Here is a 139,338-nt window from a genome sequence, read left to right as displayed (position 1 = left end):
ACAAAGACAGAAGTGGACCTGGGAGAGGAGGAGAGAGTCCCACCAGCATTGTTTCCATTTCTTTTGAATTCTCTTCTGTCACTATTGTTACTTTTGATTTTGATTTTGGTTTTGTTATTGCTTTAGAACAAGAAGGGGCCTTAAAAGTCATTGAGTCAAGTTTTATTGTCTTCCAGATGAATAAAATGGGGCCAGGAGAAGCAGCCCCCTCTCCAAAGCCATGCAGCTTCTAAGTCACAACAGCCACCCCAGGCTTCAGGCTCCAAGGCCAGCACCCTTGCTCCTGCTCCACAGCCACCAAGGTGCGTCAGTGTTCCATCACCACTCGGGTGATTCGCGGGCTGTCTTGCATGTATAATACCCGAGTCCGAATGCTGCCTCCCCACACTTACTGCTCCCAAATTCTCCTTACTTTGGCCCTGTCTCTCATGAGCCAACAGTGTCTGAAATACCACCGTGGTATTGATTCCTTTGGATTATCCTCGTTTTCTTTTTTCTTTCTTTCTTTTTTTTTTTTTTTTTTTGAGATGGGGTCTCACTCTGTTGCCCAGGCTGGAGTGCATGGCATGATCCCAGCTCACTGCAATCTCCGCCTCCTAGGCTCAAGCGATCCTCCCACCTCAGCCTCATGAGTACCTGGGGACCACAGATGCACATCACTTCAGCCAGCGAATTTTTATTTATTTATTTATTTATTTATTTATTTATTTATTTATTTATTTTGTATTTTCGGTAGAGACAGCGTTTTGCCATGTTGCCCAGGCTGGTCTTGAACTTCTGAGCTCGAGCAATCCACCTACCTCAGCCTCCTAAAGTGCTGGGATTGTAGGCGTGAGCCACCGTGCCCAGCCTGGATTCTCCTCTTTATGCTTCTTATGGGAGTAGTAATACAGACAACTAATTTAAACTATCAGATCAATTGCTTTTAAGATCCTCTTTACCTCCTGAAGGAGAAGATGCAGAGAAGAAAGATCTTCAGGTATCTTAGGAGAATGGATTGGAGAAGGGAAGGAATGTGACAATGGTTCTAAAAGAGGGAAAATGGTACTGAAAGAGGAGCTCAATGCTCCTGAAGACAAACTACTCCAATATTGGAATCTTTCTGTCTCTCTGTCACCATATTCCCCTTCTAAGGGTTCCTACACAGAATCAGGGCTGATGACCCAGCAGCCATTCTTTCTTTCTTCTCCCCGGCTTTCAGATTCCATCTCCACTTTAGAGGCTGAAAACGTCAGCAACTCACTTTCGCAGCCTGCCTTGTAGCTAGAGTACATGGCCTGTTCTTGGTCAGTTGGACATGAAGGGAAGTCTGGTGGAGTTGCTTCTGGGAAAGGCTTTCCTCCTTGATAAAAGAGAGACACATAGGGGAAAGCCTTCTTTATGTCTGCCTTTGAATGAGGTAATATAACAATGTTATGGCCGGAGCTGCTGCAGCCGTCTTGCCACCATGAGGGAACAAATCTAAGATAAAAGCCAACACACGGAGGACTGTGGCATGGAAAGAGGCAAAGGATCCTAGATGACACCACAGAAACCTAGATTTCACCACAGAAATAATCCTAAAACAGCCCAAAGACTAGATTCTTGTTATACAAGATAGTAAATCATCATCATTTAAGACACATGTAGTGGGGTGCTTGATTTCTTGCAGCCAAAAATCATCTTAATAGGTATGCCTTGCACTTGTTTCCAAGACATTTCCATGATGGAATTTAATTTTGCCTCTAAAATAAAGTTTTTTTGATTTTGTATTGTTTCTGGAAGTTCTACTTGATTCTTTTTCAAATCTGCTGGGTGGCTTTTGATCATTTCCTGTTCCATGTGTATATTCCTGACCTTGTCTTTTATTTCTGTAAACATATTACCAACACTTAGTTTCTAATCTGTGCCTGATAACTCCAATATCTAAAGTCTTAGTAGGACTATTTCTGCTGGCTGCTATTTCTTGCTTGTTCTTGTTCATGGTGCCTTATTTCTTTTAATCCCTGGTTATCTTTGATTGTATGCTGCTCATTATACCTGAAAAAATAACTTGCAGGAGTAATCTGAGGTCTAGAGAAAAGGTACCTTCCTCCAGAGATGATCTGTGTCTGCATTTGTCAGGTGTCTGGGGACCACCTTAAACCAGGTTCAAAGTTTGAAGTTGCCTGGACAATCAAACACTGAATCTGGGCCACAAATCTGATACACCTAGTTCACTTTTTTTTTTTGTTTTGAGATGGGGTCTTGCTATATTGCCCAGGCTGGTCTTGGACTGTAAGCTCAAGCAATTCTCCTGCCTTAGCCTCCAGAATAGCTGGGTCCTTTTTTAGAGACAGGAGTCTCTCTGTGTTGTCCCAGGCTGGTCTTGAACTCCTGGCCTCAAAAATTTTCCCACCTCAGCCTCCAGAGTAGCTGGATTATAGGTGTGAGTCACTGAGCCTGACTAGGTCTAGTTTATTTTTGGTTCACCTTTTTCCTGAGAGTGTAGGGCTTTGGGGTCTCTGTTATTATGGAGAGGGTCTCCAATTAGACTGCACTTTTGACTTCTGCCTCTCTTATCCCACAAGGCCATCAAAACAAAAGTTCAAATTACTGGATTCAGCCAATGCCCTTGGTTCCAAAGTGACTTCCCAGCTCTGCTTATCTCTTTGAGTTCCTGTTTTCCTTTCAGTTTTGGCCTGGTAATATCCTACTATATGATTAACTCTTACGTGCTTCTAAGATGTTCAATTCGTCCAGCATGTTTAGTTGTTTCTCGAAGGAGGGTTGGTCCAAACAGCCTAACCCACCACTAGTGGAAGCGGAAGTCTTTCTTCGTCTCATCATGAATTTCTCTGCTACTGCCTAAACCTTGTCTCTGGGATCCTCACACTTGCTTTTTCTTTCTTTCTTTCTTTTTTTTTTTTTTTGAGACAGAGTCTCGCTCTGTTGCCCAGGCTAGAGTGCAGTGGTGCAATCTCAGCTCACTGCAACCTCCGCCTCCCAGGTCCAAGGGATCCTCCTGCCTTAGCTTCCCCAGTAGCTGGGATTACAAGCATGCGCCACCACACCTGGCTAATTTTGTGTGTGTTTTTACTGGAGACAGGGTTTCACCATGTTGGCCAGGCTGGTCTGGAACTCCTGACCTCAAGTGACCTGCCTGCCTTGGCCTCCCAAAATGGTGGGATTATAGGCGTGAGCCACTGTGCCCAGCCTGCTTTTTCTTGTCCATGGGTCTGTAGCCCACTTGCCTGTGCCTTCTGACTCCCTCGTCCTATTCTTGATCTTGCTGCCTTCCTGATTTCAAGCTGTCAGCCTGATTTCCACTTGCCTGGACCCTGGCACTTGCTAACCCTGCAACTTCTACTGGGTCGCCTGTGCTGGCTGACTTGGGTATAACAGGGTGCCAACTGCTCACCCTCTTGACTCCCCAGCTGAGCCTCAGTCCAGGACCTTATGATATTTGCCAACATTGTCCCCTCCTCTGCCTCTCCTACCTACAAGCCTCCTGGCTCCCCATCTGGCCTTAACTTTTCTGATGAATTCTCCTTCCCCTTTCACTAACTGCCTTGGCATCTCCTACCCAGTTCACAGCACCATCTTGGCCTGCCCTTGACTGAGTGTTTTAAGTAGATGGGTTTGAGGCTGTGTCTGTTTAGCTATCTTTACCAAATACAGGATCACACTGTGGGGAACCTCATGAATGTTTTATAATGATGAGCAACTCTTAGATTTTATTTACTTATTTTGAGACAGAGACTTGCTCTGTTGTCCATACTGGAGTGCAGTGGTGTGATCTCAGCTTACTGCAACCTGTGCCTCCTGGGATCAAGTGATTCTCCTGCCTCAGCCTCCCAAGTAGCTGAGATAACAGGAGCCTGCCACCACGACCAGCTAATTTTTGTATTTCTTGTAGAGACAGGGTTTTGCCATGTTGGCCAGGTGGTCTCAAACTCCCAGCCTCAAGTTATCCACCTGCCTTGGCCTCCCAAGATGCTGAGATTACAGGCGTGAGCCATTGTGCCCAGCCATCTCTTAGATTTTAAGTTATTCTTTAAAATGTAGAGGATGACCAAAGTTTATGATTAAAAAAAGAAATTGAAAATGACAATAAAATCAGACCTACTCATAAGACTTTTATTTGGGTTCTGAGAGACTACTTGGTCACCTACAAGAATTAGGCAGTTGTGTGTAGTGGTAGAAGACGCAGTCTTATAAATTCAGTGGGCCCAGGTTTAATCCCATTTCTCCTCTCTGTTAACTGCATGAACTTGTGCAACTCATTCTACTCAACTTAGCCTCGATTTTCTTATCCATAAAATGGTGCTAATATTACCTTCTCATGAGGTTGTTATGGGGACCGAAGAGATAAAAGGCATACTTAGCACAGTGCTTGCAAACCATAAGCTCTCAAAGGCATTATCATCATCATTATCATTATTGATAGCATTAAAGTCCACCTTCCCCCCAAATATTTCACCAACTGTGTTGTCATGTGCCTGTTCATCTTCCATCTCATCCTGAAATCTTCATCATCTGAAGCTTGACTTCATTAAGCAACTGTGTCAGGCTGATTGTGCCCAAATGGCCCTGGCTAAAACACACATGTTCCTCTGCATTCATAGGTGGTCGGGATTTGTTTAATGAAGTGGCAGGTTGAATCAAGTCCCGCTTGATGAAATTTGGGGGATAGGACAATATGACACAAGTTATATTTACAGATGAAAAACATCGTTGTTCCTCATGAACAAGAGTCATTTTTCAGAAGACAGCAAAAGCAAAGATAATTAGACTCTTACAAGGACACCAACATGCATGGCCTTAAGTATCTTTGGTATAAACACCTGTAGGATTTTAAGGCTGAATGGATCAGATCCAACCTCCTCATTTGGCAGATGAGACAACCAAGACTCAGAGATATGGACTGACATGCCAGGTCTACCCAGACCATTGGTGGCAAAGTCAGGACAAGAATTCAGATCCTGGTTCTGCAGTTAACCAGCCATGTGACATGTTAGGTGTGGCAGTTTAAAACTACGTTTGCAAATATGTCCACAAATTCCTTGACATTTCTCCCTTCAAAAGCAGAGTGTACTTCCCCCTTCAATATAGGCTACTCTTAGTGACTTACTTCTCATAAATAGAATGTGAGAAAACGATGTTATGTGACTTCTGAAGTTGGGTTATAAAAAGAATACAACTTTTGCCTAGTGTTCGTTCTCTCTTATTCTCTCTCTTGCTCTCTGAATCTAGCTGCCATGTTTTGAGGACATTCAAGAGGTCTTCTGGGTGGCCTGAAGGCCACCTGAAGGCCTGAAGTGTGGGAGGAACTGAAGCTTCTCACAAACAATCAATACCAACCTGCCAGCCATATGAGTGAGCCACTTTGGAAGCTGATTTTCTAGTCCTAGTCAAGCCTTCAGATAACTGTGGCCCCAGCTGACACCTTGACTGAAATCTCTTGAGAGGGTATGGGCTGGAACTACCTAGCTAAGTTGCTATCAAATCTCTGACTCACAGAAATTGTGAGAGATAATACATGCTTATTGTTACCATGTTAAGCGACTAAGTTTTGGGGTAATTGTTAAGCAGTGATAGATAACAAATACACTAAGATAACTAATACCTGATTTATTCAGGACTCTGACTTGGAAGTGATAAAAATCTAATTCACCTAGTGAAAAAAAAAAAAAAAGATATATTGCTCCCATACTTGGGGATACCAGAGATGGAGCTAGCCTCAGGGATACCAAGTATTTAAATGATGTCATCAGGATTCTTTCTCTCTCTTCATCTCTCTGTTGGCTCTGTAGTGGTTTTTCTCTTTCCTAGTGGCTTCATTCTTTCCTACTACAGAGATACTTTCTTGATACAGCATGGGTTGGCTAGAAGCAACGCAAGATTTCTTCATCCCCACTTAATGGTCCTGAAGGATACACAGGTTTTCTCTCCCCTGACATTTACATATAATTCCAGAGGAGACTCTAATTGGCCAATTGGTTCTTATGCCTGTGCCTGAACCAATCACTGTGGCTAGGGAAATGGGGCACTGTGATTGGCTACCAGTTCCTTGGCCACTACTAACTTATTTTTCAAAGTGTGGTCCATGGACCAGTAGCACCTCAGGGCTTGTTTAAAATGTCCAATCTTAGGCTTCTCTTCAAACTCTAAGTCAGAATTTGTATTTTAGCAAGTTCCCCAGATGATTTTATATGCACATTAAAATTTCAGAAGCATTTATTATGTTATAATTTATTTCCAGGAAGAAGTAATCTCTTCTCTTTGTCTTTTATGTCAGTTAACTCCTCTCTTCTTGTTTGGTAGAGTACTTTTTTCTTTTAACCCTATTTATCTTTTGTCTGCATATCTTATCTCTCCTATCATGCTTGGGTCCTTAAAGGCAAAATCCAATGTCTGAAGAACAGCATTCTCTTCTGTAAAATGGGGATAATGCTATTTACCTTTTGCTGTGATTTGAATGCTTTTGTTCCCTCAGAATGTATATGTTGGAAGCTTAATTCCCAATGCAACAGTCTTGGGAAGTGGGGCCTAATGGGAGATGCTTGGATCATGAGGGTTCTGTCTTCATGAATGGAATAATGCTGCTAATTAATTTCCTTTATGAACTGTAAAAAGCTTGTGGGAATGGATTCTCTCTATTTCAGTCTTCTGCCATGTGAGGATACAGTGTTCCTCCCTTCTGGAGGATGCAGTTTTCAAGGTGCCTTCTTGAAAGTGAAGACCAGGCCGGGCGCAGTGGCTCACGCCTGTAATCCCAGCACTTTGGGAGGCCAAGGCGGGTGGATCATGAAGTCAGGAGATCGAGACCATCCTGGCTAACACGGTGAAACCCCGTCTCTACTAAAAATACAAAAAAAAAAATAGCCAGGCGTGGTGGCAGGCACCTGCAATCCCAGCTACTCAGGAGGCTGAGGCAGGAGGATGGCGTGAACCCAGGAGATGGAGCTTGCAGTGAGCTGAGATCGCGCCACGGCACTCCAGCCTGGGCAACAGAGCGAGACTCCATCTCAAGAAAAAAAAAAAAAAAAAAGAAAGTGAAGACCAGTCCCTCAGTACCTTGACCTTGGACTTCCCAGCCTCCAGAACTATAAGAAATAAATTTCCGTTTTTTATGAGTTACCCAGTTGCAGGTGGGTAACTCATAAATATCTTAGCACAAGAGATATCTTAGCGCAGAGATATCTTAGCACAAAACAAGCTAAGATATCTCTAGAGATTTCATAAGAATTGGATGGAATAACACACATGGGTGCATAGCACAGCGCTTATCATATTGTAGATACAGATGATGATTAGCTAGTCCTAATTCCCAAAACTGATGGACGTTTATTGAGTGTTTACTATGCATCAGGTACTATGCAAAGCCCTTTTTTATGCTTTCTCGTGGAATCCTTTCAACCGTATTATAAAGAAAATAAGTATTCTCCCTCATTTAGAAATCAGGAAATTGAGTAATGTCACATAGTTAGTAAGCGATAGAGTCAAGATTTGAGTCCAGAACTGTTGACTCTACATCCTGGCTCTGAGACGGATTTTCACTCTTGTTGCCCAAGCTGGAGTGCAATGGTGCCATCTCAGCTCACTGCAACCTCCACCTCCTGGGTTCAAGCAATTCTCCTGCCTCAGCCTCCCGTGTAGCTGGGATCACAAGCGTGCACCACCATGCCTGGCTAATTTTTGTATTTTTAGTAGAGATGGGGTTTCTCCATGTTGGCCAGGCTGGTCTCAAACTACTGACCTCAGGTGATCCACCCACCTCGGCCTCCCAAAGTGCTGGATAACAGGCATAAGCCACTGCACCCGGCCTTACAGCCTGGTTCTTAATAGCTCTGCTAGAACACATGGCACAGCGAAGTCCCTCAACCAATATTTGTTAAATTTGTATAAGGAATAAAAGCTTTTGGCTCCTTGAACCAAGGATCATAAGCTCCAAGCCAACTCCAGTCAGGCAGATGACTGAGGGTCAAAGGCGAAGCCAAGGAAACAATCTCCTCCCTCCTTAATGTAAATTGGTCAAGTAAGTGTGATGATAAATGGCAGGTGACCTTCACCTCAGTGTCAAGAAGGAAAAAGGACAGATGGAGACCTTGGGAGTTGGAGAGCACATGGCCCATCTGAAGGGGCAGAGGTCCCACACTCCAGCCAGGATACACGGACTTGTCCACCCTGGTGGTTCCTGCCTGACATCTGTTCTGATTGGACAATGCCAGGCCATACGCAGTGTTAAAGATTTGGAGTCAGACCCCTGGGAAGGTTGAATCAGTGTTGTCAGATCTGATTTTTCTAATAAAACCGGAGATCTAGACTTTTATGTGAAACCCTTGATTTTTAAACACTGGCAAATAATTTATATATTTTTAAAAGAGATACGAGCCAGGCATGGAGGTGGGGAGGAGGCAGTAACTAGATTATAACTGCTGTCCTAAACTGTGGAAGGAAATCTTGACTGTTTTTTGCTTTTTGCTTGTTTGCTAAGTGAATACAGAAACAAAGAGGAAGAAAAAAGGAAGAAGGAAAGGAAGGAAGGAAAGACTGAAGGAAGGAAGAGAGGAAGGGAGGGAGGAAGGAAGGAGGCTACTGACCATTTGAGTCTTAAGTAGTAGCTAAGGTGGCAGACAGATAGCTTTCAACTGGGGAGGGAAGAGAAGAGAGAGGAGAGGCCCTTGGTGACTAATTGTCCCAAGGGCCAGGGCCTCCAATGGGAAGTACCTTTAACCTCCCAATTCCTCCAAGGGCCAACCCAGCTAATCAACTTTTTATGATACTTTATTTTTTAAAATCACCTTGGAGGCCCTTTCTGTCTTTGTTCAGCTGTAATCTTTCTTAATTAGATAATTGAAATAATCATCCAATTAAGTTGGTTCCCATTGCCCCCCTCACTTGAGTACTTGCAGAATCCAGCTGGCTTCTCATTTCCGCTGACTTCGTTCTGTGCCTCATGCAGGGTCTGAAACAGGTTTCAAGCTGTTTTCTTTCCTCTTTTTCAGTTTGCCGTTGCAGTTCATAGGAGCTACAACTAAATTTCAGTTCTGGCTAATGTCAAAATAGACTCCATAGGCAACTAAAAGCCAAAAGTTGTAACTGGCACTAACACAGTGGTAGTTGAGAGTTTCAGATCCACAGGATTTCAATCCCAGTTCTGTTGCTTACTAACTGGGGTGATCTTGAATGCACCACACTGACTTGGAGCTGCAGTTTCCTCATCTATGAAATGGGGATTAAAAAGAAGACCTACCCTAGATGTGTTGGGAGATAAATATGTTAACAGAGATAAAATAAGTGAGGCCATCAGCCCTAGGCCTGGCATATAGAGAGCACTCACTCTCTGAGCTTTGTAAATGTGGAAAGATGTATTTCTAAGAGCTCAAATAGTTGATATCATTTATTTGTTATACACATGGGGAAAGAGAGGTAAATTATACAGATATCTAAGATGTAAACGGTTCTAGACCTTTTGGCCATTTGTTGCATTTATTTGGTGTTTATCTCTTTATCTAGTATCTCTATCCAGTCTTCCTTCTAGTTAGTTCACTCTAGTGCCACCTGAAAGTCTTAGAGATAGTGGGCTCACCTTGGGGTGGATTCTCTGTAGATGAAATTTCAGTATTCATTTCTTTGCCCACCAGAATGGAAGGTCCCTGTGGGCAGGGCTGTATCTGCCATGTGTCTCACAGTATCCGTTGGAATTTAACAAGGAATAATTGTTAAATAAAATGTCATACATGGAGGAACTGCTCTCTAAAAGGACATCCGAGGCAGTTTTAAGTGATAACACTACAATACTTAAGACAAGGATACAACACATTGTTAACACATTAGCTAAGGGTGGAGAAAAATCCAGAAAAGGGCTACTATTCCCAGGATCGCAGAGTAAAACAAAGATCAGTTGTGACTCCAAAACCCCAGTGTCCCAGATCTTACCTGAACCTGCTTAAAATGCTGATCTCACCAGGAGCCAGGCAGCCAGGAACCGCAGTGGATGCTGTCGGCCCAGCCTTAGCTGCATTTCATTCCTCAGCAGGACCACAGACTCCCAGAAACTCAGCCTCATCTTCATTTGTTTCAGAAGAGTCAGGTATTAGAGGAGAATGACAGCAACTCGGTGCAGGGTGTATTTTTCCTTAATGCTTTTTCATCCTATAAAACTTACATAAGCCATACATCATTTTTTAAAATGAGAAAAATGCCTTCAAGTCGAAAGTGAAAATGAATTTAAAATGATTGTTTTTCAATGGTATTTTTTTTCTGGAGTAGACTTTTTAAAAGTGGTAATCTTAATCTCCCAGATAAGGCAACAATGTGCTTCCTATACAGTCCATTTCTCATGCTGGCAGAAACAAAATGTTTCCTCACACTTTGCTCTAGAGTTCAGCAATGGAAAGAACTTGTAAATGCTCATTTTGCCAAATGTGCCAGTGGGTCACTGTTCTCCAAGACTGGATGACTGGACTTAGGCTAGAGAGGACTGGCTGGGGCTGAGGATAGAGGGAAGTCACTAAACATTCCAGACGAACTGCTCAATCACTTGTTCTCTGAGCACATGCTCCCTATATCTGCCTCGGTGCCTTAGCGACACCCAGTGTGGGAGCCAGCCTCCGTGATGGTCCCCAACAAGTCCCACCTCTTTCTATTCACAGTTTGTATAGGGCTGACTTATGTAATAAATGGGATGTTATAGAAACAATGGAGTGTGCCTTCCAAAGCTAAGTCATGAAAGTCATTGCAGCTTCCACCCTGCTCTCCCTTGAATCCCTTGCTCTGGGGGAGGCCAGCTGCCATGTTGTGAGGAAGCTCAAGCAGCCTGCAGAGAGGTCCATGTGGTGAGAGGCTCTGCCACCAGCCATCCCAGTGAGCCATCATGAAAGAAGATCTAGCCCCAGACAAGCCTTAGCTCAGCACAGCTCCGGCCAACAGTGTGACCACAATCTCGTGAGCAACCCTGAGCCAGAGCCATCCAGCCAAGCCACTTTCAAATTCGCTATCCGTAGAAACTGTGGGGGGTCATATTTATTTTTGTTTTAAGCTCCTAAGTTTTGCAGTAATTTGTTATGCAGCAATTGGAAATTAATACATACACTCTCCTGTCTACAAAAGCTTACTCTTTTCTTCTCCAAATCATTCTCCCTCAAAATTCACATCAAATTCCTCCTTCAGCTTGGATTCTCCAGCCCAGAGGGATCACTCTTCTCTCTAAGCTTCATCACCATGCTTATACTTTTTTTTTTTTTTTTTTTTTTGAGATGGAGTATCTCTCTGTCACCCAGGCTGGAGTGCAGTGGTGCGATCTTGGCTCACTGCAACCTCAGCCTCCCTGGTTCAAACAATTCTCCCACCTCAGCCTCCCAAGTAGCTGAGATTACAGGTGCCTGGCTAATTTGTGTATTTTTAGTAGAGATAGGGTTTGACCATGTTGCCAGGCTGGTCTCAAACTCCTGACCTCAAATGATCTGCCCACCTTGGCCTCCCAAAGTGCTGGGATTACAGGTGTGTGCCACCATGCCCAGCCATTGCCCTTCTTCCTTGGTGTTAACCTGAGCTAGAAGGAAGGGCTGTGCAGGCAGACTTAACATCTGATGTATCATTATTAATAGGTGACCATATTATCCGTACTGAGGCATTTCTGAAAGCTGGTGGGGGGGGTTGCTATTAATAATAATCCTGAAAATCAGCAAAATCTAGGACAGTTCCAGGACAAACAACAGCATTCAGCCACCCATTCTATCTGTAAGAGGTACCTACACCTCCCAAAAAAATGTAAGAAGAGGGAGAAATTTGTTTAGCAGGGATGTGGCTTTATTTGCCCAATGCTTATATATGCAAAGAAAATGTAGCTTCTGGCTGGGCACAGTGGCTCATGCCTATAATCCCAGCACTTTGGCAGGCCGAGGCGGATGGATCATTTGAGGTCAGGAGTTCAAGACCAGGCTGGCCAACATGGTGAGACCCTGTCTCTACTAAAAATACAAAAATTAGCCAGACATGGTGGCGCACACCTGTAATCCCAGCTACTTGGGAGGCTGAGGTAGAGAATCACTTGAACCTGGGAGATGGAGCTTGCAGTGAGCTGAGATCTTGCCACTGCACTCCAGCCTGGGCGACAGAGTGAGACTCCATCTCGAAAAAAGAAAAAAGAAAAAATGAAAGAAAATGTAGCTTATTTTCTAATTATTTTTATTATTATTTTTAGACAGGGCCTTACTCTGTCACCCAGGCTGGAGTGCAGTGGCCCAACTACAGCTCACTGCAGCCTCGACCTCCTGGACTCAAGCGATCCTCCTGCCTCAGCCTCCCAAGTAGTCAGTGCACACCACCACACCTGGCTAATCTTATCCAATCTCTGAGATCACTCAGTCATTAGGTGACTGAGGAGGGGGAGAAGTGCAGTCAGAGCTCTGAATCCTACCTCCCAATTCTCATCTCCTCCCAATGCTCCCCCCATCCTTTTATGATGGTACTTAGGAATGTGCGAATTTGGGGTAAAACTGGGAAGTGGAAGGGGAAACAGAATCCGCCCAGGCTGTGAGGAATGGCTGTTCTGAGAGACTCCCTGGACTGGCTGGGGACTATCATTCCACCCAGATTTTTGTAGTGATGTCCTGGAATGAGTGTCATGTCTAAGTGCTGTGGGAGTTATGCCCTCCATGAGGGTGTCCACAGAAGAGCTGAAATCTAGCCAGTGCTTTGCTAGCCAAGCCACAAGCCCATGGGGCTGTGTGAGTCAGAAGAGCAAGCTTTTTTCTAATTTGCACAAAGGCGTCCCGTGGGCTGGGGCAGGCCCTGGCCAGCAACCAGATTCCAGGTCATTTGCTTCTGGCCTTGCATTCCCTGCCTGTGTCAGCCTGTTCATCCTGATCACAGGCCAGCGTTCTTTTGGCATCTCCCTGGACCCAGCCCAGGCCCCTGGGAAATTTGGTGTCCCCCACAGTCCATGGACAGGCCATGGAGGGCCAAGCCATCTTTCTCAGATTCCTCTATCCACATTCTTGCCACCACCTGTGTGCCATTGCTCTGGGCCCGGGGATACATGGTGCTTAGCCAGAGGTGAGGTCCCCCACGGCTGGCAGACTTCCTCACGCAGTGCCCTGTGATGTGATCCACTTACCTTGATGTTCTCAAATTTTCCCCGTCACTTCTTGGATGATTCTAAATCTCCCCACTCCCTAAAGACGTCTGACCTTATGAGTGGCCTTGAGATTTTCCTTCTTTCCACCATCCTCCCAGGGCAGCATGAGCATGTTTGGGGCATTTCTGCAAATGGCAAAACTCAAGGATCTAGGTCAGTTCTTTGACACCTTTTTCTTTTCTTTTTTCTTTTTTTCTTTTTTGAGATAGAGTCTCGCTCTATTGCCCAAGCTGGAGTGCAGTGACGGGATCTCGGCTCACTGCAACCTCCACCTCCTGAGTTCCAGCAATTCTCCTGCCTCAGCCTCCCGAGTAGCCAGGATTACAGGCATGTGCCACCATGCTCAGATAATTTTTGCATGTTTAGTAGAGATAGGGTTTTGCCATGTTTGCCAGACTGGCCTCAAACTCCTGACCTCAAGTGATCCACTCGCCTCGGCCTCCCAAAGTGCTGGGATTACAGGCATGAGCCACTGTGCCTGGCCAACACCTTTTTCATGGAGTGGCACACATATAAAATAATAAGGGCATGATGCGCTGCATGGCCAAGAGGGGATCTGGAACCTCACTGGAGGCTATACCAGAAGACTAATGAGATCCCCACCTGCCCAGATCGTGCCAGGCTGCTCCAAGGGCAGAGGGTATCAAATCTCTCAGGGGGTGGTGAGTCACTCTGATTGGTAAGATCTCCTTAGAGCTTTCAGCTTGACTTTGCTAGAAGGGATCTGAGGAGTTGAGAAATACTTTTTCTCCTCCATAAAGTCTTGCTTTCAAGGCCCTTGTCCCTCCGCAGAGGTCAAGAATGTCAGCCTGGAGACGCTAATGCTGATCAATGGCCTCTTTATTCTCTGCTTGTTCTCCTTCCCTTAGGCAATAAGCCTGCTGGCTCAGCCCTAGAGCTGGGACATGGCAAAGAGGTACAGTTTAAAGTGGGAAGCAAAATTACTGTAGGCATAAAGTTGGTGAAATGGGATCCCCATACAATTGTAATGATGAGAACTCCTCTGGGAGTGGAGGTAAGTATGGTTTTGGGGTTGGGGGGTGAGACCCCAAGGGAGCAGCACACTTGAGTGCCAATAAATTGTGGCTTAACTGCCTTCTAGAAACACAGGTTCCTGTCACTTCCAAGGGCGTTTGTTTTGCTGAGTAGTTTATGCAAATGTGGAGCCCTCTGGGTGGCGTGCTGGGTGATGAAGTCAAGAGGGAACTGGCAGTCCTTCTCAAGCCACCCCAGAGGGCTCCCTGGTGCCTCTTCCCAGCCAGTCCTGGTCACCAGATTAATTTTGCCTGTTTTTTCTTTTTTTTTTTTTTGAGACAGAGTCTCACTTTGTTGTCCAGCTTGGAGTGCAGTGGTGCCATCTCAGCTCACTGCAACCTTCGCCTCCCGGTTCAAGCGATTCTCCTGCCTCAGCCTCCTGAGTCACTGGGACTACAGGCACACGCCACCGTGCCCGGCCAAGTTTTGTATTTTTTAGTAGAGACAGGGTTTCACCATGTTGAGCAGGCTGGTCTCGAACTCCTGACCTCAAATAATCTGCCCACCTTGGCCTCCCAAAGTGCTGGGATTACAGGTGTGAGCCACCGTGCCTGGCTGTTGTGTGTTTTTTGTTTGTTTGTTTGTTTTTAGAAAACATTATTGCTAAAATAAGTATTGTTTATTTCCGAAAAAAGTAATACATGTTCATTTAGTAAAAGGAACATCCAAAAGTGCAAAGCTTTTAACAAGTCATCATCAATACATTCAGTTTTGTACTTGGCTTTTTTACTGAAACTATCGTGAGCATTTTTTCATCCTAGTCCATATGGAAGGAGGCTTATCCTCTTTTTAATTCCTTTTGGCCCCATTCCTTGTATAGGCTGTCAGCTAATATTTGCAATGATTCTGAGGTTTTACCCAGGAGAGACCTGGAGACAGCTGGTCACCTACCCCATCCGCCACAACCTCCCAGACAGATGCGGGCTGTCTAATATGAGAAAGCGCTGGGTCGAGAGGGCAGGGGCCTCCCTCCTTCACACACTGAACTATCACAAATGGACCTAACAGAGTGGAAGGACAGGTTGCAAATTGAGAAGAGAATGAGGAGTGCGGCAGTGAAATTGGAAAACAGAGTGATAGTCAAGAGGAGGCAAGCAATGAGTTTAGAAAGCAGTGTCGCTACAGCCACTACAAGCGTCTAGGACAGCTCCCCACTGCGCATGAGCTGTTGCAATGTGTCAGTTCAGTAGGATCCACAGATTAACGTTATACAAAAACAGAAAATTACAGAACAGAGATAGAACGAATGGCTTCTCTTTTCCTCCTACTCTTAGTTCATTCCAAATATTGGCAAACTTGGCCAGGTGTGGTGGTTCATGCCTGTACTCCCAGCACTTTGGGAAGCCAAGGTGGGTGGATCACTTGTGGTCAGGAGTTTGAGACCAGCCTGGCCAATATAGTGAAACCCTGTCTCTACTAAAAATACAAAAATTAGTTGGGTGTGGGTGGTGCACTCCTGTAATCCCAGCTACTTGGGAGGCAGAGGCAGAGAATCAACCCAGGAGGTGGAGGATGCGGTGAGCTGAGATCGTACCACTGCACTCCAGCCTGGGTGACAGGGAGACTCTGTCTCAAAAAAATAAAAAATTAAAAATATATATATTGGCAAACTTTTCTCAATCTTTTGCCAACACTCATTTTTGCTGATTATATTTGCTTATAAACCTAAGTATCTTGAAGTACCTCTCTGTACTTCTGTTTCTTCATCTGGAAAATGGGGTGAATAATAATCCCTATCTCTGAGAGCAGGACTTCTCAACCTGGACACTATTGCAGTAGGGCCTGGATAATTCTTTGCTGTGGGGCCGTCCCAAGAACCATAGGTTGTTTAGCAGCATCCCTGGCCTCTATGCACTTAATGCCAATAGCATCCCCCCTAGTTGTAACACACAAAAATGTCTCCAGACATTGCCAAATGTCCCCTGGGTAAGGGTCAAAATAACCCCTAATTGAAAATCTCTGGTCTAGCACAGTGGCTCATGCCTATAATCCCAATGACTTGGGAGGCCGAGGTGGGAGGATCACTTGAGGCCAGACTGGGCAACATAGGGAGATCTTGTCTCTACATGAAAATTAAAAATTAGCCAGGCACGGGGGCTCACATCTGTAGTCCTAGCTACTTGGGAGGCTGAGGCAAGAGAATCACTTGAGTCCAAGAATTTGAGGTTACAGTGAGTCACGACCACGCCACTGGACTCCAGCCTGGGTGACAGAGCGAGCAACCCTGTCTCTTAAAAAAAAAAAGAAAGGAAAATCATTGGTCTAGAGTTCTAGAGTTCCTGTAAGTATCACATGAGATGATTCAGGTAAGGTGCTTAGAAGAGTACCTGACACCAAATAAATGCTCAGTAAACTTAAGCCATCAGCATAGATGAAGAGGCCCTAGAATAGTAGGGACCATGGCCTGGGCTACTTCACAAACCGATTTGTTTGTTTATCATTATGGTTTTGTGCCTCTTAGGTTCTACCTTCCTAAAGTGCCATGGTTTAAAAAGCTCTTTCATGAGAGGTGCTTTTCTTTGTAGGTACAGAAATAAAGCTTCGAAGTACTGGCATTTGCAAGTGGCTTTTGAAACTGGAGAATGTCAAAGAAATGTAAATCATACTCTTTCAAGAGCACAAGAATGTATCTTTCTCTAAAAGCTTTCACAACTGTTAACTCAGTGGCTACTGAGACAAAGTGTTCTAGCAGGGGTGGTGGGAAGGCACCTAAACTGAACTCTGAGTTTTGCTGTTTGTGGAAGGACCAAGCTGGTGAAACCACAGCATCGGTTCGCACAGGCATTTTGTTTGTTTCTGGCTGATGAAGAGAGGAGACTATTCTGTGAACAGCAAGGACTGAGAAAGATGGAAAATGAGGAAGAGGGTGAGATGGTGTTGTCCCTTCAAGCACGGATTTGAATGATGCGGGTGGGGTTTGTTAGGGCCACCTTGCAGGAAAATGTTGGGTAGGACCAGAGGAGTTGGGGACAGCATCCTCAGGTCAAGCCCCTCTGCCACAGACGCTGTCAGCTCCAGGAACCTAGGAGCTGGGTGCGTGTGGTTTCAGGTCACCCTTATGCCAGACCCCACTGCCACCAGCAGCCACAAAACACCAAAGTGTGTGATAGGGACCTCTTCCCTCATCTTTTTTCAGGCTCCTCAGGGTCCATGGCCCAAGTAGGTACAACCTGTCACTGCCTTTAGCTCAGTTTCCCCCGACTCTGCCAAAAGTTCTACCTGCATTGAGGGACCAGGAGCACGAATCTTTGAATGATGCCATGTGGTCACTGAGATGAGGCCAGTCAGCAGCTCCTCCTTTTGTTATGGCTACTGCTGTGAGGCTGGCGGCCACAGCCATGGCCACAGCCCCACCCCCAGCTACAGACACAGCCACAGCTTCATAGCCCAGCAGTCCCAGCTACAGTCATGCCCACACAGCCACTCCCGTGACTGTGGCCACCACCGCCCCCCACCCCCTCCATGGACATTCCTCCTCACAGCTGCCTTCAGCCAAGTGTCTGCCACCAAGTTCCTGAGAAATGACTCACAGGAGCTTGCTAACTTTGGGGGAAATCTCGTGCTTGCTTTGTTTGTATGTTGCAAAGACCAATATGATGACGGACCAACAGATTAATACCTGGATTCCAGACCGTTCGGAACTCTACATTCAACGTTTTTCATTTTACTGGCTCCCAAGCCCCCTCTGTGTGAGTCCCTGGGCCTGGTTCCTTCTTTGCTCTCTTGGAGGAGGAGACAGACCAACCCTGAGTACCCTGGCACTGTTGTCTAGCATTGCATTTCAGAGAGGACTCAAAGGACCACAGGACTTCCAAACTGATCTATGCAGCCCAGTAAAACTTAATTTCCCATTCCGTCCCTCTGTCCCCAGGATCCTTCCCTAGAGCAAGCTGTTCTAGAGCCAGTTTAGCCCTGAGAACCATGCCATGCTGCCTTGGAAGACCTCAATATCCATTTGGACCGGCTGACCAGCTTTTCCCTCCAGAACCTGAGCTCGCTGAGGTCACAGACTGTGTCTGCTTTACCCTTGTTTACAAGACAATTATGAGCCTGCAAATGTTCACATTTCTTCTATCACCCCACCAGAGGCAACCTTGTCATTGACAGCCCACGTCTTTCCTCTTGCTACAGAGGAAGGATTTGTTTAGGCTGGTGAGAGACTAGATTGATCTGTATAATAAAGGAATGGAAGGCCGGCACGGTGGCTCTACACTTGTAGTCCCAGCACTTTGGGAGGACTAAGCAGGCAAATCACTTGAGCCCAGGAGTTTGAGACCAGCCTGGGCAACATGGCGAAACCCTATCTCTACAAGAAAGATAAAAATTAGCTAGGTATGGTGGCGCGTGCCTGTGGCCCCAGCTATTCAGGAGGCTGAGGTGGGAGGATCACCGGAGCCCAGGGAGGTCAAGGCTGCAGTGAGCCATGATTGCACCACTGCACTACAGCCTGGGCAAAGGAGTGAGACCCTGTCTCAAAGAAAAAAAAAAAAAAAGAAAGAAATGGAGAGAGGAGGAGAGTGTATCCATGAGTGATTCTTAAACTTCACGTGCATCAGAGCCACCTGGGATATTGTTAAAATGCAGATTCTGATTTGGTAGGTCTAGGGTGAGGTTTGAGATTCTACATTTCTAGCAAGCTCCCAACTTGCTAGATTAAGTCAATTAAACCTCTTTCCTCTATAAATTACCCAGTCTCAGGTATGTCTTTATTAGCAGTGTAAGGAATGGACTAATACATTATGATACTACTTCACCATGTTGCAGCTGAACCCATGGGCACGCTGGCTTTATACCGATTACATTTGGAGATTATAAATGCTGCTGGTTCTCTGAATACATTTTGCACAGCCGGAGTATAAAAGAGTGGATGTTGGGTGAGGTTTGCATATAACTGTAGGGAGAAATCCTGTGGAGCAGCTTCAGCGTGTGAGAGAAATGGATAGAAGAGAAAGGGGGATTTTTTTTTATAAGTGTTGTCACAGCCTCAGTGGTTGGCTGTCATCATTCTCAAGAAATGCAAAGACCTTCGTTGTTTGTCATCTGCCCAGCTGCTGGTCCATCTTCCAAATTGTCTAGTGGAATGGTTAGCCAGGCCAGACCTTCCTCCCCAGTGCATAACTGCCAGCAAGGCCAATGGGGGCCCCCTCCCTGAAATCTCAATCATGGATTCAGGCCCAAAGCAGAGAACACTTGGAGTGTTCTCATTCCAGCCACAGCAGCTCAGTGAGATTGTTGAGCATTTTCTGCTGCCAAGAACCTCCTGGAGATGCTGGGTGCCTAATGGCTCCAAGCCTGACTTTTTAGCCATTCCTTTGCTCTAGTGTGCTCTCTAATATCCTTCCAAGAAATTCCTGTTCTGCCTAGATCAGTAGAGGCAGTTTCTGTTGCTTACAATCAAAGCATCCTGACAGATAGAGCCAGTATAATACTTTGAGCTATTTTGAAATAATGTTTCATTTCCAGATACACGGTGTGTGTGGTATGTATGTGTGTGTGAATTATGTGATATGGTTTGGCTGTATCTCTGTATCCCCATGTATCAAGGATGGGGCCAGGTAGTGATAATTGAATCATGGGGGTGGTTCCCCTGTACTGTTCTTGAGGTAGTTAATAAGTCTCACAAGATCTGATGGCTTTTTTTTTTTTTTTGAGACACGGTTTCACTTTGTCACCCAGGTTGGAGTTCAGTGACATGATCCTGGCTCACTGTAACCTCCTGGGTTCAAGCGATTTTCATGCCTCAGCCTCCTGAGTAGCTAGGATTATAGGCATGTGCCACCACGTCTGGCTTATTTTTTGTATCTTTGGTAGAGACGGGGTTTCACCATGTTGGCCAGGCCAGTCTTGAACTCCCGACCTCAAATGATCCACCCGTTTCAGCCTCCCAAAGTGCTGGGATTACAGGTGTGAGCCACTGCACCCAGCCTGATCTGATGGTTTTATAAAGGGAAGTTTCCCTACACAAGCCTTCTTGCCTGCCACCATGTAAGGCGTGACTTTGCTTCTCATCCACCTTCCGCCATGACTGTGAGGCCTCCCCAGCCATGTGGAACTGTGAGTCAATTAAACCTCTTTCCTTTATAAATTACCCAGTCTCAGGTATGTCTTTATGAGCATACTTTATGAGAATGACTAATACATTATGATATCACTTCACCACTTTGAAGCCGACCCCATGGGCATGCTGGTTTTATACAGATTACATTTGGAGTACATGCTGAGCACTGTGCCTGAGAGACACACAGTAGGTAGTCAATGAATGGCCACAGAAAGAATGAGCAGTCACTTTACAGCATCTGTGCTGAGCCCCAGCACCTCTCAGCTCCCCCATGCCCAGGGACACTTTAGATGTCTGTCAAGCACTAAAATAGCAACACTTATAGGAAGGCATGGGCAAACTTGTAGTAGCACTGGCAAGTACACTTATGACCTTTTCCTCCAGTTTCCTTTCTCCCTATATATTCTTTAAAGCAAAGGGTTGCAGAAGGTCAGAATGGAGCATGATCTTTGTTCCACGAGTACGTTGTGCTTTGATTAAAATATTCCCAGTTACAGGCTCGGTGAGGTGGCTCATGCCTGTAATCCCAGCACTTTGGGAGGCCGAGGTGGGTGAATCACTTGAGGTCAGGAGTTCGAGACCAGCCTGGCCAACATGGTGCAACCCCGTTTCTACCAAAAAATACAAAACTTAGCCAGGTGTGGTGGTGTGTGCCTGTAGTCCCAGCTACTCAGGAGGCTGAGGCATGAGAATCGCTTGAACTTGGGAAGTGGAGATTACAGTGAGCCGAGATTGTACCGCTGCACTCCAGCCTGGGCGACAGAGTGAGACCCTGTCTCAAAAAAAAAAAAAAAAAATTCTTAGTTACATGAGAAGCAGGCCAGTGTTGCCTTCATGGCGTTCCCAATTGAAGCACTTATCCCTATGGAGTGACAAACTCTATACATACTATAAAGGTTAATAGCTGGCCAGGTGTGGTGGCTCACACTTGTAGTCTCAGCACTTTCGGAGGCCGAGTTGGGGGGGATTGCTTGAGCCCAGGAGTTCAAGACCAGCCTGGGCAACACAGTGAGACCCTGTCTCTATGAAAAGTAAATAAATAAATAAATAAAAAGTTTAAGAGCCCAGCCTGTGGAAGCAAGATGACTTTAATTAAAATTCATCCCAGCTGCTTTATGAACCAGCTGTTCTTGGGACTTCTCAGAGCCTCAGCTTCCTCACCTGTAAAATGGGCATGATAGTAATATCTTCCTCAGGGGCTGTTGTGAGGATTTTGAAAAGCAATGAACATAAATGGCTGACATTCCACCAATACACACTGAGTAAAGTGCCTAGAACATTTTCAGCCCTCAATAAATATAACCTATTAAAACACATGTTCTACTGAAGCCAGAATCTATGATTCTTCCCTCTCACTCTTAAATAGATTTTTAAAAAAGCGTTGGATCTAATTATGTTAAAGATATATATATACAAGGGGAAGACAGAAAGAAAACATACTATGATCTTTCCTGTTTGTCTACGGGTGTGATGTTATATATAATTTTTATTTTCTTCTTTCAGGCCTCTTGTGTTCCAGATTCTTTTGCAGTGAGCATATATATTAGTTTTACGACCAGAAGATAAGCCTTGACAAATGCTATCTTTAAAAGAGAAGAAAATATCGAGGCAAACTGCAGCATGATTTTATAGAAACTGAGTGAAAAAAAAAAAAAATCCCAGCTAGATGGAGAATTAGATGTTTTCTGGTCAAGAGCTTATTGGGAGGGAAATGACATCAATTTGGGTTCGCATCAGCTTGAGTGAAAAATCATAATGCAAAATGAAAGTACACGGGGCGGGTGCGGGGAGGGGCGCTGAACCCACGCTGGGATTTTGCCGTGTGAATCATCAAGCTAGAAATGACCTCAGGAGGGCATGTGGCCCCGCCCCCACCCCTCACCTCGGGAAGGTTGCCCAGCGACTTTTCAGGACAAATGAGCAATGGTCCTATTTATAAGCCCTCTAGGAACTAAATCTACACACATTTCCTTCCTCCTAAGCTTCAGGCAGGCTTGATTTAGCTTTTGCAGGTGCCCTCAACTAGCATTCTCCAACCTAGTTCTCCTTCTGCCTGGAAGAGGCCTGGGAGTTGTCCCAGATCTTTCCTACCTACCCATGAAGGACCCTGGGTCCTTGAGCAAAACCAAATCCCCCGGAAGTCAGTTTTGTCAGCTGTAAAATAGGGATAGGAAGGATTTGAAGAATGTCTAGCTGGGAGTGAAAAGGAGGCCTTCCAGTGCCAGAGACCCTGTCTTTAACCATGTCTATACCTCCCTGGTGGGAAAAGGCAAGACACAAACAGAGGTAGCTTGTTCACAACAAATTGACAGGAATTTGGAGTTGGGGGTGGCAAGCTTGTTAAGAAGAAGCCAGGGCCACGGAGATGGGAAGCAGGAAGGGATTGAGAGGAGAGGGTCCAGAGAAAAACAGAGGCAGCTCAGGAGAGCAGTGATTAGCAAGGACATCTCTAGAGCAAGAGAAGCCCCAGGTGTAGGGACAGTCCAGAAAACTCAAGAACCAGGATGCTATATTGCTTTTTTTATTTTTATTTATTTTTTACTTTTTAAAATATTTTGAGACAGAGCCTCGCTCTGTCACCCTGGCTGGAGTGCAGCAGCGCCATCCTGGCTCACTGCAACCTCCACCTCCCAGGTTCAAGTGATCCTCCTGCCTTAGCCTCCCAAGTACCTGGGATTATAGGTGTGCACCACCACACCCGGCTAATTTTTTGTATTTTTAGTAGAGACAGGGTTTCACCATGTTGGCCAGGCTGGTCTCAAACTCCTAACCTAAAGTGATCCATCTGCCTCCCAAAGTGCTGGGATTACAGATGTGAGCCGCTGCACCCAGCCAAGAACCAGGATGCTATGTTCCTGTAATTGACCAGATATGCAGGACTGCAATACCCCTTCCGTTATCCACAAACACTTTTGGGAACCAGCTTTGTGTTCATGATGTTATGAGGCATGGCAGATGTGAGGTGGTCCAGGGGTAACAGAGATGGGGAGAGAGAATGGCAGCTTCAGGAACAGAGGATGATGGCTAAGGACCAGATGACAGTGGTGACCGAGGGCATAACCCCCACTGACCAGGAGAAGGTATGTCTTTCTGGAAATCTGTGGAGTTTTTGAAGATGTGTCAGAGTGCTGCAGTGGGGCTGAAACCATTTTCTTTGTTTGTTAAAGAGTGATTACTGAGTTCTGAAGAACCTGGGGCTCTCCAGAAGGGAGGTTTTCTGGGTGACAAGTATTAGCAGTGTAAAATGAGTATTAGTGAACTGCATTGCTAGCAGCATTTTTTTTTTTTTTAAGACAGAATCTTGCTCTATCACCCAGGCTGGAGGGCAGTGGCAGGATCTCGGCTCACTACAACCTCTGCCTCCTGGGTTCAAGCGATTCTTGTGCCTCAGACTCCCAAGATTACTCAGGGTTACAGGCACACACCACCATGCCTGGCTATATTTTCAGTAGAGACAGTGTTTCACCATGTTGGCCAGGCTGGTCTCGAACTCCTGGCCTCAAGAGATGTGCCTGCCTTGACCTCCCAAAGTGCTGGGATTACAGGCGTGAACCCCGTGCCCAGCCTGCTAGCAGTTTTGATGTTGGTATTGTGTTAGTATTAGTATCTGTCTTTGTCTGTTTGTGCTGCTATAACAAAATACCACAAATTGGGTAATTTATCAATTTATTTCTCACAGTTCTGGATTTTGAGAAGTCCAACATCAAGGAACTGGCAGGTTTTGTGTCTGGTGAGGGCCCAGTCTCTGCTTCTAAGATGGTGTCTTGAATGCTGTGCCCTCCCAAGCAGAAGGCAGAAGGAAAGGCAAAAAAAGAACCCAACTGCCTCCATCAGGCCCTTTTGTGATAGCATTGATCCATTCATGAAGGCAGAGCCCTCCTGATCTAAACACCTCCCCAAAGTTTCCACCTCCCAACACTATTGCATTGAGGATCAAGTTTCCAACACATGAATTTTGGGGGACACATTCAGATCACAGAAATATCCATATTCCTTCCCCTCCCTCAAGTCCTGGATGAGCTCCTACATGTATTCTCCTAGGGCCAAATCAATGAACCACTGCTCAGACCCTGCCTCCCTGCATGTTGATGAGAGTGGCATGTGGTATTGAATTAAAAGCCCTCCAGAGGCGAGGAGATACACTTATTGCTCCCTTATCCACATGCCAGGTCACTTCATCATGAGAGGAAATTAAATTGGCTTGGAATGAATTGCTCCTCCCAAAGCCATGCTGGTCCCTAAACCTTCCTAGATGGCTGCAAAGCTGAAGGTTGATTATCTATTGCAGCATAACAGATTTCTGCTCAGTTAAATAGCCCAAAGTAACAATACACTCACAGTTTATTCTCTCACACAGTTTATGGTAGGCAGGAAAGAGAGAGTGGCTCATTGCATGGTTGTGGCTTGGGGTTGCAGTCAGGAGGTCACCTGGGCCTGTGGTCATCTGAAGATCTGGGCTGGAGAATCTGCTTCCAAGATGGCTCACACCTGCTGGCAGGTTGACAGGGAGGCCTCTGGTCCTTACTTGTAGGACCCCTCCATAGGGCCACTTGAGTGTCCTCATGACATGGCAGCTGGCTTCCTCTAGAATGAATAACCCAAGAGAATATAAGGCAGAGTCACGACGTATTTGTATTAGTCAGTTTTCACACTGCTATAAGGAACTGCCTGAGACTGGGTAATTTATAAAGAAAAGAGGTTTAATTGACTTAGTTCCACATGGCTAGGGAGGCCTCAGGAAACTTACAATCATGGCAGAAGGTAAAGGGGAAGCAAGGCAAGTCTTACATGGCAGCAGGAGAAAGAGAGAGAGGGGGGAATTGCCAAATGCTTTTAAACCATCAGATCTCATGAGAATTCACTCACTATCATGAGAACAGCATGGGGGAAATCACCCCCATGATCCAATCCCTTCCCACCAGATCCCTCCCTCAACAATTACAATTCGAGATGAGATTTAGGTGGTGACACAGAGCCAAACCATATTTCTCAGCCTCAGAAGCCACGTGCTCTAATTTCTGCAACATCCTATTGGTTACATGGGTCAGCCTTCCTCACCATGGGAGGACACTATCAAGGGCATGAATACCAGGAGGTGGGAATCATTTGGGGCCATCTGACAAGGGCCACTTCCTCTATGCTATAATTCTCAGAACCATTGTTTTTTCTTCTTTGTACATGAGTATAACATTGGCCAATTTTCAGTTATGTAAATAATTATACTAATATTCCCACTTGACATTTGTGCACCAATTTCGTCTCCTCAGAGCAATTACTGCCCCATGCTGCAGATGAGAAAATGAAGGCTTGAAGAAGTTAAGTGACATCTCCGAAGTCCCAAAGTTAAAAAGGTCTGCAGGGCTGGGAACTGTGTTGTGGTTCCTAGTTTAGTGTCCTTTCCATCATACCTCACACCTGCCATGAAGCCACAAAGACACCTTATGCCTGCTTGTCTTCCAGGGCAAATGGGAATTAAAAAGCAGCTGTAGTGTAGCAAGATAAATCTTATTTTTCTTTAAATTTTTGTATTTCACAGGTGACCCATACTCTTTACGGAAAAGCTATAAAATAGAAATAATTGAGAGTTAAAAAAAATTAAGAAAAGCCATTCCCCCATACTTCTCCCACCCAGATCTACCACTGTTAATATCTTAGTATGTTCCCCTAAGAACAAAGGATATGGTTTTAAAATACATTACATTAACAGCATTTCCAGGGCAAACTCTGAAGGAAACCCCATCCACTCGGCTTCGCCTGTGGGGAGGAAGGATGTGAAATATGACCTTGAGCATGCAGTAGGCTGTGCATCTGTGTGCGTGTGCAGGTGTGCACACGTGTAAACGCCTGGTGCTTCTCTGTCCAGGTGGAGAGAGGCTCTGCATATCAGCAGTTAGCCAAGTTGAAGGGGAATTTATTGCAACCTCCGTAGAGCGTGTTTCTTCAAACGAGAGGCAGGGCAGCTCTGGCTCCAGGTGGCAGAAATGGCTTGCCCTCTCATTTGGTTTAAGTTCCTCTAGGCAGGGAAAGGTTGATTAAGTTTAATTCAATCCATTTGGTCTTCTGAGCTGCCTGCTGAGGTTGGGTCCTTGTGTGCTCCCTTTCATCATATGCCTTACACATGAAATGTCTTGTTTGTGACCAGCTCCCCTGCCCCGCCATGCCCCAACCAGAAGATCAGCCCCAGATGGGGGGCCTCATCTGCCTTGTTCACCTGTATCTGCCTCTCAGCACCTGCCTCAGGGTCTGGCAGCTTGTATTTCTCAAAACGTGTTTGATTGAATTGAGTGCACAGTTTGGGGGATTGTCCAAAAGAAAGTTGCTAGGGGCATCCACAATTTGTATCCAGAAGGAACTAGACCCCACTCAAGGGGCAGAATCAGGGTCCCAGGCACCTTCTCTGTGTCATCTATTTGTAACTCGGGAACCCCAAGGTCAGGTTGTCACCACCTGGAGACAGAAGAGCTAGGTCCACATTTAAAAAAAAAAAAAATTACAAGAACTGCAAGGACTATTCCAAAGTGTTGGGCATCTGTTTTGTCCTGAACTAGAGAGATGAAATGAAATTCACTCTGTTTCATCAATCTTACTCAATTTCAGCTTCTGTGGATTCTTTCCAAGTGCTGGGTCGGGAGGCAGTGAGGTAATATTAAATGTGATGAGCATCAGATTTGGAGTCAAATGCCAGGTCATCTACATTTGAGCTGCATGAGCTGGGGGAGTTTATCTCTCTGAGCCTCAGTTTCCTCATCTATAAAACAGGAATAATAACACTAAATTTGCAGCATTTTGGTGCTTGAATGAGATAAAAGTGAGAGTCATTGGCATGATGCCTTGACACAGTGTGCCTAAGAATATGTATTTTTTTCTCTGGGAATATCTCCCCTAACCTTGAAAATCTGAAAGCAGTGCCAGCCACGTGACTCTCAAGGTTTCTGCCCATGAACGGCCTCCCGTGAGATTAGGAGATGGTGGAGCATGACTCCAGGCAGTGGGGCACAGGAGCCCACTGGGAAGTCCCAGGAGCACAGCCCCAGCATCAGTCAGGCCTGGAAAGGATACCTGGGCCCTGAAGGGAGAATGTGGGTAGGAGGCAGCTCTGGGCTCTGCCCATAGCAGGGTCCCCTTTCTTCTCCTGCTTGGGTCGTGGCAGGTGGTCTTTCTCTAGTAGGAATCCAGGTTTTGGGGTCTGAAGCTGACATCACAGGAAAACCAAGGTTTCAGATGATGACCCAAGGACTCGGACATTATCAAATGGGTTGAGTCTGTCCCCTGTGGGTCCCCTGCCAATCTCCTGCTAGACTCCTTCCTTCCCTTTTGGCATCTTTCTTATCAAAGTGGCTCTTGGTGCTTCAGGCTCTCTTATTGTGGCAACTTCTTTCCCCATCAAAATGCATCCACTAGCACTTTGAGAATGTCCAACTCTCTTGAAACCTAATTGCTTTGACAATCAGATCCAGGGTCACAGTTTGCAGTATGTGACAATTTACAATTAACTGGGATGCTTTCTGAAGATACAGCCTGCATTTTTTGGGCTGGAGGACCAGAAATTACTACAATCCTGCCTCCAGGATCTTCTGTCTTTCCACAGCATCTGAGAGAGCAGTGACAAGGATTAGGTATTTGTCATCTCTGATCTAGACCAATCCCACGGCCCTATTTTTGGATGAGAAATCTAGGGCTCTGAGGCGTGAAGTAACTTATCCAAAGTCTCTTGGTGACTTTGAGGCAGAACCTGTGGAAAAGAAAACCACAGATCTCCTGACTTCTTTCCTACTGCCTGTCCCTCATTCCAGAACTTCCCATCTCAAAATGTGATCTCTAGACCAGCAGCATTGATGTCACCTGGGAGCTTGTTAAAAATGCTGATGCTAAAATCCAACCCCAGCCTGACTGAAACAAAATCTGCATTTTAATACAAGATCCCCAGTTGATTCACATGCACTTCAGAATTTGAAAACCACTGGGCTAGAACTTAAATTTTTCCCTCTTGTTTCATTTCTTATCATTACTTCAACCCCAAGGGTCTATGAATCTCCCAGGCTGAAATTAACCCAATCTCAACATACAATGTTCAAGGAGTCCTGGTATTATTAAATATAGTACACTTTTCCATGAGAAAACATTTCTGCCCTGTTTTCTGACATTTTTTTCATTTTCCTTAATTTAAAATTCTAAAAAGAAAAGCCTCATTAACGGAGTCATTTTTAGAATGGGCAGGAGAATCCGGCACTTTGAACTTAAGCAGAAAAGGTTTCATAGAAACTTAATAAACAATGCGACCTGGGTGGTGAAATGTACATGAAAGTGTGTGGTAAATTATAAAGTGGTACACAAATGTTACTTATAATTTCCAGGCTGTATGATCACAGAATGATATCCTTCATAAGCCCATTCTGGGTTAAAATGTTTCTCAGGAATATGATGTGAAATTTAAAGTTTTCTAATTATTCTCATTTTATTAGATAGCTAAGGAGCTACAATAGTGGTTATCAACTCTGGTTATGCATGAGAATAACTTGGGGGAGCTTGGTTTAAAAACACATGAGCCTGGGCCCTGGCTCTAGATTTTATTTCTTCAGGTCCTGCAGGTCAGAATTGGTCAAGGGTATGTTTTTAAACACTCCCAGGTGATTCTAATACAGAGTGAGATTGGAGAGCCACTGAGCTGGAAAGTCATTATTTTCCAGGTTTACAGTAAATATATGTGGGTGAGAATTTTATCCATATTTATGATATATCTGATGTCCAAAATTTCTAGTTTCTAAATTTTAACAATAATAAGACCATTGGGAGATATCAACTGAATTGAAATACTAGTGGTTGCTGATTCCAAATAGTATTGATACGACAATGACAATTTTGTTAATCATTCACTCTTTCAAAATTTGACATTGCCCCGCTACTATCCATGGTATCAAAGACTGACCTACATCTAACAGTCCATTTGTGTACAGGCTTACACCCTGGTGTCAACAACTGAATTCTTACGTTCCACATAGTATTTATTCTAATGATTAGAACTTTTTGACAACACAGGCTTGAAAGAATATTCATGAGGACCTAAAAGCCCTAAGTTCTAGGTAGTGCTCTTTCCCTGAGTTGGCTGATGTTGATTCAATTTCCTCCTCTGAAAAATGACAGTGTTGGCCCAGAGGAGCTCAAATCTGGCTGACCATCACATTCACCTGGAGAGCTTTTCAAAGCCGCAGATTGCAAGGTCTCAGACTTTGAAGGGGAAGGGGGAATGTTGGAAATCCGGATTTTCAAAAGAATCTTTGGAAGATCAGCTGTGTTTGGGAGCCACTGGACAAGATAAGCTTCCAAGTCCTTTTCTGCTCTAAGAGTCTACGGCATTAGATCCACTTAGTTAAATTCTTATATAAGAAAAAGCTGATCTGGGAGCAGGCCTGCCCAGCGGGCAGGGCCTACAGAGAGAGAGAACAGAAAACAGAAAAAACAGTAAAAGGCCTCATCTTTGACTCCCTCCTCTGTATGTCTCAAGGTTTTGTGTTCATGTGGTTTCTGTTCATATCTTTTCAACATAGTCATATTGCTAAATGTTGAACTGTCATTTCATCACATTACCTTTAAAAACTGTTGGAAAGAATGTTCTCGGAATAATCACTTTTCCTGCTACCCATTTCACCTCACTTCTGCTCCAAGACTAAGTTTCAGTAGGCAAAAGAATCTCCCTGGGAAGACTGTTCAAAATACAGATTGCTTCCTGGCATGGTGCCTCATGCGTGTGATCCCAGCATTTTGAGAGGCCAAGGCAGGCAGATCACTGGAGCTCAGGAGTTCGAGACCAGCATGGGCAACATGGCAAAACCCCATGTCTATTAAAAATACAAAAAATTAGCTGGGCATGGTGGCATGTGCCTGTTGTCTCAGTTACTCAGGAGGCTAAGGTGGGAGGATTGCTTGAGCCTGTGAGGCGGAGGTTGCAGTCAGCCTGGATCACACCACTGCATCCAGCCTGTGAGACACAGACAGACCCTGTCTTTAAAAAAAAAAAAAAAAAAGACAGATTGCTGGGCTTCCCCTTGATTCTAATTCAAGAGATTTGGAGTTTGGTCCAGAGACCTGCATTTTTACAAGCATCCTAGGTATCCTATCTGCTTTTGATCTCCCTGTACAATTTAGCATGTAGCCTTTCCCCAAGTTTCCTTTATGGTAAGAATCTCATGGACCCATCAACAAGTAAACTAATAAATAAAACATGGTATATCCATACAATGGAATATTATTCAGTCATAAAAAGGAATGAAGTATTGATATACAGGACAGTGGTAGATGAACCTTGAAAACATTATGCTAAGTAAAATAAGCCAGACACAAGAGGCCACATATCACATGGTTCCATTTATATGAAATATCCTGAGTAGGCAAATCGATAGAGACAGAAAGTAGATCAGCGGTTGTCAGGGGCTTGGAGGGAGAGAGGAATGGGGGGTGACTGCTAATGGGTGTGGGTTTCTTTATGGGGTGATGAAATATTCTCAGATGGTGGTGGTAGTTGCACAACTTTGTGAATATAATAAAAACCACTGAATTGTATAAAAGGGTGAATTATATGGTATGTGAATTATACCTTAATTTTTTAAAAAGGCAAAAAAAAGAATGCCCTGGGCAATTGTTTAGAAAAACAGATTCCCAGGGCCCACTGAAGCCAACTGATTTACCACTTCCAGTGGAGGAATACAAGAATCTGTTTCTTAATATCCACCCCCCATCAAGTGAATCAAAAGGGAAGTTTAGGAAACCTTATCAAAAGGGAAGTTTGGCACACTGAAGGCCTGACCCATCTTTCTGCATGGACCCTTCAGTCCCATCAGTGCCTACTGATGGATGAATGGATTTTTAAAATGTGATATATACACATGTCTTAGCCCATTTTGTGCTGCTATCACAGAATGCCATAGACTGGGTAATGTATAAAGACATTTATTTCTCACAGTTGTGGAAGCTGGGGAGTTTAAGAGCAAGGTGCCGGCAGGCTTGGTGTCTGGTAAGAGCCCTATCTCCACTTCCAAGATGGCACCTCGAACGCTGTCTCCTCTGGAAGGGAGGGACACTGTGTTCCTCACATGGCAGAAAAGCAGAAGGACACAGACAGAGAACCCACTCCCCAAAGCCCTTTTTAAAAGGCACTAAACCCACCCATAAGGGTGGAGCCCTCATGTCTTAATCACCTCTTCAGGGTCCTACTTCTTCACATGGTTCCAATGGCAATTACATTTCAACATGAGTGTTGGAGGGGACAAACATCCAAACCACAGCAACATACAATGAGCTATTATTCAGTCTTAAAGAGGAAGGAAATTTGGACACATGCTACAACATGGATGAACCTTGAGGACATTATGCTAAATGAAAAAGCCAAACACAAAAAGACGAAGACTGTATGCTTTTATGTGTATGAGGTACCTAGTATAGTCAAATTCATAGACACAGAAAGTAGAATGGTGGTTTCCAGAAGCTGAGGGGAAACAGAAATGAGGGCTGTTGTTTAATGAGTACAGTTTCAGTTTTTCAAGATGAAAATTCTGGAGGTCCGTTGCACAACAATGTGAATATATTTAACACTATGAAAATGCACACTTAAAAATGGTAAAGATAGATACCTCAGCAAAGCTGTTTTGAAGATGTGTTGTTTAAAGTTTTAGTGCTTGAAGGGCATTATTTTGAAAATTCACTACTGTGGAGTAGTCCATTTCTTTGCTGAATAAATAAGGGGTCACTGTAGTACTTAAAAAGAAAACAGGCTCTCCCTCTCCCTCTCCCTCTCCCCACGGTCTCCCTCTCCCTCTCTTTCCACGGTCTCCCTCTGATGCCGAGCCGAAGCTGGACGGTACTGCTGCCATCTCAGCTCACTGCAACCTCCCTGCCTGATTCTCCTGCCTCAGCCTGCCGAGTGCCTGCGATTGCAGGCGCGCGCCGCCACGCCTGACTGGTTTTCGTATTTTTTTGGTGGAGACGGGGTTTCGCTGTGTCGGCCGGGCTGGTCTCCAGCTCCTAACCGCAAGTGATCTGCCAGCCTCGGCCTCCCGAGGTGCCGGGATTGCAGACGGAGTCTCGTTAACTCAGTGCTCAATGGCGCCCAGGCTGGAGTGCAGTGGCGTGATCTCCGCTCGCTACAACCACCTCCCAGCCGCCTGCCTTGGCCTCCCAAAGTGCCGAGATTGCAGCCTCTGCCCGGCCGCCCCCCCGTCTGGGAAGTGAGGAGCGTCTCCGCCTGGTCGCCCATCGTCTGGGATGTGAGGAGCCCCTCTGCCTGGCTGCCCAGTCTGGAAAGTGAGGAGCGTCTCTGCCCTGCCGCCATCCCATCTAGGAAGTGACGAGCGCCTCTTCCTGGCCGCCATCACATCTGGGAAGTGAGGAGCGTCTCTGCCCGGCCGCCCATCGTCTGAGATGTGGGGAGCACCTCTGCCCTGCCGCCCCGTCCGGGATGTGAGGAGCGTCTCTGCCCGGCCGCCCCATCTGAGAAGTGAGGAGCCCCCCCGCCCGGCAGCCGCCCCATCTGAGAAGTGAGGAGCCCCTCTGCCCAGCAGCCACCCCGTCTGGGAAGTGAGGAGCGTCTCCGCCCGGCAGCCACCTCGTCCGGGAGGGAGGTGGGGGGGTCAGCCCCCCGCCCGGCCAGCCGCCCCGTCCGGGAGGGAGGTGGGGGGGTTAGCCCCCCGCCTGGCCAGCCACCCCGTCTGGGAGGTGAGGGGCGCCTCTGCCCGGCCGCCCCTACTGGGAAGTGAGGAGCCCCTCTGCCCGGCCAGCCGCTCCGTCCAGGAGGGAGGTGGGGGGGGGTCAGCCCCCCGCCCGGCCAGCTGCCCAGTCCGGGAGGTGAGGGGCGCCTCTGCCCGGCCGCCCCTACTGGGAAGTGAGGAGCCCCTCTGCCCGGCCACCACCCCGTCTGGGAGGTGTACCCAACAGCTCATTGAGAACGGGCCATGATGACAATGGCGGTTTTGTGGAATAGAAAGAGGGGAAAGGTGGGGAAAAGATTGAGAAATCGGATGGTTGCCATGTCTGTGTAGAAAGAGGTAGACATGGGAGACTTTTCATTTTGTTCTGTACTAAGAAAAATTCTTCTGCCTTGGGATCCTGTTGATCTGTGACCTTACCCCCAACCCTGTGCTCTCTGAAACATGTGCTGTATCCACTCAGGGTTGAATGGATTAAGGGCGGTGCAAGATGTGCTTTGTTAAACAGATGCTTGAAGGCAGCATGCTCGTTAAGAGTCATCACCACTCCCTAATCTCAAGTACCCAGGGACACAAACACTGCGGAAGGCCGCAGGGTCCTCTACCTAGGAAAACCAGAGAACTTTGTTCACTTGTTTATCTGCTGACCTTCCCTCCACTATTGTCCTGTGACCCTGCCAAATCCCCCTCTGCGAGAAACACCCAAGAATGATCAATAAAAAATAAAAAATAAAAATAAAAAATAAAAATAAAAAAATGGTAAAGATAGTTTTCTTTCTTTATTTTTGAGATGGAATCTCACTCTGTCACCCAGGCTGGAGTGCAGTGGTGTGATCCCAGCTCACTGTAGCCTCTGCCTGCCAGTTCAAGCAACTCTCCCGCCTCAGCCTCCCAAATAGCTGGGATTATAGGTGCCTGCCACCATGCCTGGATTAATCCCAGCACTTTGGGAGGCCAACGCGGGTGGATCACCTGAGGTCAGGAGTTTGAGTCCAGCTTGGCCAACAGGGTGAAACCCCATCTCTACTAAAACTACAAAAAGTAGCTGGGCGTGGCACCACACGCCTGTAATCCCAGCTACTTAGGAGGCTGAGGCAGGAGAATCTCTTGAACCCGGAAGTGGAGGTTGCAGTGAGCTGAGATCTTGACACTGTACTCCTGGCCTGGGTGACAGAGCGAGACCCCATCTCAAAAAAAAAAAAAAGATAGTTTTTTTAAAAAAAAGACTGTGGCTTCCATTTCGAGCTCCCTCACTCTGTCTTGCTGTGCTTACTCTGTTCACTGGCTCTCTCTTTCAGATCACCAGCTGCCATGTTGGGAGGACACTCAGGCAGCCTGTGGAGGAACTCCCATGGTGAGGAGTCTGCCAACAATCAGATAAGTGAACTTGGACATGTATCTTCCCAGGCCTGCCAACATGTGAATAGGCTGGGAAGTGGATCTTTGACCCCTATGTTGAGCCTTCAGATGAAACCACAGCCCTGATGAACAGCTTGTTGCAACCTTATGAGATACCTCAAAGCAGCAGTCCCCAACCTTTTTGGCACCTGGGACCAGTTTCGTGGAAGGCAATTTTCCCACAGACCGGGGTTGGGGGGTGGGGATGGTTTTGGGATGAAACTCTTCCACCTCAGGTCATTAGCCATTAGAGTCTCATAAAGAACACACAACCTAGATCCCTCTTCACGCTCCTATGAGAATCTAATGCTGCTGCTGATCTGGCAGGAGGCGAAGCTCAGGCAGTAATGCTCACTCGCCCACCGCTCACCTCCTGCTGTGTGGCCTGATCCTAACAGGCCATAGACCAGTACCAGTCTATGACCTGGGGGTTGGGAACCCCTGTCTTGGAGTACAGGTACCCAGCTGAGCTGTGGAAGATTCTCAACACAGGGAATGTGTAGAATAATGAAGATTTATTGTTTTAAGCCACTAAATTTTGGAGTAATTTGTTATGCAGCAATAGGTAACTAATACACCATCAATTGCATTTTGCTCAGTCAGATTGCAAGGCAGACCCTACTAGAGCTCCAGCTGCAACCCTGTTTTTCAGGATATAAAAGTATATATATTGTGGTAGACCAAATAATGAGCCTCCCAAAATGTCCACGTTCCTAATTTCCTGGAACATATTGTGAGTGTGTTACACTACAAGACAAAAGGGACTTTGCAGATGTAATTAAAGTTACAAACTTTAAAATACATTATCTTAGATGAGCTGAGTGGGTCCAATCTAATTACCTGAGCCCTTAAAACAGAACTTTGGCTGGAGGCAGGAGAGATTTGCCAGAAGTGGAAGTTGGAAAGATTCAAAGTGTGAGAGGACCTCACTGTTGCTGGAAAAGGCAACATGTAAAGCATGAAAATGAAGATGGGCCGCCTCTAGGAGCTAAGACTCCACCCCAGTTGATAGCCAGCAAGAAGACGGGGATCTGGGCTCTGCAACTGTCAGGAACTGAACAACCTGAAAAACCTTGAAATCAATTCAGTGCTGGAGTCTCCAGAAAGGAATGCAGCCCTGCTAACACCTTGATTTTTGCCCTGTGAAAGCCAGGGAAGAAAAATCAGTAGCGCCAACTGGGACTTCAGACCTACAGAGGTCTAAGATAAATAAATTTGTATTATTTTCAGTTCACTAAGTTTGGGGTAATTTGTTATGGCAGCAATAGAAAACATATCTATATATATGATATTTATTGGTTTTCAGTACTTTCCTACCAAGTGTCATTGCTATGCAGATGTTGCACAATGCTGTTTATCATTTTCCACTTATTCTGCTGAAGCAGTCATTCACTCTCTTAGTGTCTCTGTGTATTGCAGGGTTGAATGTTCCATGCATTGTTTTTAAGGCTCTCTTGGAAAGACACTCCTTCTCTGGGAGGCTGGCGTCTGGCTGGAGAAAGACTGAATGCCTGCTGGTTGTTTCTGAGGCTACTAATCAATATTTACCATTAGGATGACAACTCCATGCATCACTAAACTTTGACCTTTGTGCCCCAGAGCAGTCCCAAGATGCCAATTGATGTACGGGCAATATACATATTCCATGAACACAATACCCCTTTCATAGACTTTCCTGAGTGAAGTTTTAGAGGTGCTGGCAATAGCAAAATAATGTTGCTAGTGTACCAGCAAGCTCAGGATATTTAGAAAGAGTGCTTGGATTGAAGTAACAGTGTTTATGATTTTTTAAAAGATCTTTTGGATGGATGCTGTGTATGGAATGCTGACTAGATGTCCCTGTCTTCAGCATAACTGGGTGATGTTGGCATCAAGGATCCGTTAAGCCAGCCTTGAAAACAAGCACATGCCTATGGGCCCAAGACCCGTGGTATTCCCAGTAAAAGGTGTTGATACTTCAAATGAGATCAATTGCCAAACAGCTGTTTGGACTAAAACCAAATGATTAATTAGGCTTTCAAGAAGCAGTTATTTTGATTAAAGGGACCATATATGAATGGCCTTTGGCAATTTCTTATATCTAATCAGAGAGGTCTACACACTCAGCCCTTGTGTGGAACCAGTGGGTCATGGACAGCTCAAGTCAAAAAGGGTTTATCAGAAGAGAAGATGCATGGAGCCCCATCAAAGAAAGGGTAGCCGAGAGTCATAGGAGCTGAAAAACCATTAGGAACCAAGGAAGGCTATTCCTTCCATCTCTTTCCTTCTCTCTTCGTAGCTACTTAGCCTCTCATCATTGCTTTCCCCTGGAATTCTCTGCTTGTTAATGCCCAGGGCTGAAAATTCCATCAGCTTTGATTTTATATCACTTTCAACTCTGTGGAACTGATTCTGAGTCTGAATTTATTTATTTATTTATTTTTGAGATGGAGTCTTGCTCTGCTGCCCAGGCTGGAGTGCAGTGGTGCGATTTTGGCTCACTGCAACTTCTGCCTCCCCAGTTCAAGTGATTCTCCTGCCTCAGCCTCCAAAGTAGCTCCACCGTGCCTGGCCTGAGTCTGAATTCAAATTCACCCAATTTTAAATTCCCAGGACAGAATCTGGTTGGCTTAATGTGATCTGGTGTCTAGCTGTGGTCCAATCAGCTGTACCCAGGATGAATCAGGGGACATATGACATGGTGGGAGCTGGCTCTTCCAAGTGACAGATGAGGCAGGGAAGAGATGACAGAACACCTCCAGAATATTTTCTGAACTGATAATAGCAGATGCCTCTTTGCTACTTCTTTTTTTCAGCCATCTGCAAACCTGTTAAAGGGAAAGGACATTTTTTTCATTTTTGTCTTCACTACCATACTTAGCTAAGTGCCTCAGCCAGAGAAGATGCCTGATAAATTTTTAAAAAGATATAAAGGTGGTCATGTTTTTTCCAATCATACATACTTTTTTTTTCTTTTTTATTTCTTTTCTTTTTTTTTCTGTTTTTTTTTTTTTGGAGTCAGGGTTTCACTCCATCACCCAGGCTGGAATGCAGTGGTGCGATCCCGGCTCACTACAGCCTCAACCTCCAGGGCTCAAGTGATCCTCCTGCTTCAGCCTCCCTAGTAGCTGGGAGTACAGGTGCATGCCATCACACCTGGCTAATTTTTTTTTTTTTTTTGTAAGTTTTTTAGAGACAGGGTTTCGCCATGTTGTCCAGGCTGGTCTCAAACTCTTGGACTACAGTGATCTGCCCACCTCGGCCTCCCAAAGTGATGGGATTACAGGTGTGAGCCACCACACCCAGCCCAATCATACATGCTTCTAATAGTGCTAATCATAATCCAACTTGGTATTGAGGCAAAAAAAAGAAAAAGAAAAGAAAGGGGGTCATATATTCTGATCACTCCTGAGTTCTTTCTTCCAGCACTGCTTAGGTTAATAATGGCTATTATTTACTGTTCATTTTCCATGGGGCAAGCATTGCATAAAGTGCTTTATACATTATTATCCCATTTATCCACTATAATAATCCTTTAAGGAAACCGGAGCTCACAGAAGTGAGCTCAACTTGCCTAACTACACACAGTTCCAAAGTACTATGGCCAATTGTAAACCTAAATCATAGCCCAGTCCTCTTAAGAACTGTATTGTCTTTCCTCCAGTGCTATGAGGAATTGTGAATGAGGCTGAGAGATGAGGCTAAAAGGAGAGGTATTGGCTGGGTCAATGCCAATTTTGTGGAACTAAACAAAATTGTTCCATTCTAACAGTTTTTGAAAGCATTTTGAACATGGCCTTGGGCCTTTCATGGTTCTGAGGATTTCCTACAACGCCTCTTAATTGAGTCTTTCCAGGCTGAGCTGCAGGATTTAAGTAATTCAACAACCAAAAAGTTCTCAGAATTTCCCTCCTTTTCCTTTTAGCTGAGTGAGAATGTGTCCCCCAGCTTTCTGCTTTTAACCACTGAAAAATAATCTGGAAATCTGAGTCAAGACCTGGGTCAAACCTGCCATTTTTTATTGTACCTTGCACAGTGAGGGCCAAATTCAGCCTGGCCTCCACTCACCAAGTCATGTACTCTGGCAGAAGGCTGTACTGCCCAGAGGAAGAGATGCTGTGTTCCAATTCACATCCTAAACCACTCTGTGGGTGGCTTGTGGGCTAGGGGCAGCCTTGGATGGATATAACATTGTTTCAGATATCCCCTGCTTTAGATTTTGATTATGACTTGTGATCATTGTATTTCTAGATAGTATCTCTAATCTCTATTTTTGAGAGAGGAATCCAAATTCTAGAGGTCATTCTCCAAGGAAAGAGGGGCTGATATTGGTACCTAGAACTGGGTTTCCGCATGTTCATTGGAGGGTTTTCTTTTTGTCACCTTCTGGCTTGTCTCCCACACACCCCTAGTCCCATCCACAGAGGGCAATCTGAGCAGCTTTGGGAATGGTGGGGAAAGAAACTGGAACTTGGTTTAGTAAAACAACTGAGTGAAGATACAAACTAAGGAAATCCAGTGTTATTCCTGAGAAAGCCTGGCTTGTCTTAGAGGTTTTCTGTTGTAGTTTTTTTTTGTTTTTGTTTTTGTTTTTGTTTTTTTTTTGAGACAGAGCCTTGCTCTGTAGCCCAGTCTGGAGTGTAGTGGCACAGTCTTGGCTCACTGCAACCTCCACCTCCTGGGTTCAAGCAATTTTCCTGCCTCAACCTCCCAAGTGGCTGGGACTATAGGCGTATATCACCATGGCTGGCTAATTTGCATATTTTTCATACAGACAGGGTGTCACTATGTTGGCCAGGCTGGTCTCAAACTCCTGACCTTGGCTGATCTGCTCACCTCAGCCTCCTCCCAAAGTGCTGGGATTACAGGTGTGAGCCACCGCACCTGGCTGTCTTTGATTTCTTTCTAAGGAAGGTGAAAATCCTCTCTCCAACCCACAAGACACTATGGGCACAGCTAAAGTGTTACACAGTATTTTGTTTCTAGGCACTGTTAAAATGCCTTTCCAACATGCTGCCATGATTTTAATTGTGTATGTGTGTTCATCCCGAAGTATATACATTTTAGAATATATGTGGAATGGAATGTGGATTTTAAGGGGACAGAAAGACTGTGAATTTTAAGATTTCCTTCCTTCTGCCCCAGGTGTTCATTTGATACCTAGAGATATTTATGCATGGCAGTACCTAGGGAGTACCTAGGCAGTAAAGTGTAGGAGGTAAAAATGATCAGTCTGGAGGGACAGATCTGGGTGGGTTCAAATCTCATCTCTGCCACTCACTAGCTGTACCTCCTTAAACAAATTCATTAAACACTCTAAGCCTCATTTTCCTCAACAAAGATGGTAAAAGCTTCTTCTTCATAACTTCATTGTGAGGTTCAGTGAGCTGATGCATGTATAATAGAATGCTTAGCATAGAGCCAAGAACATAACACCCAGAAATGCCAGCTCTTCTTCTCAGAAATCAAGATGCAAACCTCAATTCTGGTTGGAAACATGTTGAACATCCAAGACAGTTTTTGTACTCTTTTGTTGGGGGCCCCCTGTTTCGTCAGTGTGAATCCCCTCAGAATTTGTTCACTGTCCCCCAAATCTCATCTGTGTGGCTGCTCCAACCAAGGAGAACCTCTGGTTGCCATGGCATGCATTTATCCGGTGAGCATGCTTAATGATCTCGTTCTCCAGGTCCCTGGAGTACAATGTAAGACTAGTGAGCTTGTTAACAAGGGTGCAAAGCTGGTAAGAATGGGCTGTCCGATGTATTTGCTTTAGTTACAAAGTTGTGTGGGAAAATGGAATTGCTGAAAACTCAGGACACTCCTAGAGAATGCTCAAGGCAGCAGATTTTCCATTCTCACATGCAATTGCTTCCACCTCCAGGGTATAACAAAACCTTCCAGCGACTTCTTTTTATGTAAGGAGATAGTAGAATGTAGTCAGTTGGGCTGAGGTTGGGCTGAGAGAGCTGTGGGTTGGATGCTGCTAGCTGAGAGACTGGGCAAATTATTGGACCTCCATACACCTCAGTTTTGTCCTCTGCAAAATGGAAATATTAATAGCATCCATCTCACTTGTGTTTTGAGGATTAATTGAGATAATGAATATAAAGTGCCTGGCACATAGTAAGCAATCAATAAGAACACTTTATCATCAGCACCATCTTCATAATTACTACCTAGCTCTTGATATTACTGGGTGTAGAATATAAGCTCTGCAAAGCAATCAGCCTTCTGCCCAACATTGGTATGCTATTAATGGTGGATATTAAAATGTTTCTGCTGTGAATATCAACTACAGAAGCGAATTACTCTTTTTGAAGCTCTCCAAGGGCTTGCCTCATTCTGTAAGGCCTCTGGTTTGCCCTCTATAGCTTGCCCTCACCCTGTGAAAGGATGATTTCCTGCAGCAGATACCATTGCTGGCCACCCCCACTGCGAGTCCCCCTTCTCCCTTGTGAACAGAACACAAATTTTGCTTAGGCAGCCACGTGCCTAGCCCCAGGGTAAAAAGCCTGATTAATGCAAGCCATTTATGGCAGTCTCATTTGGCTTTACCTTAGTTGGTCTAGGTGAGGGCATGTGAATGCATTCTGGCCAATGAGACATAAGGGAAAGTGTCATAATAAAAGGAGAGAGGAGCATGAGGTGAGCCTCATCTTGGTCCCTGCCCTCTTCCTCCCTGCTTTAGCTACTGTCATGGGATGCTTGGAGCTGCAAGCTGCTATTTTGGGACCATGAGGGAGATACAAGCATGAGGACAAAAGCCAACACTGTTAAGATGGCAGAGCAGAAAAATAGGAAGAGTCCAGATTCTTAATGACATTGCTAAGCTGCCAAATCAACTTGGAGGCTGCTGCTCTCCAGACTTCTTTCTTAGTATACAATAACTGTTCTTATGATTTGGGCTACTGTTAATCTGGTTTTCTGCTAATTAATCAGTATACTCCTTTTCTGTTTGCCAAGCCTGGAAAATGACTGCTATTCAAATTCTGCTGAGATATAAAGACATTCTGTTCTTATTTTCTTCCTCTACATTTGGGTAGTCAAGTGTCTTTAAATAAATTCCACCCTCACTATTAAAGTGAAACTGTTGTTGAAAAGGTCATCAATGACCTCCTGATTGACATGTCCAATAGCTCCATCTGATTTTGCATTCTGCTGAACCTCTGTTCCATTAAACAGCTTGACCATGTTCTCATTCCTAAAGTGAATCCTTCCCTCAGTGGGCCTCACTGCTCTTTCTTTCTACTTCTCTGGACCCTCCTCTGTGGTCCCTTCTTTCTGCCTCCTTACCTACCTACGAACCCTGACATTCTGCCCTTTGCCTTCTCTTCTCTCACTCAGCACTTTCCTGGCATGCTGCTTTCACTTCTAAGATTTTGGTTACCATCTGTGGGTGCTAGCAATGGTCCCATTCATATCTCATAGACAGATCTTTTTGCAGCACCAGATGTGAGCAGAACATGCCCGACTGGATGTCCTCATAGGACCGTCAACATCGCATTTCCTAAACTGAACTGTGTCCCTTTACAAATTACTTCTCTATAACACACTTCACCACTCATACTAGCCCACAGCTAGAAACCCCAGAGTCATCCTAAGCAATTCGTTCTCTTCCGATATCCAATTCATCACCAAGTATAAAAATTTCTCTATTCTCAGGAGTCTATTGCAGCTTCCCCATGTTCACTGCAACAGCCTCCATTTATCATTTCTATAGTGCATAAGGTTTCACCTGCCTCCAATCTCTTCCCTCTCCAATCATCTGCATTGCTGGTAGAGTGGGTTTTCTTAAAGCAAATTGAATCATCTCACTGGCTTTAAAAATGTCCAAAAGGGTATGTGTGTATGTGAGGGGGGTATGATGTGGAGACTGTATTAGCCATCATGCCCTCCAAATAAAGTCCACATTTCATAGCACAGCATAGAAGGCCCTCTAGTCTCTCTAAGTACACACTGATTTTTGCATTTCGTCTCCTACGACCTCCCCTCACTGTCTCTGTATCCTGAGCTCAAGCTCCTGTGAATTCCTCTTTCCTTCCACTATTTCCTCTGATTAGATGGTGGACATCAATTCTCAGCACTCTGAACTCCTGGCATCATTCAGTTCTCAAGTCAAACTGCACTTCTTCCCCAAAAGCATTACTTGACCCAAGGACCACACCTGAATTTCTCAACCTCAGCACTACTGGCCTTTAGAGTTGGATAATTCTTTTTGTAGGGGGGCTGACCTGTGCCTTGTAGATGTCTAGCAACATCTCTGGCTTCTGCTTACTAGATGCCAGTAGCAACCCCGCCAACCCATGTGACAATCAAAAATGTCTTCAGACACTGTAAATGTCACCTGTGGAAAGTAACATCCCCCAGTAGAGAACTATGAAACTAGACCAGGTCTCCTTCTTATCATCCATAGCTTCCTGGTCTTCCTTGATCACCACACTTACGGCACATTTTTATTTTATTTTTTGAGACAGAGTCTCACTCTGTCACCAGGCTGGAGTGCAGCGGTGTTACCTTGGCTCACTGCAACATCTGCCTCCCAGGTTCAAGCAATTCTCCTGCCTCAGCCTCCTGAGTAGCTGGGATTACGGGCACCCACCACCATGCCTTGCTAATTTTTGTATTTTTAGTAGAGGCGGGGTTTCACCATGTTGGCTAGGCTGGTATTAAACTCCTGACCTCAAGTGATTTGTCCACCTTCGCCTCCCAAAGAGCTGGGATTACATGTGTGAGCCACCACGCCCAGCTCGTGACACATTTTTGAAGTGACTTGTCTGATTGTCTCATCTGCTTCCAAAGGCTGTTATCTAGGAGGGCATGGCACCCAGTAGGCATGCAGTCTAGTTTCATGGAAGAGTGGGCTCTGTGATGGGAGCAACTTCATCTGTCATCTTCGTCATTATAGCTTTAGTAACCAGCGTGGTGTCGGCACATAATAGGTGCTCAGTAAGTATGTGTTGAATGAAGGAATGATTGAATGCTCCCATTCAATCACTTCTTTCTCTCTAACCGAAGAATCCTAGTTGGGGTTTTGAGCCTTGTCTTCTCTTCCCTCATAATATTATCACACATGGCCCTGTTCTCTAGTACTTAGTACACTGGATAACAATGACAATCAAGACAATAGGTGAAATCATGTTTGTGGGAAAAATGATGCTCTATTTTGAGGGCTCTTTCTAAAAACAGAAAAACCAAGTCCAGTGCTGTGCCCAGCAACCTCATGGTCTAACTTGTCCCTCTACTGCCACGCCTGCTGTGCCCCTGGCAGCTCTCAACCACACCCATCACACACACACTGGCCCTAAGTGGAGGAATCACTCAGGGCTGCTGAGATTTGAAAGCTCACTTCCACTCCAAAGCATCATCGTGCCTCGCTCCTCGCTGACTGTAACCCCAGCCCCCTGCACTGCATTCTGCCAGTGAGTGATTACATGGAGCTCACTCGCAAGCCTCTCCTGGGCATGGGAACAGTACTCTCTGCAGCGTGCTCTCCACCTGATGACCTGAAATGAAGAGGCCAGTGAGGGCTCCACAGCAGAAGGGAGTCGCGATACTATTCAGGCAAACAAACATTAAAAAACGGTTGGTAGAAAGGAAATCTGCCTGCTACGGAGAAGAGTCTGGTACTCAGAGTAGAGTTGGGTAGCTCTTCATGCACAGTAGATGGTGAATATGCATCCTTTATATGCATCCTTTAATCACAAAGCCTGTGGAGAGAAGATGCTGTAGTTATTATTTATATTTGGCATCCAATCTTCCACATAAATAACAGCACCGAGGTCTGGTGTTTGGTTTAAGTCAGCTTCGTTTAAACAGCCTGGCCAGGTGCAGACACACACTCTGGACCTTTGAACTCTGTGTGTTGTAATCCAGATGTTTGGTCAAGGTGATGAACTCGGGTCACTGACAGTGAGAGAGTGTGCGCTGCTCTCTTCTAGCATCTTCCACTGGGAGCCCTGGACAGTAGGCCTGGCCCCAAGCCCACTCTCTTCGCCAGAGTCAAGAAACAGTAGCAGCTGCAGTTGTTGCTAGGGATGAGGGATCATCCACTTGGGAGTTGAGATAGCTGGGAGGGGGAGGTGGGTAGCAGGAAGGAGGTCATGAAATTGACCGTGCTTAGCTGCTGCCCACGTTTGGATTACTCGGAGACAGTCTGCAATGGGGAAAATATTAGGCTTTTAATGACAGCCCTGACAAACATGATCCGTATGACCAAATGAATCTTAAATGCAACTGCTATCATTTGTTAAAGGAGGATTTGCCAAGTGGCACGGTTCTCCTAGAGTTTTCCTAGTCCCACACTTTGCCTCAAACACGTACACAGAGCGAGGGGTTTGAACTTTCTGAGTTTCATGCAAAGCACATATGTTGTTTGGGTTTTGTTTTGTTTGTTTTTATTTTTGCAAAATATGTTATATAAGAAAGAAGAATATATCAATGAAACGGTAAATACAAACCCTCCAAAAGGATATAACATATTTCTAATGAAAGGAAACAACCACCTTCGCTTTATCCACAAAAAAAAATTTAAAAAGATGAAGAGGGGCCATTTTCATTCACAGACTGTGGAATCCTACTGTTTACTGCTCTCCAAATGAGTATTTTTGAGGCATGACTTCAATGGGAATTCTCAAAAGGAAGCAGCTCCTGGCATAGCGAAGAGAACACTGACGTTGGCAGCCAGGCAGCTTGGATTCCGGGCTTGACCGCTGACCCCTGCTTCCTGGCTTCCAGCCCCAGCACTCCACTCAAAGTGTTCTTGTCAAGGGTACCAGTGACCTTCTAATTGCTAAATCCAAAGGGCATTTTTCAGCCCTCTTCTGACCTGACCTCTCTTCAGCCAGATGACATAATTGCCAACTCTTTCCTCCTTGAAGTTCTCTTACCCTGTGGCTTCAATGACACCATCCCATCCTGGCTATCCTCTAGCTTTCTCCATCACTCCTTCTAAGACCCTCTTCTAGGCTGCTCTCTTTTTCCTCAACAGCTATGGGGTAGCAACTGTGGACTGAAGGCTTTGTATGCCTCTTCGTATCAACAATTCGTAGCATTCCTGGGCTTATTGGTTCCATTTTAAAGATAAGAAAACATCAGTGATGGCTCATGACTGTAATCCCAGCACTTTGGGAGGCCTAGGCGGGCAGATCACTTGAGGTCAGGAGTTCCAGACCAGCCTGGCCAACATGGTGACACCCCATCTCTACTAAAAATACAAAAATTAGCTGGGCATGGTGGCACACGCCTGTAATCACAGCTACTTGGGAGGCTGAGGCCCAAGAACAATTTGAACCAGGGAGGCAGAGGTTGCAGTGAGCCGAGATCACGTCACTGCACTCCAGCCTGGGTGACAGAGTGAGACTCCATCTCAGAAAAAAATAAATTAAATTAAATTAAAAAAAAGATAAGAAAACTAAGACTCTGAGTGATTAAGGGATCCTCACCCAAGGTGGCATAGCTAATAAGTAGCAGGAATGGGAATCCCAATCTAGGTCTGTTTGAATCCAGAGTCAAGTTCTCAGCTATTAAACTCTAATGGTGCCTTCTCAAGTAGCCCCTCCCTTAAATAGAGGTGTTCTCCAGAGTTCTGTGTTTGGCTCCTTTTTCTCCTCTCTGCCCCTGTCTCAGCTGGGCCTTCTTCTCAGCCTTTCCTGTAGTTAACTCCTCTATGATATCTTCAGCCAAAATCTGTCTTCTGATGCTGGTTTCCAACTGTTTTCATGCTATCTCCATTTGCATGTGACACAGCCTCCTTGTAGAGGTGGGGTGGTGTACTCCCCAACTGCCATTTCATTCCTGATGGTTGGCTAAAGCCAGTGATTATTTTAGGAGTGGGCTCATGACCCGATTCTGCCAGTAAGACACGAAGGGGAAGATTGCTGGGGACGTCTGGGAAAGGTTTTTCTCCCTCCTAAGAAGACATATGAAAAAATGGTCCCTCTTCTTCCTTTCGATGCTGCACCTTGTAATATTGGAGTGGTGACAACTGTCTGCAGCCATGAGGAGAACCAATGTCAGGTTGAAGCTAGTAAGAAAAGGATGGAATCTGTGTGCTTACAAACAAGTTGATTGTACCTCATCTGGGACTGGAGCTTTCGACTATGTTGAATATTAATAACACATTTCCTCACGGTTTGTATGGGTTTGTTGTTGCTGTGGTGGTTGCTACTTGCAGCCACAAGCTTCCCAAATAACACACTGTATTCATCATATCTATAACTTAGGTCAATATTTCCTCCTCTAAACAGCCTCTCCTCCTATGACTCTATCTTTGTGAATAGCACCACGATCCACTCAGTCACCCAAGTCAGAAACCTGGGTATTATTCTTGACTCCTCCCTCTGCCTTATCCAGAGTGTCCAATCATGAATTAAGTCCAGCAGCTTTTACTGTTGGAAATCTCTTCATTTTTTTCCAGAAACCCTCTCCGTGTCTTTTTCAGTTATTTGTTATTTTTACTGGTCTTCTGTTCCCTTTCTCACTCTGATCCAAGCTACTACTATCTGCATTCTTCCTAAAGACATTTAAAAAAATTCAATGTAAATTCTATAAATTTCCCAATTATAGTCTGTGAATAGGCCATCATTTTCTTCAAGATAAAATCTAACCATCATCAGTGAATAGCCCACCGTTGTCTTCAAGATAAAATCCAACCAATCAGCATGGTTCGTAAGATGCTTCAAGGCAGAGCTTACCTCTCTGGATGCTCACATCCACCAATCCACATGCACTCCAAGTTCCAGCACACTGGTTGCCTTGCAGTCCACAAGGCTCTTCTCCTTAGTGTCACCACATGTGCTGTTCCCTGACCTTGGATACCCTTCCTGACTTGTTTCCCTGAACCATACTGGTTGGCCAGTATGCTCCCATACACTTTGATGTGTGTCTCTCATAACATAGCAGGTAGGAATTTCAGGCATGCCAGAAATGTCTTTCCTTATTGTTCTCTCTCTCTCTCTCCTTGATTTTTATTTTGAACCCATATCCTGACTCAATTTCAGCGCTAAGGGGGGTGTCTATCTGGTCTCAGGGCATGTGTTAATCACAGGTTGCCATAGAGATATCCCTAGTTTCCCCTTCATGGCCCCTTCAAGTCGAGGAGTTGTCTTGGCAATGCCCAACCCACGCTAGAGATCCTGGAAGCTCTGCACAGTGGCCTGTACATAGACACAACCACTGCCACTCCTGCTCCGGGGTCCGGCCACCTTCCCACAGCCCCATTTGTAGGCAGGCTCCCCCTCCTCTCTGGCCCACAGCCCCCTCTACCTTATGAACTCTTCATCTTCTCTCCTTCCCTGGTGCCTGGAGGAAGCACTCCCCTGACCTTCCTCCTTCCAAACATTTGTCTATCCCCCACCTCCTCTCAGTTCTCCTACCAGGGACTTCGGGAGTTTAGAATTACGGATCAGGGAACATGAGAGGCAGAGATTGACGGGCCTTTTTTGCTTCTCCTCTGCCACATTTCCTAAGACGGGGAGTATCAACAGTCTGCTTGAGAAAGGGGAAAATACTGGCAGAGAAAAGAACATAGGATGACAAGTGACCAATCACCCGGCCACCTCCCTGTTCCCATCACCTGCTCATGTGCCTCCTTCTTCCAGACTGTGAGGCCTGCAGTGTCCGTGATCCTTGTATTGTCAGCACGTGGTATCTGGCTCATAGTAGGTACTTCATAAATATCTGTCAAGACTAAAAATAAAAGTAAGAAGAGAATGGACTTGGAGTCAGGAGACCTGAATGCATCCCGCCAACTGTCTTCCCAGTTGTGTGACCTTGGGCAAGATACCCTACCTCTCTTCTCTTGGCGGTAGCAACAGGGAGAAGAGGCTCTGAAGAGGTGAGGGATATGGCGCCCTTCAAACCTCTGCAGTTGGTACTTCCCCCTCTTCCCAGCCTTCTCAGATTCTGGCTCCATTTTACCATCTTCCTGTCATGCTTCAAGTGACCCAAAACTTTTATATCAGATGCCTCTCCCCCTTGCAAAGCTATTTTGTGTATAAATAGATTTTTGCCCTTCCTCCTCCAGGTGGGCCCCTTTCCTTCCTTCAGTTAACAACTTTCAGGATTCTTGAGTTCCAGGGATTTGGTTTGTGATGAAGTACAAAGAACTGGAAATTCTGGTTCTGCCACACCCTGGCTGTGGGGTTGGACCAGTGTCTAAGTCTTAGTTTCCGCATCTGGAAGATAGAAATGATCATAACTGACTAACTAGCTCCTTCAGAGCCTGGACTCTGGAGCCCAAGCTGCCTCGGTTCAAGTCTCAGCCCAGTCACTTCCCAGATGTGCGACTCAGGGTAAGTGACTTAACTTTACTGCTTCTTAACTTCCTAATTTATAAAAGGGGCACTGTAATATAATCTACCTCATATGCTTATTGTTAATATTCATTGAGTTATTAGTTCATTAGTTAACACCTAAAGTGCTTAGCACCTTGTCTGAGTAAGCACTCCATATGTGTTGGTTATTATTATCTCATAGGCAGCCTCTCTCTTGTTTTTGTTTTTTGGCAGGGTCTCGCTCTGTTGCCCAGGTTGGAGTGCAGTAGCATGATCTCAGCTCACTGCATCCTTGACCTCCCTCGCTCAAGCGATCCTCCCACCTCTGCCTCCTGAGTAGCTGATTACAAGCATGCACCAACATGCCCAGCTAATTCTTGTATCTTCTGTAGAGACAGGGTTTTGTCATGTTGGGCAGGCTGGTCTTGAACTCCTGAGCTCAAGCCATCCGCCCACCTCGGCATTCCAAAGTGCTGGGATTACAGGTGTGAACCTCTGCACCTGGCCAGGGCAGCCTCTCTTTAGCTACCCACAAACTCATGATGTGTGGATAAGTTTGCTGGATCTGCTGTAACAAAGTAACTCAAACTGTTCAACTTAAACAGCAGAGATTTATTTCCTCACAGTTCAGGACCTAGAAGTCCAAGATCAAGGTGTCAGCAGGTTTGGTTTCTCCTGAGGCCTCTCTCCTTGGATTGCAGAAGGCCACCTTCTTGCTGTGTCTTTACGTGGTCTTTCCTCTGTGTGTGCATTTGTCTTCATTTTTCTATGTAGAGTGTCTAAATTTCCTCTTCTTGTAGGGTTACCAGTCAGACTGGGCTCACCCAAATGGCATTATTTTAACTTAATCGCCTCTTTAAAGACTCTATCTTTAATACAGTCAAACTCTGAGGTAGCCAGGACTAGGGCTTCAACATATTGATTTGGGAGTGGGGGTGGGGACACAGTTCAGCTCATAACAATGTGTACATAGACCCGAACATTATTAGATGTTCCTGTGGGTAAGTCTCTTTCTTAACCTTACTCTTAATGAATGTCAGGATATTTGAGTTCTAGGGATTCCATTTGTGGCATAATAGAATCTGCAATCAGAAAAGCAGGTTTTGAAGTCCAGGTACAAAACCTGGAGAGTTGCAGGAATGAACTTGGATGAACTACATACCCTGCCAGTGTCAATGGTAATTCACACAGAGGCAGCTGTGAGAGGCAACAATGTATGTGAAGGCCCTCTGTGATCTCTCTGCCCCTGGGTTTTTGCCTCTGAACTAAGACAGTACTAGATGGATGGTCTTAACTCTTCATTCCATCTTTAACATTCTATGACTCTGACTCTAAGGGTGGAAATTCAAGTATCAAGGACAAGCTGCCAGTAGCCGAGCACAGGGGTGTGTGCCTGTAGTCCCAGATACTAGGGAGGCCAAGACAGGAGGATCTCTTGAGCTCAGGAGTTCGAGACCAGCCTGAGAAAAATAGACCCCTGTCTCAAATATAAAATAATAATAAAAAAAGAACAAGCTGCTGGGGAAGCAATTTCTGGGCCCGGGGCTTTAATAAACATTGCAGAACTGGCTAGGCGCAGTGACTTACGCATGTAGTCCCAGCTCTTTGGGAGACTGAGGCAGGTGAATTGCTTGAACCCAGGAGTTCGAGACCAGCCTGGGCAACAGGGTGAAATCCCGTCTCTACGAGAAATACAAAAAGTAGCTGGGCATGGTGGTATATGCCTGTAGTCCCAGCTACTTGGGAGGCTGAGGTGGGAGGATCACTTGTGCCCAGGAAGTCAGGGCTGCAGTGAGATGACATTACACCCCTGCACTCCAGCCCTGGGAACAGAGTGAGACCCTGTCTCAAAAAACAAACAACAATAATCACAATAACAACAAAAAACACGGCCGGGCGCAGTGGCTCATGCCTGTAATCCCAGCACTTTGGGAGGCCGAAGCGGGCGGATCACCTGAGGTCAGGAGTTCGAGACTAGCCTGACAAACATGGAGAAAACCCGTCTCTACGAAAATACAAAATTAGCCAGGCGTGGTGGCGCACACCTGTAATCCCAGCTACTCAGGAGGCTGAGGCAGGAGAATTGCTTGAACCTGGGAGGCAGAGGTTGCAGTGAGCCGAGATCACGCCATTGCACTCTAGCCTGGGCAACAAAGAGCAAAACTCCATCTCAAAAAAAATTATGGAAAAACGGAAGGAAATCATACCATCATAGGGAACCACTCACCTGAATATTCACAAGGCCCAAACTGGAACGTACTAAAGTTCATCATCCATTTCCTGGGCTCTGGCATGTGTGGCTGGACTGCTTTGGCAAAAACTCACAGGGAGACAGGCCCACAAACTAGGATTGAACAAAGGAAAGTCCCTGTCCCAACAAATATTACATTCTACTGGATGAACCAGGCCAAAACATACATACATACACACACACACACACACACACACCATCATACAGTGCTAGGTCATGCTAAGGGTATAAAGAAAGATAAAGCAGGGTGAGGGTGGCAGTCACTGGGGATTATGCTATGTAAGATGTCCTAGTCAGGGAAGTCCTCCCTGAAGAAGGGGCATTTAGCATCCACCTGGACTGTGAGAGCAATGTAGCTGTGGGAATATCCAGGGGAGAACAGGCAGAAAGGCCCTGAGGAGGAGCCAGACGTGGCAGGAAACAGCAAGGGGCCCAAGTTCCTAGAGCTGAGCTGGGGGTGAAGAAGCCAGGGGTGGATGAAGTTAGCAGGTCTTGAAGGCCAGGGTTAAGATTCTGGATTTTCATCTAAATGTCATGAAAGTCATTTGAGGATTTTGTGCAGGTGAGTCATCAGCATCTTAAAAGGATCTCTTGACGTGGTTTTGAGAGAAGACTTTAAAGAATCATGGTAATCACAAGGCCGATGGCCAAATATTTCTTGCTCTCTACCTCCTGGGCACATGCTGGCTTCCTGTTTATGCTTCCTGTTGTGCAGCGTGGCCATGAGACTCTGACCAATGACTTGTGAGCACAGGTCACTGTGTCACTTCCAGGCCAGGCAGCTGGTTGCCAGAATGCGTGCCTCCAGAGCTCCTTTACAGCCACCAATGATGTCCAAGCTGGATGCAGCTCAGAAAGCCTGGGTCTTTGTGCTGCTATCACAAAATACCCAAGACTGCTGGGTAATTTATAAAGAACAGAAATTTATTGTCTCACAGTTCTGGAGGCAGGGAAGTCCAAGATCAAGGTGCTAGCATTTATTGAGGGCTGCTCTCTGCTTCCAAGGTGGCACCTTGAACACTGTATCCTCCAGAGGGGAGGAATGCTGTGTCCTCACATGGCAGAATGCAGTAGGGCAAAGAGGATGAACTCCCTCTGCCATGCCCTTTTATAGCAGCATTAATCCATTCATGAGAATAGAGCCCTCATGACCTAAACACCTCTGCAAAGGCCCTACTTCCCAACACTGTTGCATTGGGAATTAAATTTCCAACGCATGAATTGTGGGGTACACATTCAGGCCACCACAGCCTAGGTCCAAAGAGTGAGGAGAGACAGGGTGGAGGTGTTGACCTGCAGACAAGTGGCTTTAGCAAGAAATCCCTTTAATCACTTTGTTGGGATAAATCACGAAGATTTGCTAGGGTTACCATAGCATAACCAAGCATATCCTGACAGTACAGAGTGCAAGAAGAGAAGACGAGAAGTCCTCCTCTTTTCAGTTAGGAGGCTAAGTAATTCTTTGTTGGACTGGAGTGACAGCAATAGAGATAATGGGAAGTGGTCAGATTCAGGATATATACTGAAGGTGAAGTGCAAAGGCTGGACTGATGTAGGGTATAAGAAAAAGAGAGAAGTCAAGGATAACTCCAAGGATTATGGCTTGAGTAACTGGATAAATTACTGAAAAGAAGAATACTCTGGAAAGGACAGGATTATTCACAGTGCCAGGCAGACAGCAAAGCTACATGATGCTAGGTCTTATGGTTATTACTTTAAGAGGGGAAGGAATATGGAGTGTAGATGCTTAGGGAACTTTTCAATCCAGAGTTATTGAGATGTAACTTATATACAGTAAAATTTACTTACCTTTTTTCAGAGACAGGTTCTTGTTCTGTCTCTCAGGTTGGAGAGCAGTGGCATGATCATAGCTCACTGCAGCCTCAAATTTCTAGGCTCAAGCAATCTTCCTGCCTCAGCCTCCTGAGTAGCAAAATTTACTCTTTTTGATGTACAGGTCTGAGTTTTGACAAAAGCATTCTATCTTCTAAGTACCTCCATAGTCAAGATGTAGATAACTTCCACCCTCCCCCCGCATTCTTTTTTGCTGCCACTCCTTTGTAGTCAAATGCTCCCTCCACCCCTAATCCTTGGCAACCACTGATCTGTTCTCTATCCCTCTAATTTTGCCTTTTCCAGAAAGTTACGTAAATGGAACCACACAGTATGTGACCTTTTGAGACTGTGTTCTTTCACTTAGGATAATGTATTTGAGATTCATCCACATTGCATAGATCAGTAGTGTGTTCCTTTTAATTGATGAGTAGTATTCCATGGTATGGATGTGCCACAATTTGTTTATCGTATCACCAGTTAAAGGGCATGTGGGTTGTTTCCAAGTTTTGGTGATTATGAATAAAGCTGCTATAAATATCTGAGCACAGGTTTTTATGCGAACATATGTCTTCATTTTTTTTTGGTAAATCCCTAGGAGTGGGACTGCTGGCTCATATGGTAAGTGTATGTTTAACTTTATAAGAAACTGCCAAACTGTTTTTCCAGAGGAACTGTACCATATTGCACTCCCACTGGCAATGTGTGAGGGTCACTCCACATCCTCTCCAGCACTTTGGATTGTCAGGTGTTTTCTTTTGTTTGTTTTTTTTTTTTTTTTTTTTTTTGCCATTCTGATGTGCAGTGGTGTCTCTTTGTGGTTTTAATTTGCATTTCCCTAATGAATAATGATGTCAAGCATCTTTTCATGTACCTATTGTGCATTCGTGTATCTTTTGGTGGAGTGTCCACTCACATCTCTTGTTCATGTTTTCATTAGGAGGCTTGTCTTCTTATTGCATGGTAAAAGTTCTTCATATATTCTGGATATAAGTCTTTTATCAGATATGTGCTTTGCAAATATTTTCTGTCTTTGATTTGTCCTTTCATATTAACAGTGTCTTTCAGAGAGAAGTTTTTAACTTTGATGGTGTAGAAGCTATCAACTTTTTCTTTTATGGATCATGCTTTTCGTTTAATATCTAGGAAACCTTTGCCTACCCAAGGCCACAAAGATTTTCTCCTATATTTTCTTCTGGAAGTTTTATAGGTTTAGGTTTCACATGTTGGTCTATGATACAGTTTGAGTTAATTTTTGTCAAGGGTGTGACGTATAAGCCAGGACAATTTTGACTTGTGATATTTCCTACTATGGAAGAGGCAGATCAATGAAACTTCACATCTCTGATAAGCACGTGCACAGATGACACTGTAAAATGTCACCAGGTTGCAAAATCTGGTGAAGGTTCAACGCAGATGGTCAGGGAAGTTCCATCTCGCTCTGACTCCAGGGGAGCTTCTTTAGAAGTTAATCTTATCTTCAGCATTAGTCTCCAGATGTACCCAGTGATACCAGCACAAACCTCAGGCTTTAAGTGAAATGAGCTGGGTTCTCCCTAGTTCCTAAGACCCTCCAGCTCCAGGTAGGTAGTTGCTCCAAGCAACAGTTTTCTCTTTTAAGCCACTGAAGGAACACTATGTGCAAAGTAGGGCATTAATTCCTAGCGATTAGGATTGACATTTTAACCTTTCTGGCTTCACTCCTTCTTGGGTGGCTTTTTCAGTCACCTCGTGATACTGTTTTCTCCTTCCTCTTCCCCTCAATCACACATAACTCGGAAAGCTTCATTAAGATCATTTAGGTCTTGGTGCCCTTAAAACTTCACGGATAAAATCAGCAAGGGGAGAGAATTGAGAAATCAACACCGAATTGCCCACTGGTGATCTGGTCAATTGAGGACTTTTTAGGAAAGGCAACTGCCACATACTATTGCCATCATTCCATTAAAGAAGGGACGCTTAAATTACCCAAACCTCTGAAAAAAGAAAAAAAGCGAAAGAACATCATCTCAGAATAAAAAATAGTCTTTCCTGAGAATCAACCATTGGTAATTTATCTGGTCATAGGAAAGTACTCATACATTTACCCCTTATTTTTCTCATTGCACTGCAGATTGTTGAAAATGTCACCCCCGATCAGGGTGTGGGACTCAGACCATAAGAAGGTGTATCATGGGTGGGGCAGGGGTAAGCACTGAGGTGTTTGGAGCAAACCTTTTTTCTCTCACTTGTTTATAATACCTTCATTGGGGATTCCTAAGGTTCAAAGTCCTAGGCTTAGTGAGTATTCAGGTTTCCCTCTAGGGAGTAGCACTTGCAAATTTAACGGCAGGACGAAGCCTGAGTTGATAACTTTCCAGCCCTTCCCATTGGCAAGCCTCAGTGGCTTTCACTTCTTTCTTGAGCTGAAGAAAGGAGGGAAGCCCACCCAAGCTGCCCTTCACGGTCTGAATCCAGGCCATTTTAAAGGTCCTCCCACTACCTCCCCTCCTCCAAGGAGTCTGCTTCTCCCAACATCTAATTCTTTAAGGCAGACACTGACAGTCCCAGGTAGACATATTCTTGTAAACTCATCAGTGGCTTCCATCGCATTCAGGATAAAGACCTCACTCCCAACTCACTCCCTACCCTGCCATATGGATCTATCCAGCCACCTGCCTCTCCAGCCTCATTTCTCCTCTCTGGCGGGACTCTGGCCACAGCTGCTTGCCTTTAGCTCCTCCAAAGCACCAGACACCTGACTGCTTTTGCCTTTTTTTCTTGTGGGCAACTTAACTTTTTCAGGGGAGTTCCTGGCTCCACCAACACCCTCCCTCTCTTAGCACCCTCTCACCTCTCATCTCGTATTTTGTCTTTGTAGCAATTGTCACAATTGTAATTACTTGTATAATGTCTGGCTCCTCAACTAGGACGTAAACTCCAAAAGATTAGGAATGAAGTCTATTTTGTTTATCTGATCTTCCAGTCCCTGGCATGAGCATGATAGCTAGTTGCTACTCAATATATTGTTAAATGAAAGAGATTTTTTTTTCAACGAATGTACACTAGTCAGTGTTCTAGGCACTTGATATATACTAGGTGGGATGGTGGGGGGAACACAGCAGAAAAATAAAATCCCTGCCATCATGAAGCATATATTCTACTGGGGCAAGGATCTGCTTAAACAAGATAACTGAACTGTGGGGTACGTTAGAGAAAAAGTCTCCTCATTATAAGAGCCAAATGTAGGGTATGCTAAGGAGAGAAAAGTAGAGCAGGATAGAGCGACATGGGACATCAGGTTGTGGGTTGGTGTATGAAATTTTTAGATTGGGCCGGGTGCAGTGCCTCATGCCAATAATCCCAGCAACTTGGGAAGCTGAGGCTGGAGGATCTCTTGAGCCCAGGAGCTCCAGACCAGCCCGGGCAACATGGTGAAACCCTCTCTCTACTTAAAAAAAAGAAAAATTAGCTGGGTGTGGTATTACATGCCTGTAGTCTCAGCTACCCAGGAGGCTGAGGTGGAAGGATTGTCTGAGTTCAGGAGGTTGAGGCTATAGTAAGCCGTGCTGTGATCATGCCACTGCACTCCAGCCTGGGTAACAGAGCAAGACTCTGTCTCCAAAAAAAAAAAAAAAAAAAAGAAAAGGAAAGGAAAAGAAACAAAACACATGTAGATGTAGATTGCATGACCAGGGAAAATCTCAGTGAGGAATTGACTTTTGCGTAAAGACCTGAAGGAATTGAGGCAGCTGACAATGAATGTGGGTATCTGCGCAAAGAGCATTCCAAGCCAAGGAAGCAGTAAGTGTGAAGGCTCTGAGGCCCTGAAGGTAGGGAACTGTTTTAGGAACAGCCAGGAAGCCGGTGTGAGTGAAGCGAATGAGGGGAAGGAAGTCAAAATGTAGACTTCGAATGTGTCTTATGTATCTGTGGAAACATTTATACTGGACATTTCTTGGCCAGTGCTTCTAACCAGCATCTACACTAAAACCACGGGTTTCAAACAATTTTTTTTTCTCTTTGAAGCAGAGTCTCATTCTGTTGCCCAGGCGGGAGTGCAGTGGTGTGATCTCATCTTACTACAACCTCCGCCTACTGTGCTCAAGTGATCTTCACACCTCAGCCTCCCAAGTAGCTGAGACTACAGGAGTGCACCACCATGCCCGGCTAATTTTTGTATTTTTAGTAGAGACAGGGCTTCACCATGTTGGCCAGGATGGTCTCAAACTCTTGGCCTCAAGTGAAACATTTGCCTCGGCCTCCCAATCAAATAATTTTTAAAGCAGTAGAACCCTTTTGTCAAATGAAATATGAAATGGAGGTTCAAGGGAGGAAACAGAGGAGCAGGGACTGGCTGGCAACTCTCACTGTTACTCTCACCCCATACTGGTCCAAGATGACATCTTAGAGGAAAATTAGTTCCCCACCCAGCTAAGCCTCCAAACCCCACTCCAGAATCACAGTACGCTCTGCCTAGAGCCACAGCACTCTGGAGCACACTGTACCAGAAATAGTCCCATTTGGCTCATACAACTACAAGGAGACTTTCAATAGATATTTGCCTCCAACATCTGAATGAAATTAGAGCCTCTAAAGTTACAACCACATGGTGATCCTTGGGTCTGATAAGTTCCTAGAGATAGTTCTCTACTCTGAAATTGTTTTTCTTAAACACATTTTTTTTATTTTTTGGTTTTTTTTTTTAGACGGAGTCCTGCTCTGTCGCCCAGGCTGGAGTGCAATGGCGCGATCTTGGCTCACTGCAACCTCCATCTCCCTGGTTCCAACAATTCTCCTGCCTCAGCCTACCGAGTAGCTGGGATTACAGGCGCCCATCACCACGCCCGGCTATTTTTTTTTATTTTTAGTAGAGACAGGGTTTCACCATGTTGGCCAGGCTGGTCTCGAACTCCTGACCTCAGGTGATCCACCCACCTCGGCCTCCCAAAGTGCTGGGATTACAGGTGTGAGCCACCGTGCCTGGCCCTTCTTAAACACATTTTAAAAAACTTTTTCTTTTTTGAAAAGATAACACAAGACAAAGATACAAAACGACATACTAAAACAGTCAACCTCCTATGGATAAATTACAGTGTATTTGCAATGGAATTCTACACACTTAAGCAAACAAACAAAAATGAACTATTGATGTAGGCAACAACGTGGATGGATATCACAAATATGCTGAGCGAAAGGTGCCAGCCAGACACAAGAGTACAGACCGTATGACCCCTGCATACGACCTTAAAGAACAGGCAAAACTAATCTTTGGTGACAGAAGTCGGAATTGTGGTTACCTAAGTGAGGGATGACTCATTGGGAGGATAAAATGTTTTATTGTTCTAATGGTGGAAAGAGGGGTGTAGATGTATGCACTAAGCTGCAGTGTGAAAATTTGTGTATTTTATTCTATGTATAGAATAATAACAAAGTCTCCTTTCCACTACTATGGCTCCCAGCTACCTCCCCGGAGGCCACTCTTCCAGTGAGGATTTCTTAGTGCCCCGTTTCTTTCACGACCTTCATGCCAGGGGCAGAGTCCTGGGAGCATGCCAGGGAGACACCAGAGGCCAAGTCTGCTCCATGGCGCAGCTGCACTGGGCCATGGCTTGTGTACGTACCCTTTGGCTTTCTACGGCCCTTTTACCCCTAGAACCCTATCCCTCTCTCTTCCTCTTCCTTCTTTCATCCCTCCCCTAAGGAGGCAGCTGTGGCATTGAGGCCTTGAGAGGTTGCTGACCCTTGCTAAACAGTGTTGCTTCTCCTGGCCCTCCTGGGTGCGCCTGCCTGGAGAGGACACTGCGTGCTGATCAAACTTATCGTTGACACATTCATTCTCTCTTTTATTCTCTCCCTTCTGATCCCTGGACTGATCTCTAGGAATTTCTGCTCCCTGGGTGCTCAGTCTCAGTGAGCTTCCCTGGTGGCAAGCCCTGATATGCTTCCCTTCCATGGGGCAGTCCTGATAACAACCTATTTTATATTTGCATATAAACCTGGCTGAGGGTCTGTCTTACCTCCAATCCCCCCACCCCCGGGCCCCAACTCCTAGCAGCATTCTAAGACTCCGTCCCTCCCCTAACCTGGGGCTTCAGCACAGCCGCGTCTGTGTCTTTTACCATCTGGGGTCTTCCTCCTTCCAGATCTCCCGGCCTGAGGACAGAGGGTCCTGAGTCACGTTCAAGTCAATTTGGCAAGCGTTTTTGGAGCAGGGCAGAAAGTGAAGGGCACTACCCTGTTCCTCGACTTCAAAAATCGAACGCGGGGGAAATGGTGCACAATTCAGGCCCAGTTATAATAGCTCCTAATACCCAATATCTTGTTTTGGTCCTTCGTGAATACCAGGCATCCATCAGCGAAGCTTCCATGCCTGATTTCTCCGAATATTCAAAACAACCCTGGGAGGATAAGCCCCATTTTGGAGATGAAGGAGCGGAGGCACGAGGTTTTAATGCGGGCATGTGGTCGCCAGAATTTGAAAAGCAACTTCCCTAAGGAAACGCCCTATTTAGACTCTAGGGTAGAGGAGGATCCCAGGAGGAGTCCGCCAGCAGAAGCTCAGAGTCTGGCCTGGGGGCATTTAGTTATGCCACGCCCTTTCTCTACTGTTCCCTCCCGCGACAGGGGCCTGACAGGGAGGGGGGGCTTCGGGCCAGCGTCTCGGCCGGAGGCAGGGACTTCAGAAGAGGCAAATATAAAGCTCCGCATGGCAGAGGAACAGAGGGGCGCGGGGGAACGCGGTCCAAAGGTGGACCTTGTCGGCCCCTGGGCACTGCAAGCCTCGAGGCGCTGCGAGCGGTGAGGCTGTTGCAAGCTCCCGCGGCGCGCGCAAACTGCGTGGAACTACTTCCCCGGGGCGGCATCGGGGCCGGGGTCCCGGCAACAGCCTCACGGGGCGCCGTGCAGGGCCCGAAGCCAGTTGCCAGCTCCCGGGCGCGGCCACGTGCACCCCGCCGGGCTTGCACGCTCCGCCGCGCCGGGCCGCGGGGCCACCGACAGGCACGCGCGCCCCCAGCGCGCACACACTCCCGGGCACGCACACCGACCGCCCGGCCCACGTCCGCCACGCCCCGCCTTCCCCCGCGCCCCGCCTCCGCCCTCGCGGCGCCGGCCGCCGCCCTCCCATTGGCCGCACGGCGCGTGACGCGCGGCGCCAGGCCCCGCCCCTCGTCAGTCACTCGGCGGAGGCGGCGCTGGCGGGGACTAGTCTCGTCCGGAGACTGGCAGCGGCGGCGGCGGCGGCGGCCGGAGCTCGAGCCCCAGCGGCTGAGGGCGGGCGGGCGGGCGCGGGGGAGGGAGGGGGGCCGGTCCGCGACGACTCCCCGGACGGCGTTTCTCCTCCGAGCGGCGCCGGTTTGGGCTTGGGGGGGGCGGGGGTACAGCCCATCCATGACCATGGGCGACAAGAAGAGCCCGACCAGGTACCTGCTCCGAGCGGAGGGGGCGGAAGGGGAGGGAGGGCTGGGGGCGGGCGGGGGCCGGCGACGACTAGGCCCCGGAGCCACCCGGGGCGGGGGGAGGCGCTGCTAAGATGGAGATCCGGGGGCGGGGGGAGGCGGCGGGCGGTGGCGGCGGCGGCGGGAGGCGGTGTCGCTCCCGCTCGGGGCCGGCGGCCGTGCGCGCCGCAGCCATGGCGGCTCCTCCTCAGCCGCCCTCCGCCGCCGCCGCCGCCGCCGCCGCCGCCACTCCTCCCAGACAAAGGGAGATTTAACCAGGTGGGGAGGGAGGGAGGGCGCGAGCTTGGGAGTGGAGAGGGAAGGAGCCGGCCCACTCCCCGTCGCCGGCCTCGGGCTGCCCCTGCGCGCCCCCTCCAGATCCGGCCCGCGGCTCCCCTCTCGGCCCCCCCAGCCCCACGCTCAAGTCCACAAGTCCGCCCGCTTCCTGCGCCCGCCGCGGCCCTTCCCGGGGCGCCGCCGCCACCGCCTGGTGTGCGAGGCTATCCGGCCCGGGCCCGGGGCTTGCAGGGTGCCAGTGGGGGCGCCCGGTTCCCTTCCTCGCTCCCTCTTCCAGTCCCCGGAAAGGGTGGGTGGGTGGTCTCCCGAGCGAAGTTTCCAGCACTGGATTCCTGCGAAATTACGACGGCTCACCCGCGCCTGTGTTTTGCTGTCTCTCCCCCGTTTTCCTGCTCCCTGCCTCTTCCCTCCCTTTTCCCCCACTCTCCACTCCTCCGAAGGCCAAAAAGACAAGCGAAACCTGCCGCAGACGAAGGGTTTTGGGATTGTAGCGTCTGCACCTTCAGAAACAGTGCTGAAGCCTTTAAATGCAGCATCTGCGATGTGAGGAAAGGCACCTCCACCAGGTACTTGAAGATCTGTGTTACCTTTTGTTAAAGGACTTTTTTTTTTTTAAATAAGTGAGAGGGTAGTGAGCCTTACTTTCTGCCCTTTTTCCAACTTGTTGATTACGGCTTTTTTTGTATTTGCGGGTGGGTTGTGTGTGTTTTTGGGTTGAGTGTATTAAGTGTTGGGTGAAAAGCCTTGTGTTCACTAAATGATTTATGGGAGGGAATTTTTCCAGGTTTTCATTTTATTTCAAACGGACACTGGATTTATTTGACACTTGTGTCTATTGGCTTATTGGTATTGGCTGGGGAAGAGAGGAAGCAGTGCTATCGCTATGGATTGTAGGACATAGATGTTTTATATTTTTGCCATGTGTAGAATGGTTTTAATTTGCCTGTCCCGAGTCACTTTTCTCTTGTCTGAGAAATTTAGTGGGGGTAGTAAGGCTGGCTGTGCTTTTCCTGTCTTGAGCTGCAAATGTCTGTTACTTTCTTGCACTTGAAAATAAATGTCGGTGTTTGATAAAGTAAGTGCATTTTGTGGGAGGCTGAGCTGTCAGTTTTTTTTTTTTCTTTGACTAGCTTATGTGGGGTGGTGATGGGGGACGATTTTGTAAAATGGTGAAATGAGCAGTGACTATGTGGAAGTTTGTGTTTAAAGCTCTATTATGATGAAAAGAATGTTGAAAGAATTCCTTTTCGTTTTGATGAAGGTCGTAAACTGCATGTGATGTTAAAACGAGTTGAACTACTTTAGATTTAACATTCATAAATACTTGGATAAAATGTCAAGACTGATGTAGTCTTTTGGTCATCTTTTAATTTATGTTTGAATTTGTTTCATTGGCGTTAGAGTTTGAAGTTAAACTGTTCTTGGTGTCATTTAATGAACAGGCATTGGGTGTGTGTGTGAGACAAGAATGAGTTTTTGGTGGATCCTTTAGAACATTACAGTTGATTGCCAAAAGTCTCATTTTATCAGGTACTTATTTTTGAATTGGTGACATTTCAGTGTGACTGTGTAGTAGTACTTCACAGTTCCAACTGGATACTGTTCTTTGATTAGATGAATATGTCAGTTAAGGTTTCATTGGTTTATTTATACTTGGGATTAAATAGGATTATTGGGCAACCTAAAATAATCTAACTCTGAGATTAATTGGCCTAATTATTGTTTCTGTGAATTGCACTCTTTAAATGATGAGACCTTTGAATAAAAATAATCAAAAACTAAAAATATTACTCCATACGTTGTTTTAAGAAATTTTTGTCGGTGTTTTGTATTATCATGGAATATATCTAAAGTAAAAAACACGCATCAGTAGTTTCATAGATTTTGTTTTGCTGTCTAAAATAGGGAATTCCATCAAATGGCATGAAAGTTTTTAGAAATGTATTTGTTATTTAAAGCAGTAGTGATTGTATATTATTTATGAGTAATGTTTTTTACATGTAGAAGCCCTCAGAGGCCAAACCTCTTTATTGTGGTTTTGCTTTGAGTGTTACCGTAGATGGTGTTCAAGTAAATGATTAGGAAACTCCTAAGAACTTGAGAACATTACTGGTGAAGAGAAACGTAAACCAAATTCAAAAGTTTATGTCTGATTTATCGCTGGGAATGATTATCTCATAATGAAGTGCATTTCAGCTTTTAACATGTATTTTAAAAAACCTTACTCATCAATTTTTCGGAAGCACATGGAAGGTGTTGACTTTTAAAAAAGGTATGTATGTATGTTTAAAGTTTTTTCAGAGCCGCAGGTGACTGTTGAAACTTAGTTAAAACTACTGAATTATTTACAATGAAAATATTTTAGAGTCTATTCAGGAACAGGGAAAGGCATCTACTTTAAGGGTCTTCGAGTAATTTTCTGATGTCATTTAATAGAATTTGAATACAGATTTAACAGGTGTGAGGACTGAAAACTGTGTGCATTCATGACACTTAGCTGGCCACAGTTGGTTTCATTTTGGTTATTGTCAATATTTTGGTGTTTTAGATGTATTCAGAAGTCATCATTGGTTGGAATGCAAATAACGTTTTGGTTTTCCTACATTATGAACAGGTTTTATGTGGAGAAGTGAGTTTGACAGGTTTTCATCCTATCCTGTCTTGTGTGTTAACTGTTGGTTAATCCCTTTGTGATACTGGTTACTGCCATGTTTTTTTCTTGGCCCTCTTGTATTTTTTTTGTACCTCAAAAGTTTGAGTATGAACTTGACATTTTCTATCTTGTGTAGTTTTAATCAGACTTGGTATAGATTGATGGCAGTAGAAAACTTGTGTTTTGGATGCTGGGTAATAGGCAATATTTGTGATTTTTAGAATAATTTGTTTCGTGACACAGAAATTGTATTTTATTGCTCTGAGCTGGTGTTATGTATTTTAACAATTCTAGCTAGTTGGCTAGCCGGTGGTTATTTTGCAGTTTTTGATCATTCTCATCACTGTCACCATCATCTACCAGTCAACCAAGGAAACCACCTATGACTTAGTGGTAGGCCAGTATGATAGAGAACTATATTTGCCCTTTGAGGGTAGAATTGATATTGCTGATGTGATTGGGAAAATACTGCCGTTCGTCTAAAGAACACTTATTAAATTCGTAGGATATGAAAGATGCTGCTGAAGGGATTGGAGAGAGGAGAGGGGAGTGTTAAAATGTTGATAAGCCGTGTATGGGAATGACCATAATTCCAATTATAAAGGCTGTACGGAAGCAGGGGTCTGGCTTAGGGAATCAGTTAGAAGGATTCCTTCTTCTCCACTTCTTTTGGACAAGGAGAATTACAAAATCACCTGTCACCTTTTCACTATTACCATGTACCTCAGATATTTTTAGTTCTGCAGGTGGAATTGTTAAGGTGATTGAGAATGAGGTCTTTTTTTTCTTTTTGGAGCAGCAATAGAGCAGAATGAAAGGTGAGATGGTCTTAAGGAATCTGTTAAGGGAAGAAGGTGGCCTAGGCTCTGTGGAGGTTCAGGGACAGCAGGAGAGATCTATATTTTAGATGTATTATCAGTATGTGTTGGGTGTCTTTGGTTTTTTGATAAACTTGTTTTTCTAACTAGACTGTCCACTCTTTATGCCTTTTCTGGTTATATATATATCCTTTTGGTTGGAGACAGGGTCTTTCTCTGTCACCCAAGCTGGAGTGCAGTGGCATGATCATGGCTCACTACAGCCTCAACCTCCGTGGCTCAAGCGATTCTTCCACCTGAACCTCCTGAGTAGCTGGGACTATGGGTGTGCACCACCACATCCGGCAAAGTTTTGTAATTTTTGTAGAGACAAGGTTTCGCCCTGTTGCCCAGGCTGGTCTTGAACTCCTGGCCTCAAGTGATCTTCCTGCCTTGCAGGAGTGAGTGATAATTTACTTATAACACCCATTGTAAGTGTGCAAATCAGTGATTTCTAGTCATTTTAAAGAGTTGTGCAGCCATCACCGCAACCCAGTTTTAGAACATTTCCATCATGTCAAATGGTTTCCTTACATCCATTCTGTAAGTCTAACAGAACAGAATGGAGAAGTCATGGGCAACAGGTTGCTTCCCTACCGTGCTGATGTACCCTGAGCCTTTCAAGATAGAAAATAAAAGAGTGCATGTTAGAATGTGTGTGTAAGGTGGCAAGTGGCTGGGGGAGAAACTATCCCTTTCTTAAGTGGTAAAGTAGTATTTCCCATCCTGCTTTGCCAGTCTCAAGAAAGAGGATACCAGCTTTTAAAAGTAGAAAAAAAAAAACTACAAATGCGTGAATGTACCCAACTGTGTGTGTGTGTTTTTTTTTTCTTTGTATTTTCCACCTTCCTACACTTCCAGCTGATGTTTTTTTGTTGTGGTGGTGTTTTTTTTTTTTGTTTTTTTTTTTAAATGAAGAGACAAGGTCTTGCTGTGTTGCTCAGGTTGGTCTTGAATTCCTGGCCTCAAGGGATCCTCCTCCCTTGGCCTCCCAAAGTGCTGGGATTTGCCCAGCCCCTAACTGTTGTTTTGTTAAGTTGCATTTCTCAAGATTGGGCAGAGTAGCTTCCTAGACTTGGTGATTTAATTTTACTTTTGTGGTCTTGTTATTTCTCTGCATACAATGTTACCTTAATTGTAAAATAAAAATTACCAAGACGTTGCTGAATATAGTTGTTGATTAGTGTTCCCTTGATAGTAGTCCTGCATTTTTACTTTCAGCTACTGCTTAATCACATTCATTTGCAAAATTGGAAAATTTTTACTTTGGCTAATTACCATAGGTTTAGAACTTTCTGGTCTTCAGCTCCAGAAATGTATCGCTGTGTTGAGATCATGTTTTATTTCATCCATGTTTATTTGAATACTGCCCCTCTGAAAAGCTGACTGTTTTTGGAGCTTTTATAGACAAGTATGAGTGAGGAAATTACTTTAGGTGTAGAATAAAATTGTGTAGAAATAATTATCTTTGAAAAAATTTGGTATTCAGGATATTGAATTGGAAGTGTTGAAGAAGCAGCTGTTTTGTGTGTAATATGTTTCTCTTGTTTGAGAATTTACCAGTTTTTTGCAGTTGTAGCTTTGAACTATCCATTCCCCCCTTAAATTTAGATACCCTGACAACCAAAAATCTCTTGAATTGTCATGAAGTACTTTAGTAGAAGTTTTATGGAAAAACACAACATAGTTACGATCTTTGCTGGAAGCTTCAAAAAGGCATCATCGTGTGATGCTTTTTAGGTAGAAAAACTCCCAGAAATAAGATAAGGTACCTACACTGGGCAAAGCCCAAGCCTCTTACTCATGTTTCCTGGTAATCCACAGCAGTGGTTTTGCTCCTTTCATGACATTGTTTTTGTTGTAGTGTTTGTCTTTCATAAAAATACTCCATAAAAATATATAAAAATTACCTGACTTCCAAATCAAACTTTTATCAAACCTTCCAAGCTGAAAGCTGGTACAATTTAAGATCATTTTACCCAGGAACAGAGTAATAATTTATGTTGTGTTTACTGTTGCATTGGACTTACTGATTTATTGGTGGTGACTTGATCTTATGTGTACTTGGTGACCTTAAAGTAAATTACCTGGGTAGTTGTGGTCATTTGACAAGTTTTTATTGAGCACACAGCCATTTGCGCTCTTGGTGTACAGTGGTATAAAGACAGACCAGGTCCCTGTTCTTACGGAGCTTAAAATACTATGGAAAGGAAGAGAAAATAAACTAACAGAAAAATAACAATTTCAGCTGGCGACAAGTGCTACGAAGAATTTAGAGAAGGGTAAGGAACTACAGAGTGATGAGAACTGGGTGGAGTGACTGCTTTATAGACAATGTTGAGATAATGCATTTAATTTTTTAGGAAAAAGTAATGCTACTTCCTTTTGGAGCCGGGGATAATTCTTATGTAGGTTTACGTGTGCCATTTAGCTCATTTGGTTGGGGGACAGACAGCTTTTAGATTTGGAGCCCTTGTGCATAGGCTGCTAAACTTATAAACTTAGTTCCATGTTGTAGACTAAACCTAGGCCAGCTAATTTACTAGTATTGTTAGTCATTAGGGTGGGAGATTATGAATGGGTTCACTTACATATTATTTATTCATGTGGCATATATTTGTTGTGTATTTCAGTAGGTGCTGAAGAAAATTCCAGGATTAAGAAAAACTTTCTCAAGTAGCTGTAGTTTACCAAAATAGTTATCAGAACTAATTTGGTTCATTAGGACTTTGAGTAAATAGTAGGCGTCTCGCGTCCTAAATGACTTGAGCTAATACATTCTGCAGTCTTTCTGGCACTTCTTTTCTCTTTTGCCTCATCACCCATGCTTTTTCTCTGTGGCATCTTCTGTGTTACTTTTCATAACTAGTACTCCCACTTCCCTTTTTACCTATAGATACAAACTTTTTCAACGGTCGCATACATAGAAGTGCACAAATCGTAAGTATAAGGATTTGATAAAGTTTTGCAGAATGAGCATATCTTTGCCACTAGCACCCAGATTGATTTTTTTTTTTTTGAGACAGGTATCTGGCTTTGTTGCCCAGGCTAGAGTGTGGTGGTGTAATCACAGCTCACTGTAGCCCCTACTTTGAGGCCCAAGTGATACTCTCACCTCAGCCTCCTGAGTAGTTGGGACCATAAACATGTGCCACCATGCCTGGCACATTTTTAAGAGCTTTTTTTTTTTCTTTTTGTGAGACACAGTCTCCCTGTGTTGCCTAGGCTAGTCTCTAATTTCTGGGCTCAAGCGATCCTCCCGCCTCAGCCTCCCAGAGAGTTGGTATTATAGGCATGAGCCACTGTGCTGGCTTGCACCTAGATTCTTAAAGAGAACATTACTAGAACATTACCGGAAGCCCCTTGTGCACTGTCCCCTGTGGGCCATTTCTCCCACCCCATTCCTGTCTTTTAATACTAGAGATCAGTTGTGCTTGTTTTTGAAATTTATGTGAGTGGAGTATACTATGTATACAGTACACAGTAAATACTGTATGTACCACTGCGTATATACAGTATACTCCACAGTGAGTGAAACAAGCCAGACTCAGAAGCATACATACTGTATGTACCACTTTGCTTAGTAGCCACAGTGTATGCCCCGTGGTACATACATATACTCCTGAATCTGGCTTGTTTCACTCATGGTTAGGTGTGCAGGATTCATCCATGTTGTTGTGTGCAGTTCTTGCTTATTTTACCAGTCTGTTTTATCCTGAGAATATCTTTGGCATTCAACTCTGCATGCAGACCCTTCCTTACACGTTCTAGAGAGAGGACCTGTCTTCACCCTGTGTTTATTACCCACATACTTGAACAGCTGTTTCCTCCAGGCATCATTATGCAAAAGGAATGAAACCCGGTGTGTGCAGCTTTTTTACAGGACATAAAAGGAGTCAGCTCTTGCCTCTCATCAATAGTATTGTTTATCAGTCATTTCTCTTTTGAGGCATTGGTTGAATAAATGGGAAAATTCCTGCTTTCAAGGAACTTAGCGGACTTGTTGACAGATAAGACCATAAGAAGAAAGCCAGTGAAGTACCCAGTGATGTGAATGCCATGGTATGAGCAAGTACATAATAGAGACCACAAGTGCTTTTTAGAAGTTAGAGATAGTCATTCTCTGGGGCTTCCTCAGGAAAATCCTCGCTGAATCTGGGATCTAAACTGGGCCTTGTGATTCTTGGATGTAAGGTTTGTTGTATAGGTTGATACAAGTTACTTATTAATAGTTGTTTGCCCCCCTCCCTTTCACTGTCTTTAGGTGATGATGTCCACATCATTCACTATCTTTAGGTGATGATGTCCACACCTTTCCACATCTCCTCAGGAGCTGGTGATTCCCAGATACTATTTGTTAACCTGCATCACCACTCCCATGCACACGAACACAGGACAAACAAATCCAGCTGCTTCCTGGCATCTCTACTTGAACAACTTAAAGGCAATTCAGATCCCACAGGGTGAAAAGCTGAATTCATCTATCAGAGTGTTTTCTAAAATCCCAAATAGATTATGTCCCATTCCTGCTTAAAGTGATCTCCTGATTCTCATTGCCTTTTGGATAAAATCCAATCCTGAGTATCAACAAGGGGCTTGTGATTTGGTCCTTTTCTGTGTCATTCTTTAGAATTTCTGGAAGCAGCCTATCATCGCTCCATCTGCCCTCCATACACAGCGTTTGTGTGTGTTATGCCAAACTGCTTGGTGTTTTCCAACCGTGGACCATGATATCTCACTTCCTTAACCTTACCTTCATATGCTTTTCCTTTGTGTCTTCTTCTGAAATGCTTCTTCCTTTTGTCCAGGCCGACTCCTGTTTGTCTGAGACATGTGTCTCAGGAAGCCTTTCCGTTCCCCTCCAGTCATTCATACCTCTGTCATAACACATAGACTGTATTTTTAATTTGATTTCCAATCTGTCTCTTTTAGGTTGTCACCTTTTTTGAGGGCAAGACCTTTTTGTTTCATGGCTTTAGTTTGCTTTGTTTGTTACAGTGCCTGGCATTTGGTAGGGATTGAGTAAATGTATACAGAATAAATGAAGACTGGGAGAAGGAGTTCCAGTTAAGAGTTCTAATAAATAACTGTTTTTTCAAAATCTTGGGGCTTTCATCTTGTGTGTTGAATGTTACTGGATTAGGGGAAAGTTGTCTTTATGAAGTGTGCCCTTTAAACTAGTATTCCTGTTTTTCTGTTATAGTTCCCTACTCCCCGCCCCACACCCCCTCTAAAAAAAAAGTACTAGAAGTTACACACACAACTGTAGCCTTGGAGGCTGTAGGCAGTGCATTTAAAGTACTTCTGGAGTGGTTTTGAGCTTCAGAGCATTGACACACTTCCCTAAATAACTGTGACAATTCTTTCTATTTGCTGTTGCCCATCGGAGATTTCAGTGGCCAGTAGTCATATTGGAAAGTCTGATAATAAAGCAGGGGATCAGTCATGTGGTACCAAACCAGTTGTGGGGAATGTTAGATGTGTTAAGATGTGATAAGCAACGACATTCCTGTTTGTAAACTGGCATCTATGGCGGTTTAAAAATGGTGGCAAAACCATTTTGAGTATTGTTGAAAATGTTATCTGTTCTGCCGTGTTAATATACCTAAAAGTTGACAGTTGCATCTTGTACCCTTGATAGTCATACTTTGTACATTGTGTATGCCACTATTCTGTTGAGTAATTTGGATTAATTACTTTGGAGATTGAAGTCTTGACTCATTCACTTCACTCATTTATTTAGCTGTATTTTCAGTTCCATGCAGTGAGTGACACAGACTGTGGTGCCAAAAAGGAATTCTCAGTAAGGGCAATGCACATAAATTACTGTGTTACTCAGAAATCATGAATAGTTGAAATCACAAGGTAAATGGTAAAAATTTTGTTTTTAAATAGGATTAAATATGACTTTCTCTCCTCCTTTCTTCCCTCTGTCAATTTAGAAAATCTACTTAAATTGTCCTGTGGTTGGGAAAAGAAACTAGTGGAAGGAATATGTTAAAAAAGCATCTTTCTTAAAATGTATTCAAAATATTTTTCTCTACAATTTAAGAGCATTAGCAAATACAACCTAGGATGAAACTTTAACAGCCTTTGAGAGGGACAAGAAATGAAATTAAGGGTGATGTATGATGCCAGTATCATCGGTGTATTGGGTCTCATAATACATACAATACGTGGTAGTTAGTCATAGGGAGAAAACAAACCTGGTGGCTGCTTTCTAAGAACAAATCAGATTTCTTGTGTAGCTATGTGGTTTAACTGTTCTTGTCCTTCTTTTACAAAACTAAACAGGTTTAGTATCATAAGTGCTACAGAAACAGTCAAGATTGCTATAATTAGGAATCTAGCTCAAACTACCTTAAGTCAAAAAAAGCCAAAAATTTATTGGCCCACGTAGCCAATGAGAGAAAGTTGATGTTTAAACTCAGGGAAACGGGAAGAACTGCAAGAATCAGAACTCCTGTCACTTGACTAGTCCCTAGATTAAAACAGAAAAACAAATAAATAAACAAAGGTCACCCATCATCCTGCCATTCAGAATTATTTATTGAGCAGTTTGTTCATTGGACTTCACATATTTGAGTAACTACGGTTTTCCAGGTGCTTTGCTTTAATAATGATATTTCATTGAATTTTCAAAACGATGGTTCCCTATGGGAGTGGGAATTATGCTATGTGTTATATGAAACAAATTGAGTTTGATTTTTAAAGGCATGTATTCTGGCCTGTTGGTTGATAGAGTTCATTTTGATTTCTTCTTCTAGGGGAGAAGTTTTATGAACACTTAATGGTTTTAGAGCTCTATTTGTAGAAAATAAAGATAAAATCCAGATTTCTTTCAGGATTATTTTCATTTTGGGAAGAACCAAAACATTGGATTCTTAATATCTATAGCATAATTAACTTTGCCCAAATCTTCCATTAAAGAATGATTATGTATACAAGAGAACCCACACTTAATATTTTTGTTCTAAATTTGTTTAGAGTGCTGGTTCTCAAACTTTAGCATGTTATCAGAATCACTTGGAAGAAGACTTCTTCAACACATTGCTGAGTCCCATTCCCAGAGGTTCAGAAAATTAGATGTTGACATTTTCAAAGTGAATTTAAGAGAAGTAAGTGGTCTACATTTATAGGAACCATGTTTTTGGCATTTGAGGTGATGCCTTAATTGATGAAAACATTGTGCAAAGTATAGGAGTGTTTATAAATTAGGGAACCATATCAATTAAACTCTATCTTTTTGCATTCTAAAATCATCTATCTTGCATTATTAGCACTTAGGATTGGATTTCAGATATGTTTAAAAAAAAAAATCTCATTTCTGGCTGTGATGTGGTGGCTCATGCCTGTTATTCCAGCACTTTGGGAACCTGAAGCAGGAGGCTTGCTTGCTCACAGTTAGGAGTTTGAGACTGGCCTGGGCAACAAAGTGAGAACCCGTCTTTACAAAAATAAAATTAGTTGGGCATGGTGGTGCATACCTGTAATCCCAGCTACTTGGGAGGCTGAGTCAGGAGGATCCCTTGATCTCAGGAGTTCGAGGCTACAGTGATCTATGACTGCGCTCCTATACTCCAGCCTGGATGACAGAGCAAGACCTGGTCTCAAGAAAAAAAAAATCCTATTTTTTTTTTTGCATTGTGCAGCGGAGAGATGGAACCAGGTCTTATAATCAGTAAACCAATATTCCAGTAAAAAGCCTGCAAAGAATGCAAATAAGTAATAAAATAACTACAAATTAAGTCAGTAAATATGAGAAATGTATAGCCTTCCCATTACTCAAAGGAATACAAAGTAAGATAACTTTTTTTTTTTTGGCAAATCAAGTTTTAAAGATTAAAAAAAATAACTTCAGTGAGACTGAGAGATAGGCATTCTCATAGACTCTTTGTGAGTATGGGAGTTGATTTACATTTTCTGACTGCCAGTACGGCAGTTAGTATCAAATGCCTTTGAAATATTTGTACCCTGTGATCCAGCAACATAACTTCTAGGAATTTGCTTGACCTGCGTATAAAAATTTCTGTTACGAATTACGTCATTATTACAACAAAAAATTGAAAATGACTTACATAGGGATCATTAGGGAATTGTCAAAATTATGGAACCACCATGATGGAATATTTTGCAGCTGTTAAAAATGTTTGGTAGGTTTTCATACATGTCATTTGTTTTTTTTTTTTTTTTGAGAGGGAGTCTTGCTCTGTTGCCTAGGCTGGGGTGCCATGGTGTGATCTTGGCTCACGGCAAGCTCCACCTCCCGGGTTCACGCCGTTCTCCTGCCTCAGCCTCCCAAGTAGCTGGGACTACAGGTGCCCGCCGCCACACCCGGCTACTTTTTTTGTATTTTTAGTAGAGACAGGGTTTCACCATGTTAGCCAGGATGGTCTCGATCTCCTGACCTCGTGATCCGCCTGCCTTGGCCTCCCGAAGTGTTGGGAGTACAGGCACGAGCCACCGCACCCAACCCATACCTGTCTTTTTTTTTTTTTTTTTTTTTTTTTAAAGTTTTCAGATCTGCCACACATTGCTGGTGAGAATATAAAATCGTACATTCCACTTTGGAAAATAGTTTGGCAGTTTCTTACAAAATGAAACATATACTTACCATATGACCTAGCAGTTGCCTCCTGAGCATTTATGCCAGAGAAATGAAAGCTAATGTTCACAAAAAAACCTGTCCACAGCTTTATTTGTAATAGCCCAAAACTAGAAAAAACTCACACGTTCTTCAATAGGTGAATGGTACATTCATACTATGGAATACTATTCAGCAACAAAAAGGAACAAACTATGGATACATAGAATAACTTGGGTGGACTCCTGGGGCTTTATGCTAAGTGAAAAAAGCCAATCTTAAAAGGTCTTGTACTATAGGATAATTTCAAGAATTAACATTCTTGAAATGGCAAAATTACAGATAAGAGAACACATTAGTGGTTGCCAGGAGTTAGGACTAGTGGCAGGAGGGAGGGAGATGGATGTAACTGTAAAAGGGTAGCAAGAGGAAGATCTTTGTGGTGATGAAGTAGGTTTGCATCTTGATTGTAGTGGTAGTTACACGAATCTAAACGTGATAAAGTGGCATAGAACTATATGCATACCTACCAGTGTCAGTTTCCTGGTTTTGACATTGTGTTATCAAGAAGGTGCACATGTTGGGAAACTGGGTGGAGATTACATGGGACCTCTGTGTACCATTTTTGCAACTTCCTTTGAATTTATAATTATTTTCAAAATAGTTAAAAATGTTGAGAATATGTGATGATAAAGGAAAAGGTTCATAATCAGAAAAACAAGTTACAAAATGATAAAATTACATGAAACTAATATTTCATACCGTTCATACTAATACATATACCTGGAAGGAATGACTGATAAAAACCTTAACTCTGAGATGATGGATTCTTTTTTGTATTTCTGTAGTGTATGTGTGGATGAGTCAGTATCACTTTTATAGTTGGAAGAAAGCAATTTTCCTAATAGGAAATTTTTAGAATTAATCTGGTTTGGAATATTTAAGTGACAATGTGTTTTTACATTAAGGGATTAAAATTTTTATCGGGCACACTAGTAACTTAGTATTAAAACAGCTGTTAAGATTGGAAAGTATCTGAATGTATTCTTTAAAATATATTGTATTTGTAAATTTAAAATTGTTTCGTACTCTTCATATATAAGACATTTTGTGTGATGTTCTAAATCGGTGCTATCCAAAAGAAATATATTGTAAGCCACATGTAATTTTAACTTTCTAGTAGTCACAGGAAGAGAGTAAATTAAGCAGGTGAAATTAATTTTAAGAATATGTTTTATCGAACCAATTATATCCAGAATGTTTTTTTAACATGTAACCAGTATTACAGTGAGATAGTTTACATTCTTTTTTTCAAAGAAAGTCTTCAAAATCTAGTGTACATTTTAGGGTTACAGCAAAGTTTAGTTCAGACTAACCACATTTCAAGTGCTCAGTAGCCACCTTTGGCTAGTGGGTACCATATTGAAGAAGAGGATGAGTAGTTGGGAGTGAAGGCTTTGATGTCAGACCCAAGTTTGAGTAACAGCAGCTCTGCCATTTGCTCACCTTGTGACCTTGGGTATGTTACATGAACTTGTGCATTTGTTTTTCATTTATAAGATAGGGGTAATAACTTCTCCATAGTGGTATTAGAAGGATTAAATGAGTCAATGTAGGTAGCATGCTTGGCACAGGACTGGGCACAAAATATGTACTGTAAATAGTATATGTTACACAGTGGTAATTTTTTAAATTCCCATATATTGTGTACTGAATTGAATGAGTAACCATTCTAAAAGTGTGACTGATTTCTTAGTAGTAGTAGTGAGTAAATATATAAGCAGTACATGAAATAATCCTTACTTTTTACAATTAAAGTTTTGGATCCTTTTAAATTATGACTGATTGAATAGACAAATATTTGAGTACTCATGTGCAAAATATTGTACCAGCCACTTGAACATTTAGAAGGTAGATCTTAAAATAATATTCTCAGATACTGTATATTTACATAAGTACTTGACATTTTGCATGCCACTTTTGTGTCTTTTTTTTTCTTTCAATTAATACTCAAAGCAATCCTGAGAGATAGTTGTTACTCTAACTTTCACAATTGAAGAAGCTGAGTTTCAGAAAAGTAACTTACTTGGTGTCATACCCGGTTAATAGAATAGAAGACAGGTGATTTAATTAAATGGACAAATTTAATGTGATGTTTAAAGTGTTTCAGCTACACTCCTTTGATTCTTTCCCTTCCAACTTTGCCATCTTTTCCAGGACCATTTAAATTAGAGGAGGACAATAAGATGTCACTTGAGGAGTTACCTTGCTCCGAATTATCCTGAGGTTATTAGCCTATTCAGATAAGCTATAATGTAAAAAGTTAACATAAGCCTGTATAGATTAGATGATTTATTTTGCTTGTTGCAGTGTTTCTCTTTATAAAGTTGTGTATTCTTCATCCTGTCTTTTGGATACATAATACCTATAAAAACGGACCAAGAATATGCATTCTGTGCTGACTGCCTTAAAATCGGATTCTTTGAAGTGTAGTTTGTCGCTTCACTTATTCAGAAAATTACACAATTCTTTTAAGGAACTGCGTGCCACCATTAAAATCACTAGTGAAAGGCAGTGAGTTTGTGAATGATTGACTTTCCCAGGGCAGTGGTGCAGTGGAAGGCACTCGTTACCTGGGCAGAGTTAGATGGAGCATATTTCATTAGGCGTTCAGGCTCTGTGTTCTAATGTGTAGATTTTGTTTTCACTGTATGCATTGCTGGCTTTATTTCCAGTTTCTTCTCTAGTTAAAATATGGAGGAAGTCACAGGACATCCAGTTTGTTCTTGGGTACTATGGGACAAAATATATGACAGTAAACTATCAGCTCATCTTGGCAAGTACTTTTGGTGTGGACCACTGAAGCATATTTGTAGGAAGGGAGTTACATTTTGGTGCTCAGGATGGGAGTGATGATAGTTTCAAAGATTTCTATTTTGGAAGAGGGATCTCAATGCCTAGGATTTCTGAAAAATTTCACTGTACACAGTTTCTGCTACTGCAATTACGTTATAAATAAATGCTTTAATTATAAGATACAACTTTATATGTGTAAAGATGTGTATACTAGGTTGAGATTTAAAACCGTGGGTTGCAATTAAAATAAAAGATTCCCTGAAATTCATGGAACTGGACGATGTCTTTCCTTTCCTTCTTTATGTTTTTTTAAAGACAGGGTCTCGCTCTGTTGCCCAGGCTAGAGTGCGGGAGCATGCTCATAGGCCACTGCAGCCTTGAACTTCTGGGCTTAAGCAGTCTTCCCATGTCAGCGTCTCAAGTAGCTAGGACTACAGGCTTGTGCCACCAGGCACAATTTAATTTGGTTAAATTTTTTTTTTTTTTGTAAAGATGAAGTCTTGATATGTTGCACAGGCTGGTCTTGAACTCCTGGCCTCAAGTGATCCTTCTGTCTTGACCTTCCGAAGTGTTGGGATTACAGGCATGAGCCACTGAGCCTGGCCAGAACTAGATGATGTCTGTGTCTTTTCCAGTTCTAAAATACTGTGCTATGTCAGTTTGGGCAATTTGTCATACAGTAAGATGACTCTTAAAATTTTACAATGCCACGTTACTTGTCTACAAATATATAGAGAAGATAATTTGTCATTTATTCTCCCCCAATGTGTTGTATAGATACTCATGCGTTTTGTGACGACTTCTCTTTCTTTCTTTCTTTCGTTCGTTCGTTCGTTCTTCTTTTTTTTTTTTTTTGATGGAGTCTCGCTCTGTTGCCCAAGCTGGAGTACAGTGGTGCGATCTCGGCTCACTGCAACCTCCACCTCCCGGGTTTAAGTGATTCTCCTCCTTCAGCCTCCTGAGTAGCTGGGACTACAGGCGCCTGCCACCACGCCCAGCTGATTTTGTATTTTTAATAGAGACGGGGTTTTGCCATGTTGGCCAGGCTGGTCTCAAACTCCTGACCTCAGGTGATCCACCTACCTCGCCCTCCCAAAGTGCTGGGATTACAGGCATGAACCACCGTGCCTGGCCGCATTTTGTGACTTCTGAAGAGGAAAGCTTTATCTTAAAAATTTTTGGTAGTGTTATTTATGTGTAGCTGAACGGTTTTCTTATTTAAGTTATAATTAAGGTTTTAATTTTGAAATCTTCATTCAGGGGTTAACAAATCTTTGCCCCATTCTAAGAAATTAAACTCAATGCAGACTGACCAAAGACAAGATTCAGTCAATCTCCTTTTCAGGATCTCTGAGATGAGGGCTTCAGGACAGAACACCTGGTGTGGAAGGCTAGTGTTTTCAAGTATAAACAGGTGTACTGCAGCCCTAAGGCTGTTCTTACTTAGACCTTGGTTATATTAATTAAAAGAATGACACTGATACATCTTTTTTTTTGAAAAGTGTTTTTATTACTGAAATGGTTAATACTGAATCATGCTCCATAGCAAAGCTTGGTTCTAATAGAACAGGTGTACATTGGGTGTTTTTCCTGCTTAACATTTTTTGATACCCATCCCTAGCATTCAGTCTGACACCAAATTCTGCTGACTTTATTTGTCCAGTATCCCTGCTGCGACTACCTTAATTTAGGTTCTCGTTATATTTCATTTTTTATTTCAATTCTTAATTACAAGCCTGTATTGCCCAGACCTGTACCATTGCAGTAGCCTTGAAACTGTTCTGCCAAGTCTAGTCTGTTGTGCTGCCTAGAGATATCTCTAGAAAGCACATAGATCATGTAGTGTGCTTAAAAAACCCTGGATATACTGCCTCATTGCCCAAAGAGGTCTTGCCCTTCTTAGCATGCACTTTCTGGTCAAACTGTTCAGTGTTCCCTGAACATGTTCTTTTATGCCACTGTGCTGCCTGCCACATGTACTTCTAGAACTGCTTGAAGACTTACCTGTTTGCTACCGTGGTAAATGCTAGCTTCTGCTTCAAGACCCAGCTCATGTTAACTCTTTGGGGAAACCTTCCTTGATTCTTTTTTTTTCTGTGACAGGATCTTGCTCCTTTGCCCAGGCTGGAGTGCAGTGGCGTGATCAAAGCCCACTGTAGCCTCAGAACTCCTGGGCTTACGCAATCCTCCCACCTCAGCCTCCAAGTAGTTGGGACTCTACAAGCATGTGCCACCATACCCAGCTAATTTTTTTCTCTTTTTTTGAGAGATGGGGGTCTCCCCCATTTTGTCCAGGCTGGTCTTGAACTCCTGGCCTCAAAGGATCCTCCCACTTTGGCCTTCCAGAGTGCTGGGATTACAGGCATGAGCCATTGCTGGGCCTTGATTTTTGTCTTTTGTGATCATTGAAGCACTTTGTGATATACTTATCGTACCACACAATCATTTTGTACTGGAATTTCGTGTTTACATTTGCTGCTCCATATCCGCCCCGTGTGAGGCTCTCAGGGATAGAGACCATAACCTGTTGAATCTTTAGAGGCAAGGTCTTACTATGCTGCTTTTGTGTTCTTCAAATGTATTTAGAGGGCAGTCTGTTCTTCTCATTTCTTATTTAAAATGTTTTCTTTTTAAAATAATTGTGTGATATATTGGCTAACCCCCTCTGCAAATAGGTTTATTCATTTAAAACCTTTGGGAAATGCCTTGGAAATACTGCTACACTACTTTCCTTTTTCACTTCAGTTTCTAGTTTTACTCTGTGCATCATCTCTTTTGTTAGTCTTAAGATGATTCCCTTGATTATCTGTCTCTCTTTTGAAGTTCATGCCTGCTTTTCTGTTCATAACAGATACAACAGTTGATTGCTAAATAGGATTCTTCTGAAGCACTGTCTGTTTTAAAACGGTGATCCGTCTTAGTAGAGCTCCCATAGAATGCCTTCCGAAGTTCTCTTCTGCTCTGTACTCTCTGGCTGAAAGTTTTAGAAACAGAGCGACTAGAGTGGTCTAGAGTCAGAATACAGTGTAAGGAAGCAAAGAGGATGAAAATTGAGAAAATCGTGAAGTCTGTATTCTTCATGAGATTTTGCAGCTGAATAGGACTCAGAATAGTTGTAGTTCTCTTGGGCTAGATAATTGTTTGAACTGATAAATAATTTAGATACCGGAATTTTCTCTCTCCTTTTTCAGGAGCCACCTCCTAGATAATCTTCCTCTTCAGCTGGTACTGTTTTATAAATGAAGCCTCTGAATTGTTCATTAGTATTTTCAGACCTCTTTTATCTAGTAAGTTTTATGAGAGAAGACATTTTTCCTGATGAATTGGAATGTTTTGATTAAAAATTTTTTGTGTGTGTTTTAAGTTAATTTATTAGACATTAGTAAGCACTTAATTTTTGGGGCACAGTATGTGTGGAGACTAATGCTCAACTACAAAATTAGTTTCTCAATAGATGTTGTGTAGAAACTTCTGTAATCTTCAGTACCTAGTTTAAAAAAAATTAGAATTAGGAAATGATTTGTATAGAAGTGAATACATTTAGTACACAGTGACTAGATTGATCCCTAGATTGGGGGATTTTTGCTAATTTAATATTAGATTTAATCTTAATGGTTAAATCAACTGGTAATGCCATGAATAATTTTGATCCTTTTGTGGTTTTGAAAGATGTATTTTCAGAATTAATTTTATTACCCTCATAACATGCTCAGAGAACATTGGTGTAAAGATAATGCGTTGTTTTTCTTGGTGGCCAATATAATCTTTTAAAGTGTACTTTTAAGCTTAGGTATCCCTGGAAGTCTTTGTTCTCAGTTTAATGATCTTGTCAAGTAAATACCACCTAATTATCTATTCCTATTCCGCTATCATTTATCCAGGCAATAGAGTTTTATATTAAATAATGCTTTAGGAATGAGAGATTTATTTGTAATTCCTGTTCAGCTATCTTGTCTATAAAGCAAAATTCATACTTACAGTAGTTTTTATTCTCTAACTTCTCAGTTAATAGGCAGTGTGGTGAAGTGGAAAAACCCTACAAACTAACACAATGACAAATACATCTTGGATATTTTTGTGTAGTTCCCTTGTCATTTTAACTTTTCTAATCTGCTAATGAATCAGACTTTAGAGGAGAAAGATAAGAGCTGACCTTCTGACTTCCTCCATATAACTGAGTAAACCTATCTGGATTGTAGATTTCATTTCATTTCTTTTTTTTTTTTTTGAGACGAAGTTTCACTTTTGTTGCCCAGGCTGGAGGGCAATGGCAGGATCTCAGCTCACTGCAACCTCCGCCTCCTGGTTCAAGCGATTCTTCTGCCTCAGCCTCCCAGGTAGCTGGGATTACAAACATGCGCCACCATGCCTGGCTAATTTTGTATTTTTAGTAGAGATGGGGTTTCTGCATTTTGGTCAGGCCGATCTCAAACTCCCGACCTCAGGTGATCCACCTGCCTCAGTCTCCCAAAGAGCTGGGATTGCAGGCATGAGCTACCACGCCTGGCTGTAAATTTCATCTGTAAGAGAGTGATACTTGTGGTGTTCTTGTGTTTATATATTTTTTCCTCTAAGAAAGTGGGCTTTTTGACTGATGGCTTGTTCTTTAGAGTCATAATATCTTTAGTGTATAGATAAACCAAAATTCTTCTATATTTCTGTGATGGAGGACATAATTTGACCTTCAGGTTAGTGAATATTTGCATTGAGTTGTGCAATATTTCTTCTATGTATATGAATGAACACATTTCTGATTCTTGTCACAGGCTGTTTAGAATCAGAGGAAGCAAGGCTTGTTGGTCTCTGCTGCTTTACTGCAAAAGCAGCGTGAGAGTGATGAATGCAGAACAATTAATGCAGCTGCCAGTTTTCAGTTGTCTTATATGATTGGAAAGTTCCTCATCTAAACACTAATTTATTTTAATCATTAAACTTTTCATTATTTTCTCCCTCAAAGATGCGCCCCCCCCCCAATCAAAAACAAAAACCCACCCAAGCCCTAAAATTAAACCAAAAAAAGACTTCTGGCAAATAAAGTTGATTTGCTTTTCTTTCCTTACCTCTGGCCTTTGAAGATTCAGAGACTCAAAAGTAGTGAAACAAGTCATACTTCTCCCTATATCCTGCCCACAGAAACTTTCAGATGACATGAAGGAAGAAAGAACTAATTAGATAGTTGACTTTTGAGTAAACTCAGGCTTTGTTTCTTCTCTATCTTGTGGTAGATAAGAAAGACTTTGGACCAGATACTGGTGTGAAGATAAGAAGAGTAGGATTACTTTATTGTTGGGAATATGGGAAATATATTCAAAATATATGAAGCTGTGTTCCAGTGTAAATATGCTAGGTTGATTATCTCTTCCAGTCATCACGAAAACTACTTCATGCCTTGGTGAAACTGGCAACATGGGTTGTTTCTGAAGAGATACATGTTTTAATTTATGAGGTGTATTTTTTGTGTTTGTGTGTGTAATGGTAATGATGATATTCATACTGAATTTACTGCCACAGTGTTACAATCTGTTGCCAGTTAAAATTACCCAGGAATGAAGATAGAGCATTTTGAAAATACAAGTTAGGGGTAAAATACTTTGTTGTACAAAAATAGAATTTATTTGTTGCATTTCTATACTACATCTTCAAATAATATTAAACAGTTGGATTTTATCTCCTGGTAAAACTTGTCTAAAGTAAATGCTGTAGACTAATGTGTAATTTTGAATTATTTAGTCTCTGTATTTAAGAAAATCCAACAAGTGTTATACTGCAACCAGCATAAAAACACAGCATTTGCCATCCTTATTTAAAATTTTTCAGCTTTATTAAAGTGTAATTGGCATGTAAGTAACTTCACTTTTAAAATATTACCTGGGAAACTACCACTGTGAAGATAATGATCACATCTGTCACCCCTAAAAGATTTCTCCTGCCTTTTGGTAATTCCTCCTTCCTGTTCCTTTGTCACAGGCAGCCACTAATCTGCTTTCTGTCACTATAGATTAGTTTGCATTTTCTTGAATTTTATATAAATATAATAGTGTATGCGTTTTTTTTTTTTTGGTTTGCCTTCTTTCAGTTATCATGGTTATTTGAGATTAATCAGTGTTTATTTTGTTATTGCTGAATAATATTCCATTGGGTGTACAATCTGCAATTTAACTGTCCCTTCACCTGTTGAGGGACATTTGAGTTTTTTGCAGTTTCTAGCTCTTACAGATAGAGCTGTTGTATGCATCCCTAAACAAGTCTTTGTGTGGATATATGCTTTTACTTCTCTTGAGTAAATACCTAGGAGTGGAATTGCTGGGTATTTTTAACTTTTTAAGAAACAAGCTGTTTCTCAAAGTGGTTGTATCACTTGAAATCCTACCAGCACTGTATGAACTCCAGTTTCTTCATATCCTTGCCAGCCTTGATATGGTCAGTCTGTTTAATTTTAGGCTGGTGGCAGGTGTCTAGGGGTAAAGTAGCTCATTGTGGTTTTATCTTCTATTTCCCTAATAACTAGTGATGTTGAGCCTGTTCTCATGTGCTTATTTGCCACCTGTATTTTTATTTATTTATTTGCTATTTATTTATTTTATTTATTTGTCTCACTCTGTCGCCCAGGCTAGAGTGCCGTGGCGCAATCTTGGCTTACTGCAACCCCTGCCTTCTGGGTTCAAGCGATTCTCCCACCTCAGCCTCCCGAGTAGCTGTGTCTACAGGCATGCGTGACCATGTCTGGCTAATTTTTGTATTTTTAGTAGAGATGGGGTTTCGCCATGTTGGCCAGGCTGGTCTCAAACTCCTGGCCTCAAGGGATTCGTTTGCCTTGGTCTCCCAAAGTGCTGGGACCGCAGGTATGAGCCACTGGGCCTGGTGGCCCCCTGTATATTTTTTCAATGTCTTCATATTGTTTACTCATTTTTCAATTTGGTTGTTTGGCATTACTGAATTGTCCTTTATCCTAGATTCGTGTATATATTTTGAGAGTGTCTTTTGAAGAGCACACTTAACTTTTGCTTTTTGTGTCATAGTTAAAAAAATCATTACCAAACCCAAGAACACTAAGATTTTCTCATAGCTTTACCTTTAGAAGGTTTATAATTTTAGCTCTTATATTAAGTACTTGGATCCATTTCGAGGTAATATTTGAATACATATTTCTAAGGGTGAGGTAAGTTCATTTTTTTTTTTTAAACGTACTGCTATCTAATTGTCCTGGCACCATTTATTGAAAAAAATTACCCTTTTCTTATTGAAGTGCCTTCGTATCTTTGAAAATCAATGGGCTGTATATGTGTGAGTCTCTTCATTTTGTTTCATTGATCTTTCTTTACACTAGTACTATTACTTAAATAATGTAGCTTTATAAGTCTTGAAAATTAGAAGTGTAAGACCTTCAGTTCTTTTTAGAGTTATTTTGGATATTCTACATCCTTTGCATCTCCTTTAAAATGTTATAATTAGCTTGTCAATTTCGACATAAAAGGGATGCTGCTGGCATTTCTATTAGGATGCATTGCAGATATAGATACATTTGGGAAAAACTGAAAATCCAAAACATTGGACTCAGTATTCCAATCCATGAACATAGGTATCTCTGCATTTATTTAGGTTTTCCTTCAGCAGTGTTTTGTAGTTTTCAGTCTCATTTGTTAGATTTATCACTATTTCATATTTTCGATGCTGTGTAAATGTTACTATTAAAATGCCAATTTCTGGTTGTTTGCAGGTAGTTTATATACAGATTATTTTTGTATATCTTGTTTCCTGTAACTTGGCTAAACTTAATAGGTTCTAGGAACTTTTTTTTTTGTAGATTCTGTAGAATTTTCTCCATAGACAATTTTGTCTTTGAATTGAGACAATTTTTACTTTCCTTCCAATGTGGACACCTTTTTATTTCTTTCGCTTGCCTGTTGTGCTGGCTAAAACTTCCAATACAGTGTTGAATGGAAGTTTTGAGAGTGGACGTTCTTGTATTAGTAAGTGTAATGTTAGCTGTAGTAAACATTTAAATAGGTTTAGGGAATTCCTTTCTGTATTAATTTGCTGAGGTTTTTTTTTCCTTAGTCTGGGTCTTGCTCTGTGGCCCAGGCTGGTGTGCAGTGGTGCAGTCACAGGTCACTGTGGCCTCAAACTCCTGGGCTCAACCTGTCCTCCTGCCTCAGCCTCTTGAGTGGCTGGGACTAATGCACCACTATGCCTGGCTAATTGTTTGGGGGGCCAGGGGGTTGGAGATGGGATTTCACTGTATTGACTACACTGGTCTGGAACTGGCTTCAAGCCATCATGCCATCTGGCTTCGGCCTCTCAACGTGCTGGCATTACAGGTGGGAGCCATCGTGCCCAGCCCACTGAGCGTATTTATTAAGGAACAGAAGTTGGATTTTGTCAAATATCTTTTTCTCCTGCATTTAGTAAGACAGTCATACAGTTTTCCATATAATGCTGGATTACATTGGTTGATTTTTGATTGTAGGAATCCTAGACCAACTTGGCATTCCCAGATTAAATCTCACTTTGTCATGATGTATTTTCATGATGAATAATCCATGTTGGATTATTTTGTTAAGAAAATTTGCATCTGTCGTCATGAATGACATTGGTCTGTACTTATTTTTTACCTTCTAGGCTATTTGTCTGGTTTTGGATTCACGGTAATGTGGGTCTCATAGAATGAGTTGGAAAATGTACTGCCCTCTTCACTTTTCTGGAAGAGTGTGTGAAGAATTGAAATTTTTTTTTTCCTTTTTTTTTGAGACAGAGTCTCACTCCATCGCCAGGCTGGAGTGCAGTGGTGCAATCTCGGCTCCCTGCAACCTCCGCCTCCTAGGTTCAAGTGATTCTCCTGCCTCAGCCTCCCAAGTAGCTGGAGCTACAGGCACCCACCACCACGCCTGGCTAATTTTTTGTATTTTTAATAGAGACGGGGTTTTACCATGTTGGCCAGGATGGTCTTGATCTCTTGACCTCATAATCCACCCGCGTCGGCCTCCCAAAGTACTGGGATTACAGGCGTGAGCCACCGCGCCTGGCCTGAAATTATTATTTTCTTAAATGCTTGGTAGAATTTACTAGTGAAACCATCTGGTCTAGGATTTTCTTTCTGGGGAGGTTTTACTACAGATTCAATTTATTTAAAATACATAAGGGTATTCAGATTATTGATTTATTCTTGAGTGAGCTTTGGCAGTTTGTACCTTCCAAGGAACTTAGGAATTTGTTTGTTTTATTGAAATAGTGTTCATGAGATTTCCTTATCTATACCTGTAGAATCTGTAGAGATGTCACTTCTTCTTTTCATTGGTAATTTGTGTCTTTGTCTTTCGATGAGTCTGGATTATCAAGATTTTATTGATCTCAACAAGCTTATGATTTCACTTTTTGTTTTTGTTTTGTATTTCATTGATTTCTCATGTGATCTTTATTATTTTCTTTCTTTTGTTTATGTTGAGTTTCATTTGCTCTTCTGTGTTTAGTTTCTTAAGGTGTATACGTTGCTCCTTGGTTTGAAACTTTTCTTTTTTTTCAATATGGGTGTTTGGCGCTGAAATTTTTTCCCTCAAGTTCTGCTTTAGTTGTAACCCACAAATTTTGATATTTTTGTGTTTTCATTTTCATTCAGTTTCAGATGCTTTCTAATTTTTCTTTTTTTTTTTTTTATCTTATGGGTTATTTAGAACTGTCTTTTAGTTACTAGATACGTGAGGATTTTCCAGATACCCTTCCGTTTTTGCTTTCTAATTAAGTGATGTTCAGCTTTGTTACTTTGGTGCATAAACATTTACAATTATGTCTTGATGAACTGACCCCTTTTTCATTCTGAAGTTAACCCACTTTATCCCTCGTAATAGTATTTGCTCTGAAATGTACTTTGGCCAATATTAGTGTAACCACTCCAGCTTTGTTTCGAATAGTGTTAGCATGGCATCCGTTTACTCTATTTGTGTCTTTGTATTTGAAATGAGTTCCTTATAGGCAGTATGTAGTTGGGTTTTGTTTTTCTAATCAGATATCATAATCTCTGCCTTTTAATTGTGGTTTGTAGACCATTTGTATTTAATGTGATTATTGACATGATGAGTTTTAAATCTACCATCTTGCACTTTGTTTCCACTTTATTTTTGGCTTTAGTTGTTTTTTTAAATATAATTTATGTCTTTTATTAACTTACTAGCTATAACTGTAGTTATTTTATTTATTTATTTATTTTGAGACAAGCTCTTGCTGTGTTTCCCAGGCTGGTGTGAAGTAAGGCAATCTGAGTTCACTGCAGCTTGGACCTCCTGGGCTCAAGCAGTCTGCCCACCTCAGCTTCCTGAGTAGCAGGGATTACAGGCACATGCCACCACACCTGGCTAATGTTTTGTGTTTTTTTTTTTTTTTTTTTTTTGTAGAGACAGGATTTTGTCATGTTGCTCAGGCTAGTCTTTAACTCCTGAGCTCAGACGATCCACCCGCCTCGGCCTCCCAAAGTGCTGGGATTACAGGGATGTGCCACTGCTCCTGGCCAGTTATTTTAGTTGCGTTAGTATACATCTTTAACTCAAATCAGTTTGCCTTTAAGTGGTATTACACATCTTCACATACAGTCTAACAACTTTATCAAAGCTCCTTTTTTCCTTCTGGCCTTTGTGCTGCTATTGTAATACATTTACTTCTGCATATGTTGTAACCCTCCCCACAGTGTTGTAATAATTTTTACTTTAAGTAGTCCGTTATTGTTTAAATATTAAAAAAAAAGAAAATTTCCCACATTTTTGTCATTTCTTGTGCTCTTCATTCCTTTGAATAGATCCACATTTTCATCCAGTAATATTTTTTTTCTACCTAAGGGACTTTGTTTTAATATTCTTATAGTACAGGTCTGCTGGTGATTACTTTTAAAAAAAGTTGCAAATTTTTTGTTTTGCCATTTTTCTGGTAACAGCTTTATTAAGGTATAATTCACATATTATACAGTTCATCCATTTAAAGTGTGGAATTTATTGGTGGTTAGTACATTCACAAAGTATGAACCTCGCCATATTTTGTTACCCCCTCTCCCCAACAAGGAATCCTGTACCTTTTAGCGGTCACCCTCCAGCCTTCCCCAACTCCCAGCCCTAGGGAGCCTTTAAAATAGTATCTGTCTCTAAAGATTTGCTGTATCTTAGAATTTTGTATAAATGGAATCATACAATGTTTGGTCTTTTGTGACTGTCTTCTTTCAGTAGCATAGTTTCCAGGTTCATTTATGTTGTAGCGTGTGTATCAGTACTTCATTCTTGTTTATGGCTAAATGAGATTCCATTGTGTGGACGTGCCACATTTTCTTATCCATTCATCAGTTGATGGACATTTGCTTTCTACCTTTTGATTATTATTAATAATGTTATTGTGAACATTTGTATACATATTTGTGTGGATATATGTCCTCTTGGATATATACCTAGCAGTGGAATTGCTGAGTCAAATAAAAACTGCCTTTAACCTTTTGAGGAACTGCCCCACTGTTTTCCAAAGTGGCTGTAGCATTTTACATTCCCACTAACAGTGGTTTCCCATTTCTTGCCCTTGTTTCAAAACATATTTTCAATGTGTATAAAATTTCCAGGTTCGGTTTGTTTCTTTTAGTTGTCTTAAAAGATGTTACTCCATTGTCTCCTGGGTTACATAATTATTTGATTATCATTTGTTTGTGTGTGTGTGTGTGTGTGACAGTCTCACTGTCACCCAGGCTGGAGTGCAGTGGCGTGATCTCTCCTCACTGCAACCTCCCTCTCCTGGGTTCAAGCAATTCTCGTGCCTCAGTGAGTAGCTGGGACTACAGGCATGTACCACCACGCCCGGCTGATTTTTGTATTTTTAGTAGAGATGGAGTTGCACCACATTGGCCAGGCTGGTCTTGAACCCGACCTCAAGTGATCTGCCCACCTCCCACAGTGCTGGGATTACAGGCGTGAGCCACCATGCCCGGCCAATATTTGATTATCATTCTATCGTTTTTATCTTTGTTCTTTAAAATAAGTCTTGGTTTCTCTGACTGCTTTTAAGATTTCACTTAATCACTGGTTTTTTAGCATTTTGATTATAAACAGCCTTGGTATAGTTTTCGTCATGGTTGTTGGGCTTGGGGTTTGCTGAACAGCATTTTGCATTCTTATTTAAAGCTTATATCCTGTTGGGAAATATATAGAATTTTATAAAACGAGAATGTTAAATTCTCATTCATATTAACAAATATGCCATAGCCTATCTGGCCAAGAAGAGCTAGAATCCTTTAGATTGCCCTTGGTTGCTACTTTATCTTTCTCTTTGGAAAAATTTCTTTAAGACAGGTTTTAGAGATATTGCCCAAGCTTTAACTAAAATCCAGTGATTGGCACAAGGTTATGGAGCACATTAATAGTAATAGAGCCTGCACTGGACTCTTGGTCTACCCTTGGGTCTTCCCATCAAATTACACCACCTCTCTGACAAACCAAGTACTAGGGAGATGACCAGGGATACTCCTCTGGACCCTGTGAGTGTGACTGCTGCTGTGCTCTATATTTTAGATTCCTTTACCTCTAAGATAGAGAAAGAAATGGTATGCCTCATTCCCCTTCCTTTCTCCCCTTATCCATCCTTCCCTGTCTTTCAGAACTATGGTAGACTCATGTGTATTTCATAATGAAATAAAAACTATTCAATTTCCAGCTCTTTCATTTCTCCATACAAACACTTCTGTGAAACTTTTTTGTTATAGTCCACAAATAATGATAACTATCTCAGACTTCCAATTATGTTACTTTAGGAAGTCTATGATTTGGGTTGAATTGCTGTTCTCAAACAGCAGTTAGCTTGACCAACTTTTTTATTTGGTACGATGGGCTTTGGGATGTGAACTTGCTTTCTCTTGACATACGTTTCTGTTCTTCTGCCCACCTTATTTCCCCCTAGCGGGCAGTATGTATGAGTGTGGGTTGGTGATTTTAAGTTACCATCTGTATCACATCCCTAGCGCTTCCTTTCCCTTTGTAAGATTTCCTTCGTTTTTAGAATCCTCTCATATTGGTTATTCGACGTTCTTTGTAGATAATTGTGGAGTACCTGGAGCATTTTGGCTGAAGTGGAATGCTTTACATGTCTTTATCCTTTTTGAAGCTTATCAGATTGGTTGTACATTCCCATGCATTAGAAACAGATCATCTAGTAATATGGAACATCCAGTCACCTTATCTTGCAGAGTTCAGGAAGTACATGTATCTTCCTGAAGTATCTTCTGGCGTTCAGGAGGAATTTTCTAATGGAAAACCAAAGTGTTGTAATTTTGAGAAATCTTTTTTAAAGTTAAATTTATTGAGGTATGATAATATAGTAAGAGTAACTCTTTTTGCTGTATAGGTTCTGTGAATTTTGATGAATTTAAGTCCTATGATGACAATCAAGAATAAATAATGTAGTTTTACTTTTCATTTCCTTGATGACTAATAATAAGCATCTTTCCTGTGCTTATGTGAGTCATCTATTTCTTTGATGAAGTGAGTTCAGATTTTTTGCCACAATTTCTAGATTGTGTTGCTTTCTTATTACTGAGTTTCTAGAGTTTTCTGTATATTCTGAATGATAGTTTTTAATTAGGTATTTGTTTTGCAACTATTTTTGCTGAGTCTGTGACTTTCCATTTCATTTTCTTTTGATTTTGACTTTGCATTTTCTTAATGGTGTCTTTTGAAGAGCAGAAATGTTTGATTTTTATGAAATCCAGTATATCAATTTTTCTCCTTAAAGGCTTATGCTTTTTTAGTTCTTCTGTATGGAGAAAGATATGGATCGAGGTTCTTAATTTTGATGAATGGATGCCCCATTTTTTTCTGCACCATTTGTTGAAAGACTCTCTTCTCCATTGAGTTGATTGGCATATTTGTAAAAATCCTGATTACTATTAATATATATGTGTGAGTTTATTTCTGGACTGTGTTCCATTGACTTTTAAGTGTCTGACTTTTTGCCAATACCACGCTGTCTTAAAAATTGTAAATAGGTAAATCATGAAATCAGGTAGCATCAGCTCTTCAATTTGGTACTTTTTTTCCAAAATTGTTTTGACTTCTAGGTGTTCTCTTTTTCCATGTAAATTTTAGAGTCAGCTTGTCAGTTTCTATGAAACTTGCTGGAATTTTGACAGGATTGCATTGAATGTGTAGATCAGTACTCTACAATAGGATTATCTGTAATGATGGAAATGTTGTGTATTTACACTGTCCAGTGTGTGGTAGTCACTAGCCGTATATGGCTATTGACTACATAAAATGTTGCTTGTGTAATTGGAGAAATGAATTTTAAAGTTTATTTCATTTTAATTTATTTAAATTCAAATGTAGTCACATGTCACTAGTGGCTATTGTATTGGACAACATAACATAGATTATTTTGGGCACAATTATATATTATTTTGACTTCTTAAAGTCAGTATTGAGTTTTAAAGCCCACAAATGTGGTATATCTCCCTATTGAGTCCAAAAATTTGAGATTGCAGCGTACGTAACAGATCTTATAGTACATATTTTGTTAAATTTATCCTGGAGTATTTAATGATTTTTGGATGTTATTTTAAGTGATATTTTTTCTTTAATCTTTTAATTGTTCATTGCTAATATGCAGAAATAAAAATGATTTTTGTATATTGACTTTGTATCCTTTGCTTGCTTAGCTTCACTTATTTTATTCTAGTAATTTTTTGTATGTTCTTTGGGATTTTCTGCATAGACAATCATGTAAACTGTCAGTAAAGACAGTTTTATTTTTTCTTTTCAGTCTGTATGGGTTGTATGTATTTATTTTATTCTTTTAGTGCATAGGTGAGGATCACCAGCTAGTTTTGACCAAAAGGTCTTAGTTTGCTGAGTTTTAAAAATTACTATGAATGGATGTTGAATTTTATTAATGTTTTTACTGCATCTATTGAGATGATCATATAGTTTTTCTTTAATCTGTCGACATGGTGAATTACTAGTTTTTCAAATATCGAACCATCTTTGCCCGACCCACTTGTTCATCATATTTTTTTAATATATTGCTGGATTCAATTTACTAATAAATTGGGTCCATGTTCTTGAGGGCGACTGATCTGTGTGATCTGTGGTTACTTTATATTGTCTTTGTCTAGTTTTGATGTTCTGGTAATGCTTGTAACATTGAGGTGAGAAATGTGTCTTGTCCACCCCCTCAACCCCAAAGAAACACACATTGTGTAAATTAGCCGGGCGTGTTGGCGCATGCCTGTAATCCCAGCTACTCGGGAAGCCGAGGCAGGAGAATCACGTGAACCCGGGAGGCAGAGGTTGCGGTGAGCCAAGGTTGCGCCATCGCACTCCAGCCTGGGCAAGAAGAATGAAACTCGATCTAAAAAAAAAAAAAAAAAAAAAAAAAGAAAGGTTACCTTGGTGGGAAGAGGGAGGGGTGTTTGGTTTAATTGTTGAACGTTTTGAAGCACACACCAGTTATTTGAAACAGGGTCTCACTCTGTCTCCTAGGCTGAGTGTGATCATGGCTCACTGAAGCCTGGACCTCCCAGGCTCAGGTGATCCTCTCACCTCAGCTTTCCAAGTAGCTGGGACCATAGGTATGTGCTACCGTGCCTGGCACATTTTTAAGAAAAATTTCTTGTAGAGGCAGAGTCTCCCCGTGTTGTCTAGGCTGGCCTCAAACTCCTGGGCTCAAACGATCCTCCCTCCTTGACCTTCCAAAGAGCTGGGATTACAGGTGTGAGCCACTGTGCCCAGCCTAGTTTAATAGATATAGACCTGTTTGTTCCTTTATGTTATCCAGTTATTCCTTTTTGAGAACGGGTCTTGCTCTGTTGCCCAGGCTAGAGTGCAGTGGTGCAATCATACCTCGTCAAGTGCGACCTCAAACTCCCAGGCTCAAGCGATCCTTCCATCTTGGCCTCCTGAGTAGCTGGGACCAAAGAAAGGCACATGCTGTCATGTCCAGTTAATTTTTGTATTTTTTGTAGAGACGGGGTTTTGACACGTTTCCCAGGCTGGTCTTGAACTGGGCTCAAGCAGTCCACCTGCTTTGGCCTCCCAAAGTGCTGGGATTACAGGTGTGAGCCACCATGCCCAGCCCAATTTTTATTTTATTTTGTTTTTTTAAGTGTAGACAAGATCTCACTATATTGTTCAGGCTGGTGTTGGACTCCTGGGTTCAGGCAATCCTGCTGCAACCTCTCAATTATCTATTTATTCTTAAGTGAACTTTGGCAGTTTGGAAAAATTAGAGATCACATTGCATTTAAGCTGTCAACCTTAATATTTACAGAATTGTTTGTATTCCTCTTTTATTATCCTTTTAATTTCTGAAAGACTTGACATGTTTTCCCTTTTGTTTCCAATACAGAGAATATTTATGGTTTTTTTTTTTTTTGGTTTTATATGCTACCCCTTTTAAAACTTAAGAAAAAACCGTAATGCTTCAAACGAATAGAAAAGCATACACAGTGATATAAGATACCCATATATGCTCACCACCTAATATTTGCTTTAGTTTTAATTGAATTTTTAAAACAATGAACATTTAGCGTTGCTTTAAAAGACCAAATGCCTCTTCTTTTCATCTCCCTTAGTGCCTTTTCTAACCACTGTCACTGAAGTAGGTATACAGCATTCTTATGCATATTTTCCTACTGTTCTTGTTTGTATCAGTCCATCATCATTCTATACCTTTTTTGTTTGGTATAGTTACTTAAGTGATATACTGTACATATCCTTTTGGATCTTGTTTTTTTCACTCAGCATTGTTTGAGATTACAAGAATGTTGACACTACAGTGTGTGTACTATGTTAGAAATTAGATTCTAAACATCATGTCTTAAATGAGAAACTGCTGCTCTCTTCTTTTTATCTTATTTGCAATTTATGTTTGAAAACATAACCTATTGTCTGTTGGCAAATAATAAAATGTGAGAATATTTTGAAAATTTTATTAGCCTCTATATTGAAAAGGTTAGAATATTGGATTCTAAGTTTTATTGCCATGTAATTTACATACCATACATGTTGCCCTTCAAACAGTTCAGTGACTTTCAGTGAACTTATAGTTGTGCAACCATTACTAAAGTTCAATTTTAGAACATTTATATCATTCCCAAAAAGTTACCTCATGCCTGTTTGCAGTCCGTCCACTCTCCTTAGGCAACCATTGATCTGCTTTTTGTCTTCATAGAAATTTTATGTCAGTGGAATTATACAATATGTAGTCTTTTGTTTATGTCTGGCTTCTTTCACTTAATATAATGAGTTGAGATTTGTCTACCTTGTTTGTTGCATCATCAGTACTTAATTCCTTTTTATTGCTATGTAGTATTCCATTGCATGGATAAACCACATGTAGCTGGAAACGTAACTAATGAACTCTATATTGGCTAGTTGGTGGACATTAAGAGTGCTTGCAGTTTGTTGCTGTTGTGAATAAAGCTGCTGTAAGTACCTCTGTAGCAGTCTTTGTGTGCTGTGCACACACACACATATATATATATATATATATATATTTTTTTTTTTTTTTTGGAGTGGATATGTAGGAATAGATTGCTGAGTTGTATAGTAACGAGATGTTTTAACTTTTAAAGAAACTGTCACACTGTTTTCCAAAGTGGTAATTTTATATTACCACCAACATATGAGGGTTCCAGTTTATCTATATTCTCACCAACACTTGGTATTTTTTTAATTATAGCCTTTTGAGTTGGTGTATTGTGAAACCTCGTTGTGATTTTTAAAATTTGCATCTCTCAAATGACTAGTGATATTTAGCATCATTTCTTGTCATTAGCCATTTGTAGATCTTCTTTGGTCAAGTGTCGTCTATTCATATATTTTACCATTTTAAACATTGGGTTGTCTGTCTTATTTATTGAGTTGTAAACAGTTGAGGAATGGGCTTTACCAGATACCAGATAACGCTGGTGCCTTGATTTGGGACTTCCAAGGCTCCAAAATGTGAGGAGTAAATTTCTGTTATTTATAAATTACCCCATATCAGGCATTTTAAGCCCCCTGAATAGACTAAGAGTTCAGTTTATAATTTACTTATACAGAAATGTATTTTTCAAGAAGGTAATTTTAGCAGTGAAACAATGAGGTATATACTTCATGAGCCTTTTTTAGTTGGTTTCTAAAACCATGTTGGGATACTGCCTTGATTCTTGGTTTTTAGCTTTCTTATCCCAAAACGAAAAAACCATTTACTGTATCTGTATTTCTGTTCTGAACCTTCTGGATGTATACTAGTCTTCCCCCCCGGCCCCCTGCCCCATTAGGGGGAGATAAATTTTAAGACCACCCAGTGGATGCCTGAAATTGTGGATAGAACTGAACCCTAGATAAACTGTGTTTTTTCCTATACATACATTCGTGTGATAAAAGTTTAATTATACGTTAAGTACAGTTAAGAGATTAACAAAAATAACCTCACTACTCTTGCATTTTGGGTCATGAGTAAGTCAAATAAGGGTGACTTAAACACAAGACGGATACTACCACAGTCAAACTGAAATGGGTATTGACAGGCAGGATGGTGTCTACAACATGGATATCTCGAACAAAGGGGTGATTCATATCCCTTGTGGGACAGAGTGGAACAGTGAGGGATTTTATCACGCTGTTCAGAGCAGCATGCAATTCACAACTTAAGAATTGTTTATTTCTGGAATTTTCCATTTAATATTTTTGGACCACAGTTAACTTCAGAAAGCAAAGTCTCAGATAAAAGGAGATTACTGTATTACAAATCTGTGAGAAGTTTTCATTGTATTACTTTGTAGTGGAAAGTAATAGATACTCTCAGCCTAGGCCTGCTCAGGTTGTTTTCTTGAAGAACAAGTAATCAAGCCACTGACTAATTAATTTACAAAAAATAGTAGAAATTTATTTCTCACAGTTCTGGAGGTTGGGAAGTCCAAGATCGAGATGCCAGCATATTGTGTCTGGTGAGGGCTGCTCTCTACTTCCAGCTTTGTTGCTGTGTCCTCACATGGCAGAAGGTGGAAGGGCAGAAAGGCCTTGCTAGTTCCCTCCAGCCCGTCTTTTTATTTTATTTTATTTTTTATAGAGATAGCATCTCCCTGTGTTGCCCAGGCTGCTCGTGAATTCATGGACTCAAGTGATCCTCCCACCTTGGCCTTTCCAAAGTGCTGGGATTACAGTGCGCCTGGTCCCCCTTTTAGAAGGGACTGATCCTATCTATAGGGCACAGCCAGAATGGCCTAATCATGTCTTAGAGGCCCTGCCGCTTAATGCTGTCACCTCAAATGCTGTTGCGTTGGGATTTTCAACATGAATTATGGAGGGGACACAAACATTCAGATAGTAGGAGTACACATTTTCCAATTCATATGTATTTTTTGCCTGCAAAAGATAAAAATTTTTCTTGCTTAAAAAGTAAAATTGACTTCCCTAAACTGGTGGTAAGATGGGGAAGAAGTGAATAGGGATTTCATTGGTGCTTTACTGCGAAGCTTCTTAAATGAAAACTCTGTGAGGGAGAAAGTGAGTGACTTGGAGTGCTGGTGGATTAACATATAAGCTCTGCTGCAAGATTATTCCCATCAGAGAATTAGCTGTGCCTTTTTGGAAGGTATCTCTTTTATTTTGTATTTCACACAGTTATGTGGAGATTGATGTGACAGATGAAGCACCTGCTTCATGCAGACATTAACTTAACACAATATTTTTCCAGCATAGTTGATGCATAGAAGTGCTAATATGGAAAATAAGGACGGTGTTTTAATAAGCATGTTATAATCTTTTAAACATACATTATCTTGGAGCTTGCCTGAAGTGGATTTTGAGTGTTTTCAAGTCTTCTCTGGTGATGATAGGTACTGCTGAGTTAACCACAGTCTTTTGGTTAGGCTACAGTTAGTTAGCAAAGAGCTACATGTAGCTAAGTAGGTAGTCTGATTTTGTCCTCTTATCAAGCATAGCCTAATAAACTGAATGGATTGCCCAAGCTGATTTGGATGTTTTCCCTCAGTTACAAACCAGGAAGCATGTTTTGCAGGCTGTTGAAGAAATGTGGATAACAGGTGACTGGACTTGATTTCCTTCTTTAATTCTTTCCCAAGCATGACAAGTTTTGCCCTCATTAGCTGCATTTTCACTGTGTGGTTTAATTAGGTTTTCCTTACAAGATTCAGCACTAATTATGCTTTTTGCTTTTCTGTTTTTGAAGAGTATTCTCTGACACTTTTGTTTATTAGTGTCTTTGGGAGTGGGGAGGGAGGGCATTTGGGGAAGGAATGCTGATATGACTGGGAGACTTGTGCTTACTACCTCAGCTCTAGGCTGCTCTACTTCATGTGGGCATAAAATGTGTATAAAAAGGTAAACCTGCTAACAAATAATGGAATCTCATTTGGTGCAATATAAAGGTAGTATCTCTTGTCTCTTATTCTCATCATTAGTATAGTTGCGAAAGAGGATTGTTTGGAACCCTTCTGAATCTTTCGAGACTGATAAGAATAAACCGCCTTTACTGTTCACCTCCCTGCAGATCGTGGCTGTTAGCACATCTAAGGTGCATCTGTAGTTCTTGTCACCGATGAAATGGCTTCATGGGATATGGGGGATCCTTTTTTTTCTTTTTTTAAACATTGGTTTCCATAGATAAACATTGAGATGGCTTCTTGTAACAGATTTATGAATTGGCTGACTCATCCTTAATCTTTGCTATTTGTTTACAATTTGTTCTCTGGGCTAAAGTTGATTTCTCTTTCTTCTTATATGTGTGTAAAATGTCCTTAGGTTTGTACTCTGAGATGTCTGTATGGTTTATAATGCACTTTAAAATTTCTAAATAGCTTAGAGTAAAAGATAAGTAATTATTTGATAAGGCTTAACAGTTAAATTATTTGCACCTTTTTATAGATTGTGGAAAATAGCGTACCTTACTGCTTTTGTAACCACAGTGAAAGTTCCTTACTGTTTACTAGCTTTCAGATAAGAGCACAAACCTCAGACAGAGTTCTGTGTGTTCAGTATTTGGGTAACTGCAAAGAGTTCTTATACCCATCAGCCTTTCTTAACCAGCTCTGAGAGAATTAGCCCTCCTGCTCCAAGGCTTCCATTGTAGACAGTTACCTTTTCCCCTATGCATTCAAAATGGTACTAGTTGTAATAGATGGAAGAATTGAGAAAATAATCACTCACGTCATTTTTTGGGTGTTCTTTCGTTCAGACTGAGAAAGGCCATGGACCTAGAGAGTACACTGTGATATTATTTCTCATTCAGATTTACAAATGTAAAACAAAACTGCCTGCAGAGTCGTTCTTAGTACTTTGAGACATAACCTGGCATATGCTTTTGGCTTTTCAGTAACCCAAATAGTTAGTGAACCGCCTGTAGTCCTTTCTTTCACAGGCAGTAATGTGCTTTGGCTGCTCAAATTATTTGGAATTCCTGTACTTTTTATTTGTCTCTCACCTTACATAGGTTTTCTTCTCTGTTAGGGATGTTCCCTTTGTTCACCTAGTTCACTGAACTTGAAGAGTCACTTCCTTTGTGAAGCCCTTAGTCATCTGCCAGCACAAGGTTGGTATTCCCTCTTTTGTGCTGCAGTACCTGCACTTAAAATCATTATCTATCACATTTAAAAATAATATTTTACAGAATTGCCTCACCATTCCTATCTCTATCCGTCCCTGGAGGGCAGGGACTGTTAGGTTTGTCAGCACCTAATTTATGTTGGTTGAATGTTGAATGAGTTGTTGATACACGTTTGCTGTATAAGGTAGGCATTTTACAGTAAAGTTTTGCAGTATTAATAATGGCAGTGGCCGGGCACGACGGCTCATGTTTGTAATCCCAGTACTTTAGAAGGCCGAGGCAGGCATTACCTGAGTTCTGGAGTTCAAGACCAGCCTGGCCTACATGTTGGTGAAACCCCGTCTCTACTAAAAATACAAAAAAATTAGCCAGTTGTGGTGGCGGGTTCCTGTAGTCCCAGCAACTCAGGAGGCTGAGGCAGGAGAATCGCTTAAACCCGGGAGGTGGGGGTTGCAGTGAGCCAAGATGATGCCACTGCACTCCAGCCTAGGTGACAGGGCGAGAGTCCGTCTCAAAAAGCAACAAAAAACAAAAACCCAGAACGAAACATTCAAAGGGCACCAAACAGCGGAACACATTGGCCTTTGTGGAGATAGAAATACCATCATGGCTTCATTAAAATACCATGCTCAACCCTGCTGAACCTGTAACCATAGCCTGACTGGGGCATAAGAACATTGAAGCACATTCTGAGCGATGTAAAACCGTAATACTTCAAATACAGGTATGTAATTAATTGCAGCGAATGAGGCAGCATCGTATTTGATAGATGAGATAGATAGATAGATAGATAGATAGATAGATAGATAGATAGATAGATAGATAGATAGATGGGGCTTCAAAGGAGGTATGTACCCAGAAGACCTAGATGAGATTGCCTGCATTGTCACTACCTAATATCTTGAAAGGTCACCACCATCTCTGGGCTTCTCATATCATTTTCTCATTTGTGAAATTGTTGTTTTGGGAGAATTTCTTGAATATATGAGCAAGTGTGTTGAAAGTGAGAAGGCAACAAAATAGATGAGTGAACTGTAGTGAAACTTAACAAATTCTAAGTTTGGGTTGTTGAGAGGTTTCTATCACTTCTCTTGTCAGTCAAAGAGACTAATATATAAAGTTTGCCATATAGTGGATATTCAGTAAATGTTGAGCCAATGAAAGAAGTGAAATTCCAAGATAGAATTAACAAGAATGACACTGTGGGTTGAATTGGGGCCCAGAAAGAGTAGTCTAGGCAAAAGATGCCTCTGGAGAATGTCTGGAAGTACTAGTACTACATGGGAATGGATTGTGAAGTTAATTAAAACCTTAGATCTGGCCTATAGTGCATTATGGGAACCCAAGCTGATACTTCCATACTTTGATCTGATGCAGGAGGTGGGATACTTACCGTTTATTGAATGACCATTGTATGTCAGACCAAGTACAAAGCACCTTATAGATGATTTTTATGTTGACAGCAGCTGAAGACACCTATTTTTACCCCCATTTAAAAGATGAGGATAGAAATAAGCCTTCCAGAAAATAGATAGAAGGTAGTATGATACAGTAACTTACGTTGCAGAGGAGTAGTTACCTGGAAGAGAGGGGGGAAGAGGAGAGCAGGAGGGATGGTAGTTGTGTTGTTGCAAAGGTTGCCCTTCACACTGGATCTCTCAGACTTTGCCTTTACAGATTTGGTGGGGAACAAAGGTGAAGCTGGTTTTCCTTCTTTTGGAAACAGTTACTTGTTTTTGTTTTAATTATTTACTGAAGGATTTAGTCAGACTTTTAAGTTTGTTCTGTTACATTGAACATTGGTCATACTGTGAGGAAGGGTCACAATTGATAATGCTTATTACCTATTTTTAAAAGATCAACTGATGAATGAGTAGTGGCAGTGTATTGTGAAAGCTCTGAATTTGCGGAGGAAAGTAACAGTTGAATTTTCTTGAAAGTAAAACTAAGAACTGTGTGTAGTAATTTAACTTCCCACGTCAGTGAGTAATTTAACCATATTAACCACCCAAAGAAGTAATGAAAATAAAGCTTTTATTCAAATATTTGGCTTACACATTATATCTGTTTTACATTTCAAAGCTACATTTATTAAATGGACAACATTTTTTTCTCTCACACTTCTTTACCATCTGTAGAACAGATAGAGCGAGTCACTTAAGTTTTTAATTCCTACCTGCAAACCTTCTTCGTAATTACATTTATTTCTGAAGTGCCTTACAGCATCTTGTCAGCTTCCTCCCCTCAGCCCCAGAGATTTAAATCAGGTAGATTCTTAAGATATCAAGAAGTGTTCAGCTTCTTCTATAGAAAGTCATGATTTATTGCAACATACTGCTATAACTGCTTTGCCAATTCATCCACTGTGAATCCACTGACTGTACTCTCTAGTGTGCATCTTAGTACATTTTGTGTTGCTGTAACAATACCTGAGACTGGATAATTTATAAAGAAAAGAATTTTCTTTGGCTCATGATTCTGAGGTTGGAGAGTCCAACATTGGGCAGCCCCTTTGGTTGAGGGTCTTGTGCTCCTTCAGTTCATGGCAGAAAATGGAAGGAAGCCAGCATGTGCAAGGAGAAGGAACAACCCACTCTTCGAGTAATGAATCCAATCCTGTGAGAGCAAGAACTCACTCCCACAAGATGGCATAGTCTATTTATTAGGTATCCCTCCCATGACCTAAACACCTCTGACTAGGCGCCACCCTCTAACACTGGCACATTGGAAATCAGATTTCAACATGAGTTTTGGTGGAGACAGACCACATCCAGACTATAGGCACATGCATCAAATATTTTTGCTTTGTATGCTCTGAATATTTTGTGGTGTTCATAGGTTTAGCTCATAATCTCCAAAAGGGAAATTGTAATAACTTCTAACTTGCAATTGAACTCAAACCAGTATAAACAGGGTTATTACTTTAAAACAAAGTTTTAGGAAGAAGTGGTAGTTTAGTATTTTAAGCTGTATCAATTGGATGAAATAAAGTGGAGGAAATGGTTTAGAAGTATTAAATTGCTGAGTTTATAGAAATAACTTATATGTACTGCATGAAAAGGAATGTATTTGAAAAAGATGCCTGATGTACGATAAAGCAATTTAGCATTATTTCAGCGCAGAGATTGATTTATAAGTTAATACTTTAACATAAAGTCATACCATTGCTTTAATGGTGATGGTGGAGCAGAACACATTTCTAAGAATTTACTATTGTTAAAACAAAGATTTCTATTGGAAGACATATGTAAGTCATCCTTTTTTTCAAAGTGTAACTGTGTTTGGGAAGGAAATAAAAATATGAATAAAATGTGTTTTAAATTATGTCATCAAAAGGTGGGATGTAATGTTCTTCACAGATTTAAAGAAACATTTCATGTATATTTGAACTTAGAAGTTTTGGAGACTGAAGGCATTTGCTAAGCATTGTTTTTCTTTTCATTCATTTAAGGCTCGGTATGGCATCTGTGTCAGGCTGACAAATTCACATGTGTTACAGAGTTCAGTCAAGAGGCCAGGTGTGCAACTGTTAGCTAACAGGTGGTATAAGCGTTAAGAAGCCCAATAACCTGTTCTCACATCTGTCTCTGTATACTGTGGTCAGTGAAGACTGTACAAGTGTAGCTGTGGGAAGTTTATGGACAGTAAGTGGGATAGGTATTGAAAGACACTTCTGGCATTGATGGGAGACTGTTTCGGTGGAAAGTAACTTCAAACAATAGTGCCAGGATGGTGTAATTTACATTTGGCCCAGATTCACCTTAGTTCTTTGAGAGAACTAATTTTTCTCATTGTGGCAATTGTAATTGGCCCTCGGAATGGATCTGTTTTTAAAATAGTGAAGTGAACATTACATTGCATTTTTTACTTTTGAGATAAATTTTGGTAAACAAGTCTTGATTTTTTTCATGCGTAAAACTGCCTGCTTAATGGTTAAAGTCTCCGTATGCTTTAATGTAAACGTTTGTTATCAAAGATGTGCAACAGCCTGATAGCAAAAACAGATGCACATATAAGCTCAAGTAACCAGTGAAATCTAAAACTATTCATAAGGTGAGTTTAGTTTTGAATTATTATATACACTAACCTGTGTATGTAACCAGTATTGGGGGCAGAGTCCTATTGGTACAGATAACTAACACTGGCTGTCAATTTTCCTATATGACAAAGCATAGGCTTTTTACCCAAGGTGTCTCTATTTGTATTTAGGCAATTTTAATAGCTAAAGAGTTGACCTATATGTGACTTGCATTTGAATTCTTAACTGTAATATGCCAGTAACTTAGGAGTAGTTTTGAATGCAGCTCCTCTCTTCGAGCCTCTTGGGACACTGCGTCTGTCCTTGTCTGTCAGATTCTCAGAAACTTTACCTGGGACACACACAAGTAAACCCTTTCCTTTTTTCCTTTCTTGAGAGTGGGGAGAAGCTTCTTTGTTGGACAAAAATCACTCATCTCATTTTTTTTTCTGGCACTTTATGGATTTTACACCATCTTCTACAGAATAGAGTTTTGATTAGAGTATTCAAGACCAAATTGCTTACTTTCAGGGTAGCTTTATTATTCCAGCCCAATACTGCACTCCCTACTGCATTTTTGATACAAACTTGCTCATTTGAAAGGGTGTGAAAAGAATGATGTGGTTCCTGAGATTTAGCTACTCAGATAGGGAGTAGGAGGAGACAGCAGGAGTTGGGTTAAATCTAGGAGGAATGAGGTGGGGGAATGTCTAGTGTTTTGAGGAAGGGCTGTGAGAAACAAAATGCTATTTTCTGAGAAGCTTGTTAAGAGAGTTGTCCCTAAGGCAAGTAGTTCTCTACTGGGATTTCACATTTCTAGAATCTCCTCGGGGGAGCTATTTAAAATACCTTTGTTTAGGTGGGTCGATCTCCTGCCCATTAAGTCAGTGTCTCTGTTAAGTAAACAGCATTTCACCTGTTTGAACTTAGGAGTTTTAGAGGCTGAAGGCGTTTACTAAGCAGACTTTGCTTTTCTTTTAATTAATTCATTCAAAGGCTCCATATGACACTTGTGTCAGGGTGACAAGTCTCCATTTGTGACATAGTTTAGGCTGGACCAGAGCATCATTGTTCTTTAAAGGCTCCCCAGCTGATCTAATGTGCAGTCAGATTTTTGAGCCACTGATCTCCAGGACAAGCATGGTTGAGAATCAATGATGTGATCTGGTGGCTTTGTCTTCCTAGTTGCTTATTTTTTAGTAGTGTGTGTGTATTTTGTTTAATCTTCAAGTGAGTTTTAAGTTTCCAGTTAGATAGTACGGTATAGGGGTTCATCGTAGCTGAGTACATATGTGATCCCTAAGTAAGTGCTGGTCTGGCTCCTTGCCTTCAGTTCCTGCCTGGTGTTGTCAGCCCGGTCTCTTCAGCTTAGCCACCCTAGTCTTCTTTTAGTGTTAACTAACGTATGATTTTTCTTCCTACCACAGGGTCGTTTTCCGTGTTTTTCCTGACTGAGACCACCCATCCTTGGCCGCCCCCTACCCCACCCCTGGCCCAGACGTGGCCACAATTTTTGAAAAAGTCCTTGATGTTCCTGTCCTTTGGAACACTTCCCTCATTTGCAGTTTTCTATCCATGTGTGTGATTATTTGCTTGTTTGGCTCCCTTATTAGACCAAGCTTTTTGGATCTGCCTATTCTTATCCACCTTTATTTCTAGCATCTCCTCGGTGCCTGAGATACAGCAGATGTTGAATGAATGAATAAATGAAAAGTGCACGGTAACTAGACAGGAATTCAATTAGTTGTATGTGTCTGTAGAACAGAATAGGAGAGCAGTGCAATAATGTAAAAGCTTCTGGGGCTGGAGAAATTGTAATGGACAGGAATAGTCAGGGAAAGCTGTGAATTGGAGGTAGAAATAGGGAAGAGGGTAATGGTTGTCAGGTTTGGGGGTGAGAAATGGTGGGAAAATAGGTAAGGTAACCAGACCTATTTGTTTAGGGTATAGGGATGTTGCTTGGGAAAGGCAAACATTAAATTGATATCAAATTGAGGGGTTTAGGTTTTAGTTGAAAGACATTGAGGGTCTTAGAGGAGGGATTAAAGCAGTATTGGTAAAAGATGAATTTAACTTTAGGGTAGAGGCTAAAGTGGGAACAGTAAGGAAGGAACTGGAAATACTGTGTGTGAGAAATGAGTAGGATATGGGTTTTATCTTGGCTTCCTGGAGTGTAGTTTTGAGGAATCTGGGGCCCCATTTTCTACCGTGTTTCCTATGGGTTTAGGAGGGAGAGCATTTATTTATGCTTGGGTATTTATTATCTCTGGGCTTTTTGGAAATGACCAAAGATGAATGGTAAAGTCAGTGTGGGAAACGTTGTGGAGGAGAAATAAATAGCCAGTGTTTATAAAGGGTGGTTATTTTTTAGAGGAATTGTTATCAAATGATAGTTAATGCTTATTGTAGCAAAATTTAAGTAGTTTGAATTTCTTTGGGTTGATCTTTTAAAAAAAAAAAATTAGGATAATCCAAACCTTTTTAAAGTTCTAAATTGGCAGGCAGACTACTTGTTCATTCTTTTGATTGTTCATTAATAGCAGATGAATCCTAGGGCAGATTTTTAATATTTTAGAAACATATTTTCATGTATTTATGAACATTAATCCCAAGATATTTATATGAATTTTATAGGGAAGGCAGTGTTACAAGATAAAAAAAAAAAGCAAGACTACTGTACCCAGAAGTTAGCAGGCACTAAACTTTTGGCAAATCACTTAGTATTTGCATTTCATCTTTAAAATACAGTAGTCCCCCGTAGCTGTGATTTCACTTACCAGTTAGTTACCCACTGTCAACTTCTATCAGAAAATAGGTGAGTACAGTAAGATATTTTGAGGTAGGAAGAGAGAGCAACATATACCATGTTCACATAATTTTTAATACAGTATATTGTTATAATTGTTCTGTTTTAATATTGTTAGTCTCACTGTGTCTGATTTATAAATTAAAGTTTATCGTAAGTATGTAAGTGTAGGTAAAAGCGTAGTATGTAGGGTTCAGTACTGTCTGAAGTTTCAGGCACTCACTGGGGGACTTGGAACATATCCTCTACAGATAAGGTGGACTACTGGTAGAAGAAGTCTGACTAAATAATTCTAAATGGGAAGGGGCAGCAGAACATGGTTGCCCACTATTTATTGTATGGACTTACCCCACAGCTTAAAAGAAAACAGATCCTAATACAAAGAAAAATGGTAATCATGATTGGTGCTTTTTAATTTTTTCGATAATTATTCCTGTTTTTAATTGTCCTGGGAGTAAGATGCATGGAGATTTATCACTGTTCTTTGCTAATAACTAGCCTTGCAGGAAGCCTAAGCCTATTTAGTGGCTAAGCTCATCCGAAAGCATTGTCAAAGCCAGAATATCCGTGGCGGTATCTTGAAGGCTTTTCTGTGATCCTGGTGGGCACCTGGTTGGAAAATTTTCCATGCAAAGGTTACCTTAAATGACCTGTGATGCACAACTTTGGGGAGTCAGTTTAGTATTGGTACATGTGCTGAGGTAGTCCCTCCAGATACCTAATTGCTTTGCCTTCAGCTGTCTTTACTATTTACCCCACAATGGGGTAGGATGGTCTGACCTGATTTAAGTTCCTTAATTTTTGCCATACTTCAGCACCTATCTCTATACCTGGTTTCTAATATCTAGACCCCTTAGAAAATGCTTCCTCTGCTGCTTTCTATCCAGCTTCTCCCCAAAAATGGCAAAAAAATTTTGCATTTAAGGAAGATTAGAGGCAATATGGTCCCTTTTCCCCAAGGCTGTCTTTCCTGAAGGATCAAATGGAGCTAATCAGAGGCTGTTAAACCTGGGAGAGTGTCAAACATGCAGGGACCCTGTCTTGTCTTACCCTAAGAAACTTATTTGCTTTGCTGGCTTCTCCTGTGCCCCCATCCTTAATTCATCCCCCTCTTCTGTCCTTTTTCATCAGAGCTACCTGGAGTTCATCCAACCATAGCAAACATGTTGTATGTTGTATATTTGTTCTTTTTCCTGGTCCCAATTTTCTACTAGTAAGCACATTTGAAATATTTGTTTCATTTCCACTCTGTACTTTGAAACATATAGGTGTTTTCTATCCTTGTCTTAAACGTACATTAAAGTAATATATAGAATACGTTTATTGGAAGGGAGTTGATTAGCCATGGTACAGTGCTAAATTTACTAAAAACTAAATTTTTAAAATTACGATTTCTTAAAACATTGAGTTTTCCTAAGGTACTTAATATTTTTCAGTTTTTAAAGAATTTTACTTTAGTATGGACCCTATGTAAAGTACATGCACAACTTTAGACTAAATATGTGGGAAATTTTGAAGACTTTAAACAATTTATCAATGCATATTGTAGTTAGATTCAAGCTGGATCCTTACCTGTTATCAGGTGCCAAATATAGGATAATGCTCTCAGCCACCAAGTATAGCCAAGTGAATTCAACACTGTATAATTTCATAACGAGCACCCAGCATCCATTTGTGGCACATGTAGCTTGATCCTGTTATTTTTCCTATGGGGATATTCAGGATCATAGATTGGCCCACTAGACTGATTTCAAGTGCTTTCAGTGATATTTTCTCTGGAGAAAAGGACATTTAGTGGGAAGCTTTTATTGGGGAAAAAAGAATTCTACCGAGAAGATTAATGGGTCTATAATTTTAGAGACAGAGACAAAACACTGTTTTAAGACAAATTAAACAGGGGTACTGGCATTAACTTCAGAAAACATTTCACTGGGTTCTTGGAAAGAAAAATTTTCCTAACATGAGAACCTAAGCAGTGGCGCATTTTCCAGACCAAAATTTCTTCTTGTCATTCAAAGGTTTCAGATATAATAAATTATAGCCCCATCATGAAGAGTCTGAATGCCAGAGAAAACAAATGACGGGGCAAGGATGGCACAGTTAGTTACTATGCATGAGGGCTAGACGTTGGTCACTTCACCACCTTATTGTTATGAGGGCTAATTTAATCAGATTAACTTCATCGCAAGCATCTATTTGTTCAAATAAATTGAGTTTACAGAGCTGTGCGCTTTTTTTTTTTTTTAATATGAAGCCTGTAACCAAAGGATGTGATAATGGCAGTAGTCAAAAAGGTAAATTGTATACTTGTTTGCTTACGTGGGTCACCAATATGTCAGCCTTGCTACTCAGACCCCTTACTTGCTTAATGATAGATATTTGCTAGGAACATTACCACCGCCAGCCCTGTCTTAATCCGTTCAGGCTGCTATAACAAAATATCATGGACTGGATAGTTTATAAGCAACAGGAATTTATTTCTCACAGTTCTGAAGGCTTCGAAGTCCAAGATCAAGGTGCTGGCAGATTGATTCAGTACGTGGTTCATCACAACTTTTTGGCTGTTCTTACATGCTGTAAGGGGAGAGGGGTCTCTCTCTAGAAGAGCACTAATCCCATTCATGAGAGCTCTGACTTAACTACCTTCCAAAGGCCCCACCACCTAGTATCATCACCTTGGGGATTAGGATTTCAACATATGAGTTGTGGGGGCGGGGAGGACACAAACATTTGGATCACAGAAAGTCCCTTTTCCCTAATATCCTAACTGAAAGAAATGTGTATTTTTCCAGTTTGACAGGATTGTATGTCTTTATTCTTTAGGGCTGTGTGGTTGAGTGGATACCAAGTATTGTTAACTTGAGAATAGCAAACCTTACTCTCATGAAAAAGCAAGGTTTGCCATTCCTTGTAGCTCTTGTCATCTAGACTGTAGTTGCCCTACCCTCTTTATTTTTAGGGTCTGGGAGCTCAGGATGGTTTTCACAGTTTTAAATGGTTGTTATGTATGTGTCTACTTAATATTCTTGATTTTGTTTCTTGGCCTAAAAGAGTTATTATCAGACCCTTTACAGAAAAAAATTGTTGATCCCTGGTCTAAAGGAATACAATACGTGGCCAGGCACAATTCCTCATGCTTGTAATCCCAGCACTTTGGGAGGCGGAGGTGGGTGGATCACCTGAGGCCAGGAATGTTTGAGGGTGTGGAAAGTGCATATGTATCTATTCATTGTCTGTTGGTGTGTAACACATTACCCTGAAATTAGCCACTTAAATATTATCTCACAGATTTTTGAGAGTCAGGAATCTGGGAGTAGCTTAGCTGGATGGTTCTGGCTCAGAGTTCCTAATGAAGCTATAACAAAATGTTAGCTGGGGCTGCAGTCATCTGAAGGCTTGACTGGAGCTAGAGGATCTGCTTTTCAAGATGACTCACTTACATGACTGCTGAAGACCTCAGTTCCTTGCTGGTTTTTGGCAGGCAGGTCTTAATTGTTGACCATATGAACCTCTCCATAAGGCTTTATGAGTGTCCTCATGATGTGACTGCTAGCCTCTACCAGTGACCCAAGGGAGAGCAAGGTGGAAGCCAGGATTTCTTTTATATTCTAACTCAGAAGTCACTCAGAACCTCATATTCTGTTAGCTGTGATTCTCTAACTCCAGCCCCACAGTCAAGGAGAAGAGAATTAGGCTCCCTATTTTCTTCTTTTAAGGGGGGAGTATCAAAAAGTTTATGGACAAATTTTAGAACCACTGCAGTCTATTTCAGTGGTAGTGGTGGCAGTGGCAGTGGGCTGTAGTATATATGCATTGGAAGGTATTAATGGATTGTATTTTTTTAGGAGTATGGTTGGGTTACATATAGTAAGTCTTGGTGACCTTTCTAGGCAAGCAGCAGAAGGGGAGGCACACGAGCACGTATATTTTGGGTGAAATTAGGCGTGTTTATTTGGATGGTGTGTGTATTTTTTGTTGGTATCTTGGTGTGTGTATGCATGTGTTTGAAGGCATGTGCATTTGAGGGGTGTGTGCACTTGTGTGGGGATAGATTGCTTGAGGGGCATAGGCAGGTTTGTGTGTGTGTGCGTTGCGCACACGTACCTGTCTGAAGGGCGAGTCTATGCTGGTGTGTCTGGATGATGTTGGGGTAGGGTAACATTGGGATGCTGTGTTATCTGGAAGGAAAGTTGATTGGTGGGAAAGAATAGACTCCCCACTGTCATCAGGTGGGTTAGGATTTCATTTGGAGGCCCCTAGGAGAGGCCATATCTCTACTTTTGGGGTCTGCTTTTGCCCTGAACTGGGATTATTTCATTACAAACGCACATACGTATGTACATACATACACATGTGAATTTTATATGGATGACTTCGCTGTACGAGCCTGTGGAATGCATCTCACCCAAGCCACCCCATTGTAGTCTACCTCCATCAACTCAAAGGTTTGCTTGAGATATCTCTGGACTCTTAATTTTCATGTTTCCAAATTGGCCCAATGGATTTATCTATGAAGGAGATTGATTAATATACAAAGACGTATTCCCTCCTATTAGAACATATCCCAGAGCATCTCTATTCTGAGAAGACCTTAAACTGTGGATTTTAAAATCAGGCTACTGGTCAAGTGTCATCAGAGGAAAGAAATACAGAAGTGATTGATCCTGCAATACCAGGTGTTGACACTCTTCCTTACTCTGCAAAATATTATTTCCAGAGGCTTGGATTTTAAAAGAAAGAGTGAAAACTTTATGAGGTACTTAAGATTTAGTTAGGGAATTAAATACATACGCAAAAACTCAATTTAAGAATATATAAGCAAGTAAAAACAAAATATAAACTCTGTTAATTCTTCTGCAATAAAAAGCATTGACGGGGCTGGGGTGGAGAGGGAAAGTTCTTGGATGTAGATATTAAATTGCTCCATGATTGTGTCACTGTGTAGATGAAAATATCTGTAGAAAAGAGGTAGACGACATTTGTGTATGGTCATTTTCAGTCAATTTAGCTATGTTTTCGAATACTCGTCAAGGCATAATCCAATGTAAATACTATGTTTTTTAGTTCTCGTAGTTGATAACTTGGGAAAAATTAAAAATCAGACATTAAATGTACCACCTGAGATTCTGCAGGTCCCACATGGAATCTTAGCCAGTCATCCTTGTTGTTTGTCTTTTGTAAATGGGAATATGCTGGACCAGACGTTCATTATTTGAGATCCACAAGGCCCCTGAAATTGCATGCAGACATTTGTATGTGTACTTACTTCTGAGTAGGTTAAAGTTTCAACATATAGTCCTTTGTAATCCCAAGTTTCACTCCTCAGATTCAACCAACCATTTGTTGAAAATATATTCAAGAGAATAAAACCAATAAAAATAACAATACAACAATTAAAAATAATACAGTTTGATAATTATTTCCATAGCATTTACATTGTATTAAGCATTATTAGTAATCTAGAGATGAAAAGGTATATAGGAGGATGTGCATAGGTTAAATGCAAATATGCCATTTTACATAAGGGACTTGAGCACCCACAGATTTTGGTACCCGTGGGGGTCCTGGAACCAATCTGCACAAGGAAGATTTTGGTTGGCAGCACCACTGTCCAGTCTAGTCATTGCAGCTGTTGGTCTGAGTGTGGAACTCAAAAATTCAGAGGGAGAAATCACCATATGCTGTACCTTCCCCCACAATCAAGCACTTACCACTTCGTTTTAAACATGTTCATAGTTAATCTGTGGGACAGTTTGTTCAGTTCTGCCAAAACCCTGTCAGCCGGGGGTTTGTCATGATCTTAATTATTTGAGGAGGTTGAGTAAAGTTAATTGTTATTATGCAAACAGATCAGTTAAATAGAAAACTATTGAGTATTTTTTCTGTGCGAAGGCTTATTTTGAGTTTTGTGCTTTTGGAAATATTCTTAGTTGAATTTGCTAATTCCTTCAGAGAAGATGGGTCATTTGTTGGATAGGCAACACCTCTTTTATGATTAAGGTTTCAGTGGTTAGTCCTGATATGTCCTGACCCATATCCCTACCAATCCCAAATACATTTCCTAGCTCTCGTTTGAAAGGGAACAACTTTAGCCCTGGGTGACTGTATTTGTTGTTCCCATGAAATAATACTTCATATAAGAAATATTGATGTGTTTGAGTCTTCTTGAAGTTTTTCCTTACTAAATGTTATGTTTGGGGATGTGGAAACATACTGGAAATAACATGGTGTTGTGGGTTGCTTATTAAAAATAAGTATAAAAGGAAGTTGGTTTTCTTTTCTTTTTGTTGTTGTTTTTTTTTTTTTTTTTTTTTTTTTTTTTGAGACAGAGTCTTGCTCTGTCGCCCAGGCTGGAGTACAGTGGCGCGATCTCGGCTCACTGCAACCTCCGTCTCCCGGGTTCAAGCGATTCTTCTGCCTCGCCTCCGGAGTAGCTGGGATTACAGGTGCACACCACCATGCCCAGCTAATTTTTGTATTTTTAGTAGAGACGGGATTTCACCATGTTCTCCAGGCTGGTCTCGAACCCCTGACCTCAGGTGATTTGCCTGCCTAAGTCTCCCAAAGTGCTGGGATTACAGGCATGAGCCACCATGCCCGGCCATAGGAGGAAGTTTCAAACGTGCTTTTTATGACTGATACATTTAATGCAGGAATACCTTATTTAAGAGGGTGAGTCTCTTTAAAGGACACTTGGAGAAGATGCTTTATTATTGGTCATGGATGGAACTCAAAATTGTGGTCTGGTTCTGAAACAATTATATTCTCAATTCTAGTATGTTGCTTTAAATGTGTTTGTTTCCCATAATGAGGGCTGGGTGCTGTTGTGGAAGACACAGTAACAGTAGGAACCATGGACAGCTGCTAGAGTAACAGGTGGGACACTGTCATTGCTGTAAACCATCAAAACAGTGGCAGGAGCTGTATTGGGTAGGGCAGCTCTGAATACTTCTCCAGGGAATCTCACCATAATAGCAACCTAAAGTAATCAAAAGAAGAAAAAATTCTTTTCCATGTAATATTAAATGATACAGGGTCTATAGAATACACTTTTTAAAAACTAGAATCAGTGGTGGTGCTCAATAAATGTAGTGTGGCAGTTAAGGCTTTTTTTTTTTTCTTTTGGAGTATTTTTTCTGTAGCATCCACATTCTGAGGCATATATGTGTCTGAAACTTGGGGGAAAATATATTCTTCTGATTTCACTGAGACCAAAGTTTTTAAAACTTGAATTTGCCTTATTAATATGTATATACAAGTGTGTAAGAAAAACAAAAATAGTACTTGTATACTTTTTCTTCCAAGTGTTCATTTTACTGATTCCAACCTTTTTTTCTCAGTCATATTGATGAGAATGTAGGACAGGTATTTTCTTTGTTTTAGCAGTTGGGAAAACAGGCTGAAGGCTGTGGTTTGTTCTTACAAGTCATCTGCAAATTGATAAAAGAGCCAGGGCTAAAATTCCATTTTCTTCACATCTGTTACTCTTTTCACTGGCGTTACATTCAGATTAAGAAATGCAAGGGCTGATCACGTGGCTCATCCTGGGGGTCCCAGCACCTTGGGAGGTCAAGGCTGGCGGATTGCTTAAAGCCAGGAGTTTGAGACCAGCCTGAGCAACAAAGCAAGATTCTGACTATAAAAAACAAAACAAAACAAAACAAAACAAAACAAAACAAAACAAAACTGGAAACGGTGGTACGCACCTGTACTCTCAGCTACTCTGGAGACTGAGGGAGGATTGCTTGAGCCCAGGAGTTCAGGGCTACGGTGAGCTATGATCACACCACTGCACTTCAGTCTGGGTGACAGAGCAAGAGCCTGTCTTTAAAAAAAAAAAAAAAAAAAAAAAACGAGCAGATGAGCTCTATAAATATTACTATGCTGTGAAATCTTGTCTGATCTCAGAATCTATTATTCCAGTTCGCTGAACCCCTTCAGATTTTGGTTGTCTCATCCAAAGTGCAGCATATCCATCCAGCTCTCCTTTCCAGTAGACGTCGCTTGTCTACTGTGTTTACTTCCAATTCACCGATTCTACAAACCTTTATGCAGTGCATACACTCTTACTCATCTAGGTCAGTGCTTCATTTTTAAGAGATGGTTGATTGTACCTTCTTATAAAGCTGTTTAGCTTAGAGTAAAGAATGCTTTACTCTATTACTCTGCTCCAAAATTAGACAAGTAGCTGTCTTTACTTTCATTCTCTTCTGAGTTCTTGTACCTCAATTAAGACATTCTTTGGCCATGAAACTGCGCGGGCTTCTAGTTTATTTTTAACTTTTAAAAATGGATATAACTGAAACACAAGAATAGAAATAATCTCCCTGTTCATCACCCAGCATCAACAGTTTGTATATTGGCAGGCCTCTTGATCTTCATAAATACTGTACGGGCTTATTGTTTTTGTTAAGCCATCAGCTTAACAGTGCACTTGTATGAAAGTGCATTCTGGGCAAAAAATTGGCTCAACACCATTAGTCATTGGGGAATTACAAATTAAAATCACATTGGGATGCTACTATACACCCACTTCAATGGCTCAGATTAAAAAGACTGACAGAACGAAGTGTTGTTGAGGATATGGAGCAATTGGAATGCTCATACTTTGCTGGAGGGAATGTAAAATAGTACAATCCCTTTGAAAAAGAGTTTGGCAGTTTATTATATAGTTGAATATATATCTTGCCATAAAGTTAAACATATACTTGCCATAGGCATTTTAGCCAAGATAAATGAAAACATATGTCTGCACAAAGACTTGTTAATGAATGTTCATCTCAGCTTTATTTATAATAATGGCAAGCTGGAAAAAGCCCAAATATCCATCAGCAGGAGCCTGGATAAACAAAACACATAACAACATGGATGATTCTCAGAAATACTCTGCAATGAAAGTAGCCTTACACATAAAGAAGAGTATATAGTGTATAATTCCATTTATGTGAAATTCCAGGAAAGACGAATGGAATCCGTAGTTACAGAAAACATCAGTGGCCTCCTGGAGCTGGGAATGGGGATTGTCTAGAAGGGGCACCGAAGAGGATGAGGGGTGATGATTAATAGCTGTATACATTTGTCAAAACTTCTTAAAACTGTACACTTTATTGTATATAGATTGTACCTCATTAAAATTTACCCTGTGCAAGCATTGGCCATGTCAGTAAACTGTAGCACCTGTTCTTCTTCACGTTTTTTTTTTTATTTTTGTTTGGATGGCAGGTAGTAATCATTCACCTGTAAACAAGCAGGGTGTAATTTTGGAGGTACCACTAGTCTTTAGTTCTATTCCAGCTGTAGGGAGGGCTGGATGGGGTCAGAAGTAATGAGATTCTTTGCTGCTTTCCTCTACTACAGGCTGTTTGGGTCTTCTTTGGAAGATGAAGCTTTGGCTCTTATATCCTTATTCCTGGGCAGGATAGCTCCAGTTGCTTCCAGAGACTGAAATATTTTCCCCTCCCTTCCCCACTATCCCAGAAAAACATACTTAATGTTTTAGAGAACACTTTGTCTAACTAATGAATCTATCGTTATTTCTCCTGATAGTTCTACTTTTGGCCACAAATTGTTTGATGCTCAAGTTTGTCTTTAGAACACAGCAGTTTCTCATTATCTGAGGTATTCGATTAGTGATACAAATTAGTTTAAAACTCCAACAAAATGTCATAATGATATTCAGAGCTCCCCCACCTAACTTTTGGTGTTGGTTATGCTGTCTGGAATATAAGGCTAATTGGGATAGGGTGTAATGATATATCACTTTGCGTCACTTACTAGTTAGAATATTGTAATCCTTCTCTAGGTGGCCTGTAATGGTTTTGAGTATAGTGCTTAGGAATGTGAAAAAGTCCAAGAAACATCTGTTCCTAAAAATCATCTAGATTTTTTAAGAGTTCGAGAAAGGATCGGGGCTTGTCAAAAGGAAATAGGGATTGGGTGCAGTGGCTCACACCTGTTAACCCAGCACTTCGGGAGGCTGAGGTGGGCAGATCACTTGAGCCCAGGAGTTCAAAACCAGCCTGGGCAACACAGTAAGACCCCATCCCTACAATTAATTAGTTAATAAGCCAGGCGTGGTGTCATGTGCCTGTATGTAATCCCAGCTACTCAGAAGGCTGAGGTGGGAGGTTCACTTGAGCCTGGATATTTGAGGCTGCAGTGAGCTGTGATCACTCTATTGCATTTCAGCCTGCTCAGTAGTGAGACCCCGTCTCTTTTTGTTAAAAAAAAAAAAAGAGAGAGAGTGAGAAAATAGGAGACAGCCCAAAGGAGGAGCTCCTGATGGCCAAAGCTGGAACAATTTGAGCAAAAAAATATATAATGACAGTTTTCTGTTTTAACCTACAGGATAAAATAAGTATCCATGAATTCATGTTGATATAAATAATTGAGTAAATATATGGGAGAGTAGAGACAGCTCTTAAAGAAAAATTCCACTTAATAATTATAAAAGGAAAGCGGGAACTAGAAAATCACTATTAGGACAAAAATACCACCACTACCAACAAAAAGTTAAGAGATCTGTGCCGAATCCACGTTTGGACGCTAAAATTCGTAGCTTAAAGTTTCAGGAGAAAGAGCTTATTTATATAGTCTCAATATCTCTGCCAAAGTATTTATTTGAAAGACAATAACTTTAAGGTGGAGAAACATAGCAACATCATGAACCCTTTGGTGTGATACACTGAGGAGGGCACATCATTGCCGTGGTGTTGTGAAAAGGGACGACCTTCATTCTGATCATGAGAAAACATCAGACAGACCCAAATTAAGGAGCATTTCTGCAAAATAACTGACCAGTCCTCAAGAGTTTCAGGTTCATAAAGGACAAAGGCCAGAAAACTATCAGAAGGAGCCCAGAAAATGAGAAATAACAACAGAATGTGATGTGAGACCTAGGTAGGATCCTGAAACAGAAAAAGGTCATCAGTGGGAAAACAGGTGAGATTCAGGAAAGGTCTGTGGTTTAGTTAACGGAATTGTACAGATGTTAGTGTTCCAGTTTTGATCATTCTGTGTTTATATAAGATGGTAACATTAGGGGGAACTGGGTGAGGGGTATATGAGAGCCCTACTATTTTTGTAACTTTTCTGTAAGTCCAAAATTAGTTAATAAAGCATCTAAAATTTCTACTTCTAAAAGGCATTCGAAAAATCTGTTTTCTCTTTGCAAATTAGTGAATCATTTTCAGCAAGTCTTTGCAGAAAGTATACTTACAGCAGTTTAGTTTGGTGGGGAGGGAGGTGTCCCCTCCCTCTCTCCCTCCCTTCCTTCTGTGGAGAGGTATCTCCCTCCCTCCCAACAGGGTCTTGCTCTGTCGCACAGGTTAGAGTGTAGTGGTGCATGATCACAGCTCGCTGCATCCTTGACTTTCTGGGCTCAAGCAATTTGCCCACCACAGCCTCCTGAGTAACTGGAACTGCAGGCGCGTGCCACCACACCCAGCTAATTTTTTTGCATTTTGGTAGAGTTGGGGTCTTCCCATGTTGCCCAGGCTGGTCTTGAACTTGGGGGTCAAGTAATTGGTCTGCCTCAGCCTCTCAAAGTGCTAGTATTACAGGTGTGAGCCATCACACCTGGCTTCCCTCCCACCCCCCTCAAATAAAGACATTTCAGAGTCATTTATGGAACATACAGAATCCTCACCTTGTTGGAAACTTTTTACAAGGGATAAAAATTGGATTACACTGATGCCAAAGGCAGATAATTTGGAGTGGAATACTAAATTGAAAAGCTTTTGTGTCAGAATGATTACACTCATGCAGGTACTTTCATGTATGCAGTATACAATCCCAATTTTCAAAATACCCGTTTTTTAAAGCTAAGATTTTAGGTAAGTCTGTAGTTGGAGATCTTGCTAGTAGTGTGATAATCTCACTTGATGCCACAATACTTGGGCTTGTGATAATGTAGTTTCTTTAAGGTTAAATAAGCAGGCATATTATGCCATGCTCTGGGGACTCAGTTTTTACTACCTATAGACCTTTTCTGTTTTGATAGAGAAAGAGAAAAAGACAAAGAGCATTCCTGAAGGACTAGATTCAACTTCTTGTGAAGTTTGTTCTAGTTCCTTGTTCTAAGATTTTTTAAAATCATAGGCATTGTAGAGCAGATTGCAAAAGTAGCTTTTTTCATACCAGTATAGGTGGGACATGTTTTGATAGTTGGACTATTTGAGGTAGGAGGAAAGGTGGAGGGTTAAGGGGCATGTATGTAATCTGGTGAAGGAATTGGAAAAGAAACGCTTTGGAAGGATACCTTCCTGATTGCCAGGTTCAGAGGCTTGTCCTCAGGCCTTATTTGCTATAGCTTTTAAGATTATTTTTAATATTATTGACCATTCTTTCCTTGAAAAGCTTCTCTCCCTTTTAAAATGGTATCTCATTCTCTTCGTTTTCCCCTCTTTTACTGGCTTCTGTTCATCTCCTTTCTTTCTCACTGTTTAGTGGAAAGAGCAGAAACTTGGGTTAAACTCTGCTTGCGCTAGTCTCGTTTTTACTGTTGGGTGTTTGGTTTAATAACTTCAAGAAGTCATGAGGATAGTGAGAAGTAATGTATGTAGAATGCTCAGCACAGTGCTTCCTCATAGGAAACATTCATTACCTGTTAATTTTCTTACTTCTTCCCCTCTTTTAACGGGGAGCATTTCTGTCTCTGGGTAGATCTTTATATTCATTGAGATCTCTCTCTCTCGTCTCTCTCTCTCATGTATCATATACATTGAGATCTCTCTCTCATATATATAATATCCCTAAAGAGCTCAGTTCTGAGGCCCAGAGAGAGACAGTTAAGTACATCATTATAATACAATGTTATGCAACGTGCGGATGTAGCATCTGCTGTCTGCACTGCATTATATACAGAGGACATACACTCTTGTAGCCAGCATTAGCTGACCTACTGGCAGGAAATTATTAGTTTGATGCAAGTTTGGGGAGTATACATAACATTGAAAAGATCGGTACTGTCTCAGAGATGTTAATCATCTAGTAGGGAGACATAGACAAGCAGGGTGGTAAATTATAATGTAGAACTTTAAGTGGTGGACGTATGTCAGGATGGTTTGGGAACACTGAAAACCTGACCACAAACTTATTTGCCAGGAGAAGTTGGGAAAGAAGCGGCATTTGAGCTGGGTCTTAAAGCAGGTATGGCTTTTACAGAAGAAGTATGGAGAAGAAGGGCATTGCAGAAGCTAAGGAATAGATAAGCAAATAAAACAAGTAGTAAAAGGTATCTTCTGAAAAAGATAAGATAAAGTTTAGTGTGGCTTGAGTTCCTATGAATGAGAGGCCTGGGACAGTGAGTGTGGAGAAAAAGCAAGCTGAGAGAAATGGCTGAAGAAACTTGTGAGGAGCCTATATATCATGCTAGGGAGTTAGGATTTCATTCTGTTAGCAGCAGGCTGTGGCAGAGTTTTAAGCAGAGGAAAGGGAATTCACCTTTTCTCTTTAGGCCCTTTGGTCTTTAGCATCATGTATGATAGCTAGAGGGAGGACTAGAAAAGACCAGATAGGATCTTATGGACATAGGAAGATATTTAGGTCCTGAACTAGCATGGAGGAAGACAATGAAAATGAAAGGTGGGGATAGGAGATTAGAGAGTCCTTTCTGAGGTTTCCTTGGCATGTGAAGAATGAGGGTGGGGGGAGAATTCACATACTAGAGTATTCCCAGCGGTGTGTTCCGAACATAATCGTCTTAACTAACTGATGCTGAAGACATTAGATGATACACATTCTGATACATTTTTTTTTTTAACATCATTTCACCACACTTGCTTGGAAAGTTCTTCGGAGAATTTTGCTTAGGTAAGAAAAGTACTCATGAGTGGGAGCTGTGCAGAATTTTTATGTAGAAGTACTTATTAACACCACTCTGGTCCTTCAACAGAGTACAGAATGAAAGAATTGATTAAGATTTTCCGACAAATGTTTTCTTTAGTTAGAGTGGACTTTGATACTTGCATGATTAATTTCTTAGGCACTAAGATGTGCATGCTTGAGTGTGTTAGGATGTGATGCATGACTATTGACAGCCTCAAAGATTCTCTTCTTTATTCAAGTTTCTATTCTTATGCAAATGTTTTCTGGTTATTCTGATAAATATTTCATCCATATGTAAAAAAATATGACCAATATTTTAAGTTCGGAGATCACTATTTAAATTGACGTACGAATTGTCATCTACCTGTGCCAATCTGTGTCCTCCCAGCCCCCAGAAAAACAAAACCATATTTATGGAGTTGAAGGAATTATCAAACTCAGTGCTAGTGTCTCTAGTAATAGATACCAGTAATTTTAGAGTCTTCTTCACCTTTATTAATATCTGATTTTTCAGCCATTTGACCAAGTAAATAAAGATACACTAAAACTTCTCTTCCCTTACTCAAAAGCCATTTCCTTCCGTTACTGGAAATAAAGACCATGATTACCAGAAATGTTCGAGGTATAAATGGTATTGTCACAGTTGTAATTGTATAGAGACCATCAAATTGTCTTTCCATCTGGCGGGAGAAGAGTAATCACACATCTCAATACAGAGATAACAGTATCAGTATACTCAGTGTTCTTGGGATTCCTCTCCCTATGTCCTCCCCTTTTATAGCCTGGCCTACCAGTCAGAACAGTGAACACATTGCAGATGTCTTGGGCAGGCATCTTTTGATAAAACTGATGAGAGAAGTTCTCTTTGTTCTAGATTGCCCTCCCATATTTGCAAAAATTTCTACTCCCTTATATTGTATTCCTGTAGTTAACATTAGACATTAGCCCAGTGATTCTCACCTGGGAGTGATTTTTTCCTTCCAGGGAACATTTGGCAATGTCTAGAAGCAAATTTGGGTGTCACAACTTGAGAGAGTGTGGTACTGCTGGCGTCTAGTGGGCTGCTAAACATTCGCCAATGCATAGCACAGCCCCCACAGCAAAGAACTAAGGGGCCCAAAATAATCAATAATGCTCAGATTGTGAACACTGCAGTTGGCGAAGTGTTGAGAGTCTTCTGAAGTGATAATGGGCTTCAAGAAAGTTTTTAATAACCAGTAATGTAATTTTTAATAACCAATAATAACGTTTTAAAGTATTAAAACCAATAAAGTTTTAATAACCAGTAATTGTAATAGATCTCTTGACCATGAATGAATTTGTCAGGGCTGTTATTTTGTATTACTTAAGTTTTTGTTTTGTTTTAAAGGTTAGATTTGAGGGAAACCTTAAAAGTTTACCTTAGTTTAGTTGGAATCTTAATTTGATAGGTGAGGAAACTCACACCTGAGGAGGGCAGCTAGTTTAGTATTTGTTAGACTGTGGCTTATCTAGTAGCTTCTTTGTTTGATGAATTACTAATTCTTTTGTGTTTTGGAAGTACCCATGTTTGTGACATGAACTGTAATTTCAGAATCGTTAAATGCATTTTAAATAGGATCTTTGACAGCTTTAAAGTAATTTGCAGAGCAGATTGGATTGCTTTAGTGTAATGTTTCTTGGAGAAAGACTTGATTTGTCAAATTTATTTGCATCTGAAAATAACATTTGCTTAGAGATTCTTAGTTTCTGGGATTCATCTTAATCATTGACATGGTTTAGAAGGTACATTTATGTATCTTTTTTGGTGGTGGGGGGGAAGGAGCAGTCATGTATGTCTTAAGTCACTAAACCAACAGTATGTAGTTTTAGAAGGTTTGTAAAAGCATGATGTTTATTTCGGAATTGAATGAGTTACTAAGAACATAAACTGCAAACTTGCCTGCACCTCAAGAACAAATACTTTATTTAAGTGTCTTTATTAAATACTCAATACAAGTGTCTGAGCTAAAGGAACCTTAGAGATCACTTACTCTAATCCTTTTATCAACAAAGAAATTGAAGTTTGGAGAGATTATCTAACTCATCCAAAGTCACAGACTTAGGGTTCCAAGATAATATGAAAGTGAAAAGGGGAGGTCTAGATATCTCTTCCACTAAAGGCCTGTGTCCCAGCTTGTGTGACAGGGCAGACCCCATGTAAGACAAAGGACCTCGCCAGAGGTCTGGGCTGTTGGAGTCTCTTGTGTTACTATCCCATCGGCCCCTTGGAAAATGAGCATGTATCCACACACATCCAGAATGCACAGCACTGTGCCTCTACATTTAGTAGGCACTGGGAGAAGTCTGTTGCATGAGTTTGAAAATGTAAGTCAAAATGCTAAAGGTGAAACTGAGATGGAGAGGAGATGGCATAAGCCAAAATGCCAGAGATAGAGTTGAGATGGGAGAGGAGATGGCACAAGAAATGTTACATCTCTGACGCAGAGAGTAGGGTTGGGTGTCCAGGTAGGCTTTGCTCCTTCCAAGGAGGCAGGTGAGGAGAGGTTTGCCTCTACCTCTCTTGTAGTTGCAGTACCAGCAGCTGCCGTGGTGCTCACACTGCCTCAAATGGGACAGTGATCCTACAGCACTACTAAACCAGATAATCAGCAAGCAAAAAAAGTCTTTTACCATAGAAGAAAGTTTATGTTGAAAATATGGAATGGAGGTATCAAAAAGAAATGTAACCATTTTCAAACAAAAGTCCATTTTCAAAACAATTTAGGAAATCTTTTTCTTTACGTGATACATTGAACTAACACATTCTTTGTCAGTGGGCATGTTCTTTGGAGAAGGGCTGAGGGAGAGCTGAAGGGCTTATTTATTATGGGACATTTACTTAAAATATTTGAATAACCACGAATAAAATTTGTTATAGGCACCACAAGAGAGAGGAAATGGAAGGAAGCCAGCTTTATAGTCTATGGCTTAAGTACTGGAAGCCCACTTTTAGAAAGTTGTTCTAGTTTTAAATAAGTTTAAGATTTTTCTTTATTCTCAAAATGTTTCCAGCAATTCGAGTCAGTGCTGCTGTTCACCTTTTGTTTTGTTTTGTTTTTGTTTTTTTTTGAGGAAAAATTTAAGCCTGAGAAGTTACCTTCTCAAGACTGTCCCTTTCTTTGCCCGCAATGCAGTAGACTTGCACAGTCCAGTATTGGGCATGGTGCTGCGGTGGCCGTTTGCAAGCGTTTTGGTCAGAAGATCCCTTACATTTCGTAAGAGTATTAATGACCCCAAGGAGCTTTTGTTCATCTTAGTTATATATATAGATACTTCCCGTATCAGAAATTAGAACTAAGAAATGTTTAAAACATGGAAATATACAAGCTCTCAGACCAGTGACGTCAGATGTCATTGCTTTGGAAAGCTGCATTGTAAACTCTTGAAGAAAGGAAAATGAAAAGGCAAGTAATGTTTTAAAATTATTGTGGAAATAGTTTTGTCTTGTAGATCCTCCTGGAAGGGTCTTGGGGACACCCAAGAGTCTCTGGATCAATACTTTGAGACCCACTGGGCTGAGATAACTGTCTGTTGCTGCCAGATTGGTTTATAAAATAGGTCTTTTGTTTCCAAAAATCAGAACCACTTTTAGTTCTTTTTATTTATTGAATATATGTTCCTGAGTTGCAGAAAAGTTACGGTGCTTTCACCTATTGGTGCTCAGGTAGTTAAAGTCTGTTTTCAGGGCATAAGAGACATTTTAGTATCCAAAATGAAAATTTAAGGTGAAGGAGAACATTTCAGAATCTGCTGTTTATTAAGGTAAAGATACTTGTTAGTCGTGTGGAGCCAGTTATTTCTAACCAAGCAGTATCTGGTGAGAGTTTGTGTAACACCATGTGTGGATATTTTACAATTGAAGTTCAGTGGCCTTCCCTAAAGGCATCCTCTTTTAAAAGGGATTTCTGCAAAACCAAAATTCTCTCTGAAATATGCAGAAAAACTGGCAGCTATGTTAGTGAGGCTCCTTAGTGCTGCTGTTGCTGTTAGACAGCATAATTAACTTTAGGATGCTAACATATGAGAAGGATTTATGTCTCTAGAACCATTTCCCAGGGCAGACTTACCAGCTCCTTTCACTTGTAAATCTTTCCATTTGCCTTCCAGTATCTGAAGAAGGGTGGCAGACACATCTACGGCTGGAAAAGTAGTGCTTTGGAGTGTATGTATTACTTTTACAGGGAATTGTCTTGTGGAATATCTCTCTACATGTCCTGTTGCAAGAGCTAAGTGAATGATACCTAATTTTGTCCTCATTTCATCCTGACCTCAGCCCTGTGAAAATAGGTGTGGCCTCATTCTCATTTCAGGTAATTTACCTTAGCTCAGTAGCAGGTCTGGATAAAGTCCAAAGGCTGTCTTAACTCCAAAGTCTATACTCTTCCTTTATACTACTCTGTTTCCCTATTACCTGTGAAGATGACGGAAGGAAAGATCAGGGAGAAAGGGGATGACTTGAGTTTTGAAATTCTGATAGGATCCAATTTGAGGGAAGTTTTCGTTTTCTAATACAGAGCAGAGTGATTCTCTTGAGTCAAGGATGTATGTGGGAAAGAGTAACCTAGAATGGGACTAAGACCCCCTTCAGGTCACCGAGTAGCTCCTTGTCGATGGGTCGAAGGATTTGAGAAATTGAAGAAAAGTGTTTACATGAAAGAGGAAAGTACTATTTAAGAAAAAAAAGAACTACAAAAAAAAATACTGTTTGGGAAGCAGAGGGAAATTAATAATGTCCTGCAATGTATGATCCTGGTAAAGTGACAGTTGAGTTTTTAATTATCCATATTATAATGATGGTTGGCTTCAGTCAAGTCATGAGGTCATATAGGTTCCTTGGTATATAAAAAATACAATGGAACAGACTGTATGGGTTAAGTGAACAGAAAACAAATTTTATTAATCATCAAAGCCAGAGACCAATAGTGTTTACTGGACAGTGCTGTTGGGATAAAACAACTCAGGTGCTTTCACACTTTAACAGTGCTTTCCTTAGAAGTAAATACATATGTTGCCCAACTTAAAAATGGATTGTATTCCACAAACATATTTGCAATTTGGTTATTTACAACTTGGAATACATTATCTTAGACAAGTCCAGACAAAGATTTAGCCTCAGTATATCTTTAACAAGGTACTTTTGCAAAGAAAAAATAAGTTGTGTTCAGTTTATAAAGCATTTTCACACATGTGGCCCACCTAGTTTCCTGCAATTGGATTTTACTTCCATTCCTATTTTGTTTTTAGAATGTTTTAGTCAGCAGGTGTTAAAGAATAACAGCCGAGTTGTATACTTTGGTAGGTTCCAACCTGGGATATATGCATTTTGGGACATCAGTAATATAAAAATTCAGTCATTATTGGATGGGGTAAAATCTGTCCTAGCCAATCCAGTGCACATGTGTATGTCTGTACAGTGTACATGTATATAGCCTTCTGGATGTAGGGACAGGAAAACAGGTCATGTGAGAAGGCTCCTTTTAATTACAGTATCATAATGTGACCTGTCATAAAGAATCCTGATAAAGAGTACGTTCAGTGGAGTGACTTGCCCAGAGTTGCTAAATTCTTTGAAGTTGCTAATTCTTAGACTAATAGATTGCCAAGGCAAGGAAGGGTTAGGGGGAACATAAAAGCAGCATATGAAGAACTCAAGGGCTCGATGTAAGCTGATTTGATGAAGACATTTTGTAGGTTGTAAGGAACTGTCTTAATTGTAAAGTACCTTTTGTTTTGAGATGGATGGGTTTATTGCCTTAGTTCCACAACCCGTGGGTATTTTAATCGAAAAGTGAAACGCCAGGTGGAATTCCAAAAGTGAGCACAATGGACACATGATTGATAGTTTATGAAAAGCTGGACACATAATCAAGGAAAAGATACAATTTATTAGAGACTCTTCTTGCTCTTTATTGCCTGAATCACAAAAAGATGGCTTTGTCATCTCGTTGCTTGTTGTGGTAGCTGAGATCCAGAGAAGTATATGAGAAATGAGCAGTAAGATCTCAGGTTGCACAAGAAGAAAAGGAAAACAAGAGGAGTACACGGGGGAAATGCCTCTTTAAAAAATAACTGTTTTGCCTGTGCTCCCTGAAAGTGGTATCGGTACACATACCAAAGCAATCCAGAAAAGGTGTCTTGTTTTCTTTTCTCATTTGTGCTCGTGTACATTTGAACTCTCTGAAGTTTTTCCTTTCCAGACACTAAGAATGCCCCAGATAAAGATCTGCTTCACTTTTTATAGAATGGACTCTTTTCTAAAATGTTAGCTGTTTAAATGCAAATAAATATTTTCCTGATGATGTCTATTATTGAAGTTTCATAGCACATTTTCACTTACATGCTATTAAAATGGCAACAATAAACCTGTAAAATAATATTTCAAGAAGACACCCTTTTCATAAGAAAATATAGTCGTGAAGAAGATACAAAAAGCTTGTTTGCTAAATTTATGAGGGAAACTGTGTTTACTATCTTGAGTCTCTGGTCTTTTTTTTTTTGGAGATTGGTGGTGGCGGTGGTGATGATTGATTGGTTTTAATTTGAGACTTAGACACCAAAAGTTGTAGGCCATGGGCTCTGATCTAATATTTACCACTGTATTGTGAAGGTGTTTAACTGCTTATTTAACGTTAGTTGGGGAAACCTGAATGATCTCGGAGACCCAGACTGTCAGCTTTGTATTGAAGAAATGACTTGCCACAACATGTTGAAAGTTTTGCCCATTAAATGAGTGCTATTTACAGTGTGTTGTATGACACTTTGAAGACTTCATTAAGCAATGCGAATTTGTGGGAAGTCACTGTTTCTCACTGATCAGCAGTGTTAAATATCATAATATGGGTGTTCATTCCTTACAGAGAATGTTCTGAAGGCAGTGGAAAGCAAGTAAAACATTCTTGCCTGTTCCCTCTGCCCCCTTTTCTTCTCTTAAGGACAACCAAGTAGTCCCCTTCTTGCCAGAGTAAGGCACAGTGAGGCTAACAAAGGTGGCAGTGGTGTTCTCAGGGAGGAGTCTAGCTAAATTGTAACTTGGGGACCTGAGTTTTTCAATCCCTAGTACCCTCATCACCCTTTTCATCTCACATTGCCACCCCTGACACACACGCAAGGCTGTACTCTTCAAAGGCATACCTGTAGAGTGTTTAAGGATACCTGAAGATAAGAGGAGTCCATGAAGAGTCCAGATGGAGCTGAACCTTGGATGAATTTCTTAACTCTTTCTGCTCCTCAATCTTCCTAATTTGTAAAATGGAGATGACAGTTCCTCCTTGAGGGGAGGTTGTGCTGACTCTGACTTCGTGATGTGCCTGTCCTGTGATAGCTTTGAAAAGGTTCTACCTCTCTCCCATGTTGGGTACATTTGTAAAGTTTAACCAACCTGGAGAGCCTGGCACAGCATCCCAGGAGTGGAATGTGGGAGTGTGCATAGCTCTCAATGGAAATTGGACTTTCTCATTCTTCCACTTGCCACGCAGCGAAGAGAGTATTATCCCAGAAGTGGGGAGGGGACAGATTGCAAGAGCTGCCAGAACAGCTCTGATGGCGCAGTATCTTTATATGGGAGGGCTCAGCCTGGTCGCCCTTGTATTTTTCTTTTCCTTCACCTTCCAAAAGGTGAATTTCCCTACCTCATCCCCTGCCCCCCAACTCTAGGAGTACTGTGGCATTTATTGGGAGAACTAGTTTGAAAAAGCAGTTATGCTAATTAAGATGATAAATGCTCACCTGTTGTTGAGGGGTTTGGGTGGGGAAGGGGGGCAAGTGATGGTTTAAGAGTTAGGTTGTCATTTAAGAACACATAGAAGACATTCAGAACACAGCAGTAGTTTTCAAACAACACAGGTAGTTTAGCAGATGCCCCATTTTTTCTTGGTAATAACCAGATCCCAAATAGTCTTGCGGCCTTTTCATTTGTGAAGTTTTGGTTTGTTGACCAACAGAGGGAGAAACACTTCACCGTACTAGTCAAACATTTTCTTAGGAGCAAGTGAGACATTCACCCAGTTGTGCTTATATGTTGCATTTTAGGAGGACTTATGGCTGAAATTTACCTTTTGTACATACAGACTTCATCCTGTAGATACCAGATTGTGTTGCATGCACTGAAGAATTCTGAGTGTGCATTTGCTGAGCTGTTGAATGATAGCAGTGGCAGAACCATCCAGAGGGCACCTTACATGTTGTCTACAGTGTGCCAATAAATAGTCCTGGCAGACAGGCCGTGTTTTAGGGAATAAGTCATTTTGGATAAGCATGATCTCTGGGTAGTGGAGACCTGCTTCTTTTAGGCATACTATATTCATGCTATTAAGGGTAATTTGTGAGATGCAAGTAAATTTCCTTTTCTCTCTCTGTTCATCACTTGCTCTCTTTTCTCCTATACTGTCCAAACCAGGCACTGCTTTCGATCTCCGTGGTTCATTTAATCTCTTTTCTGATTTCTCATTTCCAAATTCTGCTCACGACCCCTACACTACCTCTGCCATATTGCCTGCCTCCCTGTGAAGGGAGAGGCCAACTGAGAGAACGTCCTCAGATTGTCATCTTTATAGTAAAAATGTCACTTTATCTTTACCTAGCATCTCTCTTATGTCTCAGCAGAAAGTGTCCCCATTGCTTTCCCCAGGACTTTTGTTTGATTGTGTTCTTTCTCTCCCTTTGACCAGTGATTTAACCTCTCTGTCTTGCATGCCCTCTATCGTTCTCCCTCTTTGATTGTACAGCATCATCCAAGACCCTATTTCCTACAGAAATTCTTCTCAGTTTGCTTGGGTAATAAGCAGAGCAATCTCTTAACTCAGCACCACAGTTCTGAGGTAAGGAAGAGCTCCTGTGCTCTTCGTCTGACAACCTTCAGGCTCTTAATTCTTGCCGCCCTGATCCCACATAGCCTGCTCTCCTAAAAGTCACCAGCGACCTCGATTTCCAAAGCTTGGGCCCTCTTCTCAGTTTGCATCCTACTTTGTCTTTCTCTGCAGTGTTCATTTATTCATCCAGTAGATAATTTTATTGAGTACCTAGCACTGCTTAATGCCACGATGACAAAGATGATTAAATGTGGTCTTTGCTATGGAGTAGTACACAGTTGATTGACAGTTACAGTGTAATGTGATAAGTGACAACTTTTATAGGTTGTCCTGGAGTAAGGTAGGCTCCTCCATCTCAGATTGGATGGGCCTGGTGATTAGGCTGAGATTTCTCTGGGGCCAAGCACGTGGCTTACCTTTGATTCTCTCTGTGTTTAGGATAGTCTTAAATTGGTGTTCAGCTGTCCTCTCTTGTTCTTGGATCAGATTTCTCTGGCATAAAGTACCCATACTGGCTTAATTGAAACTCTTCATCAGGGTGTAGTTTCTCATAAAGTTTGAGTGGTTTATTCACATTATTAACTCTGGCTACATTATTTCATTTTAACACCTAAATATTGGTTAATGTATGGTAGTTTATTTTAGCACTAATTTAAACTGTTTGGTAATCCCTCTAGACATCTAATCTGTGGCCCCAGTGAGTGCATGTGCAATGTTTTGTAGCGGTCATTTTTTTTTAAGTATTAACACAATCATACTTCCTCTTTAAAAGGAGTAAAATGTGTTAGAATGGCTACTGCTGCTGTTAGAATCTGTGAAAAAGGGAAAGTCACCTTTCACCGAGGGGGTCCTGTGTGTTTCTTGGAAGAGAGGGGCTTAGAGTAAGTACATGCCCCTTCTCCAGGGTGCTTTCACATGTGTTTGAATCAATCCCTTGTCACTTGTGATCCAGGCTCAGGTAATACAAGGTTTCGTGGTATGCCATCCCATGACCAAAACTTGTATTGCTAGAGGCCATGACCAGTACTGAAACACTCAGAATATACCCAGTTCAATGCTCAGATTAACTTTGATACTGTCATGGCATAAGCATCTGTCCCTACCTCTCCTGCGTCACCTGTCAGCTGTATCATAGCCACTGCCCAAGAGGTGCTCCAGTAACCACACTTAGCTTAGGGAGCCAGCATATCATGCACCTAGTGACTCTCATTTTGTTTCCTGGTAAAGAATAGCAACATTGGCCAGGTGCAGTGTTTCACACCATATTACCCAAGCACTTTGGGAGGCTGAGGCGGGTGGATCGGGAGTTCGAGACCAGCCTGGCCAACATGGTGAAACCCCGTCTTTACTAAAAATACAAAAATTAGCCAGGCATGGTGGCAGGCGCCTGCAGTCCAACCAAGCTACTCAGGAGGCTGAGTCAGGAGAATCGCTCAAACCTGGAAGGTGGAGGTTGTAGTGAGCCAAGATCGTGCCACTGCATTCCAGCCTGGGCAACAGAGTGAGACTGTCTCAAAACAAAAAAGAACAGCAGCATTAGGTAAGAATGCAGCAGCTTTGTTTGGGGTTTTGTTTTTAGATTTTTGCTTTCTAATCCTCCACCACTGACTCTCCCATTGATGAGTCAGACTTGGTCTGTCCAGTTATTTTTCTCCAGTCCATTTCTCCATCCTGGGGAATTGGAGAGGGAGCTGTCGGTTCTGAAGGGGACTATTACATTGTGGCAGCCAGTTGTTTTACTTTGTTAATGAACCATTTGTATATTTGTTTTCCATCTTAAACTTGGAGAGTTTATTATATTGTAAATGTCTATCTAGATGGGAATGTCTTGGAGAGTTAATATTATGCAGAAATAAAGCATAGGCATTCCTGTCTCCCTTTCTCATTTAGGGCTGTGAATGGTCATGCATTGTGAAAGTGTTTGGCATCTCTTAGAATTTGTGAACAATAGTGCTAAGAGCCAGTGTCAGTTGGAGATTGGCACAGACATAATGGTTTATGGCACAATGAATGTGTCACTTGTGTATGATTTTTTTACAGTGACTTTCAGTCTTCACTCCTTTGGGAGCTAGTATGAGCCATAGTTACCTTTATTGCTCTCTATGTGTTGTCTGTGCCAATCACAGAGCTGCAGGGGAGCAGAACAAGTTGGAATAATTAGATTGAGGAGTGAATGTCACACTTCTAATTTCATTCTCTTTTCAAGGGATTACCAGTGTCCATTTAATAAAATGAGATTAACCCTCTGCAGCAGGAGTACTTGAAAGCTGTCAGTCAGTATAATCTTGACGGCTTGAAAGAAGTAGTGTTCTCAGCACTCTTAGAAACACTGTCATGTTTTATTGGCTCAAAAACTATTTTACTGCACAGGGATGTGTATGTTAGTGTTATCACATGTGAATGTATCATTTCCTTTGAAAAAGGAAAAGTTTAGTATCCATACTAAATAATCCATACAAAATAATGCAGAAATAACATGAACCTTATAATTTAGTTCTGAGTTGGCAGATATCAGTAATAAAATACCCAAGGAATGTGAGACCAGATAAAAATGTTTAAAAAATTTATAAAGCAAATAGTGATATATATTTTTTGAACATTTCAGAAAACCTCGGATCAATTCTCAGCTGGTGGCACAACAAGTGGCACAACAGTATGCCACCCCACCACCCCCTAAAAAGGAGAAGAAGGAGAAAGTTGAAAAGCAGGACAAAGAGAAACCTGAGAAAGACAAGGAAATTAGTCCTAGTGTTACCAAGAAAAATACCAACAAGAAAACCAAGTAAGTTTCTGGTTAACTAAGTACAGGATATTACTTTGCAAGTGAATTCAAGATATCTTCTAAATGCCTGTTTTTTTTGTTTGTTTGTTTGTTTGTTTGTTTTGTATCTCCCTCATTTAGACCAAAGTCTGACATTCTGAAAGATCCTCCTAGTGAAGCAAACAGCATACAGTCTGCAAATGCTACAACAAAGACCAGCGAAACAAATCACACCTCAAGGTACTTGGAAACTAGAATAACATACTAAATCACTGCTCTGATTTACTTAATCGTAATCATGAATCCAGGGTGGTTTTTTGCCTTGGGTGTGTAGGCTAAGAAGGTGAAGAGCTAAGTATGGGTGGGGCTGGTGACTTTTTCTCTTTTTTAAATACTGTGGCCAGAACAGGAAACAGATAATAGTAATTTTACATTGGTCCCAAGCTTTGCTATCCGTGCTTGTTGGATTATTGCTAAAACTGAGTAGCACACTCTGTAGTCGGCTTTGGCATGTGTGGTAGGCAGTTCGGATTCATTGCCACAGTGTCATGAAGTCTTGTGCGTATTGATGATATTCTGCCAGAAGCTGTTTTTGATCCATAACTTAATTGGCTCTTCCCCTGTGGTGTTGCTTCTAGGCCCCGGCTGAAAAACGTGGACAGGAGCACTGCACAGCAGTTGGCAGTAACTGTGGGCAACGTCACCGTCATTATCACAGACTTTAAGGAAAAGACTCGCTCCTCATCGACATCCTCATCCACAGTGACCTCCAGTGCAGGGTCAGAACAGCAGAACCAGAGCAGCTCGGGGTCAGAGAGCACAGACAAGGGCTCCTCCCGTTCCTCCACGCCAAAGGGCGACATGTCAGCAGTCAATGATGAATCTTTCTGAAATTGCACATGGAATTGTGAAAACTATGAATCAGGGTATGAAATTCAAATCCTCCACCTGCCCATGCTGCTTGCATCCCTGGAGAATCTTCTGTGGACATCGACCTCTTAGTGATGCTGCCAGGATAATTTCTGCTTGCCATGGGCATCTGGCCACCAAGGAATTTCGCACCCTGACGATTACTCTTGACACTTTTATGTATTCCATTGTTTTATATGATTTTCCTAACAATCATTTATAATTGGATGTGCTCCTGAATCTACTTTTTATAAAAAAAAAAAAAAATCTGCTGTGCACAATTTTCCATGTACATTACAACTGGTTTTTTGTTTTTGTTTTGTTGCCGGGGGGGAGGGCTGGGAGGGGGAGGGAACTTTTATTTATTGTGTTCACAAACTCCATCCTTTCAGCATATCCTTTTAAGTTTAGTTCTTTCTTCCAGTTATACTATGTACTATCAGTTTTGATATAACTATATATATATAAATATAAAATTATATATAAAGGGTTATTTGAAACCAATCCATGGCAACGCTGGTGCTTGATACACTGTGAAGTGAATACAACATTGAACAGTTACAGATCTGGGACAGTCCCTTCTATGAAAGTGCTGAAATTTAATTAAAATCAGTCTTACATGAAGTATGTTCCAATCCATGTGGGAACTTGACTCTCTCATCTGTCTAAAGAGTACTGGACGATATAAAAATATATATTTTTTAAACAATGTGATCTCAAATTTAAAGACTGCTCCAGATAGCCTGCATTTGCAATGGAATAACTGACAAATCACAAGTGGTTTAGTTGGGGAGGGCTTTGATCATTCAAAAGTAACTAAAGTAGCTCCAGAATGCCAAGTATTCGTGTAAATTACGGTTACATGTTATCATTTGCTGTTCTTACATAAGCACTCATGAAAATATGGTATTCTGTAACTCGAATTCCATCCATTTTCCAGACCTCTACTCATGTCTGAGGTAAATCTAGAAATTGTCTTAGTTTTAGGATTAAAATAGGCTATAAACTGTATTTTTGGTCCATCCAGGAAGCTAGTCCCTTGTTTCTACTTTCTACATGACATTGCAGTGGTGGTTTCTGTAATTAAAATTTGTTTGCCTCATGTCCCTTTGTCTCATAAACCTTCACTCTACCGATTCAGTTGTGAGCATTCTTTTTTTCCTTCTCAAAACCTACTGTGATTTGTTTTACTGAACAAAGGTTATCAACCACACATCCAGTCCTGACATGGAGCTTTTCAGTGTTTGGAGACATTTCTCAATCCCCTGCTGTGGTAGGAACTCCAGTGGTGAACGGCTTGCGCGCCTGCAGCCAGAGTTGCAGGGAAAGCTCGTACTTACTGCGAGCAGCATGTAATCTTTTTTCTTCCTGGACATAAAGATAGCTTGAGTAAACTGTTCTATTTCATTCTCTTCACTCTTTTTACTGTCTTGCAAAAAGGAAAAAAAAGTAATAATAATCAAAGACCACTAAGATTCCACCTCTCCTTATTAAAATAATTTTTTAAAATTTTGTTTTGCTTTTGTTTGGATGTGGGGTCTCTCTTCTATTTGACTTTTACATTTAGATACAGAGTTTGTAGTACTTCAGAGACATTTCAGGCATGAGAATTTGAGGTTACCTCTCTTTATTTGACCTTTAGGGACTGACGGGAGGGCAGCCTGATTTGTAATGAAGCACCACATTTTGGTGTTAAAAACCTGGTTTGCTTAATAATAGCAGTAATTTCTGTCTGTGGAGGCAACAAATAAAAAAATTAACAGCTTGAATTGAGTAGCCAACAGGAAAGGTTCCTTTCACATTTACATTAAAACTATTCTGTAGTCACTAATGTACCATAATTTAAATTCTTTTCTCAAAGGTATAGATTATAAAGCAGTGCCATTTGTTGCTGTGGTCCTATTCTCAAATGCATGGACAGTGTTCTCCCCTTTTTAAAATAATGCTTGTGTCTGGGATGCAAGCTATGCTTATCTTTTTAAATACATTTTTAAAGTATTTATTAATGAACCAAAGGAAATCAGATGCTTTCTATAAGCATCAGAATATATAATACATAGTGATTTGACTATGAATTTTAAATCCACATTTTAATATTAGTGGGATATTGCAAAGACATTCCTTCTAAAGTTTTAATATTCCTTTTATTAAGGGTCTCAGGGAGGGTAAATTAGTCAGCCATATTTATTTTCCAGAGGTTTAAGAAATTGCTGTTTTTAACTTTTTGAAAAAACTTAAATGCCACCAAACTCATGTAGGTTGCACTGCTTTTTGAACCAATAACTGTTGGTATGCACTTTGTTCAGACACACTGTACTTTTTCAAAAACTAGTTTCATGTAAAGTGATTGGACCCCATAGATTAGTGGAAAAAGCTGATTAACCAGCTACTCATAGGCTGCTAATTCATTCATGCCAATGTTTTGGTTTTTCAGTTTTGCCTCCGTGATAAATTAAAGAATGGGGAGGGGTGAAGGAAGGGGAAGAAGATTGCTTTAGAACAAGTGGCATGAAATTACCATCTTTGTAGAAACCGCAGCTAACAGTGGGAGTTATCTAAGCAATCAGATGTTACAGGGCTAGCCCTTTAGCTGCTGTGGTGTATTCTGTTGGGTAGTGAGGTAGTAGGTACTTTATAGACTTTTAATTTTGGAAATTGATGACATCCCTCAGGCATGTATTCTGGAAATGGAATTCCTGTAACTTCCTGTGTCTGCAGTATGCCCTACAATTAGTAGGCAGCGCGTAAAAACACTAGTGTAGATTATAAAGATATATATTAAAAGAGGACCAGAAATACTTGGTATTCAGTGGCACAGAAAGCAGGTTAAACAAACAAAAAGCACAGTGTTATGCTTGCAAGTTTCCATTTGTTTTAATACCACGCAATCTTTCACACTCGTGCGTGTGCGCGCACACAGAGCTTACCTGACTTGCTCTGCTTGAGTCATGCAGTTACAAAAAAAAAGACATCTTGACACCCACACAATATTCTAATCAAAACCTTTCAGTTTCAATCTGGATATTTAAAAACATTGGCAGAAGCTTCTGTGAGTTTAGTTCCACTAAGATGTTTCACCTGCCTTATCAAGACCATTCTCAGTCTACTTTTTTAAGCTACCGTATCTTAAATTATTGAAAATTTATTAATTGCTGAATATATAATAACCTTTGCTTGTATGTAACCGAAAATGGTTTAAGAGCCAACATTTAGAGTATGACAATGGAGCTGAACAGTTTTTAATGCGCAAGCAGTTCTGTTCTTGTGTATGACTTGTAACCTTAATTTACTGTGTAAAGATGGTTACATTATTTCCTTAGCTTTGTTTGTTGGAGACAAATAGAGAATGCTTGTTAAGTATGTCAAAACAATCTTATCTTGTGAATTTTTGTTAATGTATTATACGAGCTATATTTTTCATTTGCCCAGAAAGACAGCTTGTATAACGCTTTTGGAAGTTTCTGCTCTGTAATGTCTTTAGAGCTGACAGTCTGTTAGGTTTGTTTTTTTCTTCATGCTAAAGTGTCAGTTGGTGGTTTTGTGAACTGGTCAAAAATTCACAGGTCTTAAATGTTTTGGGGGAAATTTATATTGGACACTGCTCTTTGTCTAGCAAATAAAAGATGTTAATATATTCCTGTTACTGGCATGTGCACGACTATGTTATTAGAAGCCACTTTATCATTTTCCTGCTTTAAATAGAAATGTCTATTTATGAATTCTGCTTGTAGTTTTTTCACAAATAAAATAGTAAAATTTACATTGGAAATCTTTATTTTTGTGTGTATAGATTTTAGCCTTTAGAATAATAGTTAATTTTTAATCTGTGGAATATTTCCAATGTGAATAGGAAGCTCACTTTGTATTTTAGAACTTGTTTATCAGAAGCTGAAATAGCTGGTTATCTTAAGTACATACCTCAAAGATGCAAAAGGAGACATAATGGGGCAAAAGAATCACCAAAATTTGAAAGAAAATGAACTGTCTCCTAAGTGTAACCTTTGAGATAGATTGCAATGATGTAAAGGAAGGAAATGGGATTTAAGGAAAGGAAATGGAGATGATGCTGAAATTTGCTAATTGAGGACTGAAAATCCTCAAAAGACAACCCCTGTTTCTGGCCAACTGGATTTAGGTCAACTATGTCTCAGAGATGTGAATAAAGTGTGTTACTAAGCTAAAAGCCACACAAGCTCACTTACTGCCCCATGCGAGGGAGACTCCTGCCTGCTGCTGCAGGTGCTGAGGCATACCAGTCTATAACCTTCCAAAGAATTAAGAAACCACTTAAAACATGTCAAGATCCATCCCCGATTATTTTGTCCTGGGTCTGCACCTGAACTAGCACTGGAAGGAAGAGAGTGTAAATAGCGCAGGATGTTGAGTTGAAAATGGGTCTGTTCTGATAAAACAGCAAGTTCCATTCTTCGTCCTCATTTTTTAGTACTGAACGTGACCCAAGTTTGGCCCCTCAGAAGTCTTGGAAAGGATCTGTGGAAGGGTTGAAGGACAGGGATTGGATGGGGTCTCTCATGTTTCCCACAGGCCATTTTGGATACAGACGTGCGATCTACTAACCCCATGCCCCTCTGCTTGCTTTTGTGCCTGAGGAGTTCACTGTGAGGGCCCCCACTGCTGGTGGCACTGGTACCATCCTTTGGAGGAGGATGGGAATTGTCTCCCATACCAGGTGTGGACCAAAGCAAGCACTTGGTCTTTACAGGGGAGGCACAAGGAAGAGTCGTTTCTTTCCAGTTGTGTGGATGGAAAGGGAGGCAAAAAGGTTTTCTCTAATCCTCAGCCAAACTCTAGTGCTAACACCAAGTGTCCAGATCCCCATTGAGAAATCCCATGGCTAGAGTGTGACAGGATCATGGAAGCAGCTCTTGCTCAATTATTCTTGATCGAGGGTGGAATGACGACTTCAGCCAAAAAGGGCCCAGGCTTGTGCTCTCTGATTTCATAGCCATATGGCGTGGAAATGGAAACCAGCCAGACTCCACCTTAGGCAGTGAAGAGAACATAAGGGACGTCCAGGAGGCCCTTGGTCTAGCACGCCCCTGACCTCCAAGCGGTTCTGGAAGGCCACTCCTAACCCTTCAAACCATAGCAAGGAAGGTTAGAGCTATCTTTGTGTTAGGATCAAAACTCGAGAAGGTTCTGTTTGCTAACCACTGAAGGAAGCCCACGGCCTGTCTTTAGGGCTTCTGTCAGGAAAGTACAATGGACATAGACAACTAGATACTGCAGGAGGGCTCTGATTTTCTCAGACAGGATCCTAGGATGTGTCTGGAAGCCTGGGGAGTGAAGGTAGACACGCAGGTGTGATGTTCTGCCTGATAGTGCCTCTCTCCAGGCATTAACTACAAGGCTGGGTGGGGGCTTACTGTAAGGCATCGAGTCCCTAAGCATTTATACAGTCCCAATTGTGCATCAGTGCAGTGCTGGTTATAACAGGGAAGAATTTGTGGAGGGGAGGGCACAGGCTGAAATTGGCCCATTCCTACACATGCTCTTGACCTAGACCTAGAGTAAGTGACATTGACCCCAACTGTCCCCCTACCCACCTCCAGCTTGTGCCAGACATCACTAATCAGTCACAGCGCTTCTTTCCAGCTGAATCCAGACTCAGAATCCTCATTAGAGCTCATTGTTAGCACGTCTTCCTGAAGTGCAACCCATTTGCCATTCCTTCCCTGGACGAAACCCACCCCAAACAACTGGGAAACCCTTCAAGGCAGTTTTTAATCAACACTTCAATTGTGGAACTGCATGAATCCAAGAAGGCCAGCTGAGAAGCTCGGAGGAGTCAGGAAGGAAGAAAACTAAATATCCAACACCCAACTCTTCAAAGAGTTCAACTTCCTGTTCAAAACAGGGTCAGACCAGGGGATTCTTAGTGAGGCCAGTGATGAGCACTGCCACTTTAAATGCAGCCCTGAACCCCAGACCTGAAGGCCTGCCAGTGTCTTACCCTACAGGCCAGACCGGGACCTACTTGCCCAAGCTGTCCTACTGGTTCTGTCAACCGGGGACTCTCAAATAACAGAGTAGAACACCACATGGATATGATTCCTGGAAACCACAGAACTAGGTGAGACTCCTACCTCTGACTGCCTGGGTGTCTATCCTTGGGCAAGTCAGCTGACCGGGCCATTTCCCTCAGTTGCCAAGTAGGGATTAGAGGTGTATGTGCTCCTACTGTGTTCTCTGCTCCAAGGAATCATGGCGCAGTGCTCCCAGAGGTGGGTTGTGTGTTACCATGTTTTTAACAACGGGAAGCAAAAACTTTATTTGAACTTTCATTCTGATGCTTCACTGATGACACCGGAAATGAAGATAATTTGTTTTGTGATTGTTTTATTGTGTTTTCAAGTTTTAATTCATGAATTTTCCTGTACTAAAACAAAGAGCAAAGTTGGTTAAAGCCTGCATGTAAATAAAGTCCAGTGGGATTTTTGACACCTGCTTGATGTTTCTATGTCTACAAACAGTGTTGTAATGAATACGGCCTTTCATCATTAAACATTCGATTTTTTAGAAATGACGTTTACTGTCCTGTTATTATTGAAAAGGTAAAAGTTGAAAGTTGATGGAAGAAGTAGAGATGTGCATGGCACCTGCTGTGATCACACTGTAGAAGCTTACTAAGCATTAGTTGCTGGATTGTGCATAAATAACACGTATATGTACACACGTATATCTTCTTAATTGAGAATGGGATTCTTTTCATTGGTGCATAAATGCCACAGGCTTCTTGCACAGAGAAGTTTGAGGTACAAACCCCTAGATCTGCCACAAACACACTCATGGTGTGAATTCTAGATGAGAATCATTTTTTCAGCCTGAGTAATTCGGCCATCACAGCAGCCCCAGAATGAGGAGCACTCGGTGTCTGGGAGCCAGGCAGATTTATAAATTGTATTCATTGCCTCTTCACATTAAAAGGAATTTGTACCCGTTTGGAGAAGTCTCCAATAGAGTTATCTTATTGGTTGGAATTATAGCAATCTAGAAAATGTGTGAATCCAAGGCATTCCCAAGAGGCAGAAACCTCTAATAAATTATACTGTGAAGTTCCAAGCAACTCCTGCTTGTAGAAATCACCCTGACAATGCACACGAAGGCAGCAAACAAATAGGGGAATAAGAGGGAGTGGCTTCCATTCATCTTAGAACAATCAGCGGCCTCCGGCGCTGTTAATGCCATTAATCGTGTTGTGGTGTCGCGTGTAGCCTGTGCTGGCCGGCAAGATGGGGACCACTTTGGTGGGCTGCTGAGCAGAGGCAGGAATGCCAACACCCCAGCTGGGCTCGCCCCTCTTCTGCAGAGATTGATAAATCCCGAGTGGGAGCTTAGGCCTAGATGAGACTGAGTGAACTGGAAATGGAGACACATGTGAGTAGAAGTGGTGGGACCAACAGTTCACTCTACAACCTTTGTTTATGTTCCCAGCCCTCTGACCGTTATTCATTAGTGGTTTGTTTTTTTTGTTGTTGTTTTGTTTTGTTTTTCTTGTTTTCTGAGACGGAGTTTTGCTCTTGTTGCCCAGGCTGGAGTGCAATGGGGCAATCTTGGCTCACAGCAACCTCCACCTCCTGGGTACAAGGGATTCTCCTGCCTCAGCCCTCCAAATAGGTGGGATTAAAGGTATGTGCCACCATGCCCAGCTAATTTTTTGGATTTAGCAGAGACAGGGTTTCACCATGTTGGGCAGGCTGGTCTCGAACTCCTGACCTCAAGTGATCCTCCCACCTCAGCCTCCCAAAGTGCTGGGATTACAGGCGTGAGCCACCATGCCTGGCCAGTTATTCATTAGTTGTATGCAACATGGATTGGTATCGTCATAGCAAAACTTATCGAAGTAGAAAGAATGGCACATTTTATTGGTACTGTTTTATGCCTTATGTAAACACGTTTCATCTTCACAGTGATTCTATTGAATATAGCAGGCGTTGGCAACTACAGCCCATGGGCCTAATCCATCCCAATGCCTGTCTTTGTACAGCCCTCTAGCTAAGAATTACTTTTACATTTTTTTAATGGTTGAAAAAAATATTTAAAGAATAATAATTTAGGCCGGGCGCAGTGGCTCACACCTGTAATCTCAACACTTTGGGAGGCCAAGGCAGGCGGATCTCTTGAGGTCGAGAGTTCAAGACCAGCCTGGCCAATGTGGTGAAACCCCATCTCTACTAAAAATACAAAAAATTAGCTGGGCGTGGTGGCGTGCACTTGTAATTCCAACTACTCAGGAGGCTGAGGTAGGCGAATCACTTGAACCCAGGAGGCGGACATTGCAGTGAGCCGAGATCATGCTGTTGCACTCCAGCCTGGCAACAGAGCGAGATTCCATCTCAAAAAAAATAAAAATAAATAATCTTAATGATTATTAAATGATTTTTGAAGAATAATTGTGATGTGAAAATTAGATGAAATTCAAATTTTAGTGTCTGTCAATAAAGTTTTATTGGAACACAGCACACTTATTCATTTATCTATTGTCAATGGCTGGCTGTTTTCCCCACTACGATAGCAGAATGGAGTCATTGCAACAGCGACCGTGCAGCCCAGAGCCTAAAATATTTACACTCTGGCCCTTTCTACAAAAAGTGTGCTAACCCCTGCAATATACTCCCATCTTAGTCACGTTCTATGAGGTAAGCAGTGTTACACTCCTCCATGTCTGGAGACTTAGTAAAAACTCAATAAATCGTTGTGGATTGCAGGAATCCTAACTCCCTGCTTTACAAATGAGGACGCTTGGGCACAGGTAGTTTACCCAGCTAGTAAGTGGGGGAGTCAAGGTTTGAATCAAGGCTGTCTAATGTAGAGCTCTGGCTTTTAGTTTTCAAGAGATTGAATGCACAGCTTGCCCCAAAGCGTGTTCCTTGAAACATCAAGTAGGCCAGATGCCTAGCTTTGGCCAAATGTGTTTGGCAATAACTGTTTAACATAGACGCCTTCTTGAAGTTTCACAGTGATCATTAGCGTAACAAAGCCTCTCAGAAGTGCTACAGGAAAGAGACCCATTTAACTTTCTTTACTATGGTGTTTTAAAAACTTAAAAAAATTTGACCTACCTTCCACCAACTTATATAGCTTGGGTGAAAGCTTAAGTGAACAGAGCAAGGGACTTGCAGGTAAGACATACTAGGTACAAATTGCGTCCGTGACCTTGAGCGCATCATTAAACCTCTCTGAACCTCCGTTTTTTTCTCTGTAGAATGCTAAGACAGTTGTAAGGATTTAGTGAGCTGATGAGGTCCTGACTCCTGGTAGATGCCCAGAAAATGACAGTTCCCTGCTCCACCTGGGTACTAACTCAGATGTCCTGCA

The 139,338-nt window shown here is 41.8% G+C and overlaps 1 protein-coding gene across 1 annotated transcript; it reads left to right on the top strand.

Moving 5' to 3' along the window:
• The first annotated feature begins 59,814 nt into the window (after positions 1–59,814).
• Positions 59,815–133,759, top strand: RYBP (RING1 and YY1 binding protein). The gene is made up of 5 exons (XM_031009439.3): positions 59,815–60,030; positions 60,783–60,908; positions 128,935–129,111; positions 129,232–129,330; positions 129,729–133,759. Exons 1-5 carry the CDS (start codon positions 59,999–60,001, stop codon positions 129,979–129,981), a joined length of 687 nt encoding a protein of 228 aa, XP_030865299.1. The 5' UTR covers positions 59,815–59,998; the 3' UTR covers positions 129,982–133,759.
• The last annotated feature ends 5,579 nt before the right edge of the window (positions 133,760–139,338 follow it).

This window comes from Gorilla gorilla, chromosome 2, assembly GCF_029281585.2.
Source record: "Gorilla gorilla gorilla isolate KB3781 chromosome 2, NHGRI_mGorGor1-v2.1_pri, whole genome shotgun sequence".
Classification (NCBI taxonomy): domain Eukaryota; kingdom Metazoa; phylum Chordata; class Mammalia; order Primates; family Hominidae; genus Gorilla; species Gorilla gorilla.
This window is presented reverse-complemented; position numbering and strand designations above follow the sequence as displayed.

Bases quoted from the DNA above. Each gene is read 5' to 3' on its own strand.
- RYBP (XM_031009439.3), top strand. From the start codon at position 59,999: ATGACCATGGGCGACAAGAAGAGCCCGACCAG. The intron at 129,112-129,231 runs GTAAGTTTCTGG...TCCCTCATTTAG, and splicing joins AATACCAACAAGAAAACCAA to ACCAAAGTCTGACATTCTGA. The intron at 129,331-129,728 runs GTACTTGGAAAC...TGTTGCTTCTAG, and splicing joins GAAACAAATCACACCTCAAG to GCCCCGGCTGAAAAACGTGG.